A 132,302-nucleotide genomic window follows, 5' to 3' on the forward strand; every position below is an offset into this window, starting at 1 on the left:
GCTCAGCTTTCTTTATAGTCCAACTCTCATATCCGTACATGACTACTGGAAAAACCATAGCTTTGACTAGACAGACCTTTGTTGGCAAAGTGATGTCTCTACTTTTTAATATGCTGTCTAGTTTTGTCATAGGTTTTCTTCCAAGGAGCATCTTTTCATTTCATGGCTTCAGTCACTGTCAGCAGTGATTTTGGAGCCCAAGAAAATAAAGTCTGTCACTGTTTCCATTGTTTCCCCATCTATTTGCCATGAAGTGATGGGACCATATGCCATGATCTTTGTTTTTTTGATACTGAGTTTTAAGCTAGCTTTTTCACTCTCCTCTTTCACTTTCATCAAGAGGCTGTTTAGTTCCTCTTGCTTCCTGTCATGAGAGTGGTGTCATCTGCATATCTGAGGTTATTGATATTTCTCCTGGCAATCTTGATTCCAGCTTGTGCTTCATCCAGCCCTGCATTACACATGATGTAAATAAGCAGGGTGACAATATACAGCCTTGACGTACTCCTTTCCCCATTTGGAACCAGTCCATTGTTTCATGTCTGGTTCTAACTGTTGCTTCTTGACCTGTATACAGATTTCTCAGGAGGCAGGTAAAGTGGTCTGGTATTCCTATTTAAGAATTTTCTACAGTTTGTTGTGATCCACATAGTCAAAGGCTTTAGCATAGTCAATGAGGCAGAAGTAGATGCTTTTCTGGAATTCCCATGCTTTTTCTATGATCCAGCAGATGTCGGCAGCTTGATCTGCTTCCTCTGTCTTTTCTAAACCCAGCTTGTACATCTGGCAGTTCTTGGTTCACATACAGTTGAAGCCTAGCTTGAAGGATTTTGAACATTACCTTGCTAGCATGTGAGATGAGGACAATTGTGTGGTAGTCTGAACATTCTTTGTCATTGCCCTTCTTTGGGATTGGAATGGAAATTGACCTTTTCCAGTCCTGCGGCCACTGCTGAGTTTTTCAGATTTGCTGGCATATTCAGTGTAGCACTTGAACAGCATCACCTTTTATGATTTGAAATAGCTCAGCTTGAAGTTAAGTGGCCTGAAACAAACACTGAGCCTGAGGATATTTGTGAAAGAGAAGAGTGAATGATGAACTGAAGGAGTAAAGGACCAGGAAGGACTACGTTTGCATGTTAATGATGCCTTTGACTTTCACCTCTGAGTCAGTAGCATTCCACTCTTTGCCTATGGACTAAGCTGATGAATGTAAACATCTTTCTCAGGAGCTTTGGGCAAAGGGCCTGACAACTAGATGCCCAGGAAAGAAGCCATGATCTATAAGCAACAGAAACCCATTGACACAACCTGACCTATTCAGCTTGGATCACTGAGGGGAGCTTCTGCAGCCAGGTCAGTCTAGGTACAGAGAAGGAGAGAATTCAGGCTCAATTCAGCCTTGCAGACAAAGTCAGTTGGAAAGACTAGTGCCTCCCAGCCTACAAAATATAAAAATACAAATATAAAAGTGCTCTGAGGCAGACACACACATACCCGCAAATACACCCTGGATCTCTACATGTAACAGAAACAGAAAGTTTCTTTCTGGCTCTGATTCACCTTCCCGCCCAGCAGAGGGTGGCTCGGCATTCCAGCAAAGGCACAGAAGCCATGGAGAGGCGCAATAGGCGGCGCCCTGCGGGGCCCCTCTACATCACATTCACTCCTTTCTCCCTTGCTTCCACCAGCGCTTCTACTTGGCTTGTTTTCTGTTTGTTTTGTACCATCTTTATCTCAGGCACCAAAATATCTTCATCTCAAAGCCAAATCCCCTCCATTCCTCAAGACTTGACTCAAATTCAACCCATGTACATTCCTCGTTGTTGTTTTGTTTTGGCCAAGCAGCTTGTGGGGTCTCAGTTCCCCAGCCAGGGATTCAACCCCAGGCCCTTGGCAAGTGGAAGCTTGGAGTCCTAACCACGGGACTACCAGGGAATTCCAGTGCATTCTTTTATTTAAAGGTATTTTAAATCGGACGTATTTTGTGCTTGGAGAAGGAAATGGCAACCCACTCCAGTATTCTTGCCTAGAAAATCTGAAGGACGGAAGAGCCTGACGGGCTAGAGTCCATGGGGGTCACAAAGAATTAGACAGAACTGAGCAACCAACACTTCTTTGTGCTGACTCTGGGGATATAAAGATAGACTGACTCTATCCCACTACTTGGACATTTGCAGGCACCTCAAACTCGGCAAAAGCAAACTCTTGATTCTCCTCTAAACCTACTCCTCCCTCATTCTTGAGCATTTCAGTAAAAGCACCAGTCTCTATCCAGGTGTACAGAGTCTGTGTTGATTCTTCCCTCTTGCAGCCCACATCCAATCCTATTGACCTTACTTTCAAAACTCTGTCCTGAACCCTATTCCTCTTCCTCCCTGGCACTACTGTTCCATTTCAAGCCATATCACATCTCTCCTGGACCCCTGCAACCATTGCCCCTTTCAGTCTGTTCTCCACACAACAGCCAGGGTGATCTTTCTAAAAAGCAAATCTGAACGCACAACTCTATTGAGAACCTTTTAAAAGCTCGCTGTGCCTTCACCATGAACTCCAAGCCCCTTGCCATGGCCTACCAGGCCCTGAGTGATTTGGCAGCTGGCCACTCTCCAGCCCATCCTGCCGCACTGTCCCTTGCTCTCTGGGCTCCAGCCATACAGGCCTTTGTTCTGCTTTTCTAAAACACTCTTTAAAGGAGCTGTCCTCCCTGCTGCCTGAGGACATCTGCTGTTCTTGTTCAGTCACTAAGTCTTGTCTGACTCTTTGCAACTTCATGGACTACAGCATGCCAGGCCTCCTTGTCCCTCACTATCTCACAGAGTTTGCCCAAGTTCATGTCCATTGAATAGGTGATGCTATGCAACCATCTCATCCTCTGCCACCCTCTTCTCCTTTTGCCTTCAATCTTTCCCAGCATCAGGGTCTTTTCCACTGAGTCAGTTCTTCCTATCAGATGACCAAAGTACTGGACCTTCAGCTTCAGCATCACTACTTGTATTGAATTTTCAATGTTGATTTCCTGTATGATTGACTGATTTGATCTCCTTGCTGTCCAAGAGACTCTCAAGAGTCTTCAACACCACAGTTCAAAAGCATCAATTCTTCAGCACTCAGCCTTCTTCATGGTTCAACTCTTGCATCTGTACATGACCACTGGAAAGACCATAACTTTGACTATATGGACTTTTGTCAGTAAAGTGAGATCTTTGCTCTTTAATACGCTGTTTAGGTTTCAGTTCAGTTCAGTTCAGTCACTCAGTTGTCTCCAACTCTTTGCGACCCCATGAATTGCAGCACGCCAGGCTTCCCTGTCCATCACCAACTCCCAGAGTTCACCCAAACCCATGTCCATCAAGTTGGTGATGCCATCCAGCCATCTCATCCTCTGTCGTCTGCTTCTCCTCCTGCCCCCAATTCCTCCCAGCATCAGAGTCTTATCCAGTGAGTCAACTCTTCACATGAGGTGGCCAAAGCATTGGAGTTTCAGCTTTAGCATCAGTCCTTCCAATGAATAGCCAGGACTGATCTCCTTTAGAATGGACTGGTTGGATCTCCTTTCAGTCCAAGGGACTCTCAAGAGTCTTCTCCAACACCACAGTTCAAAAGCATCAATTCTTCAGCGCTCAGCTTTCTTCACAGTCCAACTCTCACATCCATACATGACCACTGGAAAAACCATAGCCTTGACTAGATAGACCTTTGTTGGCAAAGTAATGTCTCTGCTTTCGAATATGCTATCTAGGTTGGTCATAACTTTTCTTCCAAGGAGTAAGTGTCTTAATTTCATGGCTGCAGTCACCATCCGTAGTGATTTTGGAGCCCAAAAAAATAAAGTCTGACACTGTTTCCACTGTTTCCCCATCTATTTGCCATGAAGTGATGGGACCAGATGCCATGATCTTCATTTTCTGAATGTTGAGCTTTAAGCCAACTTTTTCGGTCTCCTCTTTCACTTTCATCAAGAGGCTTTTTAGTTCCTCTTCACTTTCTGCCATAAGGGTGGTGTCATCTGCATATCTGTTGCTGCTGCTGCTGAGTCGCTTCAGTCGTGTCCAACTCTGTGTGACCCCATAGACGGCAGCCCACCAGGCTCCCCCATCCCTGGGATTCTCCAGGCGAGAACATGAGAGTGGGTTGCCATTTCCTTCTCCAATGCATGAAAGTGAAAAGTGAAAGCAAAGCTGCTCAGTCATGTCCAACTCGCAGCGACCCCAGGGACTGCAGCCTATGGGGCTCCTATGTCCATGGGATTTTCCAGGCAAGAGTACTGGAGTGGGTTGCCATTGCTGAGGTTATTGATATTTCTCCTGGCAATCTTGATTCCAGCTTGTGCTTCTTCCAGCCCAGAGTTTCTCATGATGTACTCTGCATAGAAGTTAAATAAGCAAGGTGACAATATACAGCCTTGACGTACTCCTTTTCCTATTTGGAACTAGTCTGTTGTTCCATGTCCAGTTCCAACTATTGCTTCCTGACCTGCATATAGGTTTCTCAAGAGGCAGGTCAGGTGGTCTGGTATTCCCATCTCTTGAAGAATTTTCCACAGTTTATTGTGATCCATACAGTCAAAAGCTTCGGCATAGTCAATAAAGCAGAAATACATGTTTTTCTGGAACTCTCTTGCTTTTTCCATGATCCAGTGGATGTTGGCAATTTGATCTCTGGTTCCTCTGCCTTTTCTAAAACCAGCTTGAACATCTGGAAGTTCACGGTTCACGCATGTTGAAGCCTGGCTTGGAGAATTTTGAGCATTACTTTACTTGCGTGTGAGATGAGTGTCATTGTGTGGTAGTCTGAGCATTCTTTTGCATTGCCTTTCTTTGGGATTGGAATGAAAACTGACCTTTTCCAGTCCTGTGGCCACTGCTGAGTTTTCCAAATTTGCTGGCATATTGAGTGTAGCACTTTCACAGCATCATCTTTCAGGATTTGAAACAGCTCAACTGGAATTCCATCACCTCCAATAGCTTTGTTTGTAGTGATGCTTCCTAAGGCCCACTTGACTTCACATTTCAGGATGTCTGGCTCTAGGTGAGCAATCACACCATCATGATTATCTTGGTCATAAAGAACTTTTTTGTACAGTTCTTCCACGTATTCTTGCCACCTCTTCTTAATATCTTCTGCTTCTGTTAGGTCCATACCATTTCTGGGTTTAGGTTTACTAAAGACCCTCTCCTCACAGAAGCCTCTCTGACTCCCAGGCTGGTTCTGTGTTGTTCTCCTTGCTTTAGGCGCTTTTCCTAGAGAGTATCTAGGAGAGTCTGTAACTACATAAGTGCGTTAAGATCTCTGTGACTAACGTCTGTTTCCCAACATACAGCTAAGCCTCTAAGGGAACGGACTTTTGTACTCTCCAGGAATATGAAACCACACAGGTTGCGCTTTGTATAACGCTTAAGCATTCAGGCTCTGGAGTCACACAGATCCAGGTTCAAATTTAGATTCAACTTCTCTTGTAGCTGTGTGGCTTAAGGGTGAGCTGCTTGACCTCTCTGAATCTTAGTCTCCCGCTGCCAAAGGAGATACTGATCTGAGCTACTCTACAAGACTGTTGGAGGAATTAAATCTCAACAATGTAGGTAAAGTGGTTGGCACATTTAAGTGGTTCGTGATGCTAGCAGGCATTATCATAGCACAGCATAGATGTATACCATGTGTTTGTTGGATTTAAATCTTTGGGACCACGTAGGAGCTCAGATGGGAGGAACTGCAGAGGCTGCCCTGAAAATGTGCCCGAGGGGAGGCTAGAAGGGGCCATTCCTGGAAAGAGGCCTGGGATATAAGGTCTTTGTGGGGGCTGATTGAAGAGTCTGCTTCTGGGGCCAAAAACCTCATCGCAGGTCAAAGTGCAGTCCAGGTCCTGGTTGATTCTTCTTTCTTTCTTTGTTTTAGAAACTTTATTCATCTGTGGCTGCACTGGGTCTCTGTTGCTCTGTACAGGCTCTCCCGCGTTGCGGTGAGCGGGGGCCGCTCTTCACTGTGGTGCTCACGCTTCTCACTGTGGTGGCGTCTCTTGCTGCCGAGCAGGCTCTAGGTGCGTGGCCTCTGCTGCTCCGTGGCATGCGGAATCTTCCAAGGCCAGGGATCAGACCTGTGTCCCCTGCACTAGCAGGTGGGTTCTTAACCACTGACCATGAGCAAAGTCCTATTTTTTTCTTTCCTTAAGAGCTACTGTTCCTTGGTATATCTCCATATGAGCCACTCCTTCCATCAGGGTGGGGCATGGGGAGACAAGCAGTTCATCAGGGAGAGAGTAGAGTTTGGTGTGGTGGATGCTGACCCCCACCCTAGATGAGGAGGTTGAGGGTGGGAAGACCCTCTAGGGTCTGACTAGGGTCTGTGCTTAGGGTGAGAGGTGAAAGGAAGGGAAGGGCCTCAGAAGAGCTGGGAGTAGAGATTCTAAAGGTTGGTATTCTGGCAGCCCAGCCATGTTGTTGTTTAGTCACCCAGTTGTGTCCAACTCTTTGCAACCCCATGACTGCAGCATGCCAGGCCTCCCTGTCCCTCACCATCTCCTGAAGTTTGCCCAAGTTCATGTTCATCGCGTGGGTGATGCCATCCAGCCATCTCATCTTCTGACCCTCTCTTCTCCTTCTGCCTTCAATCTTTCCCAGCATCAGGGACTTTTCCAATGAGTCGTCTGTTCACATCAGATGACCAAAATACTGCAGCTTCAGCTTCAGCATCAGTCCTCCCAGTGAATGTTTAGGGTTGATCTCCCTTAAGATTGACTGGTTTGATCTCCTTGCTGTCCAAGGGACTTTCAGGAGTCTTCTCCAGCACCACAGTTCAAAGGCATCAATTCTTTGGTGCTCTACCTTCTTTATGGTCCAGCTTTCACTATCGTACATGACCACTGGGAAGACCATAACCTTGACTATACGGACCTTTGTCAGCAGAGTAACGTCTACGCTTTTCAACACACTGTCTCAGCTTGTCATTGCTTTCCTGCCAAGAAGCAACTGTCTTCTGATTTCATGGCTGCAGTCACCATCTGCAGTGATTTTGGAGCCCAAGAAGAAAAAATCTGTCACTATTTCCACCTTTTCCCCTTCTACTTGTCATGCAGTAATGGGGACGGATGCCATGATCTTTGTTTTTTTAATATTTAGTCTTAAGTCGGCTCTTTCATTCTCCTCTTTCACCCTCATCAAGAGGCTCTTTAGTTCTTCCTCACTTTCTGCCATTAGAGTGGTATCATCTGCATATCTGAGGTTGTTGATGTTTCTCCCGCCCATCTTGATTCCAGCTTGTAACTCATCCAGCCCGGCATTTCTCATGATGTGCTCAGCATATAGGTTAAACAAACAGGGTGACAGTAAGTAGAAAGCCCTGTCATACTTCTTTCTTGATCTTGAACCAATCAGTTGTTCCATACAGGGTTCTAACTATTGCTTTTTGACCCACATAAAGGTTTCTCATGAGACAGGTAAGATGGTCTGGTATTCCCATCTGTTTAAGAGCTTTCTACAGTTTATTATGATCCACACAAAGGCTTTAGCGTAGTCGATGAAACAGAGATAGATGTTTTTCTGAAGTTCCCTTGCCTTCTCTGAATCCAGCGAATGTTGGCAATTTGATCTCTAGTTCCTCTTCCTTTTCTAAAGCCAGCTTGGACATCTGGAATTTCTTGGTTCACCTATTGCTGAAGCCTAGCATGCAAGATTTTAAGCATGACCTTACTAGCATAGGAGATGATTGCAATCATCCGATGGTTAGCACGTTCTTTGGTACTACCCTTCTTGGGGATTGGGATGAGGACTGACCTTTTCCAGCCCTGTGGCCACTGCTGGGTCTTCCAGATTTGCCGACATAATGAATGCCAAATCTTGATGGCATCATCCTTTAGGGATTTGAATAGTTCTGCTTGAATTTCATCCAGTGGCTTTATTAACATAATCCTCCCAACAATCAGATTTTCGTCCTGCCTCAGGGCCAGGTCAAACTCCTCCCACTTTATCCTTTTTTTCAGTCTGTCAGCCATGTCTAACTCTTTGCAACCTGTGGACTGCAGCACACCAGGCTTCCCTGTCCTTTACTATCTCTTGGAGTTTGCTCAAAGTCATGTTCATTGAGTCGATGATGCCATCCAAGCATCTCATCCTCTGTCACCTCCTTCTCCTCCTGCCTTCAGTCTTTCCTAGCGTCAGGGTCTTTTCCAATGAGTTGGCTCTTCACATCAAGTGGCCAAAGTACTGGAGCTTCAGCCTCAGCATCAGATCTTCCAGTAAATATTCAGGGTTGACTTCCTTTAGGATTGATTGGTTTGATCTCCTTGCTGTCCAAGGAACTCTCAACAGTCTTCTCCAGCACCACAGTTCAAAAGCATCAGCTCTTCAGTGCTCAGCCTTCTTTATGCTCCAACTCTCATATCTGTACATGACCACTGGGAAGACCATAGCTTTGATTGGATGGACCTTTGTCGGCAAAGTGATGTCTCTGCTTTTTAATATGCTGTCTAGATTTGTCATAGCTTTTCTTCCAAGGAATAAGTGTCTTTTAATTTCATGGCTGTAGTCACCATCCACAGTGATTTTGGAGCCCAAGGAAATAAAATCTGCCACTGTTTCCATTTTCCTCCCATCAATTTGCCATGAAGTTATGAGACTGGATGCTATGATCTTAGTTTTTTGAATGTTGAATTTCAAGCCAGCTTTTTCACTCTCCTCTTTCACCTTCATCAAGGGAGTCTTTAGTTTCTCTTCACTTTCTACCATTATAGTGGTATCTTCTGCATATCTGACGTCATTGATATTTCTCCTGGCAAACTTGATTCCAGCTTGTGATTCATCCAGCCTGGTATTTCACGTGATGTGCTCTGCATATAAGTTAAATGAGCAGAGTGACAATATCCACCCTTGACATATTCCTTTCCCAATCTTGAACCAGTCTGTTGTTATCCTTTTGTGTGCTAAGTCACTTCAGTGATATCTGACTCTTTGCAACCCTATAGACTGTAACCTTCCAGGTTTCTCTGTACATGGGATTCTCTAGGCAAGAATACTGGAGTGGGTAGCCATTTCCTTCTCCAGGGGATCTTCTTGACCCAGGGATTGAACCCACATCTCTTATGCCTCCTGCGTTGGTGGTCAGCTTCTTTACCACTAACACAACCTAATAAGCCCTGTTATCCTTTTAACAAACATTTATTGAGTCCCTCCTTTAGGCTGGGAGGCAAGGGTCCTTATCTTCAAAGAGTTCACAGTCCAGTGGAGGAGACAGATGAATCACACAATAATTACACCGCCAATTTGTATTTAATTTCTCCACTGCTACCTACATAATTTCTCTCCCCCCGCCCCCCATCTTAGTATGGGAATAGCTGAAGAAGCAAGAATAATATCAGCACAGTGATATGGTTACTAGACCCACAGCATAGCTGGATGTGAGGCTGTCTGGTTGAGGGTGGGGAAGATAGGGGCCAAAAGAGGATTCTGTGAGGATTTGTCCTGGCTCAGGTGTGCCAGGTAGGGCGTCTAGGCACCTCCCACCACAGCCTCTGCATTTGTCTACCACGGACACATTCTCATAAAGAAAGTGCCCATCAGAGGGAGAGGAACTAGAAAATGGATTTGCAACAGGGACCATCGAGGGGCAGGCCGAAGGGCTTCACCCATGTTTGTGAGGGGCATCCTCCCTAGAGTAGGGGTGTCTTCTGCTTTAAAGAAATGTATACTCCTTTCATCATCCTCCCAAGGGCTGGGCTGCACCCCTCAAAATAGCCAGTCCCAGGCAGCTGCCATGTTCTACGCCAGAACTGCCCCCGAGAGGACCGAATGGGATGTCACTGAATCTGGGCCTCAAAACGTCCCCACTCAATGCAGAGACCAAAGGCCATGGGGATGCGACCTCAGCCTCATGAATCTGACAACCCGATTGTGGCACCATAGACCAGGTGCCTATGCTATTGGGACCCCTAACCATTCCTGGGAAGGTTTCCTGGAAGAGATGACGTCCTGGCCTCAGGAGGCCTGGGGCTAGAAGGCAGTCAGCGAAGTGATGGGCTGAGTTTCTGGGCAAAGGTAGGGAACGATGTGTGAAAAGATGGGAGAGAACTAGGCACCTGAGGGAAATACACTTCATTGCCCTGGAGTGACAGGGCAGATCCAACAGAACCTTGTAGCCTTTAAGGAACTGGGTTACACTCAGGACTTTCCTGGTGGTCCAGTGGTTAAGACTATGCTGCCAATGCAGGGGTCATTGGGAAATTGGATTACAGGGCTTTCCTGATGGCACGAACAGTAAAGAATCTGCCTACAGCATGGGAGACCCGGGTTTGATCCCGGAAGATCACCTGGAGAGGGGGATAGTTATCCAACCCAGTATTCTTGCCTGGAGAATTCCATGGCCAGAGGAGCCTGGCGGGCTACAGTTCATAGGTTTGCAAACAGTTAGACAAGACTGAGCAAGTAACATTTTCACTTTCAAAATAGTTCTAAGGAGGGTTGACAAGATCAGATTTGCTCTTTGGAAGATGTGCTGTTTGGAGAATGAATAGGAGAACCACCTAGGGAGGGGGCAGTAATCTAATCTGTCCTGCCACTGGGTGGAGCACCCTCATTTGTCCTGGAGTTTCCAGAAGCTTTTCTATGTTCTTCTTGGCCCCAACTACTAGCATGGGAAAAATAGTATGGAGATTCCTTTTTTACAGTTGAAGTCCATAAAGGTGTGTGTGTGTGTGTGTGTGAGAGAGAGAGGGAGTGTGTGTGTGTGCGTGTGCACACTGGGATGGGGATGGGGAGTTGCTGCAAACCAAAACAATAATAAAAACAAACAGAAAACCAAACAGAGAGCATCACCACTTGGAAAAATCACTGCTAACATTTTAAAATGTGTATATCCTTGCCTGTGCTTCTTTCTTTGACACATGCCCTAAGAAACTGTCAAAATGGAAATTCTGATTCAGTAGGTCTAGCGTGGGGCCTGAGATTCATTTTCTAAAATGCTCCCAAGTGATGCAGATACTGATGGTCTCCAAATTCACTTGAGCCAGGCTGTAGGCTATGTTTGTGTGTGTCTGTTTTGGGTTTTTTCTAACTTTTCAGTATTATAAACAATGCTGCCATGAGTCTTTGCCTATAGATTTTTTTAGATGTTTGTATGATCGTTTCCTTTATATACATTCCTAAAATTGTATCACTGAGTCAAACGCAAAGCATATTTTACAGCTTTTGATAGACAAGGTAAATATTCCCCCTAAAAAGATAGAAGCTGATTCTATTCCTACTAACAATATGCATGTGTGTGCTAAGTTGCTTCAGTCATGTCTGACTCTTTGTGACCCTATGGACCGTAGCCCAGCAGGCTCCTCTGTCCATGGGAGTCTCAGGCAAGAATACTGGAGTGGGTTGCCATGCCCTCCTCCAGATCTCCTGGGCCCCAGGGAGTCTCGAACCAGAGCCTCTTAGGTGTCCTGCACTGGCAGGTGGGTTCTGTACCACCAGCGCCACCTGGGTGTTCAAATCCCCACAGCATATTAGTGTGTTTTCGTCCATTGATTGTCACACACTAGTACCTCCCTGTTCCTTCGATTGTACTTGTTTGATTAATAGTGAGGCTGAGTATTTTCCCCTATTTAATTGGAATTTGTGTATCTTCTTTTGTAAGTTGCCTATTTGTGTCCATGACCGTTTTTCTATTAGGGTGTTTACTTTTGTTCTTATTGATTTGAAAGATTTAGATTTAACCCCTTGATTGTTACAAAGCTTTTTGGAAAGTGTGCCTGAGAAACCCTGGTATTTAGATAAAGCTGGTGTGAAAGGTTCAAGGAGAGATGAGCCAAGAACTGAAGAAGAGCATAATGTCTAAAGCACTGGGCTGTGGACCCTGGGGACGCTAACAGCCTGCACTGCCTGACGTACAGCCTCCATTCTAGAAGCTGGGATGGCGGCACACATCAGATAGTGTTTCCTCCTTCTCAGCAGGGCTGGATGGGCAAGCTTACTTTTGATCTTAAATTTTAGGCTTCGTTTAGAGTCCAATCAGCTTTTCTTTCTTTTACATTAACATATATTCTTCAGATACATTGTTGTCAATTTTATCAATAAAATCTGCAATCAGAATTGAGGATGGAGTTTTCAAAAAATAATTTAAAATCTACTGGAGGAAAAACAGGGACTGGCACTAATTATTACTATTGTTTTTTGCACTAATTAGTTTTAAGAAAAAATATAATGATGGGGGACTAGCTAGCTGTGTCAGATAATGAAACAAAGCCACGCAAGTTAAATGAGTAGTTCTGGCTTAGACTAGATGAACGGACAAGTGAAACAAACTTTAGGCCCAGAATACAGAGTAGACGCTGTACTTGTAATAACTTCAAATGTGATAAAAAGGAGGCCTTACCAATCAGGACAGGGAGAAAGGTGACCTAAACAAATAAGTATTTTTTGGGAAAACCCCAATTTAGATACTCATATTAGCTATACTCCAAAGGATTTTCAAACAGAAAAATTCTGAAAGATAGTAAGTAGATGAACTCGGATTGACGGATAAACCAGGGCTGAGAAAAGCACGAGCCCAAGATCCCCGAATCAAGGGTCTTTCTTCCCAAGTGAAGCCTGAACTGGGTTTAAGTTCAGAATTTACAATTAAAAAAATCAAGTTGATGATCAAGCAAATATCAAGGTAACTTGATAAAGAAACCTGTTAGCAAAGCATCAATAACAGTGCCATATAACCTTCCTCCTTCAACAACTGCTTCATACAGTACTAGAAACAATAGCTTTAAAAGTTTCTGGAAACTTTTTTTTTTTTTTTTGCCTCATTGCAAAGCATGCAGGATCTTAGGTCCCAGACTAGGGATTGAACTCGCAACTCACACTCCCCTGCTCTGGAAGTGCAGAGTCTTAACCAGTGGACCGCCAGGGATATTCCCACCCTGCCCCCCTTTTTTTTTTTCAATAAAGAAGCCCATGCCAGACAAAGTTAAAACTGAGAGTGAATGTAAGAAAAATATATTTTCAGGAATACAATAACCAGAAAGTTTATAATCCTATGAGAAAAAATTTGTGACGAGTATTCTACCAAAGTAAAGAAAAAGGCTCAAAATGCTGTATAAGAAACTGTGGGAATGGAGTGTGCTCCAGAAGGGAAGGAAATAAAGAAAAAAAGTAGAGACTTATTTGAAATTGATGCTGGAAAGATTTTTCATAAACATCCAGTTAAAATGCTGTTTATAGGTTTTTGATATTTGGAATCAGACAACTATACTAACAGATCAGAAAATATTATAAGCCTTGACAATGAGAAATAAAAAATGGTAATTGGAGGAGGGAGAATCAAGGACAGTAAGCTAATTTTCTCATTCTTCATAGAGGGTAATCAGAAGGATACTGCTCAGGGTGATAAATCAGGAAATAAATGTTTAAATATATTGTTTAAAGTCATGAGAGAGCTCATAAAGAATGAAAAGAGATATCCAACAAAATCAAGAGGAACAGGTGGGAGTCCACCTAAACTGACCAAATTCCACAGGTTTTATTGTGAGGACTCACCAGGTGTACTACTATGCCGCTTACTGTGGAAGATGTACTGCTTAGACCCAGACGACTAAAATCAGAAGCTCTAGGAAACGAAACCGTTGTGGGGAGGAGGGAGGAAAACCCCACTTTACCTTTTCACTTTGCCTTTGGTTTTGTATCTTTAAGACTGTTGGCATTATTTAAATTATTTTTATTGAAGAAAAGGCGCGCACCCACTCTTCGATTTTGGCTGGGCTGGGTCTTCACTGCTGTGCGCGGGCTCTCTCTAGCTGGGGTGAGCGAGGGCTACTCCTCGGTTCCTTGAGCGGGCTTCGCATCGAGGTGGCTTCTCTTGTTGCGGAACACAGGCTCTAGGGCGCCTGGGCTCAGTACTTGCGGCTCACGGGCTTAGCCGCTCCGTGGCCCGTGGAATCCTCCCGGACTGGGGATCGAACCCGTGACCCCTGCATTGGCAGGCAGGTTCTTATCCACTACAGCACCCGGAAAGTCTGTATCTACTTTTTCCTTTAATAGAAAAGCCACAATAATAACCATTAAAACAATTTATGGCGTATCCATAACAGAGTATGTAGCAGTTTCAGTTCAGTCGCTCAGGTAAAAACTAACGTGGAAAGCAGTTCCCACTAATATGAAAAGAGCAATTTGCAGAAAGCTATGAACAACAGGGTGACAGTTGTATAAAAATAAAGTTTATACATGTTTCAAGATTCATATAAAATGCCCAGAAGAATAAAGAATAAATTGGAATTCCCCCCAGGGAGTTGGGGGGGGGGACAAGGAAACAGTGGAAACTTTTATGTTTTACACTTCTATATGGAAGATTTTTGTTGTTTTAAAAAATGAAGTGTTGAGAGTTCCCTGGCAGGCCAGTGGTTAGGACTTGGTGCTTTCATTTCAGGGGCATGGGTTTGATCCCCTGGGTCAGGGAACTAAGATTCCCCCAAGAGGCACAGCATGGTGAAATAAGATGAAGTATTAGTTATACTATTCTAAAAGTTTGTCCTTTTTAAAATAGTCTTTACAGAAAATTTAGAAAATTATGAAGAAAAAAGCCACCCACACTCACAGCTTTTGGTGTATTTCCTTCTAAATATATATATTTTTTCCTCTATGCATCTGATTCTGTCTCTAGCTATGGGCAGGGAGCAGTGGGGAAAGAGCTCTGAAGAGTCAAGCAGACCCTCCTGAAATTTCCAAATTCCTCAGCTCCTGTGTATAGCTTCCCCATCTCAATAAATGGCAACTTCATCCAGTTGCTTAGGGCAAAACTGTGGGGTCAACCTTGACTGCTTTCTCTCATCCAGTCCATAAACAAATCCTCTTAGTTCTGCTTCCAAGACAGAACTGGTCTCTAGCCACTCTAGCCACTGGTCTCTGTCTCACTACACCTGATTTCTGCCAAAGTCCTCCCATTGGCCTGGAAGCTACCCCATTTCCTCTCCAACCTCATCTTCCACTGCTCTCCCATCCCCTGCTCACGGTGTCACAGCCACATGTGCCTCAACCCATGAGGCACATTCCCGCCCAGGGCCTCTGCTCCAGCTGCTCCTTCAGCCTGGATGCTCATTTCAAAGACGTTCAGGCCTATCTATCACCAGCTTTGTCTTTCCTCAAATCCCATCTTTTCAATGCTGCTTCCTTCGACCACCCTGATTATTAACCAAACCTTCCCCGTGTATCTAATCTCCTCCCCCCTTTTATGGAACCTATCACTTTCTAACAAACTATATACATGTATTATTTTGCACGCGCATGTTATCCTCCTACTAAGAGGATAAACACCACCCGGGCAGAAGTCTGTCTCCCGATGTGAGTAGCCCACGGCAAGTGCTCAAGTTATCTGTTGAATGAGGCTTGATTTTCTCATCTACAAAATGGCCTAATAGGACCCACCCCACACATTGCTGTGAGGATCACATGAAAAATACCTATTTCAAATTGCTTGCACAGCAGGGTCCTGCAGCCTCAGAAACCCATGGAGTTTGGGCTGATTGTGAAGGCCTGGCCGGGTCTTGTCAGAACAGTGTCGTGGGCACGTCTGCCAACAGAATCACTCTGGTGGCAATGCCAAGGATGGGTTGGCTGGGGCAGGGCAGGGGGCAGGCAGGGCAGGGGGCAGGCAGACCAGGGAGCAGGCATGGCAGCAGGGAGAGGGCGGGTCCCGGAAATGCAGAGAATCAAACAGGTGCAGAAGAGGCCAAAAGGGCAGAGTCTGGTGACTAGTTGTGAGGGTGAGGAAGGAAGAGGAGATGCCTGATCGGGGAACCTGTAGATGGGGTGCCTCACACTGTGATGGGGAGCCCTGGAGCCTCGAGGAGTGGATTGGGAGGGGGTGACAGCCAAGAGGGAGCCTGGCACCAGGCAATGGAAAGGGCAGGGGCTCTGAACAGCCATAACCAGCTGTGGGTCCTAGCTCTGGCATCGACTTGCCCGGTGGGGTCTGCCTGCTGAGTTGTTCTGAGGCCAAGTGATCATGTCTGTAAAACAGTGTATGCAGAGCCTGCCTGGTGCAGTTCATACACTGTTGCTCTTCAAGTGACAGTCTGATACCTACCCTCACTTGAAAATGTTTAATGGCTCATTATTAGGAAATTTAAATTTAATATCAAGAATCATGCAATGATGGCACTGTTTTTCTGAATGAAAAGAAGTATGCCAGGCACTGAGCTAGGAGCTAGAGAAACCACAGCCACCAAAGAGACTGCTGGCAACACTGGGGGGCAGCGAAGGCTTCAAAGGCATGGTTCAGAGCCTCTGTTCAGCATGGTACAGAGGCTCGCCACCCAGCAGGGAGTCCACAACCAGCTCAAGCCCCTCAGCTGCCTGCAGTCTCCTTATGTCTATCTACCCCAGTCATGGGTGTTCTCTGTAGTCTATCGTATTTGTTAGTTGGTTTCTTGCTTCCAAGCCTTTGTACAAGTTACTCTCTCCATTGGAAATGCTGTTCTCATCTTTTGAAAGCAAGCCTTACTTAGCCTATGTAACACTTGGGTGGCTTACATCACCTCCTCCAGGAAGCCCTCCCTGAGCCCACTGCAGGGTGAGGTGCTGCCTTAGCACCTGTGTGTTGGGCTCACCACAATACTCTCTCTAGTCTGGTCACTGCTGATCACACGTATTTCTCTTCTCCACTTGTTCTGGACCTTGTCTGTCTCCTTTGTCCCCAGAAGTTCCAAGGTTCCACCCTGGTAGGACTTATCTGATTACCAGTGGAGAGCCCACTACAAATGGTGCTGTGTCCAGGAGCCGGAGGGCCACACTGGGTCTCACACCCGCACTGCGGGAATTACTAGTATCCTCTAACCAATTTCCATGTGGTCTTGGCCGCCACTCCACAGTGCCATTCTTTTCCGCACAGCAGGGGAAAAGGAGAGCGAGGAGGTGAAGGAGAAGGGGATGTGGCGACCCAGAATCTGGCAGGGGGTGTGCTGCCAGCCCCGGGAGCCGGGGCTCACGCGAGTGGCTCCCTCCACACACCTGGTGGCTCAGTCTTCAGGCTCCCATCTGAAACTGGTCACCATCCCGCGAGCCCATCTCGTCACCAGATCCTCAGGACAGTCACACTGTCTCCTGAGGAGCAGGAAACTGGCAGAACCCACCCCGAGGGACTGACAGCCCAGACTCGCATTCCAGAAAGAGTGGAGACAAGAGACCCGATTTGTAAGAAATCTGATTATTCAAATTTAATACCATCAAGAATTATGCAATGATGCTGTAGTTTCCTTAACAAATAGAAAACAGACTTGTGTACAACAGTGAGCTCTACAGCACTAGCGTCCACAAGGTAAAAACGAATGTCTCACTCAACATCACCAACCCTGGACTGTTGGTCTTGACAGCCTAGCTAGACCTGGGGACGTCTGTCTCGCGTCCCTCGGCTAAAACAGCTATGCACCCTTCCCGCCCCCGCTTACCTACCTAGATAGTGCTGCCCAGAGGAAGAGGCCCTCTCCCTGCCCCTCAGCAAGCCGAGATAATAAGGGTTGAGGATAGTACCATTGAGAGAAGTCCAGTAGTCTTGCCACATTGGTTTAGGAGGGCATCTTGAAGGAGTGGAAAAGAGAGCTCCTTGGGGGCTTTGAAGACAGCTGCAAACCAGGGAAGGAAGTCATCTGGCTCCCGCTTGGAGGACAGACATGTGCTACCAGGCCCACTGGCCTGGACCTGAACGGCCAGCCGCACCCCTGCTTGGCCCTGAGGTGTGTGGGGCATGGCACACACCCTGATCAGTGCCCACCGTCTCGGCCATGTGGCCAGACCCACAGCCTACCAATACCGTGCCATCCTGCAATGCCAGACAAAAGGCAGGGCTCCCAGAGGGAACCCCCAGGCACCCAGAGTCACCTACCCTCTCAGGGGTTTGAAGCAGAGGCCAGGGGGTACCTCTCTTTTTTTTCTTGGGTTTTCTTTTTTTTTGGATTTTTTTGTTTGTTTTTCGTCTTTGCTTTATCTTTAACCTTTGCAAAACACGATGGTGATGAGGAACGCCTGCTCCCCCAGACATATCTGTGGGTCTGGGCTGTGAATGTTACACACGCACTGGAATAGACGACTGGGGGTGAGGGCTTCCCATTTCCTCTCCCCCACCACTGTCTGTGGGGCCTCAAATAAGGCTCTTACGGAAAAATGGAACAGAAATTAAACCCCCCAAATGTGTTTCCCTGCACTTGGCTGAAACAGGGTCTTGTCAGCAGGACTGGAAGGGCAGCCAGATCAGCGGTGCCTCCGCTCAGGCTGGCGGCCCCGGCTCCACACACATGGGGAAGGCACGCTCCGTCCTGCAGCAGCGAAAGTCGTACCAAAGGAAAGGATTCAAAGTGAACTCAAGGAGAAAACAAACTAGTCCCCCGTCCCCCACAGCAGCCCAGTCTGCAGTTAAGAATTTGCAAAAAGAAAAGTCAGAGGGAAGAGGCTATAATCCCTGTCTATAATCCCACTTAATGTATAAAAAGGGAGGCTTTGCTCCCATCCCCCCACCCCATGAGAAGCATGAGAACCGCGTCAGCAGAACAGAGAGTTCGCAGTGACTCCGGGGCAGGCCTAGCGGACAGAGACCGCGCCGAGGCGCCTGCCTGCGGGCCCACCCCCTCGCCCAGGGCAGTTCTGGGCTGTCTGTGCGGTGTGGCAATGTTCCTGAAATGCTGTGGTCCCAACAGCATCCGTGCAGGAGGGCTGGACGATGGTCGGTATGGCTCAGAGGAGCTGAGTCCCCTCCGGAGCCCCCAGGCGGGGGTGGCGGAGGAGAGGGGGCGGTAGTTACGTTGCATAGTGGTCAAAGCTGCCGAGGTACTCCAGGGCCGCGCGGTAGCACAGCTGGTACTGGTCCTACGGGACAGGGGGCCGGTCAGCATGGGCGGATACCCCCCCACCTGGCCAAGGGCACATGCGCTGCAGCCAGCGGGTCATGGACTTAGCCTCTGCTGGCCAGGAGCAGAGGCTGGACCCAGACATCTGCTCGGGCTTCCCCCCTGCCACCCCAGTTTGCCCCTAGATCGTGTACCCCTGCAAGGACTGCCACGTGTGGCCCTAGCTGGGAGCCAGGCATACCATCAGCACCCAGTGCAACAGCTGCTGAGTGGGGAGTGTGTCCGGCTCACCCCTCCCCTGCACCTCGGGCAACGCCAGTGGCATGTCTGGGAGGAGCCAGCCTCAGCCTGGCCAGTGGCCTGCATACCTCCGTCTGCACCATGGCTGGGCGCTGTGTGCGCAGGGTCTTCACGGTCTGGAACATGTCAACCACGCCTTCGTAGCGCATCCGCTCCAGGACGATGCTCAGTGTGATGAACACCCCGGTGCGGCCCACACCAGCACTGCCCAGGGAGAGCACTGGGTCAGGGCTCCTGCCCCCAGGCCCCTGACCCGCCCAGCCCTCCGCGGGGTCATCCCCACCTGCAGTGCACCGTGATGGGCCCGTCCTGCCCAAACTGCTCCTTGGTCTTGTGCACCTGCCCGATGAAGTCGATGAAGCCCTCGCCCGTCTTAGGCACGCCCTGCTCCGGCCAGTCTGTGAACTGGAACTGCCGGATCGTCCTCGACTGCCCATCCTGGGAGAGGTGGGAGGGCCGAGGGTCAGGGCTGGAGTGGCAGCACCCCCTGGCCAGGCGGGCAGTGCAGCAGCACAGATCAGCACCCTGAAGCCATCCTGGGAGATGGGCTCACCACTCCTACACTTTACCTTCGATTCCTATGGTTGGAGCTGGGGTACCATGCAGGCAGCCCCCACCCCAGAGGGGCTCCGGCAGTGTTACAAACATGCCTTCATGCAAATATACACAATCCCCTGTCCACTCACCCGGGCGTCCGTGACCTTGAACTCTCGGAGAATATACTGGGGCATGTTGTACTCGGCCATCGGGTCGACAACAAAGTACTGGTAGCGAGCAGAGCGCTCTGCAGGCCAGTACTGATGGCATTTCTCCTGTGGACAGAGGGCCCGGCCCTGGGGTCAGAAGGGGCGGAGGTGGGGAGGAGAGGAGCAGGGGAGGGGAGCGCCAGGCTCCAGAGGATTTGGGAGCTGCAGGCGGCAGTAAGGGTCTGCAGCTGTGCTTACGGGGCTGGAAGGGAACGGATGCGATTGCGGAAGGCTGCGGGTGTGCTCACCCTGCCCATCTCCCGAAGCCTGGTCAGCATGACGATGATGGTGGAGTTGTGCTCCCACAACATGCGCCAGAAGTCCTCGGTGCTCTCCGCCAGAGGCCCCTGTGTGGCTATGTAGGCCTTCTGCTGTCTGGGGCAGACACAAGACGGGACATGCTGGAGGTGCCACTGCCCCTCGGGTCTCCCTATGGCTGCCTAGTCCCTTGGGGTCCCACTCAGATCACCCCTCCTCTAGGAAGCCCACCCAGGTCTCCCGGGCCAGCCCGACTCTGTCATGCCTCCCACTGGCCAGGCGTGTGGCCCAGCTACTCATAGGCATGGTGGGCAGTCACGAGCATGCTGACCTATAGCCATCCAGGAAGCTGGCATTGATGTAGTCAGAGCCCTCCACGCCGCGGATGGGCTGCAGACACACACGGGTCAGTTCGTAGGGCATGATGTTCACCAGGCGGTTCTTGAACTTGTTGCAGGGCAGGTTGGCGCTGATGAAGCGGGATGTGTGGGCCTTGGAGTTGGCCAGCAGCTAACAAGAGGGAAGGGGTGGTCAGGCCGGGCTTCCTGGGGGGGCCGGCCCCACGGCCCGGTCCAGGCGCCGGAGCCGGGCAGGCCCAGCCCCGAGCCCACCTTGAACTCCAGCTCCATGGCAGTCACGCTCTCTCCGGGCGGCACTTGGCCCAGCTTCTGGATGTGGGCATGGAGGCTGCGGGCAGGCACCTCCGTGTGCCCGCACGCGGCGGCCTCCAGCAGCGCCTCGTGGATGAACACGTACTGGTCCTCGGTCTGTACCATGTAGTTGCGCTGCGCCCGCATGCACGTCACATGGCCATAGACGTCCACCGTCTTCTCGTGCTTCATCCGCTCCAGCATGGCGTCGATGACGATGAAGCAGCCCGTGCGGCCCACGCCCGCGCTGCGGGAACAGGGCTCAGCCTGGGCAGAGGCCTCCCTCACCTCTGGCCCACCCCGGGGGGCAGCACCCCCTCACCTGCAGTGCACCACCATGGGCCCCGCGTCTAGGGGGTTACAAGCCTTAACCCGCCGCAGGAAGGCCAGGATCGGGGTCGGGTACTCGGGGACTCCGTGGTCTGGCCAGGCCATGAACTGGAACTGACGCAGCTCCCGCTTCTCACTGGAGCCACTCTGCGGAGGACGGCAGCAGAGATGGAGTGAGTGGCCAAGGCACATGCCTGCTACCACCTGCCCCAACACCAAGGCCAGACCCCAGCTCTCCAACGGGACTCGGAAGTCACACGGGGCAGCCTGAAGGAACTCAGGTGCTGCCTCCATCCACCCCGCCCACAGCACCGGCCGGCATGGTCTGCTCACACCTCCAACACTGGACTCCCACCCGCCCCTGCTTCCCCAGCACACCACGCTCAGACCATGGTGCTCACAGGCTCCAGGCTGAGCCCAGGCACCGGGGCAGGGCTGTACCTTGTAGAGCGCAAAGGTGCGCACAGTGTAAGTGGCCAGCTCCACTGTGTCCAGCAGGGTCACCTGGATGAGGCCGTAGGTCTCCGTGCCACGAGCTGGCCAGTACTGATCACATTTCACCTGCAGAGGGACAGGAGTGGGGTGCGGGCAAGGGTGTTAGAGGGACCCAAAGGCTCAGACAGGCAGGGCCCAGGGCAGGAGCTGGTGGAAGGTCCGGCTGTGCTAGCTGCCAGGCCCCTGGTCCCCGAGATCTCAGATTCATCAGGCCACCCCCTCACCAGACCAAATCAGGGCCTCACACTAGGCCGCCACCCCTGCCCTTGCAAGGCAAACACAGGATGTAATTGAAAATCATTTATTCATGACCAGATCGCACCAGGTGCGTTTTCTGCCAAATTTACCCATAACGTTTATACACCATTTTCAAGCTCTGTAAATTTTATGTTCCAGTCAATGCTTTGCTGTGCAAAAGCAGATAACAGCAGCTCTATTCCACTAATTAACTTAGGAGATGTGTTAAGGCCCCAGCAACACTCTAGTATCTAGGGAACACGTGAACATCCCAGATACATGCAGTAACTGGGGGACATGTTAACATTCTTGGAAAATGACAGCATCTGGGACAACATATTAACACGGTAGGAACCCACTGGCGTCTGGGGAACACACCACGTCCCAGGAGTGCCCAGCAGCTGGGATACGGGGCCAACCCAGGAGAACAATAGCACTCGGCAAGTCCCCTGAAGGGCGTCTTCCCACAGGGACAGGAAAAGGTGCCCGAGTATCTTTACCTGACTCCCCCCCAACCCCAGCAGGGACCTGAATGAACAGCCTTACCCGGGACTTCTCCTCCAGCCGCGTCATCATGACCACAGTGGCTGTGCGCTGTTCCCACACCATCCGCCAGAAATCGCCCATGGTCTCAGGCAGCGGGCCCTGCGTGGCAATGTAGGCGTTCTGCTTGCGGTAGCCGTCGATGTAGTTGGCGTTGATGTAGTCGCTCCCGGGGACACCTACGGGCAGGAAGGGACACGGGAGAGCATTATCTCAGGGCCTCCAACCTAGTCTGTGGGCCTCTTCTGGAGGAGGAGATGTCACCCAGTAAGGAGGAGCAGGAAGAGAGCCAGGGGATGGGAGGGGCCCCCGCCCTAGGCTCACCGTCAATGGAGGTAAGGATGACTCGAGAGTGGTCGTAAGCAATGACGTTGGCGTAGCGGTTCTTCGGCTTGTTCACCTCCAGGTTTGAATTCTCCCACGTGAACTGCTGTCCCGGGTCAATTGACTGCAGGAAAGGAAGGAGGCAGGTGGAGAGGGGTAATAGCCGATCTCTACCTAGTGCCCCCAGGAGACCCGGCCTGCCAGGTGGTGCCCACATCTGCCTTTGCTCCCAGGCCACAGTACTGGCTCTGTCCCGTGGTGCTGGGGAAGGCTGAGCCCCAGCTCCCCAGCGATGGAGCACAGAGGCTACCATGGAACTGGTCAGCAAGGTGACAGACTGAAGACTCCTCTCACCAAGGTACCAAATCCCCCTGCCTAGGAGAGTGGTAGAGGTGGGGAGTGGGCAGGGGAAGTCCCTCAAGCCCTGCACCCAGCTAGCCAACAAGGGCAGAAGTGAGAGGCGGCCAGCTGTGCATGACCCAATGCTGCTGGGCTCCAGACACCACTGCATGGCCTTGCCCAGCTCTCCTCCTCCCTCTCCGGCTGTTCCTTCTTGGAGGCAGGACACAGTGCTTCTCCGGGGTTCATTCCTAGGCCCTCTTTGCACTCTCCAACCTTTCCTGGATGACCTCACGGCCGTATGCTGGAGCTGACGTAACTCAGCTGTAGCCCAGAGTCTCCCCTGAGCCCTGGTCTGCAGAGCCCACTGGCCCCTGACATCCCACCAGGATGCCCCACACTTCTTCAGTCTCAGCCCTTGCCAAGCTGAGCTCATTAGCTCCCCTGTGCAAACCTGGCTCTGCTGCTGGGGTTCCATCTCGGTGAAGGGCTCTGTCCTCATTTACCCCAAAGCCGTGGCCACAACCTGCCAGTCGTCCTCCAAACTCCTCTGTGCCCCCTCTCTCACCCATCACCATGGCCCAGGGCTCCCCCCAGCTCCTTGGCTCTCACCAGCCTGCTGCCAGGGCTTCAGCTGGGCCACCCCTGCTCAGACTGGGCATCTCCCTGACTCTTTCCTTTGCCCTTTCCCTGCCTCTTTCTGTCTTGCAGCCAGAACTATCCTTATAAAATGCCAATCTGATGATCAACTCTCTGCTTAATGCCTTCCATGGTTCCTTGTCACTTCGGATGACAACAACAGCTGACTCTCAGCAAAAACTTACCGTGTGTGTGGCGCTATTCTCTGCGCTCTGTATTCCCTCTCCCAATCCTCCCATGAAACCAGTTCTATCATTACCCTCCTTTCACAGATGAACATGACCCCAAGTTCTCAGCACAGCACAACACTTGCTTGTTGGCTTCTGCACCAGCCAGTTACTCTCCCCAGGTCAGTGAACACTTCTGTGAGACCCCAGCACACCCCATCCCTAGCCTGCCTGCTTCGTGCTGCTGTTGGAGGACCTTCTCTGCATATCTGCATATTTACCAACATGGCACGAGGTCACATTTATGTATCCGTCTGCACTCATCTCCCTACTGACTGAGTTCCCTGTGGGCACTTGTCTCCACACTCCCAGTGGCAAGCACAGGCTAAGTGCTTGATGACGCTCATCATTAAAGGTAACAGAGCTATTGGAACCTGGCTGCAGAAAAGCTCTCGGCTGGCCAGGGTGGCCAGAGGCGGCTTCCTGAAGGAGGAAGATCTGTAAGGGGAGCACAGATGCGAGCAGAAAAGTGGCAGAAGGTGAGAGGAGGACACCGCCGGCCTGGACAGTGGGGTGCAGGGCCCCACAGGAGGAAGGGTTAGTGGGACGTGGAACTGGATGAGTGAAGGCCTCATGGGAACTGGAGGCAGGGAGCCTGACTCAGTGGCTCCATCCCCCCCGTGGTAGGGCCCCGTGCAGGGCAGGCCCCCCAGTGGGAGCTCCACAGGAAGAGGCAGCACCCTGTCCTCTAGGCAGATGTGATCATCAATCCACCTGCCAAGCTCAATTTCCTCTGCGGAAACCTGACCCACAGCCCTTGGAAGTGGAGCCCTGGTGCCCAGGACAGCAAGCACAGTGGAGGGTGGACGTGTGACTGGAGGGAAGGGGATGCACAGGCAGGGCAGAGCTAGCCCTTCAATCACCCACCCATCCATCCATCATCCACCGAGGCGAATCCCCTGCCAGGCCTGTGCCGGGAGCGGAGACTGAGTGGGGTTGAGGCAGAAGATGCTTTAACAACACCTTCACCAGTACTCCTCAGAGGAGTCTGGGCTCTCCCTATCTCCTCCTTCACTAGCAAAGCACCTCTCCAGCTGGGAGCTAGAAGCCTTGACTCCAGGTCATGGAGCAGTGCTCTGAAGTCTGAGCCCCCAGCGTGCGTGCATGCTCAGTCGATTTAGTTGTGACTTTCTGCATGACCCTTTGTGACTCTGTGGACGGCAGCCCACCGGGCTCCTCTGTCCATGGGACCCTCCAGGCAAGAATACTGGAGTGGGTTGCCACTTTCTTCTCAGGGGATCTTCCCACCCCAGGGATCGAACCCAGGTCTCTTATGTCTCCTGCACTGGCAGGCGGGTTCTTTACTGCTAGCGCCTCCTGGAAGCAGGCAGGGTAGAAACCACAGTGAAGGAAGCACCTGGAGAAGGAGGGTTTATGCAGCCCAGGCGGCAGGAGTCAGGCTCCCAGACTCCCCATCTCTGTGACAGACACTCTGAGCACACGCATGTGCAGGCACAGGCTGCCAGACGGCTTCCACTACTCATCAGTGACGTGACCTTAGACAAGCCATTCCCTTCTCAGAGCCTCAGCCTCCTCATCTGTAAGATGGGATAACACCAGCTCCTATTTCATAGGGTTGTAGGGAGGACATAAATAGATGGCGTATGCAGAGTGCCTAGCCTGGAGCTGGCTGGCAGGGAGCTCTCTACAAATGCCAGCTGTTATTACTGATTGTGTTTATGACCTTCTATCTGCCTCCGTTAGCACAGGGGCATGTGACTTTGTGTCCCAATCTTGGCGTGCCTGAAAGGTCTTGACCAGGCCCGGTACCTAAGAAGCTGATTTCCCCACTGGCTACTGCTGACCCCTTCAGTCTGTGCTCTTGGGCAGCCTGGAGCCCACCACCCGCTCCCCAAACACACAGCAGGGGCCTGAGGCAGGACAGGAGCTGGCCTGGGGCCAGGCATATGGTGGTGGGGGCGGTGGCGGTGAAGGGACGTCTCACCTCATACTCCTGGGAGAACTTGAGGCCGTCATTGGCTTTGAGGCGCTCGATGTTGTCAGCTAGGTCAGTGATGGGGATGGGCGGGTGGTCTCGCATACCTGGGAGCAGGGCGGGCACATGAGCAGAGTTAGCGTGGGGCCTGAGCCGGGGGCGGAGACAGCCCGATGCATGGATGTGCACATGTGAACACGTGTGACTGGCATGGAGACAGCAGCACATGCGGCGACAGGGGTGGTAGGGCACACGGCGGCCGGGGGACGGGAAGGGTCAGGGCGGGGGGATGTATGCCGTGGGCACGAGTGGGCATGGCCTTGCGACGTGGTGCTGAGTGGCTGGCCCTCCTCCCAGGTCAGGGCCGGACGCCCAGGTGGAGGGCAGCGGACGGGACGGGGCTGGGCTGCTTCAGCCTGTGCCCCGCCCGCGGGCCCTCCTCTGGACAGCGCTCCTGCCCTCAAGGCGCCAGTCACCATGGGAGGCTCTGTGACCTCATCGTCCCAGCACCCAGCATGTGGATGGAGTGATCATGATGTACGGAGATACGGCAGAGTGATGAGGAAGAGCTCGGAGGGAGAGGTAGAGGAGAGGAGGGAGACACTGGGGCGAGGAGGTGGGAGAGGCACCGGAAAGGAGTCGGACTGAGTCGGGAGGTGGGAGAGGCAGAGACAAGAGGGGACGGCCGGAGGAAGGGGGAGAGGCGAGGAGAGAGTGGGATGGGGCGGTGAGAAGGTGGAGCAAAGACAGGAAAAGGGAAGAGAAGAGCTCAAGGGAGGAGAGAGGTGACGGGTGAGAGATAGAGGAGACACACAGAAGCCAGAGTGGGCCCCAGGCGGGGAGCGCGAAAAACTAACTTGAGATATTCGGGCAACTGGGGACACTGGAACCTGCAGAGAAAAAGAACAAAAACAGCGGGGCCAGAGAAGGACACCCGTTAACCTCTGGTTACATCGCCCTTGGATCGCAGCCAGTGGGGGTCTGGGGAGCTCGGAGGGCTGGCCCACCGCAGCCCCTTCTGCTCCACCCCGCCCAAGTGACAGACGTCCGTCTCCCACCCCCTAGAGCCTGCACGGCCTTGGGGGCCTCTTCCTGTGATGAAATTCTAGGTCCAAGCCAACCTCATGGCCTCTGGTAACCAAGTTTGACCCTGGCTATTTCCAGATCATTTGGCAAAAGAAAAGTGTGCTTTTAGAGAGAGGGAAGGCACATGTGGCGAGAAACAGAAGGGTGAGTCCCCGGTAAGGATGGGCAGATGGGGACTGTGTCGCTCTCTCAGTTTTTCTGTGCATCTCAAGCATCTTCAGAAGGAAAGTTAGATTACGAGAGAAAATAATAAACATTTGCTGAACTACAAACATGGGAAGGGGGACCCTCAGTGGTGCCACCATTCCAGCCAACCCTTCTTTCTGGTCACTGGTTCCCCTCCCTGGTTAACCCTGTGCATAGAGACCCCTCTCCCAGCCAGCAGCCTTGTCCCCTGACCTCAGCACCTCTGATGACCCTCACCATGCCCTGCCCCAAGGCCCGCCCCAGGCCACGGCCTCCTGACCTTCTGCTCCCCCATCCCTTATAATACCACCTCGGATCCCCTGTGCTCCACCCTGCCTTCCCTTCTTAGATCCCCACAGCCACAGGGATCCAGATCCCGGCAGGGCCTGCATATCCACTGGCTCATCCCTCACTGACAGTGCCTCAACCCGCTGAAAGGCTCCCTGCCCGGGACTCGGACCTCTCCAAGGTTCCAACCGCCAAAGCCACAGGCTCTCGCACAGCCCCCTCAGCCTGGCCTCAGAGGAACTCCTCTCTCTGTCTGGCTCCCCATCCTTGGCCATCCTTGCATCTATCCTTCCTCAACATTCCAGCTCCCTCCCTGGCTGCTCCTGGGCCACACTCTCCCCTCTCTGTGCCCTTCTCCGGGGAGAGCTCATCTATTTGCAGGCTTTGACCACTGCGTGCTCCTCAGCACCTCCCCATCCTGTGGTTCCCGCCAAGATGTCGGTGTGGAGGTCCCCGTGGACCTGCCATCCCACCGCTCAACCAGCAACCACAGAGCCATCCTGGGACCCCTGCCCCTATTTCCTCACCCCACGGAGAATCAAGCCCAAGCTCTGCTGCTCAGCCAGGCCCCTACGACCAGCACCATGGCCAGGTCCTCAGCACCTTCACAAAGGTCTGCCGCCCCAGGTTCTCCCCCTCCAATCTGCCTTCCACACCATAGCCAGGGTGATGCTTCTAGAGCTGAATTCTGACCCCATTGCTCCCCTGCCGAAAACCCTTCATGCCTCCCTGGCACCCTCAAGATGAAGTCCAAACCCCTTAGCCTGGCATGAGGCACCCTCTGTGACTCACCCTCCAGACTCAGCTCTGGGCTCCAATGCTACAGCACACAGTGCCCCCCAGCTGCTTATGCACCTGCCTCTGTCACCGAAAGGAGCTCTCTCCCAGCCCCTCTGCCTGACTAAGGCCCCTAGGGCTTCGCATCCCTCTCAGGGGCAGCTTCTCTGCCCTCCAGACCCGAGCACCCCAGAGTTCCGATTCCTCGCAGATCTGACCACACCTGGTTGCAACAGCCTGGCTCTCTCCCTCTCAGGACACGTGCACTCGGAGTGTTGTCAGGAAGCCCAGGGTGCAGGAAGAGAGCCAAAAACCCCAGGTGGACCCATAGCTGACTCCAGGGTCAAGCACCAGACACAAGAATGAACGAGTCTCCAGAATTCTGTGGTCAGGAAACTTTCCCATAAAAGGCCAGAGAGTAAATATTTTTGGCTTTAAGGACATATGGTATGTATCATATCTACTAAACTGCTCTAGAGTGAAACCAGCCACAGACAGTACATGTATGAAAGGGCATGGCTGTGTTCCAATAAAACTTCATTTTCAGAAACAGGTGGTGGGCCACATTTGGCCACAGGCCCCAGTTTGCTGATCTCTCATTTAAATGATTCTAGCCTTTGAGTCTTCCTGCCGAGGGCCCAGATATTCTGGAATAGAAACAAGCTGCTCCTGCTATGCTCCTGTCTGAATCTCGGACTCATAAAAGCTGTGAGACTAACATCATTGCTGTTGTTTCCAGCCATGAAATGGTGCGGTCATTCAGCATTCAGGGGTAAGTAGTTCGTGCACACACAAACCCTGTGTGTGCTACAGCTCACGCATTCACAGGCTCTCAACAAGACCCACCATGTGCACAACCCAAGAGATGGCGGTGGGGGAAGACGATTCCTGGCCTCACAGAGCTCGGACTGTCACTGAGGCAACCCCAGCCCAGGGGGAGAGGCGTCATGATGGAAAGAGCACCTGGGAGCCGAGGAATGACCCTGCCTCCCCCGGGAAGAAGTCTGAGCTGTGTCTGCTGGGGTGCAGACAGGGAATGATATCCAGAGAGCCCACGACAGTGGTGGGAAAGGAGGGGCAGGCACCAGGTCCTGTGCTGGGTCCTAGGGCTCACATGGAAAATCTGGACCCAGCCATCAGGAAGGGGGAGGTGCAGACATCCCCATCCTGCCACAAGATCTGATGAGCCATCCCCCTGAAAAAACCCCTCTTCTGGGTGCAGCGGTCAGAATGCAGGTACAGGGGCTGCCACCCCGGGGCTGGGATGTGGGTTCTGTGAAGGTCCCGGACCTATATTTGGAGGGCTTGACTGAAGACAGGTCAGGGTCTAAGGAGCTTCACCCCACCCACTGAGGCTTCCAGGCCTTGCAGCGCCTGTCCGGCCACTGGATACGGGGTTCCTTGGTCACTTCATCACAGTCGATGGGTTCAGGGAGAAAGGGGGAAGGCAGGAACAGGAAACGGGGGCCAGGGTGAGGCCAGGGTCCCTGGGCGGAGACTGGCACACCCAGGCGGGGCAGGCAGGCTGGGGGAGCCACCCTACCTGGGGTCTGGTAGTTGAGCCGCCGCATCTCCACAGGGTCGGAGGAGTGGGCCAGCAAGGAGTCCTTCAGCCCAATTGACTGCTCGTCCTTGGACGATGGGGAGTGGGTCCTTTTCCTGGAGAGGCAGAAGGGTGGTTGGTGAGAACCGAGATCCAGGCGGAGGACAGAGACACGTGGCATGGCCGGCTGCCCCAGAGCTCTGTGTCCAAAGCTCTGCCCCTCCCATCCTGGCCTGGGGTCTCTGAGCGCAGGGGAGCCAGGGCCAGAGCAGCCTCACAGGGTGGGATGGGGAGGGAGCAGGGGTAGGAGTGGACAGTGGGCCAGCACAGCAAGAAAGGAAGGGGTCGCAGAGGCTGGTGGCTCCTTCCCACAGGGACAGGTCACGGCTGGGCAGTGGCTGCTGTCCGCAAGACCCCCACGCTGAGGCAGCAGGAGTCACCAGGAGTAGACATGCAAACAACACATCAGATATGCAAACATCCCAGAGCTGGGCCCCCGCTGTCTGGCTCTTGGGATCAGGGTAAAGGCTCAGAGCAGCAGGGAAAGGCGTTCCCCTAGCTGGGCAGAGTCTTCCCTTGCTGGCCTCGGCTCCCCAGTCTACAGGGACAGGATCAAAGACAGACTGTGGGGTCTATCTGCTGACAAGTGTCCACGGCTTCTGCGCAGTGGACACAGCTGTGTCGGGGAGGAAACTTATGCGAGTGTGCGTCAGTGTGCACCACACACTACACTGCCCTGCAGCCGGCTCTCCTTGCACACAGGCCAGGCTCTGTCTCCTGCAGGGCTGCGGTGACCTCAGACACCTGGGAGCCTGGGGGCAGGCTCTGGGGAGTTCCGAGTCGGCCTATGCATGCATGGGCAGCATCAGAGTTTTGAGCTAAGCCTGCCTCCTGAGAACGGGCACCCCCTGTGCAGGGCACAGGTGGAGAGAGTGACAGCCAGCCCCGGCGTCTGCTGAGCTGACCAGACAGCCGCAGGCCAGGAGGCTTCTGGTCCAAGCAGCACCCCTCCCCGATGGGCCCGCAGTGCGCACGGGGACAAGAAGTGAAGGGGGAGGCGTGTGAAGAGAGAAGGAAGGACTCCTACCTTTCTTGTTTACTAGGTCCCGAGAGACAGGCAAGGACAGAAGAAAGGAACCGTCACTGTTTCCGCCACACACACTCAGGCCCTCTCACGACACAGGGGGGCACTGCGGGCCGATCTATGGCACCCACGTGGCGTTCACAGGGAAGGGGTCACCTCTCCTGGCATACACCAGGACCCAGGTGGCAGTGGAGGGGGCTTGAGTGGGCGTGGGAGTCGCTCTTCAGGCTCCCCACCCAGGGATCTTCCAGCCCTGAACCAGGCGAGCTTGTCCCTATTCAGCCTGGGAGGAAGGAGCTAACTTCAGGTAGCAGGCACTGGGTCTAGGTCAAGGGTCAGGGTCAAGGGCAGGGAGAGACGGGGCACTGGGCACAGGCCCCCTTGGGTGTGTACCTGTGTGCAGACACAAGGACCAACAAGCGGGTGCTGACAGCCTTGTGCTGGGTGCTGGAAACAGGCCCAGCGATGTTCCCATGGCAGCACCACCAGACAGTGGGGGACAGAGTGAGCAGGGAGTGGGAGGGGCCTGGCAGAGCCTCGTGGCCCCAGAGCCTGGAAAGGCATCTCCAAGGATGGGACAAGAGTGCAGTGGAGGGGCGCAGGCCAGGCCGGTGATGATGGAGGGGTGGTGGCAGGGGCCAGAGCAGCCAGGCATCTGATGGACCGTCAGGCTGCAGACAGGCTATAAAACTCTCCAGTTAAAGCCGAGTTTTATATTGAGGGTGACAAAGTAAATCTTTGCAAATACCCTTCAGGCTGGGAGGAGGACAGAGAGGAACGGGCATGGTAAGAAGAGGAGGAGGCCGCAGCTATGCAAGAGGCAGGACTGAGGCGTGCCACGTGCGTGTGCATCACCTCGTGGGGAGCTCACGGTGGGGTGGGGGGCAGGTCAAGTGATATTCACGAGAGACTGGGGGGTAAGTGGGAGGGAGGAGGGTCCAGGGTGACACCTGGACTTCCGGTTGGTAACTGGGTGGGGGCCCATCCCCTGTGACAGGGACCCTGGGGGGAGGGCTGTGAGGAGGGTCAACACACCCTCTGTCTGGGACAGCTGTGGATGGTGTGGTCACAGCGGGCACTGAATAAATGTCCCTCAAGTGAGTGTCTGTGGGCACGTGGACCTGGAGCTGGGTCTGGACCTCTCAAGGCCTCGGCAGGGGAGATAGGCTGGGAGTCATCTAGGGCTGGTGGCAGAGGGGATGCTGAAGGTAGGAGGCCAGGAGGAGGTGGTGTTTTGAAGCTGAGAGACACACAGGCTCATATCCACCAAAACACAGAGATGGACAGACGGACATGGCCCAGGGATGCACCTGAACAAATCCTTTGTGAAGATGCGCGGCTGCTCATCACACCCAGGCTCACACTAGTGGGCGTGCACACATACTGCTTTGCTCTCCTGGCTCCTCTCCGAGCCCAGGAGCGTGCACCCCGGGCTGCAGGCTGGCGTGGCTGCCCCGGCCTGCATGTGCCTGGCCGGGGCGGGCCTGGGGGTCCACGGCAGCTGGCCGTCCACCAGAGTGCTCACCTCTTGAACAGAAGAATGGCGATGACAATGAGGACGATGAGGATGACTGCCAGGACAGGGCCCGTCACCCACAGCAGCTCGGGTTCCTCTTGCTGCTGGGCTGGTGTCACCTGGACCACGATCTCGTCGGAGTAGGGGCTGCAGGCATAGCGCTTCTGTGACCCAGTGGAGGAACAGCAGAGCGGGTGAGCCCCGGGGTGAGACTGCCCATCCTCCAACCCCCAATCCTGGAGAAAGGGCTCTGGGCCGGGTCTCCCAGAACTAAGAGGTTGACCTGGGCCTGGTCAGCTCACTGGGCCCCTAGGGCCAGGTCAGGTTGGCCTTCTGGATCCTAGGGGTTAGTGCCCTGAGACTGCAGTGCAGGTCTGGGGCCTCTGGGGTGTCTGAGACGGTCTGGGGGTGTCTGGTCAGGCCTGGGGTCTCAGGTAGACCTGGTCCACGGGTTCCTTCAGGGAGGCGAGCACAAAGCACTGGTAGCTCAGGTCTGGAGACAGTGGCCGGTTGTAGAAGCCCTGGTAGTTCTTCTTGTCCCCCAGGGTGAAGGTCTCCGGGAGAACGTCCACCTGAGCGGCCACGTATGGCTTCAGCCGCTCCGTCTGCCGCCGGCGCCGCTCCCTGCCGCCCTGCTCGATGGCCTCCAGCAGCTGGCAGCAGAGCAGAGGAGTCACACAGGGGCCTTGGAGCACACGCTCCTGGGCTGAGGCTAGGCTCACCATGCATGTCAAGGGCCTGAGTCTGGCCTGACGCTGAGGCTAGGCTCACCATGCATGTCAAGGGCCTGAGCCTGGCCTGACGCTGAGGCTAGGCTCACCATCCATGTTAAGGGCCTGAGCCTAGCCTGACTCACTGTCCGTGTAGAATCACGCCAGGCACCAGCAGGCAGTGCCATTCCTCCCAGCCAACCTGCTAAGAAGGGGCCCTCTGGATAATCTGCCCCTCACCCTCACCAGAGAGGGCTGGCTGCCCACCACTGCTGGGTTCCACTCGAGCCCATCTGTGGCCTCTAGACCCCTGGAGACTGCGAGGATCACAGGGCCCGAGATTCTCTAGATCTGAGAGATGTCTCTGTCACCTCACACCCCAGGGGATCCTCCACAAACCCCTCTGGGGAGGTCTCGGTAAGCCCTCCAGGAGTTCTCTGAAAGCTCCCAGGAGCCAGCTCAGAGGGCGTCTCCTTAGAGACACGGGCAGGCTGCCAATCAGAGAATAATTCCAGTTTGGGGGGAGTCCCCAGGGCACAGCCAACCAGTGCAATGGGACTGCCATCAGGGCTGCCCTGGCCAGGTCCCCGGGCACCTCGTCCAGCTCCAGCTCCTCGGGCGTGCTCCACTGTGGTGCCAACATGCTCCCTCCCATGCGGTCGATGGGCACCACCATGATGTAGAACCACCTGGGTGGGCAGAGGCGAATCAGGACCGTCCTCCCCTGGCTCTTGCATGGCCAGCCCCGCCCTCCTCCCCCCACCCCCTCGAGACATGTCTGCACACCTGACGAGTGCGGGGTCCTGCACGCGGGGCATGGTGAGGGTGAAGCGGCCGTCCTCGACGTAGGCTGAGGCTGGCAGTGGCTTGTGCGGCAGGAGGTCGGGGGCCGTGCGGATGGACACGAGGTGTTGCAGGCCCCCTGCGCTGCTGCCGCGGTTCATCAGCACAAATGAGTATTCAGTGTTGGGCTGCAGGTCTGCGATCAGCTTCCGCATGGAGTGCCCGTCCACCTCCACGCTCTGCCCGTTGTACAAGATCTGCACGGGAGGGGAAAGGGGGCGCAGGCAGCGCATTCAGGTGAGGGGCCCCTCCCAGGCCTGCGGGACAGGGCTTTGTGAACGCAGACGCGCGGGCGGGGACTGCGACGTGGGCCCCACAGCGGGACTGCGTGTGTCGGGCCAGCCGGCCCCACCTACCCTGAAGGGCACTGCTGACTTGTAGGAGTCGGGCACCTCCCAGCTGAGCAGCACGGATGTCTTCATTGCAGCCTCCACACGGAAGTTCTTGGCAAACACTGTAGGGACGTAAGGAGGGAGGAGTCACCTCTGGCTACCTAAGGGGGATAAACGGGCCTGGAGGGCTCCCCGCTGGGAAGAGACTGGCGGGGGGCAAGGTGCGGGGGATTAGGGATGGCTGCAGAGGGCCAGGACCCCCACTCCCGCCAGCTTCCACTGCACACAGTTCAGCTCCCAGGCCCGGCTCTTCCTCATGGTGAGAGCCAAGCAGGGCAGAAGCCACAGGACCCGTGGTCAGGCTCTCCAGAAGGGCACGGGTGAAGCTGGAGCTTACAGACAGCAGGTCAGAGTGACCAGAGGTCAGTGGGACTCGGTCACGAGAAGCCATGTGGCCGCGCACCAGAGCACAGTGGACCGTGTTCACTAGAGGTCAGGGGGTTGTGGCCCCAAGAGGTTAGTGTTGCATACCCAAGAGCGGTGATGCAGTCATAAGAGATCAGTGGGTCAAGGTCACGAGAGATTGGAGTTGCCCAGCAGAGGTCAGTAGGCCAAGGACAGCAGAGGTCAGAGGCCACACACAGAGAATGTGGCGCCTGTTCACTAGAGATTAGTGATCATGGTCATGAGAGATTGGAGTGTCACACACCAGAGGTTGGTGGCTCACAGTCGCCAGAGGTCAGTGAGTCAAGGAGAGCAGAGGTCCCCAGGCGTAGCCACGTGCCCGCAGCACACACCTTGCTCCACGGGCATGGTCCGGGACTGGATGCTGGGGCTGAGCGGGCCGGCGCCTTTGCTGGTGCGTGCGCGGACCTTGATGTCGTATGTGGTATCTGGCTTGAGGCCGGAGAGCGTCAGGTGGGTGCCAGCAGTGACGTTCTGAAGCTCCTGCTGGCTGTTGATGTCACGGTACACCACGGTGTAGTTGGTGATGCGCCCATTCCTCTCCGCCAGCACTGGGGGGTCCCAGATCAGTTCCGTGGTAGATGTGGTCAGCCCTATCACACGCAGGTTTTGGGGGAAACCGCTGGGCACGTCCTCGGGGGTCGTGATTTCCTTCTCGAACTCCTCGCCCAGGCCGGCCCGGTTCTTGGCAGCGAGCCGGAAGATGTAGGTGGCCCCTTTGTGCAGGCCAGTGACTGTAAAGTGCTGGTCATCCTTGCCAAAATCGATGGTGTTGGGCCGCGCCTCGTCGGCTCGGCGGTACTGCAGCCGGTAGCCCAGGAGCTCCCCGGGCAGCTCCTTGGGCGGGTGCCACTGGAGCAGCGCCGTGTTCATGGCCGTGGTGCTGACCATCATGGTGGGCCGTCCTGGGACTGAACAGCCACACACTGGGCTCCGGCCCTGCCCTCCTCTCGGCCCCACCCTCAGCTCCCGACCCCAAACCCTCACTCACCTGCCCCCGTGGTCGTGACAATTTTGGGCTTGCTGCGGGCACCGTCCCCCTTGGTGGTGTAGGCGGCCACGGTGATGGAGTAGGTGGTCTCCGGAGTCAGGCCGCTGATGGTGGTTTCCTAAAGGAGGAGGAGGGGCCCATTCCCATCACAGGAGAGCAAGGAGGGACCAGACCGGGCCAGCCACCCCAGGCACACGGGGCCAGAGGTCTTGGGAGGGGGGCTGTGCAGTGCTGGACCCTGCGGGAGGCAGTACAGGCAGGTGGATGTGCGCCCAGGAGGACCCAGCCTTTCTGGGGAGCCACAAGCCTAGGGGAGACAAGCTGCTCATTCTTCCTTTCAGACAAGAACAAAGGGCCACACTGTTCCTTCACTGCATTGTACTGTGAATGACACCTCGTGAGGTCCGGGTACACGTGACACACAGGGCAGACAGCCTCGCACGCACGTAGCACCTCGCTCGGCCCTTGTCACACACACCCATGCAGCCTGCGGCTTCTCCTGCACCCGCAGGCAGAGGGCCACCTATAGACACTAAGGCATGCACACGCACGCCACAGAGGGAGGTGGAGGGGCGGGCTGAGGCGCCACCCTGCAGGACAGAGTAGGACCCCTGTCCCCACCCAGGCCCTGGCTCTGTGAGCACCGTATGCCTTGCAAAGCTTGCTGGGGCAGGGAGGAGAGATGAAGAAGATGGGGAACCCCCCACCCTGGGGAGCATACTGTCCCCAGTGATGCCTGAAAAGTCAGCCAGGGCAGTGTCCCCCTGCCTTGGCAGGCCCTACCCATATGCCCATTTCCAGCCAAGGCATCATTTCCAGAGACATGCGGAAAAACACCATGGGAGGCCAAGCCACACCACACAGAGGGAACAGTGGGAGGAGGGAGGGGACCACCGCGCAGTGGGAACACAGCTGTCACCACCAGCCCTGGCGCCCCTCCAGCTCTGAGCCTCGAGTGGGGCTGCTGCAGCCGCCACCAAACCCTCGCAGGCCCCTTCTGCCCTGGCTGGAGGGTCTCCCAGGGCTGGGGCTCCAGAACACACTGATGCCGGAACCCAGCCCCCAGACCCGCCTCCCAGCCTGGGCCTGGAGCAGGTGATTTTTCACTCCAGGGATCAATAAGGCCTAACGATCAGGATCGGATTTAACTCCATCCCCATCTGGCCAGAGCAAGGGCCAGGGCCCGGTCGATCTTGAACACTGGCCTGAAATTGCCGCTTGACAGGCGAGAAGTAAGGATTAGAGAAAATGCCAATCGCTGCTCAGCTCGGGGCTCGGTGTAAATGCCAATTTTCTCCAGATGTGGCTGGTGCCCTGTGGATCTTGCCGGCTCAGGCTGGGAGGAGAGGCGGGGGAGGGGGAGTGTCCCATGAGCCCAGCCTAACCCAGGTCTTGCCCGCGCTCGCACACCTCTTACTTACATAGTCCTCCGACTCCTCTGGCTGCCACTGACCGCGGGAGAGGGAGAGAAAGGGAGACAGGATGTGAAGGACTCTGGCCCTGAGGGGCCTGGCTGGGGGAAGGCTGGTGGCAGGCACAGGCCAGAGGGGTGGCACCCCAGGACCACTCGCCATCCAAAGATCCCAGCCCCTGCCTCACAAGCCCAGCTGGGGGCACCAGGGCTGAGGAGGGGAGACCTGGAGGGCAGAGGGCCAGAGCAACAGGGCACCCTGACATTGAGGGGTTGGAGGGCGCCGCCTGGAGGTGCTTAGAGGGAGAGGCTGCCAGACTTGAGGGGGTGGGTCCTACAGCTCAGGCAGAGGGGTGGGGAGACACCGAAGTGTCTGTATTGTACATGGAAGTGGCTGTACGGGCTTGCTGGGAACAGTCCTGGTCTAAGCTTGCTGTCCTGGTATGATCATTCACATCTCCTTTTACTCTCAGAAGCATACCACTCGGGAAGACAGATTATGCAGTGTGCTCTAGGCAAGTGATGTTGTCCCAGGAAGGGACAGAAAACTGAACCCAGCTGGACACGAAAGCCCTGCCTCTGTGGGTGAGTCCAACCCTAAGTGCAGCCTGAAGAACACCAGTCTGATCCCAGCCTGTAGGACGGGGGTGGTGTGAAGACCCAGACAGGGTTGGGGGGGGCAGTTCTGCATTCTAGAGGGGAAATCAGGCTCCACCCCCTCACGGCCCTGATTCTGGACAGAAAGCCATTCAGCACAGACATGCCGCTGGAAGGGGCGGGGCAGACTGGTCAGCAAGATGACAGAGGCTGTGAGTGCCAAGTTCAGAGTCTGGACCCTGCCCCACAGGCACTGGGAAAGACCCAGTTCCTTCCCAGGATGCCTGAACATCAAGATAGGAAGGCACAGATCTGGGCTGGCACTACTGCTGCTGCTGATTCTCAACACGTTCTTCACCAGGCTGTGGTGCACAGAGGGTGGAGAGAGGAAGGTCCTGGGGCACTGGAGGGCTGGGGGGTGAGAGCTGTCCAGCACAGCACAGGAAGCGGGGCCATGACATCACCAGACCATGGGGTCCTCTGGTCCAACCACCTCACAGTGCTGGTCTGGTATCTGTCCAACAATCCCAGTTGCTCCTGTTCTGGGAAGCTGTCTTAGAAAGTCCTTGCAAGGAGTGTGAGACAAGATATGGGAGGAGGCCCTTGGCCGTCCCTCCTGGCTCGGCCACTTTCTAAGGTGTGGCTGGGCCCAGCCGTGCTCTAGGTTCCTTGCCTAGGGGGATGGGGGATGCCCTTGCTATCCAAGCCAGGTGTAGGTGTGGAGGGCCTTGCAAGGGGGAGGCTGAGAGACAAGAAGGGAAAGAGAAACAGGTTGAGGCAAAACACAGGGCCAGAGGACGGGAGGGATCACAGGAGAGAAGAGAACAGACAGATGAAAATGCAGTCAGCGAGAGAGACAGAAACAGAGAGGAAGGAAAAACAGACCACAGGGATGAAAAGAGACAGGGAGGTGGAGTCAGCGACCACGAGAAACACACTTGAGATGGAGACACACACATGAAAGAGACAAGTCTGGCCAAACAGTCGTGGGGGGCATGCATGCCACTGATGAGGCCTGGGCTGAGCAGATGGTGCTGTGGGGAAGGACAGGCTGTGATGTCCTTGACCAGGCGCTGAGGGGACAGCTGGGCCCTGTGGCCAGGCTGGGGACCAGGCCCCATCTGCTCACCTCCTGACCTGGAGCACAGTGACCCAGTCCGGGTGTCGGGGGCTACAAAGGCGGGTCCTCCACCTTCACTCAGCTTCCCTAGAGCTCGGGCGCATGTTTACCTCCTGTCACAGGAGACTGAGACCAAGAGGACAGTGCCCTGCGTCCTATGGCCCAGCTCCCTCCTAACCACTCAGGACCAGAAGGGGGCACCCGAAGAGAAACAGCTTCTCTGGAGCCGCAGTGGCTGCAGCTGCGCTGCTGGCCCCCCTGGGGCGGCGGGGCCGGAGGGAGCCCATTCCCGGGATGCTTCTGGGTGGGTGTGTCCACCCGCGGAGGCTCCAGGAAGAGCCCTCAACCTGCCCCAGGAATGCAGTCACAGGCCCGCCTTCTCCCCCTGCTCCCTTATCGCTGGGCAGAGTGCACCCTCTGGGCAGAAAACTGAACCCAGCTGGACACGAAAGCCTGCCTGCCTGTGGGTGAGTCCAACCCTAAGTGCAGCCTGAAGAACACCGGTCTGATCCCAGTCTGCGGGACGGGGGTGGTGTGAAGAGCCAGATGGGGCGGGGGGTGGGGGGAGCGGTTTTGCATTCTTGGGGGGATATCAGGCTCCACCCCCTCACGGCCCTGATTCTGGACAGAAAGCCCTTCAGCACAGACACGCCACCAGGTGTCGTGAATCTTCAACAGAATGTGTGGGGAGGGAAGTCGTGGTAGCAATTACAGGCCCTTCCCAGGAATCCTGAGACCCGGTCTCTCATCTGAGCTCAGCCACCCCTTCCTGGGAAGTTCTGGCCCGCTCGCAGTCTCCCAGTGCCCCAGGCTCTCCTTCTGGATAGCCAACCAGTGCTGAGAATACCCTAGGAATCTCACCCCAAGCTCCTGGGCAGAAGCACCATCCCCTGAAGACGGAAGGCTGTAGAGGTGTGAGTGAGACGGGCTGTGAGCCCAGCCCTCGAGAGCAAACATCAGCCCGGCCCGATTCACGGAACTCTGCCGGGACAATAGCCGAAGGGGGGAGGTGACCGCCCCAGCTGTGAGAGGAGGAAGGCACAGCTCGAAAACCCAGCCTAACAGACAGCGGGTGCATTTCCTGCAAGCCACCAAGGAGGGCTTAGGGGTGGGGGGATGAGGCCTGGGGGCGTGCCGACAGAGCTCCACACTGCTGGCACCGGTGGCTGAGCCAGAGGTGACTGCCAGGCTGGGACTGCCACCAGGGCAGGTGGGGCTGGCCGAGCCCTGGGTTGGGACAGCTCGGGCAGACCCAAGACAGAGGAGGGAGTGATCCTGGCAGCTGGCCCTAACCTCCTGGTCTCAGCGCTTCCCCAAATGCCACGGCTTGTCTTGGTGTCACTGGCCCTCTGAGAGCAGGCAGGGGAGGGGAGCGAACCTAGGCTCCAAAGAGGATGTGAAATGCGACGGTCTCCCCGCCTGCCCGCCGACCCCACCACCTCCCGGGGGCACACCTGGGCCTCGGCCAGCATGACGTCCTGGATGATGGGGGCGCCACGGGGCTCGCCGTTCTCCAGCCGCACGTAGGTGACCTGATAGCCGCGGATCTGGCCGTGCTGCTTGCTGGGGACGGGCAGCTTCCAGGAGACGCGCACGGCAGTGGAGTTGAGCGGCTCCACCTCCACCTTCCGCGGTGGCCCACTGGGCACTGGGGACCAGGAGGAGGAGGAAGTCAGGTGTGTGGAGAAGGAAGTCAGGCAGGCACAGCGCAGCTCCAGGGCCATGCCTCCGCACCCCACTACCCCTGATGCGGTTGCCTTAGACTGTCTGCCCTGCAGACAAACGTGGAGGGCTCCCTCCACTTGCACGGGGAAGAGCCTGGGACTCTGTGACCCTCGGGCCCAGGACTGCCTCACTCGGTGGGGAGGAGGGCCAAGGTGGGAGGTACGGCCCCAGGCCTTCGACCTGCCCGAGTCAGCACAATCTGTGCTGTCTCCTCTGGGCCCCACATCACCCCGACGTCTAGTGAGGTGAGCCTCGCTAGTGTCTCCAGCACCAGTCTCCCTGGTTCTCGCCCTCTTTGGCCTCAGCCTTTAGAGGCTCCCCTGCTTGGGGAGCCCCAGGGCTGGGATTCAGGCACAGGCTGTCCTACTTGCTCCATTTCCCCAGGCGGGGCCATTAAGCCTGTACCGGGAAGATGGGGAGTCCCCCAGAGGTGCTCGGGAGGCTGAGCCCTGGGAGTCCGGTGGGGACATCTCTTTCCTAGCCCAAGGCACAAGCCTCCCCTGCCTGCAGTGTCCTGTCGGGCTGTCCCGTGCATCCTCACCCGCAGCAGGCAGCTCTCAGCTCTCCTGTCCCCGGCCCCCTCCCCTCGCCTGTCCCCCGGCGCCGCCTACCGTCCTCGTCGGTGCGGACCAGCACCGGGCTGCTTTCGGGGCCGGGGCCCACGTCCGTGTGAGCCCGCACCCATACCCGGTACTCCGTCCACTTCTCCAGGCCCACCAGGTCCCAGCTGGAGTGCTCGCGGCCGATGCCGTCCACCACGTGCCGCCCGCGGTCCTCGCCGTCCACCGCCTCGTAGGCCACCGAGTACTGGGTGATGACGCCGTTGCGGCTGTCGGCTGGCGGCGGGACCCAACTTACCCGGACGGTGGTGGAGCCCACGCTCACACACGTCACCTTCTGGGGGGGTGCGGAGGGGGCTGGGGGAGACAAATGGGGGGGGAAGCAGGCAGATGGAGGGTGGGGGGCCACAGGCATGGCGAGCGGAAACTCACCCAGGCGGGCTACTCCCGGGGGGGTGGCGTGGTTATTCCCGGGGCCCCTCCAGGCAAGCTGCCACCACTGGCCACTGGACAGCCCAGCTCTCCTGCTAGACCGCAGGCTCTCCACACACGCACACAGACACACAGGCAGGCCTCTAACGCAGCGCCTCACACATCCACCATCTCATATGAAACACACACGGCATCAGACACACACAAGCAACGGGGGCCACGCCACCCTCATCCCTGCTCACGCCTACCACCGCTCATGGCTGTGCCCACAGCTCTCCCCCTCCTCAGGACAAGTGACTCAATGGCTCATCTGGCGCGAGGCGGCCTGAGCCTGTGTCTGCCTGGACAGGGTGCAAGACCCCTGGGGCAGTCTAAGGGAAAGGGCCCATTGGAAGGACCCTCACCCATCATTCCCAGACCCCAGTCCCACTGAGGACTCCGCTGTCATTGCGGGGGTGTTCTCATCGTGAGTTCTGCCACCACCCTGCCCGGGATGCCAGCAGCCCCTCAACCCACTGGCTCCCAAGCCCCTCGCCTTCAGAGCCTTCTCCTCCCTGCACTGCGGGGGTCCTGCCCCAGATGCTGCCACTTTCTACAACTGGCCTCCAACACCCTCCGACAGGCCCTCGTCTCATGGCCCAGCTCAGCTGCTCAGGGTGCCCAGCCCACCTCCTGCCCTGCAGCCCCAGGGTCCCCATCTGCTGACCTACCGTCCTCACTGCCCTTGCTATTCAGCTGAGACCCTCACCACTCATACCAACACGCCAAACCCTGAGCTCCTGCCTTGCCTGCAGCAGGCTCTGAATGACCCCATCCCCCACCTTCTCCAAGGCAGCACACGGGGCAGGCAGAAAAACCTGCCAACGCTGGCGAGAGCTCTATGCGTGCCCACGGCTCCTGGGACCATCCACGCTTGTCGGCTGGCCTCTGCTCTCTGCCCGCCAGCCCCCACCACGCCGCCTGACGCAAAACACCTTCCACCACCTCCACACTCCTCAAAACTCCCTTCCTCTTGGCAGATAACCCCATCTCCTACTCTGCAGAGAAAACCAAGACCTCCGGACAGCAACTCCTGCATCTCTTGTTACGAAACCCACCACCCGGCCAGCTTTGGCTACGGGTTTCTTCTTCCTCCACCCCGGGAAGGAAGGGAGCACCTTCCTGTCCAAGGCCAGCCTCTCCCCTCGCCTGTGCTCTGCCCTCTTCCCCACTTCCCAAGGTGCCAACTATCCTCTTTTCCACACTGTCGACTCCTTGTGGACACACTTCCAATGACGTTTATGTGTGCTCAAGATCTCCCCATGTTAGTCCTCCTACATCCCATCCTTGGCCCCACAGCCTCCCCTACTGCACCAGCTGCGGTGTCCCCTTTCTCAGCTAAGCCTCTGTTTCTACCTCCGTGTCTCCCACGCACGCCTCCTGGGGCTCCAGTTGGCTTCAGCCCCTCACGCCAAGTCCACCCCTGCATGTTACTATAGCCAGTGGTCATGCTCTGGCCCTGACCGCTCAGCGGCAACATCTGGTCTCCTTTTTGAAACCCTCTTCTTCTGACCTCCAAGACACCCCCATCTCCTGGAGTCCCTCCCATCCCTGGTCCTCCTTCTCAGTTGACCTCCAGGCCCAGCTCTGGATCCTGGCCACCCGCCAAGCATCAGCGCCCGGATGGCACACAGCTTCCTGAGCCTGGGGGCCTCGGCACCAGGTGTGCCCTTCGTGCCTGCTTCTGTCTCACTCCCCATCCCAGGGAGTGAGCGGCACCACTCTCCTCCCAGGTCTGCACACCACGTACAAGGCTGCCTCCGAGGCACCCCTCTCCCTTAGCCCACCCCCACACCTAATCTGTCACGAAGTCTGGCCAGCGGGATCCCAGACAGCTCTTAAAACCACCACGACCCCCACCTCCAGCTCCCCTAAGCCGCCACCACTTGCCTACACCGATGCACACAGCCTCTCCTGTCTCCAGCGTGCTGTCAGGCTGTCCCTCGATTTTCACCCTCAGCTAGGCTCCTGTTTCCTGTAAGCCCTGATGCTGTCATCCGGGGGCTGCTCTGGCCATACCAGCTGGCTGCTCGCCCTGAGCACAACCAAGTGCCTTCCTGCTTCAGGGTCTTTGGCACCTGCTGACCCCTGCCTAGGGCTTCCATGTCACCCAAGGAAGCCCCCTCGACCCCTCAGATCACACAAGCTTCCCGTCTCATCTTCTCTCCACTGTTTGTTTCCTCCACGGCACTTTACACAAATATAATTAAAAGCTCATTTGGGTAATTGTGGATTTAATGTCTGTCTTCCCCACTAGACTAGGACCCCCGCGGGCAGAGGCCATGTCATGGTTGTGGTACTCCCAGCAGGGTGCACGGGCCCCGGCAGGAGTGTGGCAGGTGCTTGTAGAATGAATTCAGGAACACCAAGTCACACACAGCGCATTCACACAATCCATGTGACATCAGGGGCCTCACAGGACCATCACATGTCATCACACGTGCTGTCTCAATGCCACGACCCCAACCGGCCACACATACTTGGCCCCATTATCACAGGCAGTCTCACAGATGATAGCTCACTGTGGCCATGTGACTAGAGAGCCCATGGGCTCGCAATCTGTCACTGGGAGGGAGAGGTGCAGAGACCCAGACACCCTGAGACACACTGGTTGGGTCCCGATTCTAAGAACAGCCAATGGGCACACCCAGACCCAGCCACAGTGACAGACATCCTCAGGGGCTGCACAGCTGGGTGCTCAGATGTGGACACACTCACGGCATCAGTCTCACGCAGGAACACAGTAGCACACAGCACCCCTAAGTGCGTGCACACACAGCCGCAAGCACAGTCCAACACACGAGTGCCACACGGTCCCAATGCGGTCTTATCTCTCCCCCGTGCAGCTGGCTCAGTGCGACTGCCTGGCTCATATGGACTCTGGTGGAGGGGGCAGGAGGCAGGAATATGGGTAACAGGGGGATGAGATGTGGGGATACAGGAGGGAAGACGCCGCTGGAGCAGGTGTGAGACACAGCGAGCACGGCGGTCCCTCCATGGAGGGTGGCCGTGGGCTAATGCGACCAGCACAGAGCGGGTGGGGGAGGAGACACAGAACTTACCTGGGCGGGGGCGGGGCTGAGGGAAGGCAGAAAGTGGGCAGGGAAGCAGCGAGGGCAGCAGCCGCCTGGATGTAGACTAGAGGGCACTTACCTGTCCCTCACTTGGGATCCAGACTGAGCCCAGGGCCCAGCGGAACTGACCACCCACCTGGGCGAGGGGAAAGGGTGTGTGTGTGTGTGAGTCCGTGACCCGCCCAGCTGTAGCAGCCGTGGCTCTGGGAGACACTTACTGGACTGCGCTGTGCGAGCCTCAACGGTCGGGGTGAAGACGCCCACCCCCAGCTCAGAGCGGGCGGCCAGCTGGAAGCGGTACAGTGTGTCGGGCTTCAGGTCCTCTACGGTGTAGGAAGATGTGGGGTCGAAGGTCACCTTGTGCTGGAAGAGCAAAGAGCACTCACTGACCACCCTGACCTCAAAGGTCACTCAGAGGTCACCCCCAACACGGGCTGTGGCTGACCCCTGGGGACCCACTGTAGCTGCAGGGCTGGCTCTCTGCCACGTGGCCCACTCAAGAGCACCTCACTGACCACACGGGCATGGGAACACGGACACAGCGGCCTGGGGAACTTGCGGGCTCTGCTGGTGCCACGCGAGCCACAGAGCCGAGGAGACCCAGGACGGACTTAGGAGCTCTGTCCCCAGCACAGGGGTGACGAAGACTACAGAACCACAGAGGCCAGCACGGGTCCCAGGGCCTCAGGGGCTGCGTCCCCACGACTCCAGAATCCGGGAGAGCCTGCCTGGGGGAGCCCAGCACAGACCCCCAGGGGCTGGGAGCACCCCCCCTCTCTCCACACCGCCAGGTGCGCACCTGCTGGCCCTCGTCCTCTGCCGCCCAGTACACCAGCTCATACTTGACGATCCGCTCCTGAGGGGGCAGCAGCCACGAGAGCTGGATCCTGGTGTCTGAGTCCGCCTCGGCCTGGAAGTCCGCGGGCTGGGCAGGCACTGCAACACCCCAGCCAGGCGCTGTCAGCCTGGCCAATCCCCCAAGGGCAGGGGCCCCCAGAGGAAGGAGCCAGGGCCTCGCCCCACCCCCGCCCCGCCTCCCTAGTGGCAGTGTGTGCAGATATGGGCTTTCATCGTCCCAAAGACTGGCCCTCCAACCCCTGGCTCACGGCCTGAGGGAGGGGCGTACCACCCAGCCTGGCCTGCGCCTACCTCCCTGCTGCGTCTTGACCTGGATGGTGGGGCTGGGGGGGCCGTCGCCCACAGCGGTGAAGGCCAGCACGCGCAGGCTGTAGGTGATGCCGGGCAGCAGGCTGCCCACGGTGGTGAGGAGCCCGGCGTCCGTGTTGTGCTTGTGCCAGGCGCTCAGCGGGCGGCGGGAGTCGGGGGTGTAGTAGACGCGGTAGCCCCGCACCAGGCCGTTGGGCTCCTCGGGCGGCTCCCACTGCACCAGCATGGTGCTGGCGCTCAGCATGCGCGCCTGCACGCGGCGCGGGGGGCTGGAGGGCGCCTGCTCCCCCGTGCGCGCCCGCACTGCCTCGCTGGGCGGCCCCCGCCCGATGCTGTTCACCGCCAGCACACGGAAGGCATACTCTGAGAAAGGGCTCAGGCCGCCGATGCTGTAGCGGGTGGTGGCCACGCCGTCCACCTCCTGGAAGGGGCCCTCCGCGCCCACTGGGCGGTACTGGATGCCGTAGTAGGATACGGGCTCCGAGTTCCCGGAGTCCCACGTCAGCGTGACGCTGGTGGCAGTGGTCTCTGTCACCACCAGGTCAACTGGAGGCTTCGGCAGGGCTGGGGACAAAGCGTAAGGCTCAGGGCTGCCTGAGGCCACGCCCCCAGGAGCCGACCCTGCCCTGGGGTTCATCCAGCCAGAGTGTGGTTGGCGACCCTCCCACAGCCCTCCCCCGCAGAGAATCACCCGAAAAGCCCTCGGTGACCACTGAGGTCACCTAGCGGGGGCTGGTGGCCAGGCCCATCAGTGCCTGCAGGCGCCTTGGGTCATTCGGTGTCTACCTAAGTCACTTCTAGGACTGCCTGGACCTCACACCAGCCCTGGTGGCTCATGGAGCAAACGGACCCAGAGGTGGCCTGCCTGGGCCCGTGCAGATGGGAGACACACAGGCCTCTGCGGTGCATCTGGGCTAACCCATTGGCAAGTGTGTGTAACAGGGGAGGGGAGAGGGAAGGGATTTCCTCAGGGAATGGTCCTGGATTTGAGAGAGACGGATGGGGCTGCTGGCCCCACAGACACCATGGCTTGGCTCAAAAGGAGGGGAGAAGTCCCAGGTCCACAGCCAATCCCCGAACAACAGGCACTCACAAACTGAGTGCTGATGGTGCACCAGGCACTGCACTAGGGTTGAGGACACGCTGTCACACGGTCACATCATTGCACTCATGGGGTTCATACACCGGTGTGAGAGAGAAGCGATCAGCGAGTGATAATCGTGGCTCTGGTATGTGTAATGGCAGCAGAAAGCAGGCTGCTGAGATGGAGAAAAGTCCAGGGAGTCCTTGAATGGGGTGATTGGGGAAAGCATCCCAGGACTGAGACCTGGAGAGCAAGGTGGAGCCAGTGACGGCAAGGGTGCGGTGAGGGCAGGGTGATACTTGGGACTGTCAGCCTGCTCAGGTCACAGCAGTGAGGATGCTAGTCTTTATCTTAAAAGCAGTCGGAAGCCACCGCAGGGTGTTTCTCCCTTCTATAACATGATGCTGCTCTGTTGAAAAGAGGACCCACGCTGTAGAATGGGGGGTGTTATCAGAGGGGAGAGTGGAAGCAGAGCACCCCAAGGAGTCTGGTCTACATGCGGCTGTTCCATTGGCTCCGGGCAGAGAGAACCCACCCGCCTTGGCTACTGTTCCCCATCCTTCTTTCTGGTAGGCTGGGAAAGCTGAGGGTCCAGTTCTATGGTTAGAGGGGTGTGTGGTGGATTCAGACCCCCAGGGTTCAAGTCCCTGCTCCATCATTTACTTCCTTGTGACTCTCTGCCTCACTTTCCTAACTTATAAAATGGGAACAGAAGAGAATCTATTTCCCAGGCACCACCTGAACAGTATAACCTGTGCTTTCTAACCAGCACGGCATCTGCCCCACAGGGTCCCAGCACCTGTTAGCTCAAATGATTAAGCCAGTTTCTGACAGAAAACCCTCTGTCCACCACTGAGGGCCAGGAGGACCCCCGGGGGGCACCAGCATGGTAACAACCCTCAGCCCCGCCCGTCTCCCAGCAGTCATGCCCCCCTCCCCACCCAGTCCAGGGAAGGCCACGGGCCACGGCCAGCACACCAGTGAGGCTCACCTTTCACGGTGACCTGGGCCGTGGCCTCGATCATGCCCAGGGAGGAGATGGCCACGCAGGTGTAATTGGCTGAGCGCACCACGTTGCTGAGCTCCAGCACGTTGCGGCCGACTGGCATCTCGTCCTCCTTGGTGAGCTCTTCCGCCCCCATCATCCACTTCACGTAGGGCATGGGTGCGCCGACAGCGACGCACGTCAGGTTCACGCTGCCGCCTGGCATCACCTCCTGGCTGCTGGGAGGGATGGAGAAACGCGGAGCCACGCGGCGCACTGCGGGAGGAGGGAGAGAGGCGCTCACAGGCCGGGCAGGGCATGTGTGCGGGTGGAAGGGCAGGGGCCCCTCATCCAGGAAGCCCCTCTCGTCAGACCCAAGGTGTGGGGTCCCTGGGCCCCTGCTGAACCCCACCCATACTGCTTTGGGGCCAGAATAGCCCCCACTCTCAGGGACTGTCTGGAACACGAGAGATTCTGCAACCAAGCTCCTGTTTTACAGCCTAGGAAACTGAGGCCCAGGATTACAGGGGAATCTGTGCAAGGCCTGTAGGGGCCACATCCCAGGTTGCTCTCCAGTGCCCGCCTCTAGCTGCTCCCACCCCCGCCCCCACCGAGGAGGGTCTCCAGTGGGGCTAGCTGGGGCACTAGTGCGAGAGGTCCAGGCACCCTAGGGTGGAGGGTCCTCAGAGCAGGACTGGGGCAGGGCAGAGGGTCAGCCCGGAAGTGACGTGGCCACCTTCTCTGAGGCCACTGCCTCCACCTCCAGGCCGTGATCCCCAGGGAAGAGATGAGGGCAGCAGCAGGACCACCGCCCAGGACCTCAGCCATGCTCAAGGCAGAGCCTGAGAACCCAAGAGGAGGGGCTGCCTCCAGGAGGGACTGAACAGGGGCCAGAGTTCTGGGCAGGCCAGGGACGTGGTCCGTGGGCAGGATGGGCATGACGATGGCAGTAACATGATGAGGGTGCCAAGCAGACAGCTTCTGGCACCAATGGACAGGGTCTCAAGGGGGAGGGTGGCTGTGCCTGGCCACAACCTCCAACCTTGGGATCCCCGGGAAAGAAGCTGTTCTGCGCTTCTCAGTTCAAGGTGCAGCCTGGAGCCCCCACCCCGCCTGCCAAAGAATCGAGCTTGGTAAAGACATTCGGAACATGCAGAAGGAGGGAAGGCAAGCAAAACCTCGCCATGGGCAGACATGCTTGGCATGCAGACAGGGCATGCAATTGGTGGGCAGAGGCTGGGGTGTGTCCTTCCTGGGCACTCCTACACGCAGGGCTGAAGAAGGCAGGCAGCGAGGCTAAGATTAGACCCAGAGGGGATCACTCAGGGTGCAGGTCTCTGAGGGTCCTTGCTGGGGAGCCCAGGCATGCAAAGGATCCATGGTGCTACATCGGGAACACCTCCACCACAGATGCCAGACTGCTGCTCGCTCAGCCCAAAAGCATGGAATCAGAGCTGGAAGTAACTGCAGACACCACCTGGTCCAACCTGTTACCTCACTACACAGAGGTCAAAGCTGCAACCCCCAGACCAGACATCCAGCGAATCACCAGGTCCTGCTAACGCACCACCTAAAATAGCTTTCCAACACTCTCACTTCTTGCCAAGTCCACAGGTGAATGCCACCTCCAAAGTCCAAGCCACGGTCCTTGCCTGGATTGCTGTGCTGTGTTCTCCATGGCCCCTCCTGCCCTGGCCATTCCCCGACCTGGTCACCGGCCCTCCACAAACAGCCGGCACAATTCCCGTATCTGTTCACATTACCTGCCCTGTTAAAAACTCTCGCACGGAGCTTTGAATGACTCCTCAGCCCTCGCTTTACACAGCCTCCACTGTACCCACGCTGCCTCCCTCCGAAGCCTCCAGGCAGAGCCAAAGTACTGCCAGAGCCACGGCCGGCGCCAGGGGCCGAGTCTACCTCCCCTGGTGCCCCATGCTTGCTGGGGTGTCAGCGTGCCTCCTCCCCATCTTCTTAGAAGAACCACCTCAGCCCCCATTTTTGGTTCATGGGCTATGCGACCCAGATGTGGCTCAAGAGATAGAACCTTTGGCCTTTTGTGAAAACTATTAAGACATGGCTTTTCTTCTCCGCTTTTGGTCTCTAACCTGGGGGGGTGGGAGGCGGGGGACCACCTTTCACAGTACTCGAAAGGACCTGCTTGAGAACAAAGGAGCTACTGAGGAGAGCTGAGGTGGAGACAGAGACAGACGAATGCCTGGCCAAACTGTTTAAACACCTGGATCCAGCCCTGCCTGACGCCAATCTACTTCCATACTTTTAGTTTTGGAAGACAAGGGGTTCCGTGTTTGGTGTTAAGCTCATAGAAGCCGGGCGTCTGCACTGGGTCCACCAGCACCGTTCAGGCAGAGCAGTGCGGTGTGGCAGGGGCACAGGTGGGCCCCGGGGGGCACGGCTGGCAGGAGAAAGCCACAACAAAGAGCTTCCTTTGAGTACTCCCCACAAACAGCAAAAGGTGAGGCTGGGAGGCTGGGACATGGTGCAGGCACTCCCCGGGCTTTGGTGCTGAACCTGGGGCACAGGTCATGAGGAGCGGCATGCCCACTGGCGGAGATGTGGCCTGGCTAAAGCAAAAAGGATCACTAACTGACCAACTCTCTCCATGCCTCTCCTCTCTGCCAGTGGCTGCCCCATCTCCTCCTTGTTCATGGGCATCCAAATGGGTCTGGGGGGGAAGAGAACCAAGAGAATCACTCTTGGGCACCTCCTCTGGGCTGCAGGTTTCCATGCTGTGGATGCGGGCATCTCCCAGTTAAAGAGGTGGGAACCGACAGCTGATACTCAGGGACGTGTTTATAACACATACTGGGACCAGGTCTGTGGGATGAGAAGCTAAGGCCCCTTTGAGCCCTGGCTCACAAGGTGAAAAGAGAGACCCAGGCGGCTCCATGAAGAAGCTTCTGGGTCTGTGGAGGCTGCCGGGAGAACACTCTCCAGTTGGCATGAGAATGGGCCTCAAGCCTGTGTCAGGGACACACCTGCCAGCTTGATGGTGGTCAGTGGCAGAATCTTGGGACCCAATTGGGTCCCTTGACATGAGAACAAAGAGCCCCAGGGGAAGGAAGTAGGTTGTTGGTGGATAAACCTTAGGTCTCAACCTAAGCTGTGAAAAAAACTGACAAGGCTTTACCTCAAACAGTCCCGGAAGACAAGGTCTTCTCGCCACTGCCTGGAAATAAGGGCCCTTGGGGAACTAACATTGAGAAGGGTTTGTTTTTATTTTTAATTTCCCCCCTTCCAGATGCAAGTGGAAGGGAGAACCCCCGGGGCTAAGGATGAGTGAGAGGTCAGAGGTGACCTTTAGGATCACTCCTAGCACCAGGGCAGGGCCTCAAGCCCAGGGACTCCTGGACAGCACGCTCCAGCAGGGCACCTCCCTTCATAGGCCTGCTGGGCTTCAGCCAACACAAACAGCCTGGACAGGTTTCCCACAGAGCAGACTCATCCTCCCGATGGTGTAGGGGCTAGGACCACAGAGAGAAGGTGGGGGTCACAGAGGCAAGTGACCACTTCCTGGGATCCTGAGTATGTGTGGAGTCCTGAATTCTGGATGGTCACCCCCCTGTCCCAAGCGCCAGGAGGGGTTGCTGCCTCCCTGCAGCAGTCTCACCGCCACTCGCCCTGCTGTCACTGACACGAGGCCTCCAGAAGGGGCAGGACTCGACCTGGACTCGGGTCTACTGACAGCAGCAGCAGCAGGGAAGGAAAAACCAGGGCCGGGGAAAAATGCACTTAGGGTCTAATCTTGAGCTCCAACAATGACGGTCTATTACTGTTCCCCGAGCATCCTTACTGCTGACATTTTATAGACAATTTCCAAAACAGGGCCTTGCCATTTCTGGATTATATTTCAGCTGTAACTTTTAAGTCTAATTATTTGAGCTGACAACCCCCTATAACAGGGCGGTGCGGCGCCTGGAGGCATCGGCATTCAGTGGAGTGACAGCCTAATCGCTGGGGGGAGGCAGCCCCGCGATCAGCATTCACGCGCGGAAATTTCTCTGATGAAAATAACACAACATTAAGGAGGGGATAAGGGGCAGGATCCACCGTATCAAGATAAAATAACTCTTTAATAAATAACCTTGTGGCTGCCGCAGAGCAGTAATTAAATGCCGGCGCACTCGGCACACAGTTTTAAGTAAAGCTGGAAAAATGTAAGATGTAATTATCAGCACCAAACAAATTACCAGCACGGCAAATCCCCCCTGGAATATTTAGAAACTCATTTCTGCCTTCCCATTAAATATTTGTGTACATGCCTATTTTTGGTGGAACCATGGAATGGTAAAAGGAGAAGGGACAAGGGACCAGGAGGGTGGGGGAGGGGGGCCAGGGGGAGGCAGTGGCAGGCTGGGCTCTCTCTGCTGATGACCGTTTTCTGAACTCGGCCCAGTCAGATTTGCCCGGTCAGCGAAACGGTGTAACTGAAATGCCCCAGGGCTCAGAAGTGCATACGCTCATGCTCAGGGCTGGTATCTGAGCCAAGGCTGCAGTCCTCCTCCCGACAGGCTCCTTCTCCTCATGGAGGAAACCCAAGCCACAAAGAGAACGCACAGGACACCAGGTGGCCCGGGTCTGCTCCCTGGGGCTTCGCCCAGTGGACATGAACGCCTCCTCTAACGGCTCAGACCAAGGGACACAGGAAGGACCGCTGCCTGTGTCCTTGCCCCTCGGCCCCTGCTGCTGGACCGAGGGCGGGGAGTAGGGGCCTGGCCCTGAGGGTGTGAGACTGTTCTGGAATGGGCTGCTGCAAGGTCTACAGGAAGCCCTCCCCGACCTACGGCCGCGCTAGGGCTGCTGCGAGGCTCGCACATGGCTCTAAGCAGCAGTTGACCGCTCGGTCAGATGTGAGCTCCTGGTCGAATGCCTAGCACCCAGTGTGGGGCCGAGGATATGCCAGCTGTCTGGGAGAAGGTGGGAAGCTTGGACCAGGTGGGAAGGCCCTCATCTGGATCTAGCTGGAGAGGGAAGAGGCCAGTCAGTGGGACGCTTCCTCAGTGAGCCACGGTGATGCCACCCACTCTGTGCCCCAGACACTAAGCTCGGTGGGCACAGCATGGCTGCTGTCCATCCAGCTTCCGGGAGGTGCTCAAGGATAGTACAGACCCTGGAGGACGTTCACCCTGGGCTGCAGGATCTTGAGGGGTGAGCTCATTCTAGATTAGCCTTCCCCTTCATCTTCCCAAAGGTTTCAGCTGAGCTCTAGCAAATGTGGATTTTAAGCAGGGGCGGTGGGGGGAACTGTGGAGGGCCCCACAGGTGCACGTAAAGCTCTACAGCTCTTACAGAGCCCACAACCACTTCTGAGCTCCACCTGGAGCAGACAGCTGGCCTGGCCTGGGCACAAAGGCAGGGCCCAGTCTTGTGCCATGCACCGTGCCCACCCAACCTCCCCAGCAGGGGAGCCCAGCTAAGGGGACATGCAGACATGTGGGGTGGTCAGGGACCCAAGCAGCAGAAACATGCAGGGCAGGGGGGCCTGCCCACCCACCTCTGGTCCTGCCCGCCTGCCAGCTCAAACAATGGGAGTGCAGAGCCTGACGGGCGGGCAGGCCTGACTGGGGCGGCCTGAAGAGCTGACCAAGCCCGCTGGTCCCTATTGACGGGGGCATCCCGTCGATGGGCGAACTGTAGATGGATAAGAAGTGAAAAGGACCAACCTTCTCGCTGATCTGAGAGATGAGAGTTTGGGTTGATGGCAGAGTGCGATGAGGATGAGGAGGGAATAAAAAAAAGACAAGGAGAAACACAGAGAGAGTAAAAACAGGCCAACCTTCATCTGCCCACACAGCACGGAAACGAGACAAGACTCTTGTGCCCCACGCACACGCACGTGCCCACAGGTGCGCGCGGACCACACCGCTCACAAAAGACTCAGGACTCATGGAGGACACGGGTGGACAGGGCTGGGTCCTGCCAGCAGGTGCCAGGCGCCAAAGGGCAGGACAGGGACGGGTGAGAGTGTGGCACAGGCAGGCCCCCATGCCTCACGCACACCCCAAGGCTCAGACAGACCCACTGAGCTCAGGGCCCACCCAGCCCACAAACCCACCGAGGCCCATGGGCCACTAGAAACCCGCCACCTTGAGGAAGCCCCACGCTGCATGGCCCCAGAGTGTGAGGAAGCTGGTCTGGAGCCTGTGAGGAGAAGCCACGGAGCTGTTGCCCTGTTTAGAGACAGCTGCGGCCCAGCGGCCAGGTCCCTGCAGAGACGTGGGGAAGGGCGGGGGCAAGCAGGCTGGGCTCGGTGGAAAGGGCAGCCCCTCCCCGGCCCCTGGCAGCTGTGCGTCCTAAGAGCTAGGCAGGAGGGACGCTGTGGGTGGGAGGAGCGAGTGGGTCACTGGGGGAGGTAGTGGGATGGAGAGGGGTCCACCAGGCACGCCTGGGCCTGCTAGACCGTGGGCGGAGCTGCAGGCCACTGAGCAGAGTCAGATGAGACTGGGTGGTGCAGCCCCCATGGTGCTTTCCCAGCGGCGGCAGCAGCTGCTGACTGCCCAGCACTTCCTGCGTGCCCAGCACCGGGCTGGGAGCTCTGCACGCACAGCCCTATGAAATGCAGCCACTGTTAGGTCTCAGAGAGGCGGTGGGAGCCCCGAGTCTGCAGGACAGAGGAGGGGTATGAGGCGGACACTGGAGCCAAATCCGAGGGGGAGACGACCTCGGGCCCCGTGGACGTAGCAGAAGAGAGTTAGAGATGGATGGAGACAAGAGCCAGAGTGAGGCTGTCCATCTGCAGAGTGTTTCGTAACGGAGGGGAGGAGGATTCCCCCAAGCGACACCGGGCAAGGTCTGGAGACCCTGTGAGCCGTGACCAGGGGGTGCTATTGTATCCAGTGGGTCAGTAAACACCCCAAAATGCACAGGACAGCCCCACACAGTGAAAGGTTACTTGGCCACAAATGTCAATGGTGCTGAGGTTGAGACACCCTGAGCTGCCGTCCACACCGACCTCGATGCTAAGGCTGAGCCCAGGGGGGCCTCCCACTGGCCTGGAGGATGACAGGTGCCCTGTCGATGGAAGGTTTACTGCCCCTCTGCTGGGAAGCAGGCAGGCACAAGCCAGCAGTGGGAGCTTTCTCCATGCGTGCCCACCTCCAAGAGGGGTTCAGGATACAGAGCTGGTGGCCAGCACCGCAGAGGCCGTCCCAGAAGAGTAAGGGTCTGATGGGGCTCTCAGCACTGCTGGGGCAGAAAGCAGGGGCTCTGCCAGGACCGTGATGAGGAGCGGGTTGGACCCCAGATGCCAGGGTCCTAGCAGCACAGCTTAGGGTTCTGTCCTAGGACTACAGGGCAAATCTCTCTCTGCAAAGCAGGGTGGGTATGGATTCAGGTGGGGCCTGGCTATCGGACACATCCTAGGGACGGACTGAGGGCTGGCCCCACAGGAATGTGTGTGTGTGCCAGTAAGAGGGAGGGACAACCAAAGTGAGGCTGTCCCTATTTTAGGATTCCTAGCAAGTGGGGCTAGAACTAAAAGAACACCCACATTCCCAGCCCAAAAGCCCTGTGGAAATGGGCCCGGGAAGGCAGCTCAGGAAGACCTGTGGAAGTGGAGAATGGGCCATGGCAGGAACCAGTTAAGAGTGCTGCCTGAGCCCATCACGTGCGACAGTGAAGTTCCCACAGACAAGGAGGTAAGAGCCCCTGGTCAGCGCTCGAGCCACCAGCTACAGCAGCTGAGCTCAGCGCATCCAAAGAGACCCACTGTCCCGCCTCGGGCTGAGGCCAGCGTGATGGTGACTTCAGAGAGCGCTGCACAGCCAAGACGGTGACGAGGAGCGCAGCCACCCCAGCTCTGGGCCTCTTGCCTCAGTACGGTGCCTGTAGCTCTGCCCGCCCCCCCTCTCCCTGGTGCAGCCACACGCACTGCTGAGGCCTCAAAACTCGACATTCTCGACACGATGGTCTTCTGCAAGAAGTGCTGGGTCAGGCCCACACAGCCGTTGGAACAGTCTGGGTGGAGGAGGGAGGTCTCTGAGGAGGGTCGTTCAGTTGCTCTTCTCAGAGGGGACTCATTAGGGCCTTGTGCCTTGGTCAGAAGCTCTGCTGGGGGCAGTGGTGGGGGGAGTGAAGTGAAGGGAAGTCGCTCAGTCGTGTCCGACTCTTTGCGACCCCATGGACTGTAGCCTACCAGGTTCCTAGGTCCGTGGGATTCTCCAGGCAAGAGTACTGGAGTGGGTTGCCATTTCCTTCTCCAGGAGATCTTCCCAACCCAGGGATCGAACCCAGGTTTCCCGCATTGCAGGCAGACGAAAGGCTGTGCAATTTATGACATACTCATCTTGGCTATCTGGGTGACCTGCACGCTCCTGGCCTCCATGCCCTGACACTGCTCCTTAAGACAGGCCCTGGGGCAGCTCAGGTGAGCCCTGAAGAGTAGAACACCTGAGAAGGGGACCAATGGGGACCTCCCATCCCATGCCCCCAATTCTGTTGAGGCATCAGCCAGTCTCTGAAGCCCCATTTGCCCATCACCTGTGGCCTCTTGGGATCTTGTGCCCTGACAGCACAGCCCCTTAATAAGCTCAGGGTTGATGGCCTAATTCTCTCTGGCCTGTCTGACCACGTGGCCCTGAAAGGTGGGACAGGCCACTGCGTCTGCCCTGCCCTACGCTTGACCTGGGTGGACAGGCAGACGACGCCCGCTGTGAAGCTGTACTAAGCACTTAGTGTGATGAAATCATCACTGTGAAGAAGCGGCATCCACTTTCCTTTAGAAATCCCCCGAGGGGAGACGGTTTCACTTTTCATGACGCCCATCTGTGAAGGAGGATTAAGTGGGGGATGGTAGGGGTAGGAGGGGTGCCAAGCACCCCTCCTGGACACTGTGCACACAAAACCCAGAGTGTTCTCAGGAAGGGGCAGGTGGCCAGCTTTGGTTCCCCTTGGGCTGTGACCATAACAAGAGACGGGACAGGCCAAAACAGCCCCAGACCCTCTCTGCTGGGCAGCTGGACTTGTGAACACGTGACCCACACAGTCCCAGCGAGAAACACCTCAAATGCACGAGGTGCCCACCTGCAGTGGCTCAAAGCTGCCTGGGCCTGACCCCCCTACACAAGGGTCCTGGCTGATGACAAAGCACAGCTGGCTCCTCCCCCAGGAAGGCCCAAGGCAAACTTGGTCAGAAGGCAGGTACACCTGGCCTGAAGCCCACCCTGCTGGGCTGGGCAGGACAGACTCAAGGAAGACCAGGCAAGTGTGAATATGTTCACACACACAGTCTGCTCGGAAGGCTCTAGACTCTCATGGGGCTCCAAGCCCATGAGGCAGGACCTATAAGAGATACAAATGCTCCCAAGAGCGGCTGTTCCCAAAGGGCCTGTGGGAGGAAGGCAAAGTCGGGCGGATGTTAGAAGCTTGCCCAGTGGGAGCTGCTGCTGCTACGGCTGCTGCAGAGAGAGGTGAAAAGGAGGAGAGACAAGGCCCATGGCAGCCCGGTGGTCCACACCAAGGTTCTGGGCAGCAAGCCCGGCAGCTGCGGCTTGCTCCATAGAGTCAGGCAGGGCTGGGCACCACCTGAGTCCTTACCTCGCACGTATAGGTTGGCAGGGGCCGAGTAACGAGTGCCTGCAGAGTTGGTCGCCACACACTCGTACTTGCCTTGGTCCGACTCCTCGCTGCTCTCAATCTGCAAGGCACCTGTGGGGACACAGAGACAGCGGTCTGGCCTGGAGCCTGAGGAGGGGTCTCGACAGCACCCGAGGCTCAGGTTGACCAGATGTGGCAGGCATCAGGGCTACACCTGGCACAGGTGCTGCTTCTGGGAAGCTCTCCCTGACAAGCCCAGAGGCCTCCTGGACAGAACCGAAGGTCATGCTCCAGATAGCAAGCCCGCCCCACTCGCGGTCTAGCCGGGCCTGTGGGCTCGGTCAGGGGCTCCACCCCATCCCCCAACTCCACCAAGCATCTGCCACACTCTGGCCAATACACAGTACTGGAGCCTGTTTGCTAATGAGCATCCCCAATCAGAGCATCACAGAACCAGGCATGGGTGGGAGCAGCTTGGAACCCACGAGCGTGTCATGCCCTCCTCGGGCAAGACCTGAGATTCTACCGCCCACCAGAACCCAGAGGAAGGAAGGGCTGGCCCTGCGGGCCTGGTGCCCAACGGCCTCTGTTCACAGCACCCCTCCTCCCCCCTACCTCCAGCCCCGCCAGCCCCACCCATTCCGGCTCCTCTCCTCAGCCTGGTCCCTGCTAAAGTGCTTCGACCCACCGCGGCTCCTGCATAATTCAGGAGGCTAATGGAGGCTGCAGCTCCCACTCGGGCCAGCGCCCTGAGGGGCTGCTCTGGCCGCAGACGGACAGATAGGAGCCAGGACCTGGGGGTGGGGGTGGGGGGTGGGTGCTGAAAATGACCCTCACGGAAGGCAGAGAAAAGGGCTGGCACCAGTCCTGGCAGGTCCAGGTGCCAGGTAGGGGAGGCCAAGGCAAGGGCGAGGTGGGAGACGGGGGCAAAACCAGGCCTTGGCCACCCCTAGCCCGGGCAGTAAGTGCCCGAGAACACTGCTGCTGGAGGGGGTGCACCGGGCGAACCGTCGTGACAGGAACACCCCGAGGCACAAGCAACACCCACTCCCTGGAACAAGCTGACAGACAATCACACCCACGTAGGACGCTCCAACGGACAGTTAACAACCCCACAGGACACAGTCTGACAGAAACCCCTGCCTACACAGACCTACCCCTCCCAGAGCCCAGGCCGGCTGACGGTCACACCCACACAGGACGCAGACAGAACTGCCTGATCCCGCCTGACCCAATGGGACAGGAGCCACGAGGAGGCGCTCTCGTGGCCCAGGCTCCGGGGGGCAGGGTCCCTCTGCAGGTCTGAGCTGTAACATGTAACAGCCTCTTCACCCTGATACCTCTCTTTCATCACCCAAATGCTGGGCAGCAGGAGTGGCTATGAACACTGGAGGTGCGGAGAGCGATGCTCAGGCTTGACCCCAACGCAGAGGGAGAAAGGGCTGGCCTGCTCTGTGGTCCTGGTCAGCCCTCCCCACCAGCGTCAGGGAGCATGAGGACCCAGGACACATGCCAAACACCCAGCTCCTACGAGAGCAGCCCTGACAGGCACCCAACAGGTCATGTTTATGGGATGGATGGACGCTGTCACAGAAAACGCTCATTCAAGCAGATGGGGGTCAGGCCCCTGGCCAAGGGGAGAGGGGGCTGCACGAAGGTCAGTTCAGCTGAGGGTAGGGGGGGCGTCCTGGAAGCTGGTGCCACAGGTGAGAGCAGGAAGTGGTACCTGGGTGGGATCCTGGGTGGAGGAGGAGGCTCCCCTGCATTAAGAACCAGGACCGGTCAGGGGACCCCATGCAGACCCTGAGACTACTGCACACAGAAACCCCCAAATCTGGAACCAACACCATGAGCTGGCAGTGGGGGCCTGGCCCCATCTTCTGTTCTGAAAACAGCCTGGCCCTGAACTCTGAGGGTCTAGAGGTGCCCAAGGATACTGAGAGGCGGGGAGAAAACGATGTGAATACCAACACTACAGAAGCCACCGTTTTACAGGATGTCTGCTCTGGGCCAGATCATTCCCAGTTCTCCCCCTCTGCTCTGCCATCATGCCCCCTGAGGTGCACCCCTGGCCTCAGCCTGAACAGGAGGAAACAGACTTTCGAGAGAGAAATGGAGTTTTCAAAGGACATGAAGTTGAGTCAAACTTGAACATGGCTCTTCGTGGATCTTTGAGTCCAGTCTGGGCTTGGAATCCCAGAATGTAGGGTCCTGCAGCATGAGAGCAGCGGGGTTCACAGGTCAGGGGGTCAGGCTACCCAGGACCCTGCTGATTTCTGTCGGCCTTCCAGCTTCTGTGTTTGTCTTAACTGCCTGTCCTTCTTGGTGTTTGCTGGACTGAGAGGTTTACAGGGGGAGCCTCATTCTACCACAGGGCTGGGTGTTGAAGGGGGAGCTAGTAATGACTGAAGGCCCCAAGACCAAGGAGGTTCTTGAGATGGAAGGCAAGGCTTGGTCATGCTCCCCCACCTCATGGGAAGATTCTCCATCTCTGGCCAGCCTTGAAGACCAGGGCCTGGCTTCCCTGCAGGAGCCAGCAGAGGCCCTTCTGTCTGCGGGGCTGGCCTAGAAGGCCTGGTCAGTGGGCTTGCAGCCCCAAGGCGGGGATGAGCCGAGTTATGTCCACAATCCAGACTTGGAATGGATGAGTCACAGGAGGGGATGGCTGAGAGTGGATGTGTGTGGTGGCCGGTGGTGCTGAGGGGCCGGAGCTGGAGATGAGGAGGCTGGAGAGGTGGGGATGGGGGAGGTGACAACGGGACGGGACGGGATGGAGTGGTGGTGACGGCGTGGCGAGGCGTGGCGTGGCAGATGCACGGACAGCATTCTTACCTCTGATTGGTGAACCACCTGGCGAGGTAATTTGAATGCAAATAAGATCAGAAAGAAGCATTAGTACAAAAGGAAGGAAAGCCACAAAAAGCCAAATCAGATAAAATAAAACGCGAGAGAGGGCCTTAATAAATACACGGAGAAATTGAGGTCTGGCTAAGGCCGCTGCAGGTGGTATGTGAGCAAGCGCCAGCTGCGTGGAGGCAAAGCTGTGTTCCCCAGGTCACTGGCATGGCTCTGAGGAGGGGGGCAACTGAGGCTAGGTCAGCAGGGCTGGGGGGTGACAGGAATCAGGACGGTGAGGCAGGGCTCCTGAAGACCCCACTGGCTGAGGTCAATGGAGGGGGAAGGTGAAGAGAAGAGGCGATAACCCCACCCTGCAGGGACCCCTAAGTGCACAAGATTGAGTGGGATTTCAAAATAGAGGACTTACCCAAAGCAAAGCATTTAAGCAGACAGAAGAAAGGGCTAAAGGGAGGGCTCACTTCAGGCCACTACCAGACCAGCCCCCTACAAACACACACACCAGCCCCCTCCTCACCATCGGGTGGTAGATCCCTGTGACGTCACTCAACCCTGCTAAACAGAGCGACTGCAGAGTACCCCAACCTGGCTGGTGAGAGGCAGAGGCCATTCCTCGCATCCCTTTGCCTGCTCATTGCCTTGTAACCTTGGGAATCAGCAGCCTAGAGGGCCAGACGCTCACCCTGCAAACGCCCGGTACGGGGCTATTATCAGGTCTGGACTGGCTCCCTCCCAACAGCAGCCCCTCTCTCCGGCTGCCCCATCCAGAGGAGTGGGGGCCTATGGGCAGGTCCAGGTCAGCGCTGTCCACCCTGCCCCTCTCTGCCCACTCCTGGGGAGGGCAGTATGCTGGAGACAAACACTGATTACAGCTCATTGACCCCGACAACACCCACTGAGGAGGAATTATCCATCTCGGCAAGAATGAGGAAATAGAGGCGGAGGAACATCAAGTGCTCGAAGCCCCAGGTCACACAACTTATGAGGTGGCAGGAACCAACCAGGGCTGGCTCCCAGCCTTCCCACTGGACCAGGCTGCCTCCTGCAGACACACAGGCTAGGGAGAAGGCACAGGCGGCGCTGGGCCCTGGGCAGTGAGTGAGGCGCACAGAGATGGTCCAGGGAGAATCATCTTCCTGGTGATCCTCAGGGTCCCTGAGGCCCTTTCAGGGGTCTGCGAGGTCAAAGCCGTTTTCACACTACTGAGAAGCTTTTGGTCTTTTTCACTCCTGTTCTCTCATAAACATACAACGGAGTCTCCTGGAGGCATCAGGATGTGATATCACAACAGACCAAAGACAGAAGCAGACAGGAGGATCCAGCTGCCTTCTATTAAGCTCTAAATTAAAGAGATTTGTAACAGTGTAAAACAGGGCTGCTCTTCTCCCTGAATGCTTTTGTTTCACAAAATATAATTATTTTCCATTAAAAAATGTTGTTTATGTTAACACGTAATGGGTTTTAATATTATTTTAAAGTGGATTAATAAATATTTAAAATCTTCTTGGTCTTAACATCTAATATGGCAAATACTGATAAATAATCCACACAAACAAAAGCTCTTGGAGATCCTCTGATATTTACAACCAGGGGTCCTGAGACCACAATGTCCACAGGCTGGTATACTCCTACCGTGCAGGTCTGCGATGAGAGGGGGAGGGGTGGCCACCTAAATGCTCCAGGCCTGGGACCCCTAGCTCTGGCCTCAGTAATTCCAAAACCTAACCTGCTGTGTGACAAGACTCTGGGCCTCTCTGGAAAGTCGTTTCCCCACCAAACTGAAAAAATTTGTCTTTTCCATTTTCCATGATGGGTGTGGGAGACTGAAGGGTCCCTCAGATCCACACTGCCCCTGAGGGGTGCCAGAGTGTTCGGATAAAAGGGACCGTTGCCGACAGCAGGCCCTCCTGGCAGATCAGCTGGTGCTAGGATGGAATGGGGGCTGCAGCCCTCAGGCCCACCAGAGCTCCATCTGTCTGGGCCAGTGGGCCTCTTTCTGCAGCCAGATGCTGGCATCCAGGCTCAGGTGTCTGGGTGAGCAGCAGACAGTGTGGGCAAGTGGTCCTCCACGGTGATGGGGATGGTGGCATATACACTCAGGCCGTGGGATGAGCGGAGCCCAGGAGATGTCCCACAGTGGTCCTTCTGGGCTTGGCAGAGTGTGGGGCCCACAGCAGTGGTTTGGGCCTGGCGGTCAGCCCCGTCTTGGCTCCAGTGACGCTGCCCACTCCTGACTGACTTCCACTATCCCTGAGTTCGTGCCCATTCCTCTGGGGCCCACACTGGGTCTCAAATTCAAATCCTTCAAGAGGCACAGGCTGTGGCAGCAGGAGACGTCACTTCGGAGAAGAAAGCGCCTGTTGAGCGGGGGTCGAGCCTGGGCCGCGCACACGCACTTGTCTCGTGCTTTTGCTCCCGGGGGCCACGCCCTGGTGCCACGTGCTGCGGCTCAGTCTGCAGACACCTGAGGAGTGCTGGGTACGGTCGGGGAGGGCCTGAGGTTTGGAGAAGACAAGGCTGTGGTGCTCTGGGGCCCTAGCAGGGCCTAGCCTCTCCCCAGGCCCCAGGTTAGTCGGATGCAATAGTAGAAAGCCCTAGATGCAGTCCCAGGGGAGGTCCCCAGCCTCGGATCTCCACATGACCCTGGGTGGGTGACTCCCTAACTCGCCTGTAAAGCAGGCCTGATAATCACTAACTGCCCTGCTTCTCATGGTTGCAAGAGAATCAAGCGCAACCAAAGGCAGGAAAGCACTTTGTAAACGGTTGGTGATGCATAAACTGTGAGGTCCCTGTAAAAGCTGAGCACTCAGGGCTATTCCACTCCATCAGGGACGCCCCTGTCAGATGTGCCTGGCCTAGTTCCACACCCTTCTCAACGGTACAGGCCAGGGGCAGCAGCTACTGGGTCAAGGGTCAGGACCAGGGTCAGGCAGTGATGGAAAGAGTCTGGTTACTGAGCAAGTGGGATGACTGAGGCCCCTCAGATGCCATCCCAGAAGCTGGATCCTGGGCCATTACCCTTAGGTCACCGCTTTCAGGTGGCAGGAAAGGTCAAACAAGAAAGGTTTCCCTGGACCTGAGAAGCAGGTCTGCAAGGACAGGGCCCAAAGGTCATCAGTAAATCGTTTATCCTCAGAGCTCAGAGATATCTGTCCTATAGCTGGGCTTGTGCTGGTCACCTGCCAGGCCCTTGCAGGCAGGAGCCAACCCCAGGCCCTCCCTGCAGAACACCCAGCCTAAGTGACCAGAGCTGGAGCCAGATGGTGACAAGACACAGCAAGGGAAGTCCTGAAGGAGTGGGCCTCAGGCAGAGAAGGGGGGCTTCATGTTCTAGCGAATGTGAGTAGAGGGTCAGGATGTGCTTGGGGGGCTCGGTACAAATTGGGGAGTGACTGGAGCTACAAAGAGCCCCATTCACAGAACTCTCATCACAGGCCAGTTAACTACAGCTCTCACCGCCAGTGCCTCACTTAATCCTCACTGTAACTCCTTTTTAAAGATGAGAAACTGAAGCTCAAAGTTAATAACTTCAGTCAGGCCAAGAAGCTAGTGGGTGAAGCCAGGATCCGATGAGAAGAGGCTAGAGACGTGAGCTAGGGAAGAGTGAGAAGGGCTGTGTGTGCCTGTTCAGGAGTGTGCACGTGACCATGGAGGCAACGAGATGCCACTGAGGTCATCAGAGCACACGGGGCACAAACAGGAAACTCTGCCAGTCCTGCAGGGCGGATTCAAGGAGAGAGCTGGGAGAGCAGTGTTCAGTGACCTGGGATACAGGAGGAGAAAAGAGGACCAATGTGAAAGCCATGTGGGCGACCAATCAAGAGGGTTAGGGAGCCCCTTATATGGAGCAGGAGTTGGGGTGTGTCCTAAGTTCCGGGTTAGAGGGGCTGCCACCCACAGAGACAGGGTCAGTGGAAGCAGGGCACCACTGTTCGGAAAGGAGTTACCACCCTTCACGGTCAGGGTAACACCCAGAAGCCAGAGGGCTTTTTTAGTCTAGGACTCCAGCAGGATGTTTGGGTTAGAACGACAGAACAGGGACTCGCAGGTGTGGAGACAGATGGAACCTGAAGCTGCAGGAGTGGGCGAGCCGGCTGGGGGAAAAGCTCTGTCTATGGTGCAAAAGCAGGGCCACGCGCTCCCTGCCTGGAGGAACGAGCAGACCGGGCTGCCGAGCAGAGAAGGGTCGCTCGGAAAAGAGGGAAGCCGGGGCAACCGGGGAGCGAGTGGGTTGAGAGGGAGGCAAGGTGGCTGCTGAGAGGCCGAGGAGGCCAGTGAGCTGCATACCATGCATGAGCTGACTCACGGGGCTGTGAATGGGTGGCACCAGGCCCGGCACACAGCAGGCGCCACATAAATACTTAACAAATGGAACACGCGAGATGGCGTGCCTTCCCAGAACCGCTGCCACAGACAGTGCCGTGCCGGGTGGAGGCCAGGCCTGCGGGGAGGACCATCTGGCTGCTTGGGGAGCCTCCCTGGGGGCTGCGGGGACAGCAGAGGAGCCGAACCGTGGCGGCCGCTGTGCCACGCTGGGCAGCGGCCGCGAACGCTGGAGGCCTGTTTCCTGCCTTGATTATGGCTGTTTTAATTAACTGCGCTACAGCTGCCTCCATCTTGTTGAGTTTTAATTAAATTAAATGAGCTAACACTTCGTAGGCTGTCTCAGGCGGCCGCGGCTGGGACCAGAATCCTGCCCCTGCTGGGTAGTTCATCCCTTCCTCCTCCCCTGGGCACCATGGGGGTGTCCACCCGGCGGGACCTGGTGCAGAGGGGCTGGCACCCCAGAGAGTGACAGGACACTTCTGTAGCCGGCAAGGCCCTGAGAGGGGTTAGGGTTATGACCTCCTTTGTGGTGCTGACACCACAGCTGTTGGGTACGGTTGGTGCTGGCCATCCAGCCCGAGCCTAGCACCCCACAGCTGGCAGGAGGGCTCCTGGACTGAGGTTGACCAGCCCAGCCCGCACTGGCCGCAGACGCAGAGCTGCAGCCAAGCTGATTCCAAGGCTCCCTTCCCGCAAAAACGGAATCAATTATCCTGGCGGGAGCCTCGCAGGCAGATCGATCGACGGGGTGACACCTCCCACCCGGCTTCAAGGCAGCATCCTTGCTCACAGGGCTCCAAGCTGGCTCGACTGGGACATCCAGAGGAGACAGGTGGCCCTGGTGGCCGAAGGATGGCTGAACATCCCCCTGGCTGCAAGCCTCTGAGGTCCAGCCTTTGGAAGCCTGATGAATCAGACATCTTTGGCCTCTTTCCCTGCTGTCTGGAGAAGCACAGAGAAGCACTGTCCGGGCCTCTCTCTCAGGCCGGGCTCCAGGGAAGGCGGAGGATGAATGCTCACGGAGCACCTTCGCAGAGCCCAAAACAGGCTGGGAAAGACACTCATGCCTCCAGGCGCAGAGGCGGACTGTAGTCTGGAGTCGGACAGTCCCGGGAAGGTGAAAGAATCGCTGATGAGCAGCTCTCGCTGCCAAGCTCTCTTCCTGGGCAGGTCAGGTGGGCCTACAGCAGTATCTGGCCCACCCACCAGCTGCCCTCTGCTCAGCACTGGAAGGTCAACCCAGGCCAAGGCCCCCCGTAGCTCCCAGGCCCAAGAGGGAAGCGCTGGGGTCTGGCCCAGCGCCTTTCCTGAAGTCTGCACGGCCCCTCAACCCTTGTCCTCTGCTCACCTGAACGCAGTTGCTTGATGCGGCCGTTGCTCGCGGCTGGGTCCACAGGGAGAAAGTCCTTGAACCAAGAGATCTCAGGGTCTGGATCCCCGCCTGCTGCGCACAGCATGGTGGCCGTGCGGGCTTTCTCCACCACCTTCAGCTGAGGCCCCATGTCGATGGAGGGGAACCCATCGGGCAGCTGTTCCGCTGCAGACAGACAGCAGACGTTTATGTTAGGTCTGGCACTGCCTGCCTGATGGGACCGTCATGATACCCAGGGTAGCTGTGACCCTTGGCTCCTCCCTTCTCTGCATTCTAAGTATGAAGCCTGCCCTGACGTGAGGAACCGGAGTCTGGAGCCCCACTACCCAGCTGTGCCCTTCACAGGGTCAGCGAGCTGCCAGGGAACCCACCCTGTCCTGTCTTGGAGTTTACAGGTCTGAGAAGTAGGCCTCTGACTGCAGACATGAGTCCTTACCTCTCCAGGCCCTGGGAAAATGAGTTTTGAGCCTCTCCTGGCCACAGAAGAAAGTGCTTTGTGGACAGTGGGCTGTAGGGGGCCTGTGGCTCCCACAGTGGCATCACCAGCCACAGTTCAGCCCAGAGGCTCCCTGTGCCATCCAGTCCCCACCCTCTTGTGTGCACGGGTAGTGTCCTTTCTGCTGCCTGCATCCAGACTTCAGCTCCACCACAGGGCAGAGCCCCATGTCACCGCCTGGGTTCTGGCCCTGATTCTGGGCACCCCTTGCCTTACCAATGACCCATCTTCGATCCCTGGTCCCCACCCTGAACCTCCTTCCTTACTCAATCCTGACCCTGGAGGCCATGGTCAGGCCTGGGGACCCAGGTCTGAGCATGTGGAGGTTGAAGAGATTTAAAAAAGGAAAAAAAAAAAAAAAAAAAAGTGCTGTGAGGACATCAAAAGTCGATGAGGGAGACGAAACTCCTTGGCTGCTTTCTCCCAGCTTGCCAGTGGTTGGGGGCTCACAGAGGAGGCATGTCCACAGGAGCAACAGGCATGGACCGCAGCAGTACACCCCTCCTCTCACTGCACATGGACTCCCGCAACAGCCCTGAGGGACCCAGACAGGGGCAAGGCTGCCCACTCCCCACCCTCGGGAGCACATGGGGCTGAACACAGACTTTGGACAAGTGCAGACCAGGTGGAGCTCCCGCCTCCATCACTAACTAGCTCTGCAACCTGGGAGTGTTACTAATCCTCTCCCTTTATCCATTTTTATCTATTAACAAGGTTCAAGTGCCCTCCTTATAAAGTCGTCGTGAAAACTACATCTAATGATGCACATAAGGTGCTGGAAAGTATCGGACAAAGAATCTGAACCCAAGGACTGCTGACATTATTATAATAGCAAGGGCTGGGCCACCAGGGCAGGCAAGTACCAAGACTTGGGCCTGGGGCCCCCTTCCTGTCCTGGTCTGGTGAGAGGCTCCCCCTGCCAGGAGCACACCACACAGTGAGTGTGGCGGTTTGGCAGAGCCTCTCCACCAGCGTGGATGCCAGGCTGCATACCCAGTGGGGGAATGGGAGCCCTGTCCTTTGTCAGTTTCTTGATAGAGGAGTGGGGCCCCGTGGTCAGGGAGGCCAGCACCACACCCATCTCCCTCCCGCAGGCCCAGCTCGAGGGTGTGGGGATATTTGCTGAGGTCAGCTCCCATACCAGGGAAAAGGCAAGTGGCATCCTCAGAAAGGAGGAAGGTAGAGGCTGGCAGGGCTGGTCCCCCCAGAGACCCAGAAGAAGTGACTGGTGGGCAGGCAGGAGAGAAAGCTGGAGGAGCCCCAGCAGGCAAGGGCAAGACATTTCTCAGCTGCCACACCCCAGGGGGCACTCTGCCAAGGCTCCAGCTGCCTACGCATCCCTAAGGGACTGTGGCCCTGTCGGGAGAAGGGGCGGGGACCAGTAGGAGTCACCTCCCCAGCTTCTCTAGGTAGCTGGCAGAACACCCCCCCACCTGCAGCCCTATAAATTCCAGACGTGAACCCAGCGTCTGTTTGGCTGTAAATATGATCCCACAGCATCCTGACTTTTAGCTCTGATTTTTTAAAAGGAAAATGTTAACCGCGGCAAGAAAAGGGAGGACGGAAATGAAAGCAGGACTTGGGATGTGCCAAGCAGGGAAACAGCTTCCTTTGGTCCTGCCGCCACTAGCTTTTCCAGGAAGGCCCAGGCAGGGCTCCGTCCATTTCCACCCTTCCTGGACTCCCAATAGCCAGGGGCCACTCAGAGCTGCTGGAGCCATCCCAGCCCACTGGGGCACCAGTCTAGCTATTTCCAGGCCTCAATTCTACCTGCTCAGCCCTCCTGAGCAGTGGAGGGGGAAGCGGGGGCAGGGCCTGCCAGAGTTAGGGCCCAGGAGTCAGCGGGCCTCCTTCTCTACCCACAAGGTGCTGATCAAGGAGAAGGGAAATACATACATCTGCAGCCATGTCCTGGGAATGTATTCTGAATTCCTAACACAGGGAAAGTCTTTGGGATCGTGCCAAATTAAGGACAATTAATTTTCCTCCCTCAATTATCGTGCCCTCAATGGCTCCGTCCTTGGCTCAGATCACCCCTCAGGCATCGCCGCCAGAGCCTAAAACCAGCATGTGTGAAGAGTCCATAAAACAGCGGGACCCAAAAGCCAGTCCCTTGTGCCAACTAGGCTTCCAGACACAAGTCGGAAGGCTGCAGTTCTGCACCTTGGTGGGGGGAGCGTGTCTCACAGGAGGACTCCAGCCCTTCAGGAATGACCTGCTGTTGGCTCTTCCTTCCACACTCACTTGCTGCAGCACCCCCACCCCTAGGCACATTCAACTATAGCCAAGGACAGCAGCCGCTTACTGATGCCTGTGCCCGTCTGGCCAAGCTGAGTCCTGGGCAGGCTGGTGTAAACTGACCCACCATCAGACTGTCACGTCTATCCTCTTCACATAACCCCTGTACCCTGAACTGCAGGAGCTTGGGGTCACTGTACCCTGAACCACTCACGCTAAGGACCAGGGCAAATTCCTCAGGCTGGCATCATATGATCACTCCAAACCCATCAACAACGGGGAAAACAGAGGCCCAGGTAGAGGGATAAAGGTCAGGTTTATGGAGCACTTCCTAGTTCCAGGTAATGCGTTAAAATGCCTTACAAACTGATCTAATCTTTACTGAAACTATGTAAAGTATATGAGCAAATGGAGGCGCAGAGAGATCCAGGAACCTGCCAAGGTCACAGAGTTAAGTCGAGGTGGGGCTGGGATGAGACAAGGTGGTGTGACCCCACATTGGGCAGGGTGGGGGCGCTGGGCTCGGGGCAGCCCTGCGGGAGCCAGCCACCAACCTGCTGCCATACCACGCCCTCTGCCGGCTGGGCTTCTGGCTGACCGCTCCATCGCAGACCACTGTACACATGCTGCCGCGTTTTCATTTCCGCAAAACGAACAAGACTACTCCACACACGGCCAGCCGCCGGCACGCACCACGTTCCAACACCTGCACGCACTGGTCACGCCGAGTCCGCTCAAAACCCATCCTGAGGGCGGCGGGGCTGCACAGCGCCGCGGGAGGAAGGGTCCCTCCCCACTCCAGACCGCCTGGTAACTATGGCAACGGCGGAGAGCCGGCGCCGCGGCAGAAAGGCGGCGCTTGCGAGTCCAAGCGGGGAGCGGCACGCATCCGCGGTCCGAGCCGCTGCGGCCCCTCCCGTCCCCTCCTGGGTTGGGTCACCGCACCCCTTCTCAAGCCCCTACTCCCCATCTCTCCAAGATTCCTTCCCACTCAATCGACGCCTAGTTGGGGGCTGCCCCCTGAGTGCGCACAGAACCGGGAGGTCCCCACATCTGCCTCCGGCCAGGTTTTTGCAGTGTGTCCCTCTGGGGCAAAGGTCGGTCCATCCTCTGATAAAAGGGTCCCCGCGAAGAAAAGAAAAACCCGTGGGGACTTTAGTGGACCTCAGAGGTACTGGGAAGCCTCTACAGCTCTTTGTGGATTCTGCCTGCATACACAGGGCGCATGCATTCCCAAGGTCTGCCCACACAAATCTGTGTACCTGGGTTGGGGACAAACGTGTGCATATATACTGGTCTTTAGATACTGCAGTGGGAACCCTGACTTCTCTGCCATCCTCACTGGGCACAGAAAGGGTGCGGGGGCTGCGGGGTGGGTGCTGGGAGCCTAAGGCTCAGATAGGGACAAGAGCTTGGCCCAGGTCCCCACAGCAGGAATGCAGTCGGATCAGTGCTATCTTGGTGGCTTCCTGAAGGAGGAGGGAAACGCAGGAGTAGGGAACACTTGAGCATGAGCAGCTGGGGAGAGCTTTCAGGGGGAGGGAGGGAGGGGCTGCCTGAGTAAGGGCTGGGGCAGGGCAGTGGGAAGGCGAGGCTGGCTGGAGCTAAGGCCTGATGGATGAGGCTAGGGTAGGGGGGACAGGGGATCAGCCTAGGCCAGCGGGGGAGGGAGGCTGCTGCCGCCCCCTACAAAGCACACACAGGTCTCTTTGTCCAGCTCAGCTCCGGATGCCTGAGGCGGAGTCTGGGCCAGAGGGAGGGGGCTGCACCAGGGAGGCGGACAGATGGAGATGCCTCGCGGGGTCCCGGAGCGGGCGGCACCGTCTGTCAGCAGGAACTCCTCATTCGTGTTTACCCAGCTTCCTGGCGTCTCTGTGTGCATGCAGCCACACACGCGCGCGCGCGCGCACACACACACACACACACACACACTTACACAGGCTGCCTGGGGTGGCACCGTCTGTAGGCCTGACCCCCTTCCCGGTGCCTGAGTGTTGGACCTGGCCTCACCTCTTCACTGAACACAGACACCTAGATCTGTGCACAACCAGGCCCCCACAGAGAGATACATAGAGAAAGAGACAGGTGCAAAAATAGAAACCTCCATGTGCGTGCGGAGGGGCACCTGCAGCGACAGGCACCTGTGGAAACAGACGTACGCAAGCAGAGCCAGTGGGAGTGCACGCAGAGACGCGGAAACACACATGTGCAGACATGCAGAGCAACACGGATGCTGACGGGGCGAGTCCCCTGGAGACGCCTGTGGGGCCAGGGCTGGGAGCCGCAGACGTGCGGAGACGCACGCGGGGACCTGGTGGGCAGCGAGGCTGCTGGCTCCCCCGGCACGCCGGCTCTCTAAGGGAGCCAAGGCCGCCTCAGGCCCTGTCCCTGAGGCAGCCCCATCCTTAGCAAGGTCAGGGTCAGGACACCCCTGGGGAAGCGGGAAGGGCCCCTCGGACCTGCAGGCTCCCACCCTTTCCAGAGCCGCCCCCTCCAGGCTGCCAGGCAGTCAGGGAGGCCTGGGGAGCCTTGGGCTCCCTTCGCAGCTTTCAGTCTTCATTTTCAGCTTTTTCTAAGAGAAAACTCCCACCTCTTCCAGCACTCAGATTTCATCAAACTTGGCATCTTAGAAGCCTGTTTTGTTTTTGAATCTGAGCTGTTTGGGGCCTGTCGCCGAGAACAGCCAAGCAGGCAAGGCCTCCCCCTCCCAATCCCCTCCTCCCCAGGACTTCCCTGGCGCCTCCCAGGGCTCTGCTCAACCTGGCTGGTGAGGCCTCCCAGCTGCAGGCCACCAGGTGACCCCGGGGGCTGGCCCCAGGCCTGCGCCCTCCACATTCCAGCGTCTGGGGTCTGACCCACGCTGAACCCTCCTCCCAGGGTCCCCACCTCAGTCCTACTCCAGGACCATTCTCTTGGTTCCTTTACCCGGGCTAGGTTCCGGCCTGGGCCCTCCAGAACCCTGAGAACCTCCCTCTTGCTCTTCAGGTCCCTGCAGCCCAGCTGCCACCCCCATGGCTTGACGCCAGCATGCTCAACAAGGTCAACCATGACTCCATGGAGCTAAGTCCAGAGGCCACGTCTCAGCGGTCATCTTGCCCGACCTCTCGACAGCACCCCTCCCTGTTCCTTCAGATTCTTTTCTCTTGACTTCCAGGGACTCATCCCTATAGGAAGACCTAGAGTCTGGGGCTCCATCCAGGCCCCTCTTCCTGTCCTCTGGCGCCCTAATACTTGCCATTTCTCTCCCCCCTATCTCCAGCTGTCCCTCAGAGTGCCAGGCAAAATCTGAACAAGGCCTCCTTGACACCCCTCCCCAGGATGCCTACATACACCTACTACAACAGATTTCTAAGTGGACTCATCAACTTACCCCTCAAACGAGTCCTCCTCTCATACCTGAACCTTAGCAAATAGCACTGCCATCTATCTGGCCCGGAGCCAGCAACCCCGAGTCACCCGCCTCCCCAGTCCCACAGGCAAGCTTTCTAAACTGCATGGAATCCAGTCTCCCTTCCTCCTCTACCCACTGCCTGGGTCTGGGCCACTGCCACCTCTTGCCTGGGCCGCTGCCCTGACTTCTCACTGGTCTTCTGGTACCCGCCTCTGCGCCCTCAGGGACCTTTCTGAAACACACATTTTATCAGGCGTTCCCCTGATAAAAATCCTCTCTCCCCTGGCAACCAGAGGCAGGGGACACCTCATCAGGGGTGGAGGATGTGCACACAGAGGGGCATTTAAAACCTCCAAGCTGGCTAGCTGTTCCCAGAGCTGCCGGTTCCGCCGCGGTCCTGAGGCTGGGGCAAGGGGGCCACGAACACAGCAGGGCCCTGTAAGTACCTGCGACTGCAAGGGTGGGAGGGGCAGGCTGGGCACAGGGAAGGCATCCAGTGTCTGTGGCTAACAGAAGAGGCAGGCTTACTGCCCACCCCACAGCAGGAACCATTCAGAAAGGGATCCACTTGGGCCCCAAGATAGATCAGAAGATAGATCAGAACTAGAAAAAAGTGGGGGAACCCAGGTTTCTTCTTCCCTAGATCTTCAAGACGTTCCTGGCAATGCCCACCTATTGACACCTCTCCCACTCCTACATCTGGGGCTCAGATCTCTCCAGGGAATGGCTGCAGAGCCTCGTATCTGTGTGGTCCTGAATGTGACTACGGTCACAGCAGGGCTGGAGGGACAGGTCACAGATCCCACGGTCACGGGGCCAGAAGCACTTAGGTCACGCCTCAGCTGCGAGGGAAGGGGCAGAAGCTGGCCTGGGTTCTAGGTGCTAGGTTTTAGGGGCCCTTTCTATGTCTTCTGTGGATGCAAATCAGGGAGGAGATGGGCAGGCAACAGGAAAGGGGCACGGCCGTCCTCTGCCTGTGACAGCCCTTTACCCAAATGCCCCACCCCCTCATCAGCCCTGGGCCAGGGACAGGGAGGAGGGTGGGCACTGACATCCTGGGGAAACATCCACCCACCCTGAAAACACCAGCTTCTGTACCGGCCGTGCTCCATGTGCAGCCAGCCCGAGATGGCAGGACAGGGTTGTATGCTGTTCATCAGTCATCTGCAAAGGGGCTTGGCATGGGGCTCAAGAGGGCCTCATCGAGCACAGTCCCCAGACCAGGGTCAAAACCACTGCCGAGCCTGGGGTCCAGGCCCAGCACTGACTGCCCGCCTCCCGCCACCAGCCACTACCCCACAGGCCTGACAGCCTCCCCCAGAGCCTGTCCCCAACGAAGAGGGCAAGACCAGGCGTGCCATGCGGGCACCTGGATTCCTGGGCCTCTGTGGCCTGAGTGGTGTGGTCCTGGTCAGTCACCAGCAGACAGCAAGGCCAGGTGGGAACAGGCGAGAGGGAGCTGGGGCTCAGTGTGGGGAGGAGATGAAGAGGAGAGAGTCCCAAGGCCTGGGTGGGATCCCTCCCTGGTTCCCCTCCCCCTGGCCTGCCGAAGGATAGTTTCTCAGGCACTGGCAACAGCTCAGGCTGACCACTCTGCCCCACATCCATCTCTGTCTAGCTGCCCTGGCTGGCCACCAGCCTTGAGCAGGGATCCCGCGGGGTCCTGGAGGCAATGAGTCCCTCACCTCTGGCCTCCTGCAGCACCAGACTGACTGCATACACTCGGCCCAGGCTGCTTGCTGCACACCCCTTGCCCCGCTGTACACAACCGCCCATAAGGGGCACACCATCTACTGATCAGCCCGCACCCCATACAAACACTGTCTGATGCACACACGGCATGACGCACACCACCTGCTGTATACACCACACCGCATACACATTGCCTGATGCACGTATGCACAAGCACACGCACACGTGCACACACACACACACAGTTGGATGCACAGCCCCTGTTTTCTATACAACCCGTAAGGCACACACAGCCCATAAGAGTGTAACACCACATCACACACCTCACACACACAGCCTTCCAGACAGCACACGGGGCACACACGCCACAACACGGGTGCGTGTTGTCTGCTGTATCCATGACCACAAGCAAATGCTGCCTCTTGCACTCTGCGTCCGCCGAGCCAAGCCCTCCAAGGCAAATCAGAAATGGCTCAGCTCTGCTCCTTGGCCTTTCTCCTCCTCCTTCTGCCTCTTCCCCTTCCCCTTCTCCTAGACCCTTCCAGAACCTGCCCAAGTCACCAGGGCCTGGCCCACACCTCTGTTGTCTGGCATCCTCCGGGGCTTTCCTGATCACAGTACCTCCTGGCCGGAACCCACGGGCCCAGGCAGATCCTGAACCTCCAGACTGAGCTCCAAGACCCTCCTGGCTCTCCCACCTCCTGGAAGGAAAGGCCGGGAAGCAAGGCCTGCCTCCCCTCCCCCTCGACTCCCCTCCCTCGCGAGGGAAAATGTCAGATTCCCTGTCTCAGTGGCGGCAGCAGGCGGGTTGGAGGGGGAGTGATTCAGCCTCAAGAGTGCGGAGTGAGAAGAGCTTTTCCTGCCATTACCCGGCGAGGGAGAGGCTGGCGCGCTAATGGCTTCAATTACCACTCAGACAGGAACGCTGGGCAGCTCACCCCCAGCCAGCTTGTGCCGGGCACCCCCACCCTGTACCCAGCCCGGGCCGAGGAGGTGGGGAGGCAGCCGGCTGGCATCGCAGGGCAGTCGGGACTCCCTGGGAGTGGCAGTCTTGCCCAGGGAGCTAGCTGGGTGCAAAGGCCACGGAGTGGGAGTGGTGTGGGGTGCTTCGAATGTGAGAGGAGCTGGGTCTGGCACAGAGCAAGGCAGGGCAGGGAGCCCGGCATGGACACGCAGGCCTGGGACGCAGCAACCTCTCAGTGGAGCCACGTCACCCAGGGAGCCCCGGGCCACTCCCCTGAAGTGCCCAGCGTGTGCTGAGCTGCACGTAAGGAACTCAACCTTGAGTCCTGGTCCCCAAGCTGGCTTTCTCCTCTCCCCAGCCCTCCTCCCAGGAATGGCCCTGGCTCTCTTCTGACCCAAGCCCACAGCTGTAGTCAAACCACCCTTTCACCCCACTCCTACATACCCAGCCTCTCTGGCCAGCAGGGGAGGCCTGGCACGGCTTGAGGGAGCTGCTTTCCTCAGGCCCCGCCCTCTGGCACCTTTGCGACCTCCTACTCCACTCCTTTCTGCCAAGCCCAGAGCCAGTCAAGGTTACGCAGACCAACATGGCAAGTCAGCATTTCACCTTCCGGGTGCTGTGTTTCAGGAGCAGGAGGGGGCTCACTCGGGCCCACAGCTCCATCCCAACTGGGCCAGGAGCAGGCTTGGTGTCTCCCCAATCTCACCAGACACCTCTCACACCCAGAAGCATGAACACACCCCAGTCCCCTGCTAGAGAAACCCTCCTCTAAGAAGGCCCCTCCAGAACTAGCGTGTAGGGACTTTGTGGGGACTTTTCCTCCAAAACTAATAAGAAGCCTCTCTTCCCTTTAATGTGAGGGCCTGAGAGATGCCCTCTGGGGTGGGAGCCACAGTCTGGCCCTTCGGCTACCTCCCAAATGCCAGGGCAGGGCAGATGGCTCCTGCTGGGGCAGCAAGCAACAGGAGGGAGGGCAGTGCTGAAATACCTGTCCTGAGGTCATGAGTGGGGAAACTGAGGTCAGGGGTGGCAGGGAGGAGCTCGAGAGCACCCAACCATCAGGGATCCTGGTGCAGGGCCTGTCCTCTGGGCCCCTGCCCCTCAGGGGAGTGGACAGTGTGGGCTGCGTCACCCAGAGGCCAGGCAGCACAGACACCAGGTACAGGGAGCTGACGTGTGGGCCTTAGGATGTGCAGCTCTCAGCTCTACAGCAGCTACCATTCATGCTGGAATCCAGCAAAGTGCTTGACTGCATCCTATTTAATCCTCCCAACCAGCTTGAGTGGCAGGCATCATGTCCCGATTTACAGATGGAGCAAAATGAGGCTCAGAGGCACGTTACTCACCCGAGGTCACAAGGAAAGAGAATAAGCGGTCGAGAGCCCTGATCCTAACCACTGCCCCTCTTAAGCTGGAGGGCCCTGCCCTGCCTCGCAGGAGACACACAGGCACAAAGGAGTTACTGAATGGATATGAATGTGAACGCATAAAGCCACAGTATAAAAACGGCTAACACAAAAAGATGTTCAACTGTTCTTGTAATCAAAAAAATGCAAATTAAATTGAGATGCCATTTTTCGCCTATTAACTTGGCCAAGATTTTTTTAATGGTAATTCCCACTGCTGGTGAGGATGTGCAGAAAAGAGGCCTTCTCATGCCCTGTTTGATGGGTGTGTAAACTGACACAGTCTTCTGAAAATATTGAAAAGGCTAAACATCGCATGTGGCCCTTTGACCAAGCAATTCCACTTCTGTGCATCTAGGAAATAATCAGCAAAGTGAACACATCTGTAAGGAAGCACGCAGTCCCTTATTTATACAACCAAGATACGGGAAACAACATGTGTGTCCAACAATAAGGGAATGGCTGAATAGCTTAGGGTACTTGCACGTGACACTCCCCCACAGCCATTAAAAACAATGATGCAGAAAAATACTTGATGGTGAAGAAGATGTTCATATTCTTTTTAAAAAGCAGTCTACAAATCATTGGGCAGAATATAATCTTATTTTTGTTATATATATAATGCATGCACAGAAAATGGACTATAAGGAAATAACCAAATGTTAATAGTAGTGGTAAGGTAAACAGGTGATTTTTAATTTTTCTTATGTGCTATTTTATACTTACCAAAATTTCAACAGTGAACAGGTATTGGTATTGCAATTTTTTTTTAAAGCAACAGTCCAAGCCATATTTTGAAAATACATGTAGACATAGTCAGACTGAAGCCTTCATCATGGCAGGTGGGGGCGGGCGGCGATGATGTCACTCCCTGTCTGGGGCTTCCTATGTGTTTCGCAGGAAAGTGTTTCGCAGCCTGGTTGGTCCTGTGTGATCTGCCCTCCAACCTCTCCAGGCTCATGTTGAACCACCTACTCTTCCCCACTTTACTGTGTGTCTTCCAGCCACCCTCCACCCCAAAGCCAAATGGAACCACTCAGGAGTTCTCTGAAAGCTCCACGGTCTCCTGCCTCTGGGCCTTGGTGTCAGCTGATGCTATTTCCCCACCAAGGTCCCCATCCCAACTCCCACTAGTCTTCAGGACTCAGACAACAACTCCCTCCTCCCCGAACCCCTGCGCATCCCCCACCTCCCGCAGTTCCCTGGGCCTCTCCTGCAGAACGCAGAATATACTGGAGACTGAAGTCGCAAGGGCAGGACCAGGTCAGATAACTCTCAGGACACAAGGCGTCATTAGGGCATGTTTGTGAATGAATGGAGGAGCCACCAAGTGAGAGAGGTCGTTAAAGTCCACATACGGAGCCCCAGCCTCCAGCCCAGGGCCCTTGCTCATAACAGCGACTGGGAACACACTTCTCTGAAGCCCCTCCCTCACCAGGTCCCACAAGAAAATCACATTCACTCCCACGAATCATGTACCCCAAGTGATACATAGCTACCACCTCACACCTCAGGTCAGGCCCCAGACCCCAGCCAAGCAACACCCCAGCTCAGCACAACACAAAGACACCACGCATATGCCAAAAACCCAGCGATCATCGCTGTCCACCGCTGACCTTCTCCGACCCCAGGATGGCCAGTTCTCTCCTCCAAACACGCCGCAGTCCACGGTGGGGCCGGGGCCGGCTGGCTGGCTCATCCTCTACATGAGTCTCCCCACCCCCTGATGCCGCATCCCTTCCCAGCAGGTACCTTCGAGCACTGAGAGCTTGGCACTGGTGTTGATCTCCCCCAGACTGTTGGTGGCCGTGCACTCGTAGATGGCTTCGTCTCGCTGCACCCGCAGCGGCTGGATCCGCAGCACAGACCCTGCCCCGTCATCAAACTCAATGACCTGCCGGAGGAGAGACACTCGGTCACAGCCTGCTCGGGACGGACACCGGGGCCTGCTCAGGTTCAGCCTTTCTCTTCCCGAGAAAAAGCCCCCAGGAAGGGAGATCAAGAGGAGGTGATATAGGACCAGACCTCAAAACAGGCAGACCCAGAGCCCTGCCTGCCCCTTCCCACACGAGGCTGTACCTCAAAGCGCTGGGAGCTGACTTTCTTCCCCTTCTTCATCCATGTGATGCGCGGCTTGGGTTCCCCTGTGGCTTGGCACACGAAGGAGGCCACCCCTCCTGACAATCCAGTCTGGTCCTCGGGGACCTTGACGAAGACAGGTTTGCCTGGAGAGAGAGGAACGTCAAGTCACCATGGGATGGTCACTGCAGACATGGCCTGTGTTACAGCGGGCAGGCGTGGGGGAGGGGAAGAAAGGTCTATAAAGGAAACAATGGTAGTGATGCCCAGCCCTGACGCAGTGCTTCTTATGTGTCAGGCGCTCTTCAAAGAGCTGGGAGCAACTCAGGTGGGTTTCATTTTTGCTTGTGGAGAACTCAAGGTACACGGAGGTGATGGGATCTGCCCAACACGACAGCCTCTTAGTGGCAGAGCCAAGGTTTCAGCCCAGGCAACTGAGCCTGTACTTTAACTGCTACACTCGTCTGTCTCCCATCCCCCCAACAATTCCAAGCTCCAGGACAAAGGCATGCTGAGAACTGCTGGGAGCGGCCCAGCCTCTCTCGAAGACATGACTGCTCTCCACCCAGGGGATGGTACCACCACCTACCCCAAGGCTCAAGCCAGAAACCATGACTCCTCCTCTCCCCGGCCCCCACGCACCATCAGTCCCGGAGGCCTAGACATTCCACCTCCTAATCCAGAGACACCCTATCTCTGGATGTCTTCCCAGGTGAATGCTTTCCTGTAAATCTACCCTCCCCACCCAGCTCCCACTGACTGGGTGATTGCCTTCTGACAGCCTGGACATCTCCCCAAAGTTCCACTGAGAAGCAGCCGGAGGGGGAGAAGGGAATGGGCTTGGACACTGTATGGTCACGCCCACCCATGCTCCTCTGATATACATCAGGGTCAACATGGAATCCCACCACCCAGGGTCATGAGATGCGGGAAACCCAGCCTTCATTAAGATGTAGCAATGCCTCGTTAATCCCGACAGCGGATCCATTTCCTATTAATCAGGCCAATGAACAGCTTCAGGAAGGCTGATACCGTGAGAAGTGACCTTTCAGACCACCTGCTCGGTGCTGATGAGGCCAGGCCTGGCCTGGTCTCTGGCACAAAAACATGTTTGTGCAATGATGATAATCCCACTCTGTACCCGGTACTTTATCTCATTTAGTCCTCCACTGCTTGTTGTCCCCAGTTTAGAGGCACAGAGAGGTCAAGTCACTAGCTCAAGGTCACACAGCCAATGAGCAGCACATCTGAGATTTGAGTTCAAGCCTGTTTGACTCCAAAACACTTGGCAGAAACAGTTCACCTTGGTGTAGTTGGAAGCTTTGTCATGAGCAGAGTCAGGGGGGTGGCAGGGGCCAAAGCCAGACCAAAGAACTGAGGAGTAAGTTGGGGGTGAAGAAGTGGAGAGCGGAGAACAGTGACCGTTTAAAGGAGACTGGCTGTGATGGGGAAGAGAAAGAAAAGATGGCACTTGGAGGCGATGAAGACTGGAGAGAGGTTTTTACATTCTCGTTTCTTTCTTTCCTAAGGTGTGACAGTACTTTCAAAAAATAGTTTTATTTATTGGCGGTGCTGGGTCTTCACTGCCGCTCAGGCTTTTCCCTAGCTGCAGAGAGTGGGGCCTACTCTCCAGCGGTGGTGCGTGGGCTTCTCCTGTGGCGGCTTCCCTCGCTGCAGGGCACGGGCTCTAGGGCGAGCGGACTTCAGCAGTCGAGGCTCGCGGGCTCTAGGGCGCAGGCTCAACAGCTGTGGTGCGTGGGCTCGGTTGCTCTGCGGCATGTGGGATCTTCTCGGATCAGAGATTGAACCTGGGTCTCCTTCATGGGCAGGCAGATTCTTTACCACTGAGCCACCAGGGAAGCCCAAAAGATGGTATTTAAATGCTAATGGGAAGAAGCCAGCAGGGAGAGAAGGTGCTGATCCAGTACAGAGAAGAGGGACAACAGATGGAGCAGTGTCTCTGAGGACGGGAGGGTCTGGGGACCAACCACTAGGCTCAGGAGTGACAGCTGCAGTGCAGAGCTGGGAGGGCTCAGCCTTGCAGGGAGCAGGGAGGGGTCCATCTTACCCGGTGCCCCAGGGTCCAGCGGGCTCTGGAGGTTTTGTGTAATGGGTTGTGTAATTATTAAGAAAGGTCACTAACTATCTCTGAGCCTCATCTGCTAGAAAGTGCTAGAGGCAGGGATCTGTGCAGACAAAACGTGATGTCTGTAGGCTGCTCCCACAGCTGGACTTCGCCTGTGGGCAGCTATCACCCTCTTTAGCACCAGTAGTATTATCATCCCCATTTTAGAGATGGGGACATGGAGGCTCAGAAGGTCAAACAACATCCATATCAACACTGATCTGGTGTAAAGCCAGGATTTGAGCCAGCATTCCAAACCCTAAGCACAGCTCAGGGCTTCCCTGGAGGAGGGAGACTTGGGGACCTACCTGACTTGCACTTGGGAGTACCCAGAGGGGGTCGAGGGCAGCACTGTTGGGGTAACACACAAACCTGCTGGGGGCCAGAGTGGCACAGGGATACCAGAAAGGTTCAGAGAGCCTCAGGTTGCCTCATTCTTGCCCCGACTGCCCTCTGGAGGCTCCGAACACTCCCGATCTGCAGAGCCTATCTTTGTACGCTGGTCCTTTCAGTCAGGTCTTCTCAAATAGGACCCCTCCTCCCACATTCGGGGGTGAGAAAGAGTCTCCTACCCACCCCTCTGCATACTGAACACCCCTCCCCACACCTCCAGACTGCAGCTCCCCTCTCCTGCTCTGCCACCACCTTAGTCCAGACAACACCTTCCCTCGACTGGACACTGCGCCAACCTAACCAGCTGCGTCCCTGCCTCCAGCCTTGTCCTCTCCAGCCTAGTGTCTATTCAGGAGCGAAGTGGCAGCCTCTTTCCTGATCAAAACCCTCTAGAAGCCTCCCATGGCTTCTGAAACAAGACTTAAACTCCTGTCGTGGTGGGTAGAGCCCTGCCAGGTCTGACCCCAGCCCTTCACACCCCCCAGAGCCCTGGCTTCCCATCCTCTGGATGAGCAATGCTCATCCTGCACCTCAGGGCCTTTGCATAAGCTGTTCCTCCTGCCACAAACCTCTTAGACCACCTCTTTACCCACTGTCTCCTATCCACCTTTCTGATCTCAGTTTGGACGTCATTTCCTCGGAAAGCCTTCCTTGCCCCTCTGCTGTCGCCCCCAGCTCGACTGGCGTGGTCTGTGTTTGGGGCCCTCTGGTGACCCCCCTCTGCCTCACAGCCGTGCTCATGGTTTGTTATGTCCCGTGTGAGGTTACTGCTTTTGCTCACGGTTTGTTATGTACACGTGTGAGGTTATTACTTTTTCCACACTGTGGAGGAGTATTTGATTCATGGCTGCTTCCCGACAGAGAACAATAACCCTGGGCAGGGCAGAAACCTGCCTGCCTTGATTCCCTCCCTGTCCCAGCGCCAACCCCATTCCTGGCACAGGGCAGTGGGGGGCACAAGGGAGTTGACCTGACGACCATGAGGGAAGGCCTGAGGAGGAGGATGGACGCCTCGGGCCCCTCACACACCACACTGGGGAGCCCTCAACACCTGCTGGGGAGAGCAGCCCAGGGTGGAACCCCCCCTGGTTCCTGCCTCAACCTGCCAGCTGCAGAAACCAGAGGCTGGAACCTGCTGAACCAGACGGCTGGGTGAGTGTGCCTGGGGGTGGGGCCTCTTTGCCAAACAAAGAACCGGGAGCTGGGGAGGCAGCCAGGTACAGGTCACGAGAGAAAGGGGAAGGCCTGAGTACAGTGGAGGCTGGAAGGTGCCCAAGGCCTGGGGCTGTCGAGGAGGCGGAACCTCCCGGGGAGGCTGGAGAGGGGCCAGGGCCGTGCCCAGCCCACCCACCCACCAGGCCCTGGCAAAGACTGGCAGTGTGCAAACCGGGGGCAGTCCAGGGGGCAGGTCTCTCCCCTTCATCAGACCAGACCCTCACTTCTCTCAGCCCACTCACCCCCACAGGAGGGCACCTCTCATCCCACAGCTCTGCCAAGCCCTCGCCTCTTTCACCAGCTGGACTTCTGGGGGCACAAATTCTGTCTCCCCGCTGCCTTTCCCACACTCACTCCTGCTACCCTCTCCAGGCTCACCTTTCTCAACTCTTTCAAAACAAAAACAAAAAAAAGTCCCTGCCACGGGCCAAGCACTGTGCGGGACACAGCTCAGGTCCTGTGGTGATGCCATCCCACCCAAGTCCATGGGCACCCCCCTTGCCTGTGCATGTGCCCAGCCCCTCTCATGCACCCTACTCTAAAGCCTATGAGAGCCTGCTCTGTGCCCCTCAGCCTTTGGGCTACAGTCACTGGTCAGGTCTCCAGGCAGGCAGGTACCCTCAGTGACTCAACCACTCTGCCCAGTACTGACCAGAGCTGGTGTCCAGGGAGGGTCTGAACAGAACTTCCAAGGACACATGCCTGGAGGCCACCTCCCCTCCATACCCACCCCTCCCTGACCACATGGAAGTCATGGCTGCACAGGCCTTTGGGCAGCAACTCCCAGGGGCATATGCCCCGGACACTCTCAGGTACTGAGCCCATGCCAAGCGGGAGGGAGTAGCCTAGGAGAAGAAACAAGTGGGCTGCCCTGGGGGCCATGGTCCCAGGGCCCAGCCAAACTGAGCTGCCCAAGGCTACTCCCCAGGGGGATGCCTGCTATTTTGTAGCCTCCCTGCAGCCCCTTGTACACAGGCACACAGACACGCAGCAGCCAGGGGCTGTAAGGGAGGGCAGGGAGGCGGGTTTCCCCGGCCCTGAACAGCCTAATGAGCTGGGGACGCATTAACGCTGGCTCCTGTGACCACTTCTGGCATCCCCAGGAGGGAGGTTCGCTCAGAGACAACCCTGGGCTCCCAGGGGACACACAGCAAACTCCAGGTCATGGCCTGGGATGGTGGGAGCACGTATGAAGTGTCAGATGCCTTGAACATGTGACCTCAGTTAACCTTTCCAGGTAGAAGTGACTATCCTCATTGTGCAATAGGAAAACAGTCCCTGAGAGGGAAAGCAACCTGCCGGAAGTTCCACTGAGGGCAGAGTCTAGACGGGCCACCAGGTCTGGCCGCCCCAAGGATGGGGTGGTGGGGTGGGGAAGGCACCGCTGAACCACGTGCAGCAAGTACGCTGCCTGGCCCGTTCCAGCTCCACGGGCCGGGTCGGGGCTGTGATGACAGATACATCCCCAGTTACTTAGGACTTTACCTACCCACCTATACTTCTAGCCTTTAGGCATTCTGCTCTGCTGCTGCTGAGTCGCTTCAGTCATGTCGACTCTGTGCGACCCCATAGATGGCAGCCCACCAGGCTCCCCCGTCCCTGGGATTCTCCAGGCAAGAACACTGGAGTGGGTTGCCATTTCCTTCTCCAATGCGTGAAAGTGAAGTCGCTCAGTTGTGTCCGACTCTTCACGACCCCATGGACCGCAGCCCATCAGGCTCCTCCGTCCATGGGATTTTCCAGGAAAGAGTACTGGAGTAGGTGGCCATTGCCTTCTCCACATCCTGCTCTGGGCTCCTATGATTTCAAGTAACTGGTCTGCCCTACGCTGTCCGGGAACAAAAGGGAGATGGTCCTCACAGTGGTCCTCTCATGGGCTCCAGGGAGAAGCCCGTTCCTGCATCTTCCCCTGTCTCATCTCATTAGGCAACAGCCCCCCCCCCCCGCAAACCTTTAGCAAAAGCCCACTCACCCTTCAGGGCCCCGGTTTTCCAGGAAGCCTCCTACCCCCTCCCACGACGCTTAGGTCACTACCTCTGGGGGTGCCAGCATCGCCCCCAGCACAGCGCACACTGTAGTAACCCCACCACAGGTTCCAGATGCAGGCCTGTGTGGATTCTTCCCACTGAGCACCTGACAAGTACACAGCAGATCAGCAGAAACCTCCTCCTGCTCAGGACCACCTCTGCCCCCACAAGCTGCCCTCTTCAGAAACACAAGCCCCAGCTGGGGGAGTCCCTGAGCCCCATGCCCAGGTCCCCGCCGGAGCTGACTCGGTATTGACTCGCGGCCTCTGGGCTAACTCTTGGCAGCTGCCTCTCCGCCCCTCTTCCCTGCACTTCCCTCAGAGGCCAGGGCCCCCACTCATTTGCCTCGTTAAGAGGCCTATAGAAACACACTGGTCCGCTCCGCGCTCCACTGCTCCGGTCGTCAATTCTCTGGGGCGCCCGCCCTACCTTTGGCAGCAGCTCTGTCCACGCTGCCTGCTTGCCCTGGCCAGAAGGCTCCCAGGCCCAACCTAAGGCTGGCCAAGGTGTGGGGGCAGGGACAAATCCAAACGTCTGTGCCTCCTGGGGTCAGGCCATCACAGCCCCAGCCCAGTCCCCTCTTCCGCTCTCTGCCTGTGAGCAGAACCCAACTCACCTGTTTCGGCATCTCCAGCTGGTTCCTACCTTCAAGACCATGGTCTTTGGGCTCTGGCCCTTAAGAGACCAGCATGGAGGTTCTTAGACTCTGCTCTGTTCCACTCTGCTCCTACTAGGGGTTCAGGCCTGACTCCACCCTTCCAATTCAGTGACTCATCTACCAAACTCCAGGCCCTGAGCTGGACAATGGTCTGACCCCCTGGGACTTCCAGACCTGACACAGAGTCACATGTGCCCAGGGGAACAGCACATGACCAAGGCTCCTGGAGGAGGTGATGGCTCCAGGTGAGTGGAAATCGTCAGGGGAAGGGGACGGGGAAGAGGGTTTCTATCAGAGGAAACAGGAGAGCACGGGAGCAACTGAAAAGTCAGCCCGGGGGGTGGGGTGGTAAAGGACGGGGCAGGTGAAGGATGAGGCTGGCAGAGGCTCAAAGACGCAGGGCCTGGACCCCAAGGCTCCAACTGAAAGGCAACAGAGAGCGAGGGATTTTCAACTGAGAGACAACGTGGTCAGGTTTTCATTTTGCACCATGACTCCCACCATGGAACAGAGACAGGAAGCCACCAGGAGGTTGTGGCCTGCAAAAGCCCCAGAGAGCGCTGAGCCTGGCTTGGATGAGGCCGTGGAGGGAGAGGTGGATGCATTCCAAAGACATTCAGGAGGGAGAAACAGCAGAACCTGGTGATGGATTAGATGTGGGTATGAGAGTGGGAGGAGGCCCAGGTTTCTCACTTGGGTGGCTGGGTGGGTGGGAAAGCCATTCACAGGAGAGAGAACACAGAAAGATGGGCAGGTCTGGGGGGATGAGGGTGTGGGTACAGGTTCCAGCATGTTGGGTCTGAGCAGGAGAGGAGGCAGTTTCGCTCCCAGGTGTATTGTCTCTGACAGCCAGCAGAGTGGTCCTCCTTCTACTCTCAAGCTCCCATTTGAAGGCCCTAAGAGTGTCCAGAGTGAGGGTCGGGGAGCGAGGCCAGCAAGTCAGTGTCCAGGGGCTGACTCTGATGAGCCCTGGCCTCCTTGCCATCTCAGAGTCACACCCAGTGACTTCTGCCCCGGGCTGTCCCTGCAGGCTCCAGCTCTCTCCAGCATCCCCCACCCTGCCCTGCTCCGGCTAGCCTGGCCCTCTAATCACCAGCACCTTAAGGCTCTCATTACCCCACGCCCCGCACCCCAAGAGGAATACCCTGTCTCCCCCTTGCCCTAGGAGCCCCACCCAGCTCAGCCTGGAGGACAAAGGGCGGAGCTCTCCAGTTCCACCCCCTCCAGGGTCTGGTCCTGAATAATTAATGAGCCCTTAGGAGAAAGGGCTTGGGTGGGGCAAGGAGAGAGCTCTGCACCCAGATACTTGGGAGAGGGGGTGGGGGGAACCTATGGCCTGCTGACCCCCAGGCTGACCCCCAGGTTGGCCCTGGGCCAGCTCTGGGCTCTGGACAGGATGGGAACAGCCTCGTTCCCCGGGGACCTTGGCTCCGACCTCGCCCCTCCTCCTCCGTGTGCAGATTGGCTAAATCTGCCCTGTGCCCCGCCTCCCACCAGTAACCAAGCAGTGGTAACCATGGTGATGGGGCGGGCTGCGGCCAGTCTTGTAGTGCCAGGCAGGGGGAAGGGCGGCAGGAAAGGGACCAAAGTTCCGAGTTGGATCTGGGCAGGGGACAATCCCACCTCCCCCAACACACAAGGAGGGGCGCTGGAGCCCAGCTTCCTGTGGCCAAGTGCAATCTTCCCCCACTCTAAGGGCTGAGGGGCTGGGGGAGGGGAGGCCCCTCTGCCTTGATGCAGGGAAGGGAAGGAAGGGCTCAGTGTCTACAAGGGCCTAGACCACGGGAAGGGCTATGGAGGCTGCCTTCTCACCCTTCCCTGGACCTGTGCACACACCTGGTGTCCCATTCACACATCCACACACATTCCTTATATGCGGCCCCCTGATTCCCACACCATCCCCTGATGCAACCCACACTGTGCCTTCTGCACAGGTCCACAGCAGTGGACACACTACCCGCCTGAGCACATCGTCTGTGACCACACAAATCCTGGGCACGTCTCACCTTCAGCCCATAAACAGGGTCACACACACACGCCCCACCCTGCAGCACTGTAAGAGACAGGTGGGTATTCCACAGGGTGCTCCTTGGAGGCGGGTGCTCCAAGGGGGAGGCCTCTCCGGGACAGAAGGTCTGGAGGTGTATTAGCCATTGGTCTCTCCTGGTGACTGATCCCATCCCCCCTCCCGGAGTCCTACTAGGAAGAATGCATCCTTTCCATCTGGGAGGCCCCACACCTTGAGGGGCCAGACTTACTGTCACCATGGGCACCTGCCACCAAACCAAGCATCACAAGTGCAGGGACGAGGGGCACCATCGTCCTCCCTGGGGCTGGCTCAGGGGTCATCCGGGGCTCTAGCACCGCGGCCAGCCACAGCCTGGGACAATCAACCTGTGACGGAGGGAAGGGCAGAGTTAACTGGCTGGTATCCATCCATGTCCCACTGTCCACCCGCCACCTCCTGGCCCCCACTTACCACCAAGACCACCTAGTTCAACAGACACCCCCACTCTGGAGTGTGCAATGACCATCTAGACCTTCCAAATCTTGTGCAAACCCAGAATCCTCACCGATTCCCTGGAGACCCCAAGGATAACCCACCAGTCATTTGCAGGGAGAGTACAAGACGCCCTTAGCTCATCCTCTAAACCTGAGTAGGGGGCAGGGGCTTCTGAGAGCAGAGGATGTACAGGGATGTTCCATTCCGGACCTAGAGTTTCCAACACGCCTCCATAAGGGGACTGGGACAGGGAAACGGGGTCCAAGAGACACAGACACACAGAGGGAGACGGAGACCGAGACAGAGCAGTTAGCAGACCCACAGAGGCCAGGAACTCCAGAGTTCTGAGGCCTCCTGTTGCCCCTCCTCTGCCCAGCAGAGCCTATATGCTGGGCACAGGCCTCAGAGCACAGCCCTGGCAGCTACAGACAGGATCCAGGTATCAGAGGCTGGGAGCCAAAGCCGCAACCCGTCTGGGCTCGCCAGGACGCGCTCTGGACGAGTTGCAGCCGCCCTGCCTGGCCACCCTCATCCTACCCAATTCCCATGGCACCAGCCTTCTCTACAGGAAAATCACAGGGAGACCCTAGTGGCCAGGACTGGGGGTGCTGGACCCTGAGAGTCAACCCCACACCTCCTCTGCCCTACCCCAGTGGCCCAGAGCAGATCAACTGACGGGGTGCAAGCTCCAGATGGTGACTTGCTCACAACTGCCCTCCGGGCTGAGCCAGGAACCCAGGCAGGGGAAGACCATACTGGATGGTCTGAATGCCTCCAGACCTTTGCTTACAGGGCTCCTCGGTTGAGCGGGCTCTTTCCCTCTCCACACACACCCTATCTGGCCCCTATGCAGAGCACTCAGCATGGTCACACTAGACAGTACAGACACACTGCTATCACTCCCCGGCCCTGATGGCGAGCTCCTGAGGGTCTCTCTCCCACGGCTCCCATTCAGGGGGCTTCAGGAGATCTGCTCCAGTGCCCACCAGCTCGACTCACACCTTGCTCTGGGACAGGGGCTGGTGTACAAAGTCCCTCATTAATGCCCTGGGGACACAACAGGGCACAGAGTGATGGTGGACACACCTCAGGGCTCCACGGCGGCTCCTACAGACTCGGCTGGGAGAGGGGACCAGACCCAGCTGACCCACAGGGTGAGAGACTCTGCAGGAGGTGACAGGGCTGGGAACAGGGAGAGACAGGACTCAAAGATGGCTCTGCTCTGCCCTGGAACTTGGACCCCAGTCTCAACCGGGACAAAGTTCCGAAGAGCAGAGGGCAGAAAGTGAGCACAGGTGCTGGGACAAAGCAGGAGAACTGCTCAGTGAGGTAGGGGCTGACCACAAAGGGGAAGGGGGGGACTGTCTCTTGTCCCAAGATTGTACCGAAAGTCTGAGATGGACTGAGCAGTCAAAGCAAGAGCACTGAAGCAGCCTCGTGGGCATCCAGCCCCATTTACCCCGAACCTGGGGTCCTGCTCAATGATCAGAGTTCAGGTAGCTGAGACCAGGAGAGAGGACGTCCCCACCACGATGCCTTGTATGGCCAAGTTGGGATGGAGGTCACGCATCACTAGGGCCCTGCCTGTCCGGGCGTGGTCCCCATGGCACTGTCATGCCGCACGGTGACCAGTGATAGAGTCCAACCTCCCAGCAGACACCAGGTGCTGAACTGCCGGGCCGGGCTGTCAGGGGGTGTGGGCCCTTGATAACACCATCCTGCATCCTTGATGCACGCATCAGTGGCGTGCTGCACCACAGGACAGGGGCAGAGGGGACCAGTGCAGACACCATGGGGTGCAACAACACGACATTCACAGAGGTTTCCCTCCCAGGTATTGTACAAGCCGTCCAGGTGTGAACCTGTCCCCCTCCAGCATCCGTGCAGACACACAGATCTCTCTGGCTTGGATGCAGGGGTGACACTGTGGAGGTTCAGCACAGCACAGCCGTCATGGAGTGTAACTCCCCGGTATAACGGCCACTGAGCCACAGTCCCCTGTAGCTGCCTTGGCATAGTAAGCGCAGCAGTGCATCTCCCAGGCAGAGACATCATGGAGGTGTAGCCATCCCGGCCAGATGCCACGTGAGTGTGGACAGACATCATGGGTGCGCAGCTGCCCGATGGACATTACCGAGGTACATTATCTCAGAGAAATAACACCAGTTATCAGTATCAGGGGGTGTCAGTCCCCAGCACAGCCACAGCGTCACTTGGTCATGTCTGATTCTTCTCTGACCCCACGGGCTGCAGCCTACCAGGTTCTTCTGTCCGCGGGACTTCCCAGGCTAGAATACTGGAGTGGGTTGCCGTTTCCTTCTCTAGGGGATCTTCCTGATGCAGGGATTGAACCTGAGTCTCCAGCACTGCAAGTAGATTCTTTACTGCTGAGTCACCAGAAAAGCCCAGTACAGCCATCGTGGGGCTGCTACTCCAGAGCAGATATCGTGTGGTATCCTCTTGGACGAGATTCTGCCCATAGGTGTCAGAGAAACTGGGCCTCTGGTGAGCCCACTGCCACTGTAACAAAGACAACTGGCCCTGATGTGGGGACTCCTGGCTTGCCCTGTGTATCTGGGTCTGGAGTGCCAAGGACACTGCTCCGATGCAGAAAGAGGAGAGACAGAGGTGAAGACGTTGAAAAGATGACAGTCCCTCCTAGACAGCTTCTCCCAGCAGTTCCACGGACATGGGGACACCCAGAGTGATGGGGAAACATGAGGACACAAAATACAGACACGTTCTCAGGGAATTACTCTGGCCAGCACATAGCTGTCCCGGCTAGGGCTTCTCCCTCACCAGCTCCCGGTATGAGCAAGCTGCCTCCGCCCCGACTCTGGGCACAGAGCCCACCCCAGTGTCAGGCAGTGCAGGCCGCTCCCAGCTCCAGGGCCCCGCGCTGAAGTCCCATCAGAGTCCCAGGCCCCGGGTCTAGACACTGGCCCTGCCCCCAGCCCCAGGGTGCTCAGGGTCACCTGGGAGGAGACGGCAGGAGGGGAGTAGGGAGGCGGACTGACGCCCACCTGGCTGGGGTGGCTGAGAACCTTCTGAATTCAGTGCAGTGGCGCTAAGAGCAGAGTGCCCACTTCTGCCCATGGCTGGGCGAGTCTGGACTCTCAACAGCCGAGATGGAAACACAGCCTGAGCGCTTGCACACTCGGCTCGTCTCTGGATTGCACTGCGGACCATCGGTTCTACCAACTGACACACTTGGGCAGGAAACAATTCCGCACTGAATGCTATTGTACAGTATCACTGGATGCCATTTTTCTACACTCAGAATGGTTTTCATATATCCTTTTCCTTCACTACATCAGCATAAAGCTGCCAACTGCCCTTTCTTAGGAAGAACTGTCCTTTATTCTGAAATTTTGTCCTTGGTGTTAAAATGTCCTTTCTTACAGGAAGTGATGGGGGATAGCAGATACCAGTTATTTTTTAATAATGTCCTCACTTTGGCAAAATAAAAATGGCTAACCCCATGTCTGGCCTCCAAGTCCTTCTGGAAATTGTACTGGTTTGTGAAATTGAAGAGCCTGGGGATCTCTGCTGTGAGGAAAAAGAAAGGAGCAGAAACCACACCAAGCCACAGGATTCGAACACAAACATCTCGGACAGGCCTGTAAACAGCCCAGGCCACCTCCATGCAGCCAGCCACCCGTGCCGGCCTCAATGGGGGCTGCCCCAGGGAGACCATGTGACGCCAGCCATGGTGGCGGAGCGTGGGGGGGTTCCCTGGCTGGAGAACAGCTGGGATCATTCCGAGGCCTCCTCATGAATATGCAAACACAGATTGATTTGTTTCCCTTGGGCACGTGTTATTATTCACAAATATTAATTAGTCTCCAAATACCACCTGTTTTCCTACAGCTTCCTCCCCACTTCCTCCCTGGGCCAGGACCCTGGCTCCCAGGGGGGCCTGGGGCCCCAGAATGGACGTTAGTAGAAAGAGGGGTATGCAGGGCCCCAGGGAGCGGCCGGCCAAGGGGAGAGGCCAGCGCCTGGGCAGGAGGAATGTGAGGGCGGGCAGCGCCGTGAGCTGTTCATCTTCTCACCGGCGGGCAGCTAACCGAGCCCTTTTGTCACGTCCCGGACACTTCACCGCGTGGCATTGCAGCAGCGGCCGCGGAGGCGGAAACAGGCCTTGTTACTCTTGGGAAGGGAAAACCAACGTGTTTCCAACTCTCACCAAACCAACCACCAGATTAAGACGGGAATAAATCAGTCTCAGCCGTGCTGTGACCTCGGCTCCAAGAAAGGAGGCGGCCGGCAGCAGGCCGCCTTTGCTCCTCCAGCTACTTGGTCAGGGTCTAGGAGCACAGCCAGAATCAGCCCCCCTTCTCCAGGAAGCTGGGCCCCTGACCCCCTGGCTGCTGCTGCTAAGTCACTTCAGTCTTGTCCGACTCTGTGCGACCCCATAGATGGCAGCCCACTAGGCTCCTCTGTCCCTGGGATTCTCCAGGCAAGAACACTGGAGTGGGTTGCCATTTCCTCCTCCAATGCATGCAAGTGAAAAGTGAAAGTGAAGTCGCTCAGTCGTGTCCGACTCTTCTCGACCCCATGGACTGCAGGCTCCTCCATCCATGGGATTTTCCAGGCAAGAGTACTGGAGTGGGGTGCCCTTGCCTTCTCCGGGCAGCCCTCAGCAATTCAGGCTCCTCTGTGAGCAGACGGCGAGCCTACGAAGACTGTCCCAGAGTTACTGCGGGAGGCACGAGCTCCAGCAGAGGCTTAGCTCTGGGGGCAGGAGACCAAGGGGCCAGCAGAGGCACCTTCCTAGCTATAACTCCTAGGCCACCAGCCCTCTGGCCTCCTTCCTCTGGGGAGTGGAGCCTCCCCTCAGTTAATGTTCACCAACGTGGTGCCTCCAGGCCTCTGCACTCATTGTTCTCTCTACTGGAAGAAAGGCCTTCCCCTGGCCCAGCCACCTACTCACCCACCAGAACTCAGTTCCAGTGGCCGAACAGTACGGATCTTCCCTGAGTGGCCCTCCTCAGTTTTCCAGATTTGTACACACAGAGAAGGCAGCAAAAAGTGGCACAGACCTGCACTTCTCAATCCAGGGCGATCTTGCCCCACGATGGGACATCAGGCAACGTCTAGAGACAGTTCTGACTGTCTGATGGGGGAGGGGGTAAGTGCTACTGGCATAGTAGGAAGAAACGAGGGATGCTGTTGGCTATCCTACAGTTAACGGGTCAGCCCCCCAAAATTAAGGATTATCTGGTCCAAAATGCAGTCCTGAGGCTGAGAAACCCCAATGTGGACAGCAAGATCGTTCCCTGATGTCCCCTAGGTCCTGCCCTGGCCCCTGCCCCAGAACCCAGTCCCTATGACCCAGCCCCAAGACCCCAGGTATGCTTGACTCTTACATTAGCTGAACCTAGGTCTCTGGATTTCAAGGCATCTTGCCCACCCCCTCCCAGTCAGTCTTGCCTCCAGAAGCCCAGCCACATAGCACACCTTAGTCCTAGCCCTTCACATATGCCATCAGCAAGTGCCCTCCCCAGAGAACAGAGGGGCTCCATGTTCAGGCCCCTTTTCTGGTGAGACTGGGCTCCCAGGAAGGTCAGACCCATAACAGGTGGATGGACAGGTGATGGGTATCCCCATACCCACCCTCCCAATCTGGCCTTTCAAAGGCCAGTGACACGGCCTTGCCCCTGCATCTTCTACAGACGCCCAAAGCCCACCTCACCACACACAGGGCCTGGCCCCCAGCAGATGCCCGATACATGCTCATTTCCTCCCCTCCCTGGGCCAAACCCATTTCTTCCACAGACCTCTTCACTGGCTATCATGCAGAACTGTCCAGGGGGGCCTACTGGGCCCTGAGCCAGAAGGCAGGGTGATGAACAGGACAGTCATGGGCTCTGCCTTCAGGGCACTTGCAGAAGACTCAGACTCAACCGGAGCCCATCCTCCCTAACCCCTCCTCCAGGTCCCCAGCTCAGTGACGAGCACCACCGTGACCAGTCACCCAAGCCAGCCAGGCCTCTCAAATTCTCCCTTTCCCTCATCCCACCTATGCAGCTGGTCAATACGTTTGAATGTGTCTTGCCTCCATCTCAACAACCACCATGTTAGGAAGATCTCATCAGCACCCATGTCTTCAGTGGGCTTCCTGCCTCTGGTCACTCCCTTCCAGCCCCTCCTGCACACAAACCAACGCTCCCTTCAGTTTACAGACATGCATATCCGATCAAGGCCCTCAGCTTTGCCTGCTGCTTTTAGCCCACAGTAGCCATGCAGATAATGTTTCATGAATGGGAAAATGGGCGGATGAATGTGCGGATGCAGGTTCTCTGATTAAGAATGTTCAGTGCCTTCATATCGCGCTCAGGAGAGTCTTTAGTCTGACATCCAAGGCCCAACACACTTCAACTGCAACCAAACCCTCCAACTTCATTCCCTGCAACTCTGCTCTGGGCTTCTAGCAGATAGAGAGAAGTCGACTTCAAAGAGACATGGGAGGATGGGCCCCAGATCTTGTGAGGATCCTGCTCTTTCTTCCACAACCTACAGTCAACAGGAACACTCTTTTCTATAGAAACATGGTGAATGGGAAGCACAGAGATCCTGGTGGAAGTCCTGCAATGTTACCCTGAAGTCTATTTCACACCTACAGCAGCTGACAAGCTGTATATCATTCCCCAGCCACCTCCACCACCCACTCCAGCCAGAGACTCGAGAGCCATCCACAACACCTTCCCCGGCCCCCGCCTCCTGCCCCACATTCAACCCTGCACCATGTCCTGTCTACTCGGCCTCCCTAAATAGCACTCGGATCCCTCCTCTCCACCGCCGCTGCTGCCTTCCTTGTCCAGGCCTCCATTACCTCCCTGCCACACGCACCCTGCATCACCATGTCCCCTAGCGACAATCCTTTCATGGCTCTCCACCAGTCTTAGTCTAAGTCTGAACTGCCCAGCCTGGCCCTCCGTGCCCCTACCTGGCTGGACACTCACCAGGTTTCCGCTCACTCACGCCAGTCACTCTTGGACAAGCAGCACTGAGGGCAGGGCACCGGGGCCTCCGCTCCTTCCTGGAAAGAGGGAAAAGGACGAGGAAACATTGAGAACAGCACCACAGCAGAGCATGTATGGACACAGAAAGACATTCAAAATGTGCTGCTTACGCAAGGGCGGAAAAAGCAGGTTACGGGACTGTTCAAGCAGGACGATCTCCATTTAGTGAAAATGCCCATTTCTTCGCTTCATTCACTCACTCCTTCCAGGCTCCTGAGCACCTACTATGTGCCAGCCTTTTTGCCAGGCATCCTGTATAGAGCCGTGAACAACACAGACCAAGCCCCTGACCTCAGGAGAAAAACTTGTGTCCAAACTCCTTAGCGTGACCTTCCAGCACAGCAGTTCTGCCCGCCCACCTCTGCAGCCCCACCTGGCCGTGCTCCCTTGCCAGCCAGCCGGCCTGACAATTTCCTCTTCTGGTCCTCCACGTGCCATATTCTTACAGTCTCTCAGCCTTGCCTGTGCCCTGCTCCACTGCCAGGACTGCACTCTCCACCTGTTCTAGCCAGTGATCCTTCGGCTCTCAGAGCCAAGGGCACTTTCTCAGGGAGGCCTTCCAGGATGTCCCAGGCTACACACTTGGACCTTGCCTCAGAGCAGTGACCACAGATGTGATGATTTATTTATTTACACAATTGCTGAGTGGCCGCTGAGTCATAACCATAAGCAGCTTGGTGCATGCCGGCTCAGCTCCAGGTCCCCATCTCCCAGCAGAAGGCCAGTGCATAGTAGGTGCTCTGTCAATATACGCTGACTGGGCAGATGGACGCGTGAATGAGTTCACGGAAAACAGCCCAACCTGGGGAGAACTGCACCAGCATCCATGGAGCCTTCAAAGAAGCTTCAGAAGCAATGTTTATTTTTGACTCTGTGCTGCTCTATAATTTCTAAAATGAAGGTGTGCCCCTGGATGCCTCTTCCACTGGCACACACACAGTGACAGGGCCCGGTCCCGTCCTTCTGGCGTGGGTCCCCTCCTGGGTGGGGGAAGGGTCTGACCTGCCCACAGCTCTCACAGCCCCCTCCCCACTGCTCAGCAGCCATCTCCCCGCTGCCCACGCCACTTGGGCCGCACCTTGCACGCGTTTCTCCTTGGTCTCACACTGCCACACACACAGGGATCCTGCCCCACACAGCAGTTCCACCCTGGCTCCTCCCCAAACGGACCCATAGGACTGGGTCAGGGAGCCCCCAAGGCCAACCTCCAACACCTGGCACCTGGGAATCAGCCTCACTTGAGACTGACCACCTCTGCAACACAGGGGATGTCCTGAGGCCGGAGGCCCATCCTGACTGTCCAAGACAGGCCTGGCCAGCCCAGGACCATTCATGCTGACCCTGAAGCTCACATCCTTTCCTACCTCCATTGCCTCCTCCCCCAAGAGCCCAAAGCCCTGGGCCTCGGGATGGTCACACGCTTCTTGCCCTCAGCCCACCGGCTTCTCCACAAAGCTCCCTGTGGCCCCTGCTCCCAGCACACAGGCTGCCAGGTGGGTCTGGCCAGACAAACCAGCTTCCATGTCCCAAACTCAAAGGCCCGTTTGTCTGGGGATGCCCACTGGGGCCAGGCGTGAAGCTGTCAGCTCCACCGCTGCTCAGAGACCCTGGGGCAGAGCCTGAAGCAGAGAATGGGGGGGGGGTCCCCCAAGTCAGCTGCACTATGACCACGCCCAAGGCCACACCAGGAGCCCTGGGCCTGGTGCTTGGACCTAAGCTGAGCAGGAGCCACACCTGGTTAGAGGGGGATATGCCCCGAATGGCCTGGAGGTGGGTCAGAGGACAGACAAAGCAGGCAGAGAACCTTGCACATGGAAAGACCATGAAGCACAAACAGGATTCCAGAAGAGCTAGAAGAGCACCTGGAGCCACCAGCGCCCAAAACAACCTAAGAGAGTGATCAGAATCACCCGTCAGGGTCACCTGCAGAGCTCCCAGAACCACCCCAGACACAGCATCAACCAGGGCTGCCGGGCACACCCAGGAGACCAACGGGAGAGCTACTCAGAAAGGGCCTGGCTGGTACCGGACCCAAGTTAGGAATCACCAGCTGGCACCCACAAAGGCCTCAGGAGCGAGACTGGCATTTGTGACCAGGATCAGGTGAGCAGGCCTTGGCACCAAGCCAGGGCTGGCCCCTGGCAGGGCTCTCTGTCATTTGCCAAGTCTGGAAGCCGGCCTGGCAGCAGGACCAGAAGCAAGCTGAAGTCTGGAGGAGCACACACACTTCTCTCAAGTGGCTCCCAGGCAGCCCCCATGGCTGCACCAGAACAGTCCCCGGAAGCAGCTGCAACACTGCCAAGAAACCAAAACCACTGTTCACAGACCTGAACACTGAGGACAGGGTCTGGGTGCATCTGGACCTCAGAGGCAGACACCTCACCCGAGGCCCAGGGCCAGGGCAGGTGGGGAGACAGGGGACCCAACACGCTGAGGCTGCCCCTTCTCAGAATCCCCTTCCTCCTGTTCCCAACGTCTCTTCCCCAGGGCTTCATCCTCAAGTCTTCTCACACTAGCCCACCTGAACGTCAGATACACCTGAGCAACACACATGATCCCAGGGATGGCATGAGGGCTGAGGGCTGAGGGCTAGGCACTCTCCAGCCTGCGAACCAAAGCTCAGAATTGCAGCTACTTTAGATGAGCAAATGCCCAAAGAGTTTTAAAAACCCTTCCCACTGTGATTCTGATCGGGTGGGTTTGCACCGCTCCCTTTGATGATTATTACAATAAGAACTGCTAACACTGAGACAACAATACTTACTAGATGCCAGGCCCTATTCTAAGCCCTTTCTGCATATTAACTTCAATCTTCTAACCACCGCACAAGATATGGACTTCTGCTATATCCATTTTGACAAAAGGGAAAACAAATTCAGAGATGTTAAGCAACTTGCTCAAGGTCACACTGCTATTAAGTGGTTTTGAACCCAGCAGTTTGAAACTAGTGTCTGCACTTTTTACCAGTGAGGCTGTCTTCTCTTGGGCACAGCTCTACACGCTCTCATATAACTCTCCATCCTTCCTCAAACTTCTCCCGCGAGCTCCAGATTCTCACACACATCTCCCTCCTAAAAGACCCCCTCATCCCACCCTCAAATGCTCCAAGCATCTCAAAGGCCAACAGGTCGAACCATGAGCTTATTATCTGCCTCTCCCCAAATCCACCTTTCATCCCCAAGTCCCTGGCTCAGTGAAAGCCCTATCTAGTCACTCCCAGGAACCTAGACCCCTTCCTCTCCCTCACTCCCATATCCAATAAATCATCCTGTCCTAATAAATGTGTGCCTTCTAAATGGCTCCATGCTACCAAACCACTATTCTCTCTCATCTGACTTACCTTCACCCTTCTCCTCACTGGGTACCCTATTTCTATTTATTTCCCGCAGCCATAGAATCCTCTTCTGGAAACATGAATCTGATCACAGCACATTCCACATACCCCTCCCTCTCATTCAAGCTTTAATTATTTGGTGTTTCCCTTTTGTGTTCTCAGAGTAAAGTCATAGTTACTTAACAGGGCATTAGATTTGCTCTATTTCCGAACATGCCACAAGTGATAAGACCTCTGGGTGTTTAGACATACTTTTTTTTCCCTGCTCGGAGTGCCTTTTCTTCAGTTGGAAAACTCCTATTCATCCCTCAAAACCCAATTCAGATAGCCCATTTTCTTGGTTTTCTTTGGGACTCATCTCATCTTGATCTCTGAACTTGTGGTGAACTCCTCCAATCTTCCAACCTCAGTTCAGAATGGCGGCTGCTTTAGGTGAAGTTGATGCTGGACTTAACCTTAGCAGTTTCTAAGAAGGGGGCTGCCTCCTCTACACAGCAGTTAGTCCCATAGGAAGCATGGCAGCCCAGCTGAAAGTGCCTGGCCCAGAGTCTGGCACAGAGTCAGCAATCAATAAGAGGTTACTGAATTGCTCTGCATTCTCATGATGCAGCCTATTCCCCCAGGGACCATGAGCTTCTCAACGGCAGGGCCCTGGCTGCAAGCTTGGTCCAAGCACACAGCAGTATCAGTCACACCGGAAGCAATCGCCACTGCTGCTGATACACTGCCTCACAGGGGATTCCCACGACAGCCTTTGCAACCAGCTACGGTTGGACGACCTCTTCCATTTTATAGGGAGTGAAACTGAGACTCAGGGAGAACGGGATCCCCAAGGTCTCAAACTGGAAAGTGGAGGGGCTGTAGCGTGTGTCACAGCCTCTGCAGGAAGCAGTCTGCGTCCTATCTCCTGCTGAGTGTACTGGACTTCCACAGTCAGGACTGACGAGAACAAGACTGGAGGGAGTACAGAGAGCAAAGGCCGGCATTTTGCTGCACATAAATACAATTCCCAAGGAAAGCAGCCACGCTGCTCTTATTGCAACGCTCCCCCTCTCCCCGAAATCCCCTCCCCAAGTGCTTCACTAGCCTAAACCTAGCCTCCTCCCCTAGAAGCCGGGACACCACACACATGCTCACTATGTGCACAAGGCTGACCAGAGGGGAGGCCAGGAGCTGCAGAAGGAAGGAGAGAAGAAGAAATTATATGAAAAATATTTTCTTTGTAAAGGGAGAAAAGAGGGAAGAGGAAGAGCAAGGAGAAAACAGAACTACAGAGATGTCTCCAATGACAAGGGGAAACTGAGCAAGCAAAAATGTATGAGAAAATGTGTGCACAAGAAAGCATGAGGCTGCACGTATACACACACCCTTCCTAGGCTGTGCACAGGGGAGCAGTGAGAGTGTAAGCAAGAACACAGGCTGGGACATGGGCGTGCAAACACAGCAGATTTTGGAGCTCTGGCTGCTGCGCAGGCCCAAGTGTGCAAATGAGAGGGCACTGGGGAGACAAGTGGATATGGAGTGGAGGTGGGGGTGGGAGGGTGAGCTGAGTGTAGAAACAGGGGGGTGTGAGTGTGTGGCCTGGGCTGGGGCTGCGGATGTTGGGGGGCTGTGCTTGGGGAGGCTCACCTACTCCTTCCTGAAGCCCTAGGCTCATTCATACCATCAGTGAAAAACTGGGATTTTCTTGCTCCCTGAAGCGAGAGTTAATAAGGAGCCAAACACAGAATTTCCTGAGATTTTTCTGACAGAACCTTGCTCTGGATCCCACTGGATGCCATATGCCTCTCAAAGGATCCCTCAGCAGATCTCCTGCCTTCTCGGTGTATCCTTCACCACTGAGGATCCCCCTGGAAGCACCAGCCCTGGATCCTTTTCCAGGCCTCTCACCCCAATGCACTTCTCTGGATTCTCTGCTCAGATCCCACACCAGGTCACTCTGGGAGCCCGAGGGGAGTCTTCATCACCAACACTTCCGCAGTCCAGACTCCCAGGCCTGCCCCCCCCCCGGGGGGGGCCCCCAGGGGAATCCAGAGGACCCTACCCCCCACTCCTGCCAGCAGCCTCCTTTCCATTTCACAGCTCAGACAGGTGCCCGGCACCCACCCATCAACCTGTTCCAACTTGGGGGCCCTGCACTAGGGGGTGGGGGGGGTGTTGAAAAGAGGAGAAAAACTAGCCCCTCCCCCACCCTGGGGTGGAAGAACCAGAGGGGCAGCATTCCAGAGGAACGAGGAGGAGGTCTGGGTCTCTGCAAAGGGGCAGCAGAGATTCCAGTCCGTGGGAGACAGAGACACCAAGAGACCCGACAGAGACCCGGGAAGGGAGACCCAGAGATGGGGGAGGGAGCAGAGAGACCTGGGAAGAGAGAGGAGAAAGCCGGAAAGAGCACAGAGAGACCCAAGAGAAGGAACACAGAGACCCGGCAAGGAGCACAGAGACCCGGGAGAAAGAGCACAGAGAGCCAGCGAGAGAGCAGGGAGACCCGGGGGGAGTCGCAGACAGCAGAGAGACCCCGGGATTGCTTGGGGGGTGGAGTGGGTTGAAAGTGGGAGGCAGCGACACGGGGAGACAGAGATACAGAGGCTTTGAAGGGCGTAGAGAGACGGAAACACGGAGGGAAAAGGAGAAATAAGCCGAGACAGGATCGTGGGCACAGCGATGAGGACCGGGACACACCAACACGGGACGGGACGCCGGGCGGCGACTGAGTGAACTTTCCGGAGCGGGTCCGAGTGGACACGTCCTCACGGGACAGGTCGTCCCAGGGCCTTTGGGTCACTGCACCCGGGGAGGGGCGGGTACAGCCCGGCCCAGCGCCTCCCCAGCCGGCGCCGGCGACCTGGGTGCGGGGGCTGGGGAGGTGGGGGTTTCCAAACTCGCGCCCCGCGCACCCCGGGACGGCACGTGCGCCCGGGCCGCGAGCAAGACGGGGGCGCGGCGGCTGCGGATCCCCCGCCGGCTGGGAGGGGGCGCCTGTGCGGCGGGGGCGGGGGCGCGGCCTGGACCCGCCCGGAGCTGGGGAGGCGGTGGGAGGCTGAGGGCCGCCCCCGGAGCGTGCCCGCGCCGGCGGTGGGGGCAGACGAGGTGGGACCCAGGAGGGGGAGCCCCAACGCAAAAGGGAAACTTTGCGCTGGGCGGGGAGGGGGGGCGGCGCGGGCTGCGGCTCAGGTGCGGCGGGAGGGAGGGGGCGAGGCGGAGAAAGGGGAAGGCGGCGAGGGGCGGCAGGGAGCTAGCCAGCCGGCCGCAGGGCGATGGTGGGGGGGTCCGTCTGCCGCGGGGTAACGCGGGGAGGAGCCGCCGGGCTTGGTGGGGGCGCTTAGCCGAGGCGGCGGGCGCGGCAGGTGGGGGCGCGGCCCGGCCTAAGCGGCGCCCCCAGCCCCCCGGGACCGCCCCCAGCTCCGCTCTGCGAACGCGGGGAGAGGGCGGGGGAGTGGAGAAGGGACCGATGCGGAGGGAACTGGAAGGGGGCCCGGGGGTCACTCACCGCCTATCCAGGGGCCGTCGGTCCGCATGTCCCCCCAAGCCTCTGGGGCCGCTGCTCCCGCTCCTCTTCTGCCGCCGCCGCCGCCACCGAATCCCACTCCCGCCACCGCCACCCGAGCTGGAGCCGGAGCCGGAGCTGGAGCCGCCGCCTCTGCCGCCGCCGCCGCCACCGATTTCGCCGCTCCCGCGCCAGCTCCAGCCGCGTGCCCGCGCCCACGCCCGCGCCCCTGCCCCTGCCGTGCGCGTCCCCGGCGCCGCCCCTCCCCTCGTGCACTCTCGCTCGTAGAGCTGCTGAGCCGCGTAGGCCCGAGGCCGCAACCCAACCCCGCGTGTAAACCGACCCAGACCCCAGTACAGAACCGGAACCCAATAATAAGCATGGGCAGACCCAAACTTCCATACGAAGTCCGGATCCTACTAGAGGCTTCCAATCCAAATGTGAACCTGATATTACTCTAGGACCCCATTTTCTCTCCGTAGAGATCTGAACCTGCTATTGAGCCCAGACCCACCCCAACTCAACAGTAAGTCCAAACCCCCAAATCTGCCGTGAAGTTGGCTCGAGTAGTAATTTTAATCTGAACCCCTTTATTAAACTGAAATTCCAATTCTTAGGCTAAAACCCCTTTATCACCTCTACTTTGATCGTGACCCCAGCATCAACCCTGGTCCTTAAATGGACCCCAGTACCAATGCTGAGCCCCAATCCCTGTGTGAACCTTAAAGTACGATAGCTACTTTGCTGTGGTAGCTACCCAGCACTTTTTCGTGAACCCCAAGCCTTTCCATAAAACTAATACTGCAGTCCCAGCCCCAGGTCAATACCAACACACTTTGTGAACTAGGATTGAGTCCCTGGAAAAGGACCCTAATACAAATACTGACCTCAGACCTTGTCCATTTGAGGGCCCATTTAAGACCCTAACTTGACTCACCTCTAGTGGTAATCTTGGAACCTAAGATTTATGAGACTGGCTTTGTAGAAGCTCCACACAAATCCACTGCAGCCCCATACTCACTCTCTACTCTTCTGACCCTATGTCAACCCCAGCCTGAGGCTGGCCAGCACCCCAAAATCAGCAATGCCAACTGTGAACCTGAGTCAGGTCCTGAATTGGCCCTTAGTTCAGCACTTGATAGTGTCCTCCAAGCCTGATATAAACCTCAGTATTGAATTTCTGACTCCTCATATCAAACTTAAATGCTGACCCTATAAATCTCTGGCTAAACCAATAACTTACCAACAGATTTATTAGAGGTTCTAACTCATAGGAACTTGGTGAGCTCCAAACCAAGAGCCACACCTTGGCACCAAAGCCTCTGATCTCAGACCTACCGTGCAGTCCATATCACATCAGCCCTCCCCGACTGCCTATGTCAGATGAGGACCCCTATGGGTTCTCTGATCTGTGGGGTCTCTGTGATATCTCTGTGAGTCTGGGGGTCAGGTGAGAGATAAAGTCTGGAGACTGTTGAAGCACCTGGATTCCAGGAGCACAGTGCAATGTGCAGGGCAGAGGTAGAGGTGAGGGGTCTGGGGCTGTGAGCTGAGTGGAGTTCTGGTTACCACCTAATTCACTTGCCTGCTTTTTGCCCAGGACTTGAATTTAGAAGCGGTGTGTGTGCGCCCCCTCGTGTGTGAGAAGGGGATGGGAGTGATTCTGGGCAAACAATCAGATCCAGATTCCAGATGACAAACGGATCAAAAATGAACATTCCTAGTCTGTGGTTTTTTATTCACTGATAATTTTGGTGTCCTGTGGAGGAGGTATTGCAAGTTTTGTGCATCTTTAGACATTTTGGCCTATTTTTCAGAAGTGGAGTGAGTTTAGGCTTCGGGGGAGGGTTTCTTCTAAATTTAAAAAGGTGTACTTTCCGGCCAGTGATGCCTGCTCCTTGCTGACTCCTGAAAACAGTTCTTCTTCTTGGCTTCAATGGCCTATATTCCTTTCCTGATTGCCATTTCTCAGCCTCTTTTTTACCATCTCCTTTTCCTCCCAGGATCTGTCTACCCTGTCCCTTCTTGCCTTCTGCCCATGGACTGTCTCCACCACCACCAACCAAATGCTGATGACTTCCAAAATCTGTCTCCCTGGTATGGGTCTCCTGGACAAGAATACTGGAGTGGGTTGCCATTCCCTTCTCTAGGGGATCTTTCCAACCCAGGAATCAAACCCAGATCTCCTGCATTACAGGCAGGTTCTTTATTGTCTGAGCCACCAGGGAAGCAGTGTTCTGAGTGCGGGACCCGTATTTCCAAGAGTCTTCTCTAGACCACTCCCCAGTTGGTCAGGGAAACTGAATGCACTGCCTCTCCCACCCCAGATCTGCCGGCCCCCAGCAGTCCCATCTCAGGCAGCAGCACCTCATTCAATCAGTCACTGGGCCAGAAACAGGGCGTCTTCCCTCCTGCACCCTCATCTAATGCAACCTGTAAAATCTGAAATATAGAAAGGGGCTAGAGATCATCCCAAGGGAGGTGAGCGGGGAGTGGGGGATGGAGAGAGAATGAGGGGGGAGGGGAGGAGATGGGAAAGAGACAGAGATAGAGTGCTTTTGACTTTTGGGCTTCAGTTCACACAGAACTCTCTCACACATAGTCATAGAAAACACCTCTTAAGACTTACTCTGTGGGACTTCCCTGTAGGTTGGTGACTAGGACTTTGAACTCCCAATACAGGGGGCCTAGGTTCAAGCCCTGGGAACCTAGGGCTCTAGGTTCCTCTAGTCTGGGAACTAGATCCCACATGCCACAATTGAAGATCCCATGGGCCTAAACTAAAAAGATACCGCATGCCGCAACTGAGACTCAGCACAGCCAAAGAAATTTAAAGAATATTTTTAAAAAAGATGTCAGTCAGTGACAGTGGCTTCTCACACACACACACACACACACTATATATATATATATATGTATTTATGAAGACTCTATGTTGAGTGGGGTCAGTACCCTGGAAACAATGGTACCTATTTGGAGCCATCACTTCCTCCAGGGAGCCACCTCTAACCTCTTGCTGAGTTGGGTCTTGCCTGCCCAAACTCTAAATCCTGGATGTCACCAGGATTTAGTGTCTGTGTCTGTCCCCCCACCTTAAAGGTGGGGGTTCCTTGAGGACAGGGGAGGAGGAAGGAGCCTGCCTTGTCCACTGCCACATCCCAGTGGCCAGTATTGGGCCCTGATACACAAAAGCTGCTCAGTATATTTTTATTAAAGGAATGAAAAGAGAGATTTTCCCCTTCTGTGCTCAGGGACCATCAGACATAAGTGACCAGATGAGGAAGGCTCCCTGACCAAGCCGCAGACCTCTTCCACACTTGGGGCTTCTGTCGGCCTGGCCTGGCCTGAGAGGGGCTTGTGGTGTTTGCTGACCTGTTGCCTTCAGACTGGGCCTCAGTGGGTCTGCAGCTCTGACAGCCCAGTTCCCTGAGCTCAGCACTGCCTGGTCTGTGAACCTAATACTTGGAAAGCCCTATGGGCCAAGGGCCTTACTCTCCTGTGGCTGAAGTCGGCAGTCCCACTCAATGCTACACCAACCAGGCTCTTGCTTCAACCCCCTCAGGGACACAGGGTTCTCAGAACCTCAAACCATTGGTCTCCAGCCCCTTGCTCGCCTGTCTTTCAGAACCGTACGTGGGTCAGGCGTTTGCTGAGGTGGGGCATGAGACTGGCTGCAAGCAGCTGGCCCAGACCTCAGCATGCCCAGCGCCTGGGACTAGACACAAGGCTGAGGTAAAAGAACCAGAGGCCTGGGCCCTGGGGGCAAGTGGACGAGAGCCTCAGGTGGCTGGGCCTACGTGTGCCTGAGCACTTTGGAAGGAGAGGAGCCAAGACTCGGTCCCGACTGCCAAACTCTGAGCTTGGGGTCTGTGTGGACTTGACCTACTGCTCTGCTCCTGGGCCTGGCGGGGAGGGACGTCCTTGTGCTCATCTGTGAAGGCCGAGTGTTACCACGTGGTAGGTCTGTGTCTGCCGGGCTCCAGCCCCAGGGGGGCAGGGTGAGGGGAGAGCCAGATGTCAGCTCCCACTCACTGTTCACCCTTTGTCCAGGTCCTGGGCCCACTGGACGTTCTGCTTCAACTCATGACGTAAATACAGCTCTTAGTCATCTCTTAGTGGGTCTAAATCAAATTAAATTCAGCCTGAGTCTCTACCCACCAGATTTGTGAGAATTCCATATCACTCACAGCCCTCCTTCACCTCCCTCCAGTGACCCAAAAACACTGAGGGGCTCACACAGCCCCAGAGATGCTCAGTCTGTGGTCCTCTTTTAGGAGAAAGCCTGAGATCTGTTTCAGGCCAGCGCTGCTGTTGCAGACATCAGCCGTCCCTGCCCTGGGGCTTCCACTGTTTGTGCCCCATCTGCAGGGTCACTCCCCCACCTCTGGCTCTTTATGGGGGTTTCTCTCACAGACCCTCAAAGTCGCAGCCCTTAGTCCTTGGTATTTGCAGTCACACATAGTCATTTTCCTGGGGTGGAGGGAGCATGCCAGAGTGGGATGGGGAACACCTGTCCTCCTGCCCCCTCTTCCATGCTGGGGAACCAACTCCCTAAGATTCGGTAGTGTTCTCTCTCTCAGCCCAGTCAGAAAGAACTCAGACGCCAGCACCGCAAAACTGTGTACCATCTCAGGTGTTGAGTGGGAGGCAAAAGGCTCCGGCCTTGGAACGCAAAAGCCTGGCTAATGCCTTTCACTCCTGCCTGGTGAGTCACTCTGCAGGGGAAGGGGGCGGGGCGGGGAGGGGGGGAAGAGCAGGGGGCGGGGAGCAGGGAGGGTGTGTGTGTAAATGAGACAGGAGTTAATATCTCAATAGAACGCTCTGCTGATGACTTCCCCTCAAGCTCTGAGAAAATACAGGCTACCCAGGGGAGGACACCCCCACCCTCAACTATCAAAACCAGAAACCCACCCTGTCTGTTCTTTCCTTTCTCCCTCCTGAGGTGCGCCCCCAGTAGCAAGTGGGCTGACCCCATTTGCAGCCTCTTTACTGTATCATTCCTATCAACTCTCTGTCATGCTCAAGTCTCTCCCATCCTAAAAACTCCCCTCCCTTGACTCCACCAGGCCCTCCAGAGTGGGAGAGGTGGAGCGTTTCTCTGTTCTCCATCCTTGCGAACCCAAGAGCTGTTGACACAGGGAGCCTCCGCTCTCCCGTCTCCTGTGCACACTCAGCCCACTGTGATGTGCGTTCTGGGACCATCACTCCACTGAAGTTGCTCTCGATACGATGACTACCTGGGCTTCCCAGGTGGCACTAGTGGTAAAGAACCTGCCTGCCAATGCGGGAGACACGGGTTCGATCCCTGGGTCGGGAATATCCCTTGGAGAAGGAAATGGCAACCCACTCCATTATTCTTGCCTGGAGAATCCCATGGACAGAGGAGGCTGGCAGGCTATGGTCCACAGTGTCGCAAAGAGTCAGACACAGCTGAGACGACTTGGCATGCATGCACAGTGACTATTCGCCTGCCTACTGCCCAGTCCGATGGCCATGCCTGTTTGCAGCTTAGTGGACTTCTCCATGGTCTTTTCCCCTTCCTGCCCTCTGCCTGGGTCCCTTCGGTGCCAGCGCGCACAGACCAGCTCTGACCTCGTTACATCCCCATCAGCAGGCTGCTAGGCCCCCTGTTCTTACCCTCACGCGCTGGCCTCAACCATCCCCCACCCCAGCATCTGCTGCTCCCACCTTGCTCAGGGGACCTGGAGATGAGATGACTATTGGGTCTCCTCAGATCTCTCCTCTGTGGGCCTGTGTTCTCCTAATGTATCCGCTCTCTCCTGCCTTCACTTTTCTTCTTGTCCCACCTACATGCTGAGGCCTAATGTTTTAATTACACTCTTGTCAATCCCCCAAGCCCCTTTGCCTCTCTGCCTTTTGATGGTATCTGTCTGGCAGACCCCCAGCTCCGGATGCGCCCTCCTGTCTGCCTTCTTGTGCTTGCTCAAGCAGCCAAGTAACCCCACGGGGCAGAGTGCTGTTCCCATAAATCACAGCTGCTGACTGCACGCGGGCCCTCCACACCTTTCTACCTGCAGCTTGGAACCCCACCTCTCTGCAACGGCTGTTTTCAACCTTCACCATTCTCTTTAAGCCTCCAACCAGCCCATTTCCTCCTTGCTGGCATATGTGGCCTGGCTTGCTCCTTTATAGGATTAAAGCCACAGACAGGAACCCCCCAGTGCCTTACACTGATGCACAGTCACGCATCTCCCTATATCCTCCCCCAAGCTGCTTCAGAAGAAACACCCCTTCTCCCACCTCCTGCCCGTCCTTGATGGCCTAGCCCCTCCTGCCTCTCTCTGTTATCCCCTCTTTCTCTGAGTTCTCTAGCCACCCCCCACCCCCACCCCGCACCTTACCTGGATCTTTTCCACCAACCTGTCCCTGCAACCTTAACCCTGTCCCTTCCCACCATTGGCCATTGGGCATTCCTGTCCACTCAGACATTCAGTCAAACATTGCTTTCACCTCCCACAAATTCCCCAGAGCATAACGTTTGAACGGGGTCCTCCATGCCACAAAACATGATGGGCGTTTCCCCCCAGCATTCATCTTACTAATGTCTTGGTCACTAAACTCCTAAAACATTAGCGTCTTTGAGTCCCTTGACACCATACTCTCCTGGTTTGTCTCTTTGGTCTTCTCCTTAGGCTTCTTTGCAGGGTTACCTACTCCCTTAAATGATTGTGTCCCTCGAGCTCATTCCTAGGCCTTTCTCCCTCTCATTGTGGACCCTCCCTGGTGATCTCATCTGTGCTACAGCTTCAATTACCACTCATCTGCTGATGATTCACACCTTTATGCATCCAGCCTGGAGAACTTCCTGTCTACGCTCCTGACCAGGAGGATCCTAGCCAACAGCCTCGTCATCTCTACTTCATCTCTCAGAGGACCTCAACCTGGACATGTCTGAGACCTAACACACGGTTCTCATTCTCTTGGGGTTCTCTGTCTTGGCGAATGGCACCATTGTCCACCTAATAGGCTAACCAGAATCCTAGGGACCATCCCCAGATCCTGTTTACTTTACCTCCAAAGCACCTCTAATCTACCCCATTCTCTTCATCTCTAGCAATACTTCACTGGTCCAAGCTACTGTTACCTCTTATCTGGACTCCTACGGAGGCTCCTAACTGACCCTGTAGTCTTATAATGTCACTCACTCCCCTTTTAAAACCTTCTAATGACTTGCCATTGCTCTGGGATGAAGAGCCAACTCCTTAGCAAGTACTAAACGCCCTCTCTTGCCACGCCCTCTCTTGCCACGCCCTCTCTTGCCCGCCTCCCACATCATCCAGCACCATGCTCCCCACGGCTCAGTGCCTTGCATCTGCGCTAGATTCCTTTCAATTCCTCAGACACTTGTGTCCCCACCCGCCCCAGCCACCAGGCCTTTGCACATTCTCTTTAAAAAATATTTATTTATTTGGCTGTGCGGGGACTTAGTTTCAACAAGCGGGATCTTTAGTTGCAACATGTGAACTCTTAGTTGCAGCATGTGGGATCTAGTTCCCCCATCAGAGATTGAAGCCGGGCCCCCTGCATTGGGAATGTGGAGTCTTAGCCGCTGGACCACCAGGGAAGTGCCTGAACCATTCTTTGTAGAAGACTTTTCTACTCCATCACTTCACCTTTTAGTTCATCCTTCAATTTTTGGTGCAAGCATCATTTCCCTGGGGTAGCCTTCCCTGATGTAGGTCAGAGTTGTTTGTTAGACGTTCTTACAGTGTCTTGTTTCTTCCATGTGTAATTATGCAAACATATCTCTCTGGGCCCCTCACCCCATCTGGAAGGTGGGTAGAGTCCATGGGGGTTCCCGGCCATGTGGGCATTGGGATTCATAAGCGTAGTAGGGGCTTCTGACAAAGGCTTTGGATCCACACAGGTTTATACCACAGACACCTCCAGGTTTCCAAGGGCTCCCCAAAGCTGCCAGTGCCACCAGACACCCCAGGCTGAACTGGCCACACTGAGGACAAATCAGTTACTAGGGGCAGGCCAAGCTTTGGAGACATGCTAGACCTGGCCTGAATTATGCCTGTGGCACTTACAAGCTACCTGGTCTTGGACAATTACTTCTCTTGTTTAAGCTTCACTTTCCTCTTCTGTAAAAGGGAGATACTACCTACTTTGTAGCATTGTAGGAATGACATAACATTATGTTTGTAAAGAGCATCATCTGAGCTTTATATCACAGGTTCTTGAAAATAGAAGCTATTTGATGATTATCAGAATTAGCACCACCAAGACTCTAATAGCATTGGTTTCGAGGACCATTTAAAAGCTAATCGCACTGGGGTCCATATCCTAGTAATCCTCAGCTACTGTTTGAATGAGTGCCAGCTTCATCATCCATCAGCCTCCTTCTGCACTTCCTTTCTCCGGATCCAGCTTCACACTGCTGCCTCCTCAGCCTTCGCGGTAGTCCTGCGGATACCCTCAGCCTCTTCAGAAGGCCTGCCTCCAATTTCTGCCTCACTGAGGACCTGGCAACTGTCTCCAGGGAAGCTGCCATTCTCCACAAGTGCAGACTAAGGAGGCAGGGCAGAGCCTCCCTGCTCAAGAAAGCCACGCCCATATCGTTATTCCTTTCAGCCTCATGGAAAAATTCCTGCTCATTTAAGGCTCATGCCATCTGGCTCTTAAAGTTCATCGATTCAACCAGGATTTATTGAGTTCTTTTCCTTCTTTCTTAGATCTCCCCTGTGTTATTCAGTTAGAAGCTGGTGCACCATTTTAAATGTTCTTCTAAGCTTGTGGGTGATCGCATCTCATAATGCTGGTCATCACCTGGTGCTTGGGATGTAAATTGCTCAAGAAAACGTCTCTTCCTCCCTTGGAACCCCAGCAAAGAGGTAGGAGGTGGAATCCTCCACCCCTTCACCATAGCACCTTTTTCTTCTTCCCAAAACCATCATATGAGGCTGGGCTGCCATGTGTGACTTGCTTCAATGTAGGACAGGGCAGCTGAGAAGAGGTATTACAATGCAGAAGAAGAAAAGTTACAGTCGAGTAATAACTGAGACTTTCCCTGAGATCAGAGAGGTAAGTATCTCAAGAAACCAATGCTAACATCACTCCCCTGCCCTCCTTTATACAGATTTTCTCTGAATTGCAGCCTTCATCAATTCACCCTTGCAACACAGAAAAGCCCCTCCTTCCCCACCAGGATGGGGATCTCACTCCCTGGACCTTTTCTCTTCCCTCATTCAGTTCCCCAAGATAGCTTGTGAGTCCTATCTGCAGATTTGATCAATAATGCCTGAATGGACACCTCCTCCCAACAATTATTCTTGTGGGAAATGTGTTGGCATTCTACTTCCCATTTTTCAAGGTGGGTTTCTTTACTTCAAGGATTTTCTTTTCAATATTCCATATCCATACTGGTTTCCCTAAATACTGAAGTTGTTAAACAAATACAGTCATACCCATAAAGACCACTTCTTAGGCCTAGTACATTTTAAAGCCAAATTGAGAAAGGAAATAATTCCTTAACTGCCTCAAATTAGCATCGTGTCTTCCCTTTTCCCTGGGAATCAGTAAATCCGATTATTGTGGCAAGGGTAGAATGTCTGTTCCTTTCTTGATCCCCTTTGGGATTTGTTTGAATAAGAATATGGTCCTAGTCCCTTTAATGACTTCTCAATGATTTTCACAAGAGAGGATTTGATGGCTTGATTTTAGGACGCAGGCAATTACATTCTTGCCAAGAGCTAATATCAATTTGGGGAAAGAGAAGGGAATTGGCCTATTCTCCCAGTTAACAAAAATGGAAAAGGATGGAAAAAAAAAAAAAAACCACCAAGCACAGTACTCAAGACTATGTAGGATAGACCTACTAATCAATTAAACAGACTTGAGGGCCCAGAAATAAACCTGTACACTTATGGTCAATTGATTTTTGACAAAGGTGCAATTCAATGGGGAAAGAGTTGTTTTTTCAACCAACAGTTCTGAGACAACTGGATATTCACATGCAAAAATATTAATTTAGACTCTTATAGCATGCTTTACTCAAAAAGTAACTCAAAATGGGTCGTATACCCAAATCTAAGAGCTAAAAGTATAAAACTTTTAGAAGAAAACATCGGAGCAAATCTTCAGGACTTTGGGTTAGAAAGAGTTTTTAGATATGATACTAAAAACACAAGCAATGTAAGAAAAAATAATAAATTGGGTTTCACAAAAATTAAAAACTTTTCAATTAGAAGAACACCATTAAGAAAGTGAAAACAAGTTACAGGCTAGGGGAAAATATTTGCAAATCTTATGCTTAATAGAAGGATTTGTATCTAGAATGTATAAAGAACTTTTACAACTCAATAATAGGACAAATTACTCAATTTTAAAATGGGTGAGATTTCCCTGGTGGCCCAGTGGTTACGAATCTGATGTGCAGTGCAGGGGCCACGCATTCCATCCCTGGCCTGGGAAGATTTCACATGCTGCAGAGCAACTAAGCCCTGAAGCCACAATTACTGAGCCTGCACACCACAACCAGAGAGTGCGTGCTCGGCAATGAAAGGGACACATGATGCACTGAAGACGGAGCCAGATAAATAGTTAATTAATTAGAAAAAGTATCCACCTTCCAAGGCAGGGACGCAGGTGTGATCCCTGATCGGGGAAATAAATCCCACATCCCACGGGGCAACTAAGCCCACAGGCCTAAACTACCGAGCCCATGCCACAGCTAGAGAAACCCGTGTGCAAAGACACGACATAGCCAAACGAATGAGTAGGAGGCCTGGCGTGCTGCGATTCATGGGGTCTCAAAGAGTCGGACACGACTGAGCGACTGAACTGAACTGTGCTGCCCAAAGTGGTAGCCACAGTTGCATGTGGTTATTGAAATTAAAATTAGGACTTTCCTGGTGGCCCAGCAGTTAAGAATTCACCTGCCAATGCAGGGAACATGGGTTCGATCCCCAGTCTGGGAAGATCCCACACGCCACAGGACAACTGAGTCCGTGCATCGCAACGACTGAGACGGAGTTCTGGAGCTCCAGCATAGAGCCCGCGCTCTGCAACAAGAGAAGCCGCTGCAATGAGAAGCCTGCGCCCTGCAACTAGAGAGTAGCGGCCGCTTGCCACGACTCGAGAAAGTCCTCACACAGCAACGAAGAGCCGCCGCAGCCAAAATTAAATAATAAATAGATAAAACTGCAAACACATAAAATTAGAGACCTCATTTCTCAGTCACCCAAGCCACATTCCAAGTGCTCAGGAGCTCCCTGGGCTAGTGGCTAGCATATTGGACAGTGCATCTGTGAGGCATTCCCATCACTGCAGAAAGTTCTATTGGTGCTGCTGCTAGAGGAGAGCTTAGTAAAAACAAATAAAAGCTCAGAGTTGAGAATGCTAGTGAAAGAGTGGTTCTGTCCCGACTTTGGCATGGATGGAACTCTTCAATCTGGGTTGGGGATGAGTGGAAATTTCATTTGAAAAACAAGGAACGGTTTTACCATAGATAACATTTTGACTTTTTCTAACCTTTGAGCGTGGAGTGGTGGGATAAACTGGGGTCCCCCCAGGGTCATGCCCCCATGGGGAACAACAATTGGTTAGTTTAGCTCTTCAGCTAAACGACTGGGCTTCTGTTTGCTGAGTGGTATGTTCATGCTGGCAGGATTTTGATATACAGAGCAGGGAAGGAGTAGAGCCAGGCTGGCAGGGAGAGGCTGAGATGTGGATGGATGGGGAGAGGAGGGGTGAATGTGGGTTCTGCTTTGAGCAGAGATGAAGGAATAAGGACCTGAGGGGATTCTGCTATGCAGAGGGTCACGCGCTTTTCTGTTCCAGAGCTCCAGGAAACTTTTAGTCACAGGGGAGTTGGGCTTGTATTTAGGGGGACTTTATGTACTTAGGGGGATTTTATGATGTGCAGGGGCTTCCCTGGTGTCCCACCTGGTAAAGAATCCACCTTCAATGCAAGAGACCTGGGTTTGATCCCTGGGTTGGGAACATACCCTGGAGAAGGGATAGGCTACGTAGTCCAGTATTCTGGCCTGGAGAATTCCATGAACTATATAGTCCATGGGGTCACAAAGAGTCAGACAGAACTGAGTGACTTTCACTTTCTTATGATGTGCAGAGACCAACTTCCTGTCTGGCAGAGGGTGACAGAAGCAGTGGCTGCGGGAGGTCTAGTCACGTGGGGGTTAAAGGCTGGGTCTTGCCTGGGATTTTTTTCACCCGATGGGTGTTACTTACCTGCATTTTAGATTAAACCATTCTCACACTCCAGAGTCCAGCCTCACTCTGACTGTCAAGCTTGCAGATCTATGGCACAAAGAAATGAAGACTGATCAGGCCCGAGCTGTAATGAAGTTTCGAATCCCACTTCAGAGTCAGAGGGAAATTGCGGAAACCACTCTGAGACAGAAATGACAACTGTCGTGGCATCACAAGGCCCCCTCTGGGCCCGTGTCTGCCTTCCTGAAGCCTGGGATACACAAAGGCCAGAGTGGCCAAAAGGGCACATGGCCATGTGACTCCTGACCTAAGAGACAAGGGCTCTTTGTACATAATAACACACTGGCCAGGCGCCAAGAGGAGATGGTGATGGTGGCAGGAAGAGTTTGTCTTTCTTGCTATTCTCCCAGCCAGCAGCCCTCATCTTCATCCCCGTCCCTCCACATCTAGAGTGAAACCAGATGGAACTGAACAACTTACAGCTTGAACCAGAGCCCACGGAGGTAGCTTCTGTACGACAGAAGGAATGACCAGACACAGGCAGGTCAAGCCTGGGATGAGAGTGAGAGGGTTCAGGTGAGGGTTTTGTTCGTCCCAGTGCCAGAGGGTGGTGGTTTTGACTACACTGAGAGCCTGCATGAAAAGGCCCTTGTACACTGTGGCACTGGTAGGGTCCAGTTATCCTTGAAAATTCTCTGGATACATTCTGTATAGATTGGAAGGAAAACTCAAGTCAAAAGTCAACAATGGGGACTGCCCTGCTGGTCCAGTGGCTAAGGCTACATGCTCCCAGTGCAGGGGGCTCGGGGTTCGATCCCTGGTTGAGGAACTAGCTCCCATATGCTGCAACTAAGGGTTCACATGCCACAACTATTAAAAAAAAATCCTGCATGCCACAGTTAAGAACTGGCACAGTCAAATAAGTCAATAAATAAAAGTAAATATTAAAAAAGAAGTCAACAGTGATTTTAGTGCTTTAGGTGTGTGTTTTTTTCTGACTAATATTACAGTTATTTATAGTAAACTCTGCTTTTCCCTCGCTTCCACAATCACAGAATCATGGTGAGTGGTGTCAGTAAAAACTGCCCGGAAGTATTGACCGAGGCTGGCAACCCCATCATCCCATTAGGAGCGATAAGGAATATAGTGAGGAGCAAAGAGCATCCAGCAATGGACGGAAGAAGAGGAGAGATGGGGGCGGGGGGTGGCGGTGACAGTGTGGGGCCAAAGGGCACAGGAGGTTACAGTCACACCTGGCTCTGGAGCAGCTGGAAGGTGTAATTATTGAAAACGAATGGTTTGATCAAGCAGCGCCAGACAACATGGAGGGGAGGCAGCCGTGCAGGGAGCTGTGTGGACATGTATGATCTGAGCACATCTGGAGTAACAGATGCAAATGGTCGTCACTAAGGAAGCGTGTGATGATCCACTGCCGTTCCCCAAGGCTGCGGCCAAAAGAAATGAGGAAGTGTTGATATGCGATGGGAGTCACTAATCCTGTATATTTCACGTTGTTAGTGGTTTTGCCAACATATGCAATTGTCCCAGGGAGATAGGATACCTTTTATTTTGTTTAGATGGAGAGGGAGACTCCAGGAGCTCACATTAGGTCTTTCCCTTGAAAAAAAAGCTCTTCATTCATACAGGGTGGGGATCAGGAACAGCTGGAGCTGTGAGTTCTGGCCACACCTCACAAACTGGAGAATGATCGCAGGATAGAGCTTGAGCCTCACTGGACCTTGTGTGAGGTGGATTCGGGTTCAGATCTTTTTTGCCCCAGTGCCACACACCCCTACTCTATTGGACTTTATTGGCATCTGGATCTCTGGGAATCAGTGTTAGATCAGCTGCGATGCCCAGTGATCCCTAAAATGTCTGGGGTAACCACCGGCCCTGAATGAGGGCAGGGCATGCAGAACCCCACAGATCAGCTAATCTGTGTTCCTGTATGACCCTGCCAATCCACCTAACCCGCCTCCCTCACCACTCCTCCTTGGAAGGTACTTTAATCAGGATTCTTTGTTGCACATGGCAGAGAAAGGACAATGTGTTGGTCTTCTGTGTAACTGAAAAGTCCAAGGTGTGGCAGAAAAAGTTTAAATTCTGCACTGTGCTTTTAATGTGAGTCAGCTATAATTAATACTTGTTTTCCTTGTATACTTTCTACAAGGGGGAAAGAATTTACAAATACTTTTTCCAAATGCCAAGAAATTCTACCACACTTACATTTGCTGGCTGGTTTAAATAAAACAAAAGCACTGAACTTATACTCAGCGGGTTAAATATTACAAGGTTGATGGAAAGTTCAATTTTCTATAACAAACTTACAATGAGTAAATACAATTTCCTACAATAAACAGGCATCATAGTCTCAAGGTTAAGGGTTATAAAACAATAAACGATTGTAGTTAGAATAGAATTTTATAGGAGAGATCTTGCATACAAACTATTCAATATCATCATGACAAGATACAAAATAAGAATAAATGTAATTTGAAATAAGATCTTAACTCCATATGGTTAATATTCTCTCTCTCTGTCTATTCTTGTACCTTCCAACTTACTCCTAGTCTTTGCCATACAAAAAATTATATTCAGCCTGATGCTTTTCATTCTCAAAAGCCCTCATAGCAATAACTTCTCATTCTTGCAAGATTTCTTATTTATTGTTTAAACTACATTTTCAAACACACATGAAATAAGATTGATATTAAATGATGATATAAATGATATTAAAGATAATATTTCATTTCCTCCAAGGATGGATACTCAGACAAGGCTGGGTCCAGAGGCTCAGATAACAAAGTTCTCTCCTCTGTATCTGTCTGTGTCTCTCTCCATCTCTCATCTCTACTTGATCTCTGGTTCACTTGGCTTGTTGGACTCATTTTCTCCTATTGTAGAATTTTTCCTTCATGGAGACAGTGAACTAGCCTCAGGTGGCTCCAGTTTGAACGCTCAGAAAAGGAGGGAGCATTTTCTTGATGGAGTTGACAGGAAACTCCCAGGGAAGAGTCAGGTTGACTCAGCTTGGCCACTGACCCAGCCTTGAACTAGTCACAAGGGCTAGTGAAATGGAATGATCTGCAGGCCTGTGTCGCATACCCGCCTCTAGGTTTTGGGGCTGGGGACTGAGTGGGGCTCCGTGCCACCTAAACATAGAATTACAGAGGGATATTCCTTCCAGGTGGAGAAGGCAATGGCACCCCACTCCAGTACTCTTGCCTGGAAAATCCCAAGGACAGAGGAGCCTGGTAGGCTGCAGTCCATGGGGTCGCTAAGAGTTGGACACGACTGAGCAACTTCCCTTTCACTTTTCATTTTCATGCATTGGAGAAGTAAATGGCAACCCACTCCAGTGTTCTTGCCTGGAGAATCCCAGGGACGGGGGAGCCTGGTGGGCTTCCGTCTATGGGATCGCACAGAGTCGGACACGACTGAAGCGACTTAGCAGACTTAGCAGTAGCATTCCTTACAGGAAGAGATGCCAGGCAGGCAACCTCAGGCTAGGCCAAAAAGTGGAAGGTAAGTTACATTGGGTCAGTGGGGATAAAATTGTGACATTGCTCATCAAAGCACGACTGGCATGAGACCCAAAGACCCATTAACAGACAGTTTTTAATGCCGCAGTGGATTATCGAGAGCACATTTAAGGAACTTGGGTGTGGCACAGCCTTCCTGGCATGGGTTGCCACCTGCCTTACTTCCCAGCGCTGAATTGGGTATTAAGAAGCATGCTGGATGTTAGCTCCAGTGGCCTGCAATTCCAGCATTGTTATCATCTGCTCTGAAGATGCAGCTGCTGCATTAGAAAGGTCAGGTCCTCAGGTCGCTGAGAACATCTTTAATGAGGGCGGGTAGGCCATTTGGAATGGCAAAGGGGTCTGGAAAAGAGGCTTGGCTGACAGCCTGGGGCAACCTTCAGAAGCTGCACCTACGCCCTTAAATGACATAACCCAGCTCTGCCTCTCGGTCCCAGATGGAGGTGAGGAGTCCGCAGAGTACTTTACCTGCAAGTGAGCAATTGTTGACAGTGAAGGGGAAGAAGTGGGTCCAACGGGCTGGGAGGGTACGGAGCACCTCTTGAGGCCCAAACCTCCTGTCCTAGAACCACAAAGATCGCCCTGATTATCAGGACCCTGATTACCCAGGACCCTGTGTGTCCTGTAAATGGACAGTTGGTACAGTTTCAAAAAGGCTGCCCTGCAGCACTGAGGTCCATGCATGATGACTTTGGGCCTTGGGGAGGGAACAGATGCTGGGGCTAATCAGGGCATGACTCCTCTGGCCCATGACGGCAGAGGGCATCCACATAAAGTGGGACACCTGCGCCCAGTGCATTACGTGGACAACACTGCTTCCCGACCAGCCTGTGTGGGGAGGACTCAGAGCGGCTCTTAGAAACAGTGTGCCCTGAATGTTGTCTTCTGAAACCAGAGAGTCCAAATCAGGGAGGCACAGCTCCTCCCATGACCAGGGATCAAGAAGCATCCTCCGCAGTAGGGGTGAGGAGGGAGAGGTTCTCAGTTTATAGATCTCCTGTCTTTATAAACCCTCACCAAAAAATTGTGAGGTTTTTTTTTTAAGAATCATTTTGCCAGCAGACTTACACTTGGTAAGGCTAGGACCACTCCCTAAAATGGACCCTAACCCAAGGAATTCCATAGAACTTTATTAAACATGCATGGGAGGCTCTCTCCAAATCAACAGTGGCAGCGACGCTGGTGTGCAGATGTTCTAATCCACACCAAGCCCTGGGAACAGCGCTGCCGACAGCTCTCTAGCATGAGAGTTGCGCTGGAGCCATGGCCACTGATTGACCTTATTTTGGACTTGACAACAGGGGACACCCAGGGACAGTCTCACTCAGTATGCCACCACGCTGAAGGATAAACTTCAGGTGACTGATGGTTCATCACCATGGAGGCTTGGTGGAACGGTGCACAGAAAGCAAGATGAGAGCCTGAGGAGCTGACATCTGTTGTTTTGGCCTGCTCAGAAGCTATTTATCCTTCCTTCAGTGACCACACTCCACTTTTTGCTTAGGATACCGCACCTCAGCCACTCTCAGTCTGTGTCGTTTAGGGGTCAGGCACTCGGGGAACCCACGACAACCATCAGGCAAGACATAAAGGTCGATTCCTGATGATATTGTTTAAGCCAGGTTTGGTAAAGTTTTCTACAAGGGCCAGTAGTAAATATTTGCAGTTTTGTGGTCCTTAGATCTCTGTTGCGACTACTGCACTCTGTGGTCATAGGGTGAGAGCAGCCGTAGATCACATGTAAACAGTTCAGCGTGGCTGTGTTCCAATACAAAGGAATTTACAAAACAGGAGGCAGGTCTCACGTGACTTATAGGCTGTAGTTTATCAATCCTGAGTTTAAGTATCTGGATACAGCTGAGCCTGAAGCCAACTGCCCTTGGGATTTTTCAGTTAATGAACCAGTGCATTCTCCTTTTACTTAAAGCAATTTGAGTTGGTATTCTTATCAATACAACGAAAAGCTTTCTTCCTAATTTACCCAGGTTCGGGTTGCAGACTAGAAAGGGGGTTTCACAATGGATTTGGCAACCCCAAGTAGGCAGGAGACAGCTTTACCCTAAGGGAAACCTTATATCTGATAGGGGACTGCTCAGGATGCCTGACTGTTTATAACATGCAGCCGGAGAGGCAGGGCTGTTAAGAGTGTACATCCAAGCAAACTTCCATGCAATGAAGACCTGACAGTGTGGGCATCTACCTGTCTGAGGACACTGACCAGACCGCATGATCAGTGGAACAGGAAATGCCCCAGTGAGGCCGAGGAGAAGTCAGCCCTCTCTTTTGGTGAGGAGTGGGAGGAGATGAATGCCGAAGAGAAGGACAAGTGGGGAAGGATGCCTGATGACCACATGGAGTGGGAGCCTAGTGACACCTTGATCCCAGACACCTACTCCTCTCTGTGGGGATATGACAGCCTTCTTCACAACAGTTAATCTGGGGATGGCAGACGATAAGGAAAAAGAAAAGCAAGTAATGAAGGGAGGGTGGTGGGTGGAGCGCTGGGAACTGGAGCAGGGGATCAAGGGGAAACTTACCAGTCACTTGACTGATGGCCTAGAGGATGATTTTGCCCAAGATGGGCACCCCCACCCCTCCAGGGGCTGCCTCCTCTGTGGAGCATGTGGATGCCCCAAGCCCTTGCTGCCCTTCACGTGGAAGGGATTTGAATCCCCCTTTATGAGGAAATAGGAAACTCCAGCCTCAACAGATATTCAGTTCCTTAAGGGGGTCAGTCTTTCTTTCCCTGGAGCAGAGAGGAGTTGGGAGCCCATGTACCTGGACTGGTTTGGGGTCCAGTCTTACTTTACCTGCTGGCTGAGCAGATGCCAAGGGACAGGATGGGGCAAAAAGGCACTCTGCTCCCAGGATGGGAGATGACCTAGAGTGGCAGGTTTCAGATAGGAAGAGTTTGCATTCAGAAGTAATTACAGAGAGACTAGAGGAGGCTGTCAGGGTTCCGCCCGTATTCCCCCTGGATGATTTTTTGCATACCAGCTCCAGAGCACTTTCACACTCAAGAATGTGCACTCTACCTTTGTCAGATGCTGAGCTCAGACAAGGGCCGGGGAATTGATACGGAGCAGGGGCAGCCTTTACCAGTGACTGTGGGACTCCATGGTCCCTGGTCAGGATGACCCAAAGTAGTAGCATTAGCCACTCAGTCGTGTCTGACTCTTTATGACCCCATGGACTGTAGCCCACCAGGCTCCTCTGTCTGTGGAATTCTCCAGGCAAGAATACTGGAGTGTGTTGGGGCTCCCCAATGCAGGGATTGAACGCGAGTCTTCTGCATTCGGCAGCCCTCAAAGTCCTTATGTGGAATGGAGCCAAGTTTACCCTCCATGGGACTTTGCTCAGCACCCATCCTCACTAGACGCCCCTCCCTGCCTGGTGACCCCACCTCCCTCGCCATTACTGGTTTTCCCAGGAATTCTCAAGTCTCCCTTCTTAATTCCTAAGCCACCGCGGCTTCCCTGGTGGCTCAATTGGTAAAGCGTCTGCCTGCAACATGAGAGACCCAGGTTCGATCCCTGGGTTGGGAAGATCCCCTGGAGAAGGAAATGGCAACCCACTCCAGTATTCTTGCTGGGAAAGCCCATGGATGGAGGAGCATGGTAGGCTACAGTCCATGGGGTCGCAAAGAGTCGGACACGACTGAGCAACTTCACTTTCACGTCTTTAAGTCTCCAGCATACAAACTCTCCTTTCAGGGTTTGCTTCTGGAGACCCAACCCAAGCCTCTGTGGTCCCGTGAACTGACAGCCAGGGCAGCACAGAGCAAGCAGACCAGGCGTCTGGTCCCAGGGTCGAAGTGGTGACCCCAGGTCATTGGGAAGGGGAAGGTGCTTTCACGTGTGTGCACGGATCCCAGAAACATTTGGAGTAAGCTGTTTCCACGGTGCCCAAGTCCAGCTTTGAGTATCTGGAATGGCTGAAGCCAGTCAGCCTGGGGACAATTTGGCCAGGTTTTCCTGAACAAGTTTAGACCCTCCAGGACCTGGATGGGCCACCTGCATTCCAGCTCTTAGTGAGGGAGGAAGAGAGGGAGGTTGGGAGAGGTAGGTCAGATTCTCTAAAGATGAGGCCTAGGGGAGGGGGAGATGAGCCCCTAGTCTGAGGGCCCCTCAGGCAGGCTCCAGCCCGGGGTGGACACCACTCCTAAGTTTGGTGCATGGAGATTCCTGGCTCTTTTGTCTTCCCAGAGAGCCCAGAGAAAAGCGGACAGCCTTGGGGACAAGCCAGGACAATCCAGGGCTTTGTGTCATGAAACCCTCCATGTTCTTCTGCTCTGAAAATGTGTATAGATCGTGGCAGGGAAGGGTATGTTATAGCACACCATGCCTGCAGGAAGAGCCTGGTGAACCCGGCGTTACTCCTGGGGAAGGGAGACTGAAGCAAGCAGAGCAGCACCCAGGAAAGTGAGGAGCAGGAGATGCGGGGCAGCAGCCCCTGGCAGAGTAGCCAGCTTCCGGCTCAGCTTCGGGTGAATCCCAGGACCCATGGGTTTGCCTCCACGGCCATCACACATTCCTCAGATCCAGGGCATCAGCACAGGTTTTGGTGACCAACAAGAGTCCCCTGCAGGCCAGCGTGGGTCACAGGAAAGACCCTGGAGTTGACAGTCCTGAAGAGCCAGGCTGGGACTGGCAGGCAAGTCCATGAGCAAAGCTTCAGGAATGAAGGCAAGGATGGGGTGGGAGGGGAGGAAGGGGTGGCACACGGGGCTTGAGCCAGAGGAAATGCCTGGGCACAAGCGAATAGCACGTCTACTGCTCTGCCAAAGACCAGAAGCACCTCTTGGGCAGGAGACCGTGGGGAGAAGCAGCAAGGCCTTCCCAGGGCTCCTGGGGGCTGGCCAGCTGGTGGTGGTCTCTGTCTGGCTAAAGATGAAGGGGGTTTTACATGCTGCTTTTGAGAGAGAGGCTTGGGGAGGCTGGAGCCACCACAGAGAGAACAAGGAAGAAAGGTTGGGGAGAGGGCACGGACGTGCAGCTGCTGTGGATGGAAGGACTTGGGGAGAGCCTGTGGGGAGCACTGGACTTCCCTGTCATCTCACAAACCCTCAGGAAAACCCACACTGTCTACTGAGGCCTCCGGAGCTGGAATTCTGATTATCTGGGATGCAGCCACATACGGGTTCTGGCCTCAGGGCTGTCTGGGGAGAGCCGGCACAGCCCTGGGTGGCCCACTCATACAGTGAAATCCGGAGAAGGTTCAAATGAAGGTGGGAGAGGGCTCTGTGCTCAGACTCCAAATGAAGATCTCCTGTCTCTGCTTCTCCCTTTCCCAGGACAAACACGGCTCCATGCAGCCCTAAGGAGGGAGGTTAGTGGGAAGAATGGCTTCAGGACACAGAGAGCTCCCAGCTCCAGGAGGAGAAAGACGGAGGGCTTTGCTGCTGATCAATCCTGTTGGCCAGATCCTGGAACTGAAATTGCCCTGCCCAGGGGATATTTCAGGGCACATGTGCCAGGGGGAAAGGGAGTTTGCGGAGCCCACAGTGCCTGCCTTGAATTTGATCCTTGAATTAGAGGTGTGACTCCTTCAGAACTTCAGGGGCTTCAGAAACAATTGAGGGACTTGGTGAGACCTCATGGAAAGCATGGGCTTTAGCAGGCGATACAGGCCATAGCGAGTCAACGAGGGACCCTGTCCCCAAGGTCATGTGAGTTTGTCTCTGCAGGGGTGCTCATCACCAGGGCTGGCTTTCGGGGAGCAGCGGTGTCTAGATGTGATGCTTGTGAGGGGGCCAAGTGGCAAAATTTGAATTATAGCTGCTGTTGGGATACCACTAATATCAAGGGCTGATAAGCCTGGCAAAAGGCAGTTTACCCCTATACTGTGGGTCTGTTTTTTTTTTTAATTTATTATTTTAAAAAATTATTGATTTATTTTTGGTTGTGCTGGGTCTTCACTGCTATGTGTGGGCTTCCTCTGGTTGCAGCGAGCAGGGGCTACTCTTCGCTGCGGTGCACGGGCTTCTCATTGCAGTGGCATCCCTGTTGCAGAGCACGGGCTGTAGGCGCACCCCTGTTGTAGCTCTTGGGCTTAGCTGCTCTGCGGCATGTGGAATCCTCCCAGACCAGGGACTGAACCTGTGTCCCCTGCACTGGCAGGCAGATTCTTATCCACTGTGCCACCAGGGAAGTCCCTGTGGGTCTGTTTTTAAGGCAAGTAAGGTCATTCTGCACAGAAAAGTATTCCTTTTAGTTGCTGACATCTGCCAAACTTCTGGACCTGTTCTCAACTCTGTCACACACAACACACACTTATACATGTAACATATCCTTGAAGGGGATCCTGGCTGCTCTGCATGAACTCAGAACAGTGAACCATTGTCCCTTATCCTGACTGACTTGGGAATAGCTCACTGGACTTTCATGTAAGTAAATACCCTGTGTATAATGATCTGAAAGTTAAATTCTCTCAGTCATGTCCGACTCTGCAACCCCATGGACTATGCAGTCTATGAAATTCTCTAGGCCAGAATACTGTAGTGGGTAGCCCTTCCCTTCTCCAGGGGATCTTCCCAACCCTGGGATTGAACCCAGGTCTCCCACATTGCAGGTGGATTCTTTACCAGCTGAGCCCCAAGGGAAAACCTAGACCTTATTTCTGTGTTACAAGACAGCAAAGTGTGCAGTTAGCCTGTAAACTGATGCAGCAAACGCTGAGGGCTCTGCCCATGAACAAAGGGGAGCTTCCGTCTGGGCTCGGCCCTTGAAAACAGTTACGGGACAGGACACGTGGACAGTCCCCCTCCAGATGAAGAGCTGACTCCTTGACACGTGAAATCCAATGAGCAGTCCTAATAACAAGAACCACCAGCCCTAGTTCTAGTGCAAAATTACTTGACTGGGTCCGAGTGGCCCTTCTCCAGTCAAGTATCAATCATTCCGGGACAAGGGTCCCCAGAATATGAAAGGGCCATCTAAAGCCACTGTCTTCCAAAGGTAGCTTTGTGTATAGCAGTTGCCAAGTTCCCTGGACTCCTCCACTGCCTGTGCTGAGCATGAGGACAGCACCCCTGGAAAGAGCTGCAAATAAGAAGACAGAATGAATAGAATGAGAGGGAGAGAGAGGTGCAAAAGCACAGGCTTCAAAAAAATAAAGAAAGAAAGAATGCAAGAGAGCCTGTCCTGTGATATGGAGCAATTGTTGCATTTCTTCTAGCGGCACGCTGCTTTCTTCCTGTTGGTGACACCTGTTATTCCTTGGGGGAATATCTCCTGAACTTCAAGATATCTTGGTGTGAAGGTCACAGTGTCCTGCCCACCTGACTTCCCCCAGACTCTCAGGGAGAGGTGTGCCACCCAGGCCTGGCCAATCAGAATGCCCCATTCCCTAGGACACAGAGATCAGGCCAGAGAAGGCATGTGATCTACGCTGGACCAATCACTAGTTGTCTGGGCCCTGCAAACGTACAGACGCTGAGAGAAACAAAGGCTTTTTTCTTTGTGTTGCTAAGCTGAGAATATGTGAATTCGGAGCTGTCAGCACCTATCTCCCCTGGCAACATGGAGGAAATCCGTCTGGAGCCAGAGAGGAGAAGATTAACACGTGGAGGGAAGCAGAGAGAGCCCTGTTAGTATCAGGCAGGCGCTGAACCCACTGCACATTGCTCTGGCGCTGCTTGTGGCCTTCCGCCTGCAGTGGGCCTCTAAGCCACAGCTCCCTTTTTTTTTTCTTTTCATTTCTCTCTTTTTTTCTTTTACTTCTTCTTCTTCTTCTTTTTTTCTTTTTTTTTTTTGCTGAAGTTAGTTTGAGATGGATTGTAACTGAGAGTCCTGACTTCTACAAATAGCATGAATTCATTAATTCATTCATCAAACACTTATTGAGTGTCTAACATGTACCAGGCAGTGTCTTATATCCTAGAGCCACAACTATAAACCAGTGGATTTGATCCTGCCCTCAGAGAGCTTACTGTTGTGGGAAAAGGCAGAATAAAAAGAATCTCACAATCAATTATTTTATATACTAATTTTAAGAAGCGCCTATAGAATGAAGGAAAACCTATAGAATGAAGCTCTGTGAGGGCAGGAGCCTCCATTTCTTTCACTCATTGATGTATCCTGTGGCACATAGGGTGTGAACTGAAGCGACTTAGCAGCAGCAGCAGCAAAAATACCGCTTGAAAAAATGTGAACAAAAGACTAAATTCCAGACATAACAGCAGGAAGGTATGAGGGTCAGGGAGTTTTTCCAGGCAGCAACATTTAAGCTGAGATTTAAAGAACACGGAAACCTAAATGGGAAGGAAATTTAAAGAAGAGGGGATGTATATACATATATAGTCTTCCTAGGTGGGCGCTAGAGGTAAAGAACCCACCTGCCAATGAAAGAGATGTAAAAGACGTGGGTTCAATTCCTGGGTCGGGAAGATCCCCTGGAGGGCATGGCAACCCACTCCAGTATTCTTGCCTGGAGAATCCCATGGACGGAGGAGCCTGGCGGGCTACAGTCCGCAGGGTTGCAAAGAGTCAGACATGACTGAACAACTAACACACACACAAACACACACACACAAACACACACACATATATGTATAACTCACTTTGCAGTACAGAAGAAACTAGCACAACACTGTAAAGCAACTATGCTCTAATAAAAATTAAGAATAAAAATAAAGAACAGGGAGGAGTTGGCCAGGACATAAGAGCAGAGGGGGGCATAAATCATGGGGGGTGGTAGAGGGAGCGGGCCTAACTGAAGGAGTAAGAGGAGGCTGCGGGGTTGGGTGTAGGGAGAACTGGGGTGTGTAGTAGGAGAGGAAGCTGAGGCGGGGGGCCTCACTAGAGTCTGCAGCGGCCACATTCGGGATCTGGACCACAGTCCCAAGGCAGTGGGAAGCTAGCGTTAGAGCAATGAACGGAGCAGTCAGAGTCCCTGCGTCTTAAATGGAAGCAGAGAATGAAAAGGGAGTAAGGCCTGGGCAAAAGCAAGGGTTGCCTTCACCCTGGTGAGAGATGAAAGATGATGGAAAAGAGGGCATAGCCAAGATATTTACAGTGATTACCATCAAATGAGCAGAAATAACATTCACGTATCCAATGGGAAATGATTGCCTGAGCTGGAAAATGATTGGGTAAATAAATCAATGAGTTTCAGGGAAAATTGGTAAAAGAATTATATACCATGATATATCCTGGCCATGAAAAAAAAATTTTTTTTTCCAATGAAGGGAAAATATTGCAAGCCTCCTCAGATTAAGTGAGGTTACAAAGGGGGAAGTTTTAGATTAGACTTAGGCTTTACATCAGCATTTCTAAATGCTAGACAATAGGGAGAAATGATTATTAGTTTTGGATGAAAAAGATGGTGACACAAGAATTCTGTACCCAACCAATTGTCATTCATGTGCAAAAACAATAGAAACATATTCCAGATTTACAGAGAAGGATGTAGAAAATGTATCATTCATGTGTTCTCCCTAAGTAAACAACCTGCAGACATACTTCAGTGGCTCAAGAGAGGAATTAAAATTAAGAACTTGAAGATGGGAACACTGTAATATAAAGGTTTGGTTCCAAGCATTAAAACCAACTAAATATATCATAAGACTTGAACAACAACAACAAAATATATAGGGTTGAAAAGCAAGTTGGATTTATAAACCCACAGTACATTTTAAAAAACAGGGAAATGAGAGAGCAGAGGGCAAGACAGGTAAGGACACACACTAAAATCTCTATTTGACATAAAATAAAACATAAGGGAGTTAGGAGATATAGATTGTTCTTTACTTTCCTAATCAGAGAAATGGATGTTTAAGAACATATTTGTTAAACATAAAAGTTGATTACCAGTTAAATTAAAAACAGGATTCAGTTCAGTTCAGTTCAGTCGCTCAGTCGTGTCCGACTCTTTGCGACCCCATGAATCGCAGCACGCCAGGCCTCCCTGCCCATCACCAACTCCCAGAGTTCACTCAGACTCACGTCCATTGAGTCAGTGATGCCATCCAGCCATCTCATCCTCTGTCGTCCCCTTCTCCTCCTGCCCCCAATCCTCCCAGCATCAGAGTCTTTTCCAATGAGTCAGCTCTTCGCATGAGGTGGCCATACTGGAGTTTCATCTTTAGCTTTTACTACCTTTTAAATCATGGGAGATGACAAAATAAAACATGCTATACAGCAAGAAGCAGAAAGTAAAGGATTCCTAAGTGATGGAGACACAATGTGTAAAAAGATCGTAAAAAATACTCTGATACTAAGATTTCAAGTAACTTCAAAAAAACAAAGGTGAGGAGTGGAGTACAGTTACTGATCTTATCTTATTCGGAGGGAATTTATTAGCTGATTTGATTCTTGACATTGACAGAAAAATCTGTTTCAATATTTAACAAAACATACAAGGACAACCACTAGAAGTGGAGAAACAGAATTCAAACCTTCCAGACCACAAAAGGAACAAAGATATACTGCTGCCGCCGCTGCTGCTGAGCCACTTCAGTCGTGTCCGACTCTGTGCAACCCCATAGACGGCACCCCACCAGGCTCCACCGTCCCTGAGATTCTCCAGGCAAGAACACTGGAGTGGGTTGCCGTTTCCTTCTCCAATTCAGCAAAGTGAAAAGTGAAAGTGAAAGTGAAGTCGTGTCCGACTCTTTACAACCCCATGGACTGCAGCCTACCAGGCTCCTCCATCCATGGGATTTTCCAGGCAAGAGTACTGGAGTGGGTCAAAAAAGATATACTATCAAACCTCAAAAGGCATAAAGAGAAAAAGGAAATCAGAGCATGATCAATAGAAAATATAGACTAAAATAGTAGGCATGAGTCCAAACACATCAGTAATCACAGTAAACCCTCATTTTCAAATGATAGGATGGTCTCCCCAGCAAAGAAATGATAATTAACTGTAAAACTATTTTTAAAAAAATGTTCAGGAAGGATGCCAGAAATAAGATCAACACACCAAAACCAATAGCTCTGTTATTTGTCCATAGTAAACAATTAACAACAACAACTTCAAATACCTAGGAATAACTTAAAACAATGTGTGGAAGATAAGGAAATGACAAATTATCCAATAGAAAAATAAGCAAAGGTCATGAACAGTCAGTTCACAGAAAAAGAAAAATGGTCCAGCAGACATAAAAACAAGTTCAACCTCACTGGTAATCAGAGATGTGGAAATTGAAACAATATTAATACCCAAAGCAAAAAATGGTCCTTAATATGTAGTGATGGGGATGGAGTGGGGAAGCACATTCTCACAGGAATAAACATCAGTAAAGCATTTGTAGGACAATTTGGGAATGCTTTAAATTTAAATGCATGTGTCTTTTGACCCAGCAGCACTGCTTTCAAGAATCTATTCTACAGAAATATCTGCACTCATGCCAAGATACTCATTGCAGAATTATTTATAATAATAAAAAAGGAGGGAAACAAATATCTGAAAGTAGAGGAACGATCAATTAAATTACAATATATCCATATATAAGCGAGGGCCAAGCAGCTGCCCCTCTTCTCTGCTTAGGTGATTTTAACATTTCACCTTGAAACAAACCTTCTCCATGCAGGGAAGGATAGCTTTTGTGGTATCCATTATTTATGGCAGTGTACCCCTTGCCCTGAGAAAATGGCAAAATAAAGCTTTCTGTGGCTTCATCAAAGCAGGATTCTTACAGATGCCCTTGCTATGGAGGTTTGGCCTTGGAGGAGAAGGTAGAGTGATTTGCATGAGAAGCACAAGTCCTCTGAGAAGGAAGCGATGGCAGTTATTGCCTCTCTTCTCTGACACTTGCAGTTAAGCAGCCCTGATCTGTCGGAACACTAACGTCCTAATGTAGATCCGCTGGTAAGAAGAATGCAATGGTTTCCAATACAGAAATCATCATGAAGGAAGTGGGAATCTGGGCTCCAAACAGGTATCTAAGAGCTCATAGGGAAAGCTGTGCCTTTAGGTCAGGGCACCTCGGCATGGTAATGTTTGGGGGAAACTATAGTCAAGTTGCAACTCTCTTAAGAAAGACCCAGGTCAACAATGTCAGCATCAGAGTAGAAGAGCATTCATTGGGTGTCGGGCCCAGGTTCAACAGCAACACCATGTGAAGTCAACCAAAGGAAAAATGCTAGTGACTCAAGAGGGTCAAGCTGACCCCCCTCCATGGAATGTCATGCAGAGATGGATAACTATAATGGCTGACAAGTCATGGTGTTACCTGGCTCTCTATAGCAATCTGACCCCATCTCCAATTACTGCTCCCTCCCTTGGTCTGGTCTAAGCCTCTATTGTTCCCTAAACATGCTAGCAGGCTCTTGTCAAGTCTTTGGTCTTACTTTGCCTAGAAAGCTCTTTTCTTATCTTGCCTCACTTCTTACAAGTCTGCTCAAACTTTACCCTTTGAGTGAGGCCTTCCTTGTTCATCATTTGAAAAATTATGAGCCTCTTCCCCTTCCACATGTTAGCACTCCATTGCCTTTCTCATTTATCACTTATTTATTGTGTTTATTGCTCATTTCTAATCCACCTTCTCCCACCCTCACTAGAATGTAAGCTTCATGAAAGCAAATCTTTTGTATGTTTGGTTCACTCATTTATCCCCAGGACCTAGAACAGTGCCTGACACGTAGCAAGTGCCCTGTGAATATTTGCTGAAAGAATAAATATGTACTCATAGAAAAACCCTTAAATACATAAGTGAAAACAAGCGCAATACCAAATAACATATATAGTATCATATTATTCATGTGAAAATAATATATGTGTGTTTGTGTGTAAGGGGAATAAAGAAAACATATCAAACTATGTGGGGAAGAAAATGGGATGGGGTAATTGAAGTGATTTATTTTTCAATCACTTAAAAATTAATTTTTCATCCGTATACTCCTGTCTTATTTATATTATTTTATAAAAGAGTATGTATTTGTCATATAATAAAATAGATAACAAATGAATAATTTTTATAATTAATATTAAGAGTCATGTCTGACTCTTTGCAACCCCATGAACGGTAGCCCAACAGGCTCCTCCTTCCATGGAATTTTGTAGGCAAGAATACTGGAGTGGGTTGCCATTTCCTTCTCCAAGGGATCTTCCTGACCCAGGGATCGAACCTGGGTCTCCCACATTGTGGGCAGATGCTTTATTGTCTGAGCCACCAGGGAATTAATATTAAGAGGGTAACAATTTAAGAAGAAGGTCCAGACTTTTGGTATTGGAAGCATAGTTCATGTCAGATTTGTCCTTTTGAAGAAAAATTTATAAACATTGGCCAAAATATTTTTTAAATGACTTGAAATTCCTGGAGAATGACCAAAAAATGGGAAAAAACGTGAGGGAATTCAATTCTTGAAAGAATAGAATATGCTGGATGAGATCCATGCTTGTGTGGTTTCTCCTCAGAGAATACTTCCCGGATCTTGCAAAGCGTGAGGATAGAAGACAGCAGCAAGCTGTAGCCTGAGGAGTCAGGAGACAGAATTTAGGGCTGTCACAGGACTGGAACTTGTGGAAGGAAAACCAGGAAGGAGGGAGCTACAGAAGGCAGAAGCACCAAATCTATTCATAAAATGTCCTCAAATCCTTGGCTGACTTCTAAGCTATATGAGTAGAGAGACTCCAAAGAAATTAGGGAGAATAACTTCCTGAAGCCTGAAAGAGTTGAGCAGCAGCTTCCATAGCTCTTCACTTCAAGGGAAGCAGTACCTGGAGTTGAGTGTTATCATGTTAGGGGAGCTTGGTAAATACCACAGGTATTCCATTAAAATTCCAGAGGACAGTGACCAGCCCAAGGAATTCTCCCTAATAAGGCCAAAATCAAAAGAAATGATTTATAGTAAAGCATAAGACCAAGGTTCCACAAGCTCAAGGTGATACACCAATAAGTTATTGTCTACTATAACAAAACTCAACCCTCCTCAGAGGAAGACAACAGAATCCAGAATCTCCACGTTTATTACCTACAATGCTGAGTATGCAATAAAGTTATTAGACACATGAACAAACAGGAAAATGTGACTCAGTAGAGAAAAAATAAGGCAATAAAAACAAACCCTTAGATAACTCAGTGTTGGAATTAACAGACAAGATAACTGGGTTAAAGAACCCACAGAAAAAGATAAAAAATAATGTGTTTAGAAACGGAGAACCTCAGTAGAGATACAAAAACTGTAAAAACACAAAAACAAAACCCCCAACTCTGTAAATGTTTTGAATTGTATGCTCTAACTGGATGAAGTGTATGTTATATAAATTATATCTGAATAAAATTGTTACATATATTTAAAATTGTCAGTGGAAATCCTTGAACTAAAAAATATACTAACTGAAATAAAACACTCATTGAATAAGATTAAAAGCAGTTTGGGAAAATGGCAGAGTATCAGTTCAGTTCAGTCGCTCAGTCGTGTCCGACTCTTTGCGACCCCATGAATTGCAGCACACCAGGCCTCCCTGTCCATCACCATCTCCGGGAGTTCACTCAGACTCATGTCCATCGAGTCCATGATGCCATCCAGCCATCTCATCCTCTGTCGTCCCTTTCTCCTCCTGCCCCCAATCCCTCCCAGCATCAGAGTCTTTTCCAATGAATCAACTCTTTGCATGAGGTGGACAAAGTACTGGAGCTACAGCTTTAGCATCATTCCTTCCAAAGAAATCCCAGGGCTGATCTCCTTCAGAATGGACTGGTTGGATCTCCTTGTAGTCCAAGGGACTCTCAAGAGTCTTCTCCAACACCACAGTTCAAAAGCATCAATTCTTCGGCACTCAGCCTTCTTCACATCCATACATGACCACAGGAAAAACCATAGTCTTGACTAGATGGACCTTAGTCGGCAAAGTAATGTCTCTGCTTTTGAATATACTATCTAGATTGGTCATAACTTTTCTTCCAAAGAGTAAGTGTCTTTTAATTTCATGGCTGCAGTCACCATCTGCAGTGATTTTGGAGCCCAAAAAATAAAGTCTGACACTGTTTCCACTGTTTCCCCATCTATTTCCCATGAAGTGATGGGACCGGATGCCATGATCTTCGTTTTCTGAATGTTGAGCTTTAAGCCAACTTTTTCACTCTCCTCTTTCACTTTCACCAAGAGGCTTTTTAGCTCCTCTTCACTTTCTGCCATAAGGGTGGTGTCATCTGCATGTCTGAGGCTATTGATGTTTCTCCCGGCAATCTTGATTCCAGCTTGTGTTTCTTCCAACCCAGCGTTTCTGGCAGAGTATGATCCTCCAAAAATTCATCCCTCCATAAAACAACAAAAAAATTGGAAAACAATTGATATGATTAACATATGCAGAACTATGGGAATTAACCAGAAGCTTGGAGCAACCTGGGGAGTGTGTATTTATGGCAGCAAGTTTTGTAGCATTTAAACTTGCTCTAGTCTATCTCTCACTTTCCAGTCCTTCAGCAGCCTTGAAGGATTATAGCCCAGTTCCCTCTTGGGAAGCCCTTTTGGCAGTCAGTGGTGGGAATAAAATGGAGCTGGAGCTCTTTCAAAGACTTGTTCCCAAGAAGTGTCATTATTTGGCCTGTGCCTAAAAGATTTCAATTACAAGACTGGTTTGAAGCTAGCTTATATAAGCAGCCTCATCCTTAGGGGAGGTGGAGGGTGGTGGTGTTTGAAAAAA

General features: G+C 54.6%; 1 protein-coding gene across 3 annotated transcripts; it reads right to left on the minus strand.

The window, feature by feature from the left end:
* Nucleotides 1-17,191: 17,191 nt before the first annotated feature.
* PTPRF (protein tyrosine phosphatase receptor type F) lies at nt 17,192-101,029 on the minus strand. 3 transcript variants are annotated; one of them, XM_068966783.1, is made up of 35 exons: nt 100,975-101,029; nt 94,094-94,170; nt 86,881-87,016; nt 78,205-78,350; nt 77,878-78,019; nt 65,915-66,103; nt 57,385-57,519; nt 53,514-53,525; nt 47,839-48,108; nt 45,746-46,327; nt 45,396-45,532; nt 44,815-44,959; nt 41,103-41,408; nt 40,221-40,414; nt 37,060-37,086; nt 35,639-35,756; nt 34,980-35,558; nt 34,207-34,304; nt 33,794-34,047; nt 33,603-33,696; nt 32,738-32,950; nt 32,307-32,461; nt 29,698-29,813; nt 25,827-25,924; nt 22,677-22,800; nt 22,356-22,531; nt 21,519-21,638; nt 21,070-21,224; nt 20,709-20,994; nt 20,429-20,607; nt 20,088-20,214; nt 19,780-19,905; nt 19,377-19,531; nt 19,162-19,297; nt 17,192-18,812 (listed from the first exon to the last, which is right to left on the minus strand). In XM_068966783.1, the coding sequence occupies exons 3-35, from the start codon at nt 86,969-86,971 to the stop codon at nt 18,744-18,746; spliced, it is 5,754 nt and encodes a 1,917-aa protein (XP_068822884.1). In that variant the 5' UTR covers nt 86,972-87,016; nt 94,094-94,170; nt 100,975-101,029; the 3' UTR covers nt 17,192-18,743. The 3 variants fall into 3 exon arrangements, with proteins under 3 accessions (XP_068822884.1, XP_068822886.1, XP_068822885.1); XM_068966785.1 differs by lacking the exon at nt 53,514-53,525 and having other exon boundaries at nt 57,385-57,495; XM_068966784.1 differs by lacking the exons at nt 37,060-37,086; nt 53,514-53,525 and having other exon boundaries at nt 57,385-57,495.
* Nucleotides 101,030-132,302: the final 31,273 nt, after the last annotated feature.

Source organism: Capricornis sumatraensis, chromosome 2 (assembly GCF_032405125.1).
Source record: "Capricornis sumatraensis isolate serow.1 chromosome 2, serow.2, whole genome shotgun sequence".
Lineage (NCBI taxonomy): Eukaryota > Metazoa > Chordata > Mammalia > Artiodactyla > Bovidae > Capricornis > Capricornis sumatraensis.

Coding starts and splice junctions, on each gene's coding strand:
- PTPRF (XM_068966783.1), bottom strand. CDS start 86,971: ATGACCCCTGAGCCAGCCCCAGGGAGGACGATGGTGCCCCTCGTCCCT. Junction 21,225..21,518: donor GCACCTTTGCGCTCTACAAG/GTACAGCCCTGC, acceptor CGTCCTCCGCAG/AGTGGCTCCAGTGAGAAGCG. Junction 20,215..20,428: donor AGCTTCCTGGATGGCTATAG/GTCAGCATGCTC, acceptor TGTCTGCCCCAG/ACAGCAGAAGGCCTACATAG.